Source organism: Monodon monoceros, unplaced genomic scaffold (assembly GCF_005190385.1).
Source record: "Monodon monoceros isolate NGI ecotype Baffin Bay Population unplaced genomic scaffold, NGI_Narwhal_1 Super_Scaffold_20, whole genome shotgun sequence".
NCBI classification, from domain to species: domain Eukaryota; kingdom Metazoa; phylum Chordata; class Mammalia; order Artiodactyla; family Monodontidae; genus Monodon; species Monodon monoceros.
In genome coordinates, this window is record NW_021703777.1 from 131,477,817 (window position 1) to 131,590,472 (window position 112,656).

Consider the following 112,656-nt stretch of genomic DNA (forward strand, 5'->3'; position numbering starts at 1 on the left):
CTGCTTTTTTACACCTATCGCTTCCCTTTCTCCCCACAACCCCCCCCCCCCCCCCCCAGTGTTTCTCCCCCCCCCCCCCCCCCCCCCCGCAATCCACAGACTATCACAGGCAATCATGGACAGACCAGGTGCATCAGCTCAAAGCATTCCATAGATAAAAGACTCTCCCACTACTGAATGCATTAGCGCTTTCCCCAGGAGTTCTGTAATTAGAATGTCTATAAGAAGATTGACTGGGTCACCTTCGTTCTTTCTTGGAGGCATTTTCCAGGTAAAGGAAGAGAATGCATTGAAGACCTGACGCTTAACTATTTTCTTCCTACTCAAGAAACTGTGTTCACTGATAACTCTGTTGAGTCCTAACTTATACGCATCCAACAGTTAGGTGGCTATGGTGAGAATGTATTACTGGTTAAGCATTATCCAAGGTGTAGTTCCATATTTGGTCCAAGTTCAACAATCCCAGGGGAGCACTGAGAAATGAAGTCTTACTATATCAGCTGCAGGTTACCTGGACTATGGAAATCTACAGTTTTGATGTCCAGTATAGAAGCCACTAGCCACATATGGAGTCCTTGAATGTGGCTAGTTCAAATTCAAATGTAAATACAAAATGTGCACCAATTTTTGAAGACTTAGTATCAAAAAAGGAATGTGACACAATACATGAATAATTTTTATGTTAACTACATGCTTATATGAAAATATGTTGGATATATTTTGTCAAATAAAACATATTATTAAAATTAATTCTACTACTTATTTTTACTTTTTTAATGTGACTACAAGAACATTGAAAATTACCTGTGTGGCTTATCTTTCGTGATTCACATTATGTTTCTATTGGGCAGCACTGTTCTAAAATATTCTATTTCAAAAATCCTTTGCTGGGCTTCCCTGGTGGCGCAGTGTTTGAGAGTCCGCCTGCCGACGCAGGGGACGCGGGTTCGTGCCCCGGTCCGGGAAGATCCCACATGCCGCGGAGCAGCTGGGCCCGTGAGCCATGGCCGCTGGGCCTGCGCGTCCGGAGCCTGTGCTCCGCAACGGGAGAGGCCACAACAGTGCGAGGCCCATGTACTGAAAAAAAAAAAAAAAAAAAAAAAATCCCTTTGCTAGTTAAAGCTCAAAGCCTCTTTGTGATCTCTTCAAACTCCCACATATTACATTTCCATGGCACTTTTGCCAAATACCTCCTCTATCCACACTGTCTCTGTTTTGCTCTATGTTAGCTCAGCCCCAAATTCATAACCTTTATCAGTTATTAATTTAAAGGATAGGATTTATAAGCGTAGAAACATGATTGACAATTAATGGACCGGAGTTGCATCTGAAGATCCCCTGCCTTCTCTTTGCTGCCTTTCTTTTTATTCTTCATTCATTCTTCCTTTTCCTCTCCTTTCTTCTCAGGAACAAAACAATCTCTCTCTCTTTCTCCCACAGGGCAGTTTGGTAAGCATCATATTTTATTTAAGCATGCTTTTGAGGTCTCTCTCTTTACCTAAATCCAGGCAAAATTTCTCCTTATGATGAAGTCTAGGGAATACATTTTTCTGCATTTTTTTACACTTGCAATACAAAGATGAAAGCCACTGGGGAGATCCTTAGTGTATTCATGATCTAGAGGGGGATACAGAGAAGTTAAAACAAAAATGAAAATGGAATATGGAAAGAGCCATGATCAAGCTATGTACAAGATGCTGTGAGAACATAGGGAACCGACAACACGAGTTGTTTGTTACACAGATGGATAAACGCAATCACAGCTGTATGGTTTTGGCTACATTCACCCTATGCTCTACCAAGCGACCATGTGACGTCCATCATTCACTCTACCCCAACTTCTCTACTCTAGAGATTTTCATATTTTAAATACAATTTTATTAAAAAGCTCCTTATTTAAATAAAACCCTATGGAAAAATGTGAACCTATGACTCAAATAAAAGCACAGTCACTCTGATTTTGGTGAGCAGTGCAGAGTCCTATTTATTCACTCCTCTCTGCTACTGTGAAATGCAGTAATCCCTAGCGGGACTTTGAGGGGCACAGTCTGCTCTGTTGCCTTGGTTCTTGAAATATTCCCTTTACCAATTTTCTGACAAATCCTCCTTGGTCAACGTTGAGGGCTGCTGTTCCAAACACCCCTAATGGCGGCTCCCTGTGATTCTCCCCACTCTCAATTTCTCCCCATGTGTTTTCGTCCAACACGGCTTCAACTCTGCTCCCTAAAGGCTGGAAACATCCAAATCTAAACTTCCAACACAGTTTTCATCCAGGCTTCAGGTTCACATAGCAACATACCTGCTGGATAGCTAGACGTCTCCTGTGGGCTTGAAGTTCCACAGGCACCCCCATCTCTACGTGCCCCTCACCTCACACCTGAATGATAACCCTCACACCTGAACGGTTTCTCCTCCAGCATACTTCATCACAGTTGATGACACCTCTTTTCTTAAAGTCAGCCTGGTAAACAGCCGGGCATATTTTACTTTCTCTTTCACTCATCCCACACCATCTTCCTGAACTACCGAGTCCTCCTAAATATTTTTTCAACATGTCCTGTGTGGTAGACAGAATAATGACCCGTCAAAGATGCTTCCATCCTTATCCCTCAAACCGGTGGATATATTACCTTACGTGGCAAGAGGAACTTTGTAGATGTGATTCAGTTAAGGGTTTGGGGATGAGGCTAATGACACAGGATAGTATTATCTTGGTGAGCCAACCCCAACGTGATCACAGTCATTATAAGAGGGAGACAGGAGAGTCACAGTCAGAGATGTGACGACAAAAACTAGGAAACCAATACATCCCTTATCTCAGTCTCTATGTCCATAGCCCTGGTTTGGTTCTTGTCACGTCTTGTCTAGAACACTGTCACCACCTTTTTATTATGACCCTTCTTATACACTGGTCCTCTAGAATCTAGTCTCTACTTACTATATGGTTTTGTGAAAGCTGCTCCTTGCTTACCCCCCAAGGAATCATATAAAGATTGCTCACCAAGGCCTATGTGATCCCAAATGACCTGGCCTTTGCCTCCTTCTCTGGCTTTATGCCTTTATATCAGCCACAAACACCACCTGAGGTCCTGTAACAGAGAAGAACAAACCTGACTCCATATTGGATCTGTTCCTTTAGCCCTATCCCTTACACTTGTGCTCTGTAGCCTATGCTTAGTCACGCTGGCTCTGCAGCTTTTGTAAAAGAATGTTGCCTAAAGCCTGAAATATACAGGATAGCCCATTCTCAAGGCTCTGATCTTTAAAGGAATAACACTTTTCCATTCAGATAGAGATACAAAGTTGCAGAACAGAGAAAAACGTTTGTCTTGCTGGAGCTTTATAGGAACCTTGTGACAGGCCCCACATGGATGGCTGCAAGAACAAAGGATTCCTGCAGCAAGAGGTGTGCCACAACCTGCAACACTCCCTCCCCTTTTACTATAAAAGAAGCCTGCATGCTAACTCGGGTAAGATGATTCTTTGGGACACTAGTCCACCATCTTCTCGGTCTGCTGGCTTTCCAAATAAAAAGATGGAAAATCCATCTAAGATAGCAAATGTTGTATAGAACAGACCAGGGTTGCAATGGTATATTTCCAGTTTAAAAGTATAAATTACCTTTGCATTGGTATGTTGCAGATAAGACTCATACTTGGTCAATGAAGGAAAAAGATTTTATAGGATAAGCAGTAACTTAAAATCCATATTCATATTAGAACTCAAATGAAAGTCTCTGGAATGATCTCCCATTGCCATATTTATCTTATATAGCTGAAAGGTTAATAAGCCCATCTCAAGGCTTCTTTTCATGCTTCATTTACTATAGAGTTAAATGTAAATTGTGGAGAATATCTTATGATTCATGTGATATTTGTATTTGAAAATTATACTACCTGGAAACTTCAGATTATTAGGTCAAAAATTCTGCCAGGCAAGGTGAGAAGTGAGAAAGTTTATTCTATGCTTCATTTTTCTCTGAAATCTAGAAAACAGGACTGAACTCCCTGGAATGAAGCAGGGGATTGCAGTAATCCATGGGTGAGATGGACTTCTCTTGCTAACATGGTAAACTAACCATCCTTATTCTTCATTTTTTACTCTCTCTTTTACGGATCTCAGATGCATAAATAACTAAGAAATTTGTGGTAACTTACAGCACGCATTGACAATTATTTCATTGGTACATGCATTTCTATCACAGTTCCTCAATATCAATTTAATTTCCTGTAAAATAACCCCCCTTCCATTCTAAAAACCGATTTGAATGGAACACATTCTTACTGCATTATTGCAGTTAATTTATTCAAAACTATTGTCTTTTAAAAATACTAGTAAGCAGTTTCTCAGTTCATGATCCTTCATCTTGATCAACCTGTGCAGTCTCTGTCCTGGTTTTGTTGCTGTTGTGCTGTTATTATTGTTATTATTTTCCCCCTACATCTGCATCTCCATTCTTCTTGCCTTCCAAATTTCCCTCTTAGAATGCTTTACCTGTCACCTAAAACTCCTGGCTTGTTTTTGCTCTTCATTACCATGTAGTTCAAAGTATTCTGTAAAATATTTTTACTTAAGAGTTTCTTACAGTCTCTTTTTAATATTACAGATATACAGACTTTTTAAAGCTATCTTTTTATTATTAGATAATAAAAAAATTATTAGATTTATTAAAATTTTCTAATTTTATTACATTATTATCATAATCTCCAAGATATTGATTCCTTGAGATTTGGTGGGTTTTCACTGAGTCCCAGTAGAAACTCAGTTTTGGTGGATGGTCCATGGATGCGCAAAAATAATATTTGCTTATTGGATATTAAATATATACATATGTAATTTTATATATAAACATAATTTATATATAATTAAATATAATTATGATTTTCAAACATTCTAAACTTCATGTCTTGTGTCTGTTAAAATTTTCAATTAAAATTGGTAATCCATCCAAATTTCCCTGTCATTCTGTCCACTGCTCACCCCTTCACCCCTACTAAAAACAAGTCCTGAAAGCAAGAAACCAAAAGGAACGTAGAATTGTCAATTAGAAGTAAAATCGTTTTTTACTAGCTACGGCCTTAGGGCAGGATTGCGGAAGTGAGGCCCGTAATTTGAGGTGAATTGCCTTACTATTGGCAGGATGTTCCAGTGGTGAGAGAACCTGGCGAATTACACTTCCATTCTTAACATCTCCCCACAGCTGGATAAGCCATCGTCAAAGTGAACATCATTATCCCACGGGTGTCCCAAAGAACCAGTAATACCCATCATCAGTCCTCCTACCAGTGGAGGTTTCTTCTGCTTTTGCCCAGTAAGCAAAGAAAATTCAATACTTAGGAACAAACTGAAAAGAAAACATTTAGTGGTTGGAGAATAGGAATAATTTTTAAATGCTTTTATGTAAAGATATCTGAAATGTTCCAGGCACTTACCATGTGACTTTTGAACTTTTGATGCTTTGGACTTAATTCCAACTTGCCTCTGTTTCTTCCTAATTGTGAGGACCTCCTAAAGTCGCCATGAGGATTAAATGAGTTAGTATATAGTTAGTGCTTAGAACAGTGCTAAAGGCACATAATATGTATTTGTGAAACATTATTTTTATCTTATTCCTGCCTACATTTCACTCTTTCTATTCTTTCCAACTTCTTGAATGATTCATGCTTTATAGAATGTGTGTGTGTCTGTGCGCGCGTGTGTGTGTCTAGAAGCCTTTTATCGTTACTAAAATCTCCAGGAATTCCGCTTCCTCAAAACCATTCACCCATTCAGTTATGCAGGAACCTGAAAGCCATGACTGGATTCTGCTTGGGGTTAAAATTTGTTACCTGGAATTGTGACTAAAAGATTTGATTCTTCGTCTGAGTTTTTCTCTTGATTGGAAGAGATGTATAAACTCAGGCATTGTGTAACGAAGGCCAGTACAGGGAAGAATAGAAGTATAATAGAGTCACACAGAGACAGAGATAAGAAATGGAGAGAATGTGGCCTAGCTTCCTGTAGCTCTCCAGTTCCAGACATGTGTTCCTTTCTAAGGCCAGATTGCATTCCTGACAAATGGTTCTTCAAGACATGGCTATATCCATATCCTATTCCCTCTTGTGCTTCAATTACTTGAACTGGTTTCTGTTACTTGCATCTAAAAGAGTCCTAAATAATATAATACAACACATCACAACCACCTTGTTAAGGCTGAAAATTGTCTTTGATGGCTTCTGGGATCAGAAGGTAAAACGGTAATCATTGTTCAACATCTTTTCATTTACCACATACCTGAAACCACAAATCCCAGAATGGCTGTCAACCTGACCAAAATATGAGAAATAGAGAATGTCATCATTGGAAGTGTTCTGAAACTACAATACATCATGCCGTCGTCCAAAACAGACATCCCCCTAGACCCAGAGTCTTAGTAGGTTTTCCTGTTTAGTTCCCCTGCCTTTTTCCATTTCCTACCTAGCTCATGCAAGCTTACTCCATGGGGTTACACCCTTCTCCTCTTACACTCTCTCCAGTGGAAATCCATCAAGTTACATCATCTTCAACTGCCAACTTTATATTTACCCATTTAATCAAAAACTATTTGTTGGGTAATAGACATTTTCCAAGTTCCATGCTTGAGTCAGATTGTGGATAAAAAATAGAAAAGACATGTTTTCTGAACCCATGAAGGTGCGTTTCTATGCAGAGTACTCTTTTTTTTTTCCTTAATAAATTTGTTTATTTATTTATTTATCTATTTATTTATTTATTTTTGGGTCTTCGTTGCTGTGTGCAGGCTCTCTCTAGTTGCGGTGAGCAGGGGCTACTCTTTGTTGTGGTATGCAGGCTTCTCATCGCTTCTTTTGTTGCAGAGCACAGACTCTAGGCGCACGGGCTTCAGTAGTTGTGGCACGCGGGCTCGGTAGTTGTGGCTCGCAGGCTCTAGAGCGCAGGCTCAGTAGTTGTGACGCACGGGCTTAGTCGCTCCGCGGCATGTGGGGTCTTCCCGGACCAGGACTCGAACCTGTGTCCCCTGCATTGGCAGGTGGATTCTTAACCAGTGTGTCACAAGGGAAGCCTCAGAGTTCTCTTAAATGTGATGGGGTGGGCAGAAGGAGCGACGGTTCTTTCCCATAGCTGATATTTACTTCCATGTAGAAGGCACCATGTTAGGGAAACACTCTTAAGCCTCATTCTAGAAGAGTAGTGTCTTAATCTTACTGGTGAGTTTGGAAAGAAAAAAAAAACCAACTGTATGTCTTTTCTCTCTTGGGAGCCATCCTGACCTCAGAGGACATTAATTCTGCTGTGCTGCTCTTTGTGTAAAACGTCTTAAGTTTTACAGGGGCAGAGACCCATGCGAAGAGGCCTGAAATGGTACAAGACTGCCTGCGGTGGGGTGAGTAAATCTCTCTAACCCCAGAGTTCAATGTTAGAAAGCCTACTTGCCCATAGCTATGAATCACATTCTTCTATATGAGCTGTATCAGAAATAAAGGTGATATTTTGTTCTCCTATCTGCCTTACAGTTTCGACTTCTATCTTAATTGATTCATAACTCAAGTAGGGAAGAGAGGTGCTATTTATAAGCCTCCACAAGAACATTAACGATGTGTATCTAAATTCTCTCCTCTCACCTGAGCTCTTGACCTATAATCTGATGATCAGGGGATGTGTACAGATGGAATTTTCACGACCTCAACTTTAGCACTTCACAAATGAAAATGTGCTGTAATCGCCAATCACCTCATAAAAGGAAATCAGATGTTTACCACCAAAAACCTCTGGTCAGTCACATGCCCCTTTATTTATCAGCTCATTCAGGCCTGACACCACAGAGTCACCTATGACTTCTCTTCCTCTTAATCCTCCAGAGTGAGTCAGGCACGATGTCGTGCTGCTTTTTTTCTCCAGAATTTCTCATTCATCTGCCCTTTTATTTCCCGTCCCAATCTAGACTTCTTCACACCTGTCTACTGCACAAGCTTGTCAGCTAGATTTTGCTGAACCCAGATCTTTCCTCATCAACTCTAGCAGAATTGACAACCTTGCTCAGTTGCCACTTTGACCATACGATTCCCTTCAGAAATGTGTTCAGTGGCTTCTATCTTCAGGTCAAACTCATTTTCCTGATATAAAGGCACTGGCATAAGTGGACATGATACAATCGGCTTCTCTGTATTTACTCTTCTCAACTCCACTCAGAATTAGCTCTGTTATGAACCAAAAGCATAGTATGCTTTTAATACATACCTTCCACCAAATTGCAAACCACACACACATCATCCAAAATCAACATCTACCCAGCCGACCCCCTCCTCCACATAGTTAAGAACTAATGCGAAGCCCAACACACATTGTCACGGTTAATCACACACTGTATTCAATGATGTGTTCCTGCGGTTTATTATTAGGTTATAGATTCTTCTTTATCCAAGCTGAATTACTGTGAGTTCCCTGCGCTGAAGAATCAGGGTACATTTCCCATACCATAAAGTTCATTGTTAATCATATAGCAGATACAAAATAAATATGTAATGACTGATTGACATATAAATATAACAAAGTAATTGTCTTTACCTGAGAGATGGTTTGATCCAAGAGTCAGGAATTTAAGAAAGATTTGATAATCAGAATTTCTACTCTGACCTTTTTGACTTTCTCTGTTGCTTGAGGCAAGGCATTTTAGCTATTTTGAACTCATTTTCTTAATCCAAAAATGGAAGTAAGGCTTGTCATCTCTCTTATTCACAGAGAGTGGTGACGAGTATCCCAGGCAATGCAAAGCACGTGGCTGATACAAGGTTTAATAAAAATGATAAATAACATCTATTACAAAATTGAACTGTTGTTCAATTTCTTCTGCCCTTTCAGTCCTTTGATTCAATATTCTCTCACTGAAATCTGAGAGCTTTAATTTGAGAAGGCGTTTTACTAAGAATCATAGACTTTCAACATTAACCTTTTGTTATCATTAGGCACGCCTGGATGGTATCAAATTATTCTCTTAAGGAAATCAATATATCACTATAAGTGCATAGGGAAACACCTGGTAATGGAACTTCAGATTAGGGAGACCTGGGTATGAAAATCTGCTTCAGAGCAAAATGGCAAAATGGATGGTTCCTGATCTCATCCCCCCTCACAGAAAGAGCAAACAGCACTGCCCAAAGACAAGACGCCCTTGTGAAGATCCCAGGACATAGGGGTGAGGCTGAAGCACCCTCCTGGACCGCAGAAATCAAGAAAAGACGCATTAGAAGGGTGACCGAGTCTCCCCTCCCTCAGGTCAGTACGCCATCACACCTAGCAGCTCTCCCCTGGCCTACAGTTTCTCCAGGGGGAAAAGGAGAGCCCATGGCAGACACCCAGCTTCCCCAGCATCCAGGAAGCTTCCCAGGAAACCCACTTAGGTATCTCCTGATGGGAATAACTGGGGGAACAGCTACAGCTGGAGGAGAGAAGCAGGCTCACAGAAACGAGCGTATAGATCTCGGCAGACAAATTTCTGCTGGCAGTGATTTTAGCCTGATCTTAGATCTCAGCCAGCAGCTCGGCCCATCTGCAGACCCAAGCCGGTGGCCTGTCTAGCCAGAGAGCTTAGTAGAAGTTCTGCCCAGTTTGGGTGCACAGCCAGCTGGCTGTCCCAGTGGCGGAGCCCCTCCTCTAAACCCACCAAGAGAGCGAAAGCTTGTGAGCAGCTCCGTTCAACTGCTAGACATAGCCTCCAGCCCTGCCTGACCAGCAAGCCCAGCCAGAGACCTTGGGCAGCTGTGAAGTTCATCCTGGAGCCCCGCTGAGGCAGAGAACCAGGCTGGCAGCCCCAACTGCAGAGCATAGCTTCCAGCCCTGTCTGCAAGGGAGCCCAAACCAAGACCCCAAGCAGCTTCCAGCCGAGCCCGCAGTACTTGCTGGCTGAGCACGGCAAGCTTCCTCCTGCAGGCAGGGGGCCCAGCCAGCAACCCTGCCCAGTCATGGAACACAGTCTGTGGCCTCACCTGCCCAGGAGCCTTGGACTGCAGCCCCACCCACTGCCAGGTAAAGCTGGAGGCCCTGCTCCACCAGGGATCCCAGACAGAGACGTCGCCTAAGAATGGAGCTCAACCAGTGGACTGCCCGACCACAGGCGGCAGCCCAGCCTCGACAGAGTCCAGCCAGTGGCATCATCCAGCTGGGGAGCACAGCCTGACGAACACAGATTCGAAAATTCTCCACAAAATGCTAGCAAACCAAATTCAACGTTTAACGGATTTACACAATGACCAAGTGGGATTTATTTTGGGGATGTAAAGATGGCACAGTATCTGCAAATCAATAAGTGCGATTCATCACATTAATAGAATCAAAGATTAAGATCGTATGATCTTCTCAATAGACGCAGGAAAAGCATCTGACAAAACAGAATATCCTTTCATGATAAAAACTCTCAGCAGATTGGGTATAGAAGGAATATATCTCAACATAATAAAGGTCATACACAGCAAACCCACAGCTGACATCATACGGTGAAAGGTTGGACGCTCTTCCTTCAAGACGAGGAAAAAGACAAGGATGCCCACTCTTACCACTCCTATTCAACATAATACCGGAAGTCCTAGCCAGAGCAGTCAGGCAAGAAAGAGAAATAAAAGGAGTCCAAATCAGAAAGGAAGAAGCAAAATTGTCTTCGTTTACTGATGACATGATCACATATTTAGCAAACTCTAAATTTGCCACCAAAAAACTATTAGACAAATACTCTTTGATCTCACATAAGTATTATCTAAAAAGTTGAACTCATAGGAAGGAGATTGGTGGCTACCAGGGGCTAAAGGGTGGGGGTAATGGGGAGATGGTCAAAGGGTACACATTTTGTGTTAGAAAATGAATACATTCTGCACATGTAATGTACAAACACGGTGACTGTAGTTAACAATACTGTACTGTATACTTGAAATTTGCTAAGAGAATAGATCCTAATGTTGTCACTACAGAAAAAAGTAGTCACTGTGTGAGGTGATGGATGTGTTAACTAACCTTAATGTGGTAATCAGTTCACAATACGTACATGTATCAAATCATCCCATTGTACTAAACTTAAACAATATTACTTGTCAGTTACATCTTAATAAAGCTGGGGGGAAAACTGTATCAGAGAATTCCCCGTTTTCCATGGAAGTGTTCTTTAAATAATCTCAAATAATTTTTCTGACTTTATTTCCTTATTTCCTTAAATGAAATTCTTGTTCTCTTGCTAGAAAAGTCACTTTTCATCCATCGTGAATTATGAAGAGTGGAAAAAAAAAACACTAAAAGTTCTTCTCTGTGTTTCTACAGAACCAGAAAAAATTTCAAATATCTATAGTATTGACATTTTTTCACATTGACCCACTAGAGTCAGATGAATGATACCTTTATTCATAAGACAATAACTCTGTTAACAATAGGTCATGCAAGGTAGATTTTTGTTTAATGTTTTCATTTGGGCAAAAAATAAATTTAGAAGTTAAGAATAGATTTAAAAATTATAGCACCAGAGGAATATCTCTCTCAAAAAAAAATTACAAACCATCCTAGAGATAGCTGATGAATGTTCAACACTGTAGATCAGATGTTAATCTAACTTGGAAGAGAGAGGGGAAAACATGCTAAGGAGAGACAACAATAAAATTCCCAGAAAAAAGATTTCCCTCGTACGTTGATTACATATTCCTGTAATTACTTCCTCTTTCAATATTAGACCGTGAGCCTATTGCAGTTTACAAATACCTTTGGCAGTGTGAACTAATTAGATAAAACATAGGAATAATACGAAAGTGGTAAAACAAATTATCTTCTACTACTGAAAAATTCTATTTCGAACTTTAGGAGAGGGTAAGATTTGAAATTTTGATAAAGTTCGATGTTCATGTTGTGTGTGAATTTCTTTTTGTCTGTGACATCTCCATTATACTGGGTAAAGACCAAAACTTTGAACATTGCCTAATAAGTCCTCTACAATTGCTCCTCTTTTAAAGTGCATTATAAACTTTGTCCTGTGCTCTAGTTGCACCGGTCTTGCATTTATTTCCTTTAACAAGCCTTGCTTTCTGTGGTTCAGGGTCTTTATCACACAGTCCGCTTTGCCTGTAACACTCCTCATCCCACCTTCCCTTTACCTGGTTAATGAGCACCCATCCTTCAATATCAGTTCATATCACATCCTTAGGAAAGCCTTCCCCAACCTCCTAGACCAGATCACATTGGGGTATACTGCCTTCTTCTAGCACTTGAGATTTACCCTAATTCTTAACAATACAATTGAGTGATCAAGAAAAAGTATCTCTGTCTTCAACTTCGTGAAGCACAGGAAATACCAACTGTTCAGTATTGTATTTCTAGCACCCACCTCTTTGCTTGGCATGGGGAGGTTCTTGTGGAATTTTTCTTGAATCAATAAACAAATAAACTTTGACTTTAATGCCTTGAGTAACAAATTCTTAAAGGAACATGGCAATGTGGGAGTGAGAAGTAAACATAAAGTTTAAGGTGGAATTCAGAACATGAAAAAAATTTTATGGCATATTTAGATTTTAGGAGGTGGAAGACATAAAAATAATGACATATTGTTATATAATTACAATGTTAATTACCATGACAAAAGTAAGATTAGTTTCTCTTATTTTTAAAAGAAGTTAGAATAAGAGGAAAATAACTGGTTTGCTCATACCTTTCTTAGGGTTATACTCACTTATACTTATTTAGTTTATTACAGCTAGAGGGGATTTCAATTTTTATAGTAATTTAACCTGAATTAACACCTTTGAAATCCTGTTTCTTATCTCTTTTCAGAGATTAATAAATCTTCAAAGCTAAAAACTTAAAGGGTATTGAATCCTAATTATATTTTTATTTCTAAATTCTTTCAAACATCAAACATTTTAAGATCATAGTTTTTAGTCAACGTCCGCTGGTGACCAGGTGTTCTTAGGCTTAATACTATAAAAACAATAAAATGGCTATGAAGACCTGACCTTCTAAGTCAGATTCCTAGAAAGTCTGCACATATAATTTTTAGGGCATGTGGAGGCAAAAGCAACAGTACAGTTATCCAGGACCTGCCCACCCATCCCAGGATACATCATCATCTCAAATTTTTATAAATTAGACACAGCCTAAAAATTCCAGTAGAAAATTATTAGATGTAGTTCAGCTGCAAAAGTCATTGTGAAGCTAAACCAGCATGTTTAAGAGCCTAATGAAAGTTTTAAAAAATTATTAGCCATTATGTATTATCTAATTTTTCCTACACATTTTCGCTACACTTCCAGTCATATTCATTAATTTTAAAATAAGTATATCTACATATCACATGGTTTGTATTTCTTTTCAAAAGTGTTTAAATTTAACAGGTGCAAAAGTTACGTTTCCTTTTTTATTGTTCTCCCAAAGTATGTCATCAGGAAAAAGTGCTACTTAATCTCCTGTGACTATTTCGAAGAGAAGTTTGTTCATCAGAAATATAGATTTTCTTCTGCTCTCCATTTCAGACCATTATTTGTTTTCAAGTTAGTATTATGAAAAAAGATACCTTATCAATAACATAGGAGCCCAAATGCATTTTCATGGGAAGAGATCATAGTAGGTCATTTGCTCATTGCCTCTATTGAAGACCCACCTACCAACATGAACTGGGGAGGTAGGAGTGGGGAGAAAGAGAGAACGAACAGGAGAGGAGAGAGTCTGAAACTCTCCAGTTTCCTTATATTCTGAAGGTAAGACATTTCACAGAATTTCACAGAAGCTAACAGATTGCTTAAATTTAAAGGTACTGTAAACTACTTCGGAAGAAAGTTTATCATGAAACCTAATGAATAAAAGTCATTTGTTCATTTATTGAATGTATGAATCTAAAGCACTGAGCACCTACTATGCTTTAGTCAGTAAAAGACAACTAAAAATTGGCAAATCCAGGCAGAGAAAGGAATCGAGCATATCGATTACAATGGTGTACAGTGAGTTCTACAAAAGAAGTGCACCCCAGAAGATGGAGATGGTCAGGGCTCAGGTCCTGAACCAGCTTGGGGAAAGTTTTTGGAAGAAGTGACTTTTGAATCTCAAACTTGAATGTTGGGTAGAAGTATGCTACGCTGGGTATAGGAGACAGGAATGGTAGAAGAAAATATAATTCCTGTAGGAATCTGCACTATGTCAAATGAAATGATGGCATATTTTCTTTGTTAGACTACTAAAAAGACATTTAATATTGTGGCAGAGAATATGGAAGTGGTCACTTGTACCTGGAGAAAGAAACATGGCAGATTATGGAAAGCCCAGTATGCTATACAGCAGTATGGATTTTACCCACCCAGAAAAAAAAATTAATAATTACTAGATGTGAAATCATAGAGGGTTTTTTTTAAACATGTACAAATCTCTTTTCTTAAAATAAATTTACTTTATTTATGTATTTTACTTACTTATTTTTGGCTGCACGGGGTCTTTGTTGCTGCGCGCGCTTTCTCTAGTTGCGGTGAGCAGGGGCTGCTCTTCATTGCAGTGCAGGGGCTTCTCATTGCGGTGGCTTCTCTTGTTGTGGCGCACGGGCTCTAGGCTGCACGGGCTCAGTAGTTGTGGTGCACGGGCTTAGTTGCTCCACGGCATGTGGGATCTTCCCGGACCAGGGCTCGAACCCGTGTCCCCTGCATGGGCAGGCGGATTCTTAACCACTGCGCCACCAGGGAAGTCCCCATAGAGGGTTTTTACCATATTTGTGCTTCAGAAAGAACATTCTGGGGAAACATGTGAAGGCTGAATTATAGAGAGACAAGAAACGAGACTTTTGTTAAGAGGTGGGAAATAAGAAGACCGAATTAGGACAGGTGAGAAAAGAAAAGAGAAGTTGCTAGATATTTCAGAGCAGAGGACAGATGGATGGAGGCCATGAGGAAGAAGAATGTCTACAGTGTTCGCTAAATCCACCACCACTTTCAGTTTTTAGGACAGGAAATCGTTGTGAAGTGGGATACTCCAACAAATTCACATAATGAGTGACAGATAAATCCAATCATTAAAACCAAAGCCTTCAATTTAATGGAATGGACACTGCTAAAAAAAAAACACGAAACAAACAAAAAACAACCAAAAACACAACATGGTTTTTATTAGGTAAACTATCAAATGTTTATTTAACTTCCATTTCAAATGTTTTCTACTAAAAATATGTACAAAAATATATATACAAAGGTTGAAGCAACTAGAAGCATGACAGGTATACATATACATAAATACAATTGAAATTAAATTCAGTGCAACATTGAGTGACATCATATTGCACCAAAATCTATTCCATACAAAAACACATGCATCAAGAGTCTCCATCAGATGAAATCACACTTATTTCATAGCATCTTACCACTTACACAAATAGCCCGTAAACACCATCTGGCAGTGTGATTGCTGTACCAGAACTCTCCCTGGAGGGAAATCATTAAGCTGTAGAAAAATCCATTTTATGTCACATATCACATGCTGGTATAGGCATCAGTGCCACAGAACCCTAAGAAACAGCACAATCCACAGATGAAAGTCCCTTTGCACCATTTATATTTTCATAGCTAATTATCTTAGTACTTCTAATATGGTTGGAATGTAGATACAGAAAAGAAATGTTGCTCTTTAAGAATTTATCGATAGAAGATATTGTGCAAAATTTGTATAAAATAGCACAATCCCATTTACTGAGCTTCATTATCATGATGCTAAGATGAAGAAACCCCACCACAGATGAGGACCATGTAGGATGTCAGGGCTCCCTCTCCCTCAGCTGAACTTCTTGTTCCTGTATTTTAGAGCACCCGCCCAAACGCACCCGCCCCTACTCACAATGAATGGTCCAAGGTCATGATGAACCCATTCCGGATCCAAGTTAATGGATATAGCTGGTCTATAAATGACAATCTAAGCACAGATCAAAGAGACAGCTACCAGCACAGCCCTTCAGGATAACCGGACTACTTCCCCACTGGGCTAAATTGATTGCGTTGGCACATACTATTGAAGCTTACCATAGACTGTGAAAAGCACTGAAATACATTCATATATAGTACCTAGTAATATGTTAATGAACATTACAATACATATGGATTTTTCTGCCCCTTGATAGTTGAAAAAGAAATTATTGCTACCAGGTCAAATTTTAGCACAGAGCTCACTAAACCCATGTTAATAAAGTCAATACAGATATACAGACGATAAAACAACGTGAAAGATTCATCCTGAGATGAATTCTGAGTCAATAACTGAAAACCATGTCTACCAGTACATCACTACCATCTAATCTGCTCTCTGATAAGTAAAAACCAACCTCTCTGAAACCCAGAGTCAAATCTTTGTCAGAAAATTAGGACAAATTAAGTTCTCGAAGCATTCAGTACAAGAGGTCATTTGTCTTGCCTCTCTGTGACTTGCACTTATTATAAAACTGCAGGTAGTCAACATTTAGCATCAGTGAAACAATTCTATCAATACACGTTTGTTCACCAGTTTGGCGTAAAGAGAAGACACTGCATTACATGGTAATAAGCAATTTTTGTTTGTTTTTTTTTTTTTTTTAAACACATCTGACGCTTATGTTCGCAAAGTTCCCCAAATGCTGAAAGGTACCACTGAAAATTCATTGCTATTGTGCTGCGATCCATCTACAAAAAGACAGAAATTTGGGGCAAATGTCTGTGTCCACAGTAAGCAAGAGTAAGGTGATATGCCACTCTCTGAACAGATGGATACTGTCAAAAGATGAACCCTGTTTTCAAGATAGTAAGTATCAATAGTTAAGTTCTAGATTTAAAGCAGTAGTAACAACATTCACAAGGAAAAACCATAAAGTAAAAAATTTCTCCAAAAAGAGGATCAAAATAATCCCAGACTTAAAAAAAAAAAAGAATCCCAGACCACTTAAAATCTTTGCAGGGGTCTTGTGTGCTAACCATAGTTACATATACCGTTTTTGCTTCCAGAGCAATTTAAAAGTGCCCTGTGGTAGTGTCTGAAGTAATTAGCATACACAGTAGTTTAACGTAGATCATTTCTATTCTGTTATAAGCATACGCTCATTTGAAACAATCTGTGTTTTACTTCTCCAAAGTATTTCTACTTTATATTCCATTAGTCAGTAAGTGGAAGTTCGGAATGAAGGAGAAATGCTAGGGAAAAAAATAATTCAGACATGCTTTAAAATAAGACAGCTCAAACCTCAAACCAGGGAACCACACTGCATCGCCTCCTGGTGCGCTATGAATGTGCTTCAGAGCGCGCGCAGAAGAATATCCATCAGTAGGAATAAGTGGGCTCTAACTTCACAATCCTCGGTGCAGTCAGGCCAATCACACCCCAACCGGTTATACAGCTGTAACGTCCAAAGGCCTAATCTGTCTTCCCACAAGACGCTGTACAAAATACCCTGCTGCACAAAGGACTCAAAATACATGGCCTTTAGAGGCTTCAACAAGAGGTAATAAGGATTCGGGAGGCAAGTCTTCTAACCAAGAAATTAATTCACTTGAAAGTCATACTTTTAAAAATAAAATCAGTAGTGTATATGTTGAAGGAAAAAAGTATGCTCACTTTCAAAACAGTGCATCCATCTGTATGGCTGCTAGACACCTAAATGCTCCACAGTTTCTTGAGAGGTTATCTATAAAACTGTTAAGGCACTTATTGATACTCTAAATGTACCCTTGATCCAAGTAGCCAAAATGCACACGTGTAACAGACAACTGTCTGGAGACTGTAACCATCCTCCACTGACATTCTAAAGCCAACGGTAACAGAGAGAAGGGGGCAGGGACGCACACAAGGGCATAACCAAAGTGGTAGTTTCAGGCTAAGAATATCAAGTAATTGTATAAAATTAAGACTCACTCCTATCTTGAAAATATCATGTCAAGAAAATAAAACATACAGGGAACCATGTGATTAACTCAAAGGAAACAGAGAACCGGTTCAGAAAGATCAAGTTATTATCCTGACGAGATTGTAGGGAAGGGCAATTATCTCACAACATATGGAAAACTCGTGAACTTTCTGTGAGACCATGATGTATGCCTCCGTGAATTTGTTATCAGACCTAAAAATAGACCAAGCATTTATCTTTAGACTCCAACTAATTTGAAAAATGCGACAAAAAGAAGGATGAACTCCCAAAATTGGCTATTAAAATATCTTTTTAAGTACAGTACTAATAATACCTAGAGGTTACACTTTTAGGTATTATATATATTGAGATAAATTAAAAATACTGTTTATGGGAAAATTAACCTAAAATACATTTATAGGTAATAGTTCTTTTACCTATATAAATAATGTAAACAGAAACTGCCAAGATGACTCTATCTACTCTAATTTATATCCACCATGAGCTTCTTGTCAGTCACACAATGCCATGCTTTAATTCCTGACTTTGAATGGTTACGAAAGTAAATGTAGCTCTGTAAACATTATCAGCACCAACATACAGCATATCACGTAGGGTGAAATGAAACAAGGTTTTATTTAACTAAAATCAAATTTCCTGACTCCTCTGCATTCAAATTTCAAATCTCTCTCTATTTCTTTCCAAACTAAGAAAAAGAGATACAATTAAAATCCCATTCATTGTTCTTCTATCATTCAGAATTGACACATAAAATATGTCCAGAGTGAAACTCTCTCCTTATATACCACATATAATATGTACTATGAGAAAGCCACTTAGTTATATAGAGATATTTCAATTAACTCACAACTTTATTACTTAAAAATATATCCTACAAATACCCCATGCTTATTTCTAATAGATAAAGTAATGGGAGTACTTTGACCTTTCTCACAGGGACAGATGCAGATTTTTTTAGGGTCAGAAGTATATCTAATTTTGCTAACCTTCAAGAAACGTAATACAAAATTCCTAATGCAAAATTAGGTACAGGACCTAGGAAAGGGCATGTCTAAGTAAGGGGCACTGAAGCTTACATTTCATTAGCTTTTAGGGGATTCACAAGGGCATAACCAAAGTCCCTGTGTACAGCAGACAGTTAATTTTTAATATTTCTCTGATTATGTGGCATAATAAGTTAGACCAAAATATCGTTCCCTCCAATCACATACTACCTTTCATTTCCTGCTACTCTGACCTTTAGTTTTCCATCTTTTCATAACCCATTCCTCAATTATAAGAAATCAGCTATAGGTCAAAGATGCTCCCTTTCTCAGTTAGCATTACATTCATCTCAAATAGAGATAATAAGTTTCCTGAAGACTGATTCAGTTCAACATAGAATTCTACTGAGTTATGTAATTATACTCACGTTAACCATCTGATGATATATCAAACAGCAACTGGGGAAACAACTGTACCAGACACATAAAACGATGCAGAAACTTGTTTCAACTTGCATATCTTAGTGTTAGAGAAACTGCCGTGAATTGGAAATGTAATTTAATAATCTGTTCCTATTTTTGTGCCAGCAGAGGCAGGGGAGATATGGTATAAGCACGTATGCAAATGTGTGCATACACACCTCTAACGTTTATGTTTGGCACTGGAGTCAGCCATCTTTTCTAGGGCAAATCTTTAATCTCCTAAAGAAAGATAAGAAGAGGGTCTCCTCCTAGCTGACCAAGACACCAGTTATAATAGTCAGTTTTCTTCATTCAATCTTAGAAAAATCTCAGAAAACTAGTCTAATATTTTTTAAAAGGGGTCAAAAACGTTTACTGAAATACTCATAATTGTGTAAGGAGAATCATTCCGTTTCTCCTAGCAAATTGTTTTAGCTTTGGAGGTCTTTACTAGATCTACTAAATTCATATCTAAATACTTGAGAATCTATGTACCAAAAGAGCAGAACATTTGAAAACAGTATATTAGCCGTCGTAAACTATATTGGCTACTTTTACTTTTTTGTGTTACAATAAACTGATAAAATGTATTTAAACATTTGAATATGCACACTGATACAAATGTATCACATCTAACAGTTCGATATATGGAAAAATATATATGAGAAAAAATTTTCCTAAATATATGAGAAAAAATTACTTAGCATAAAAATATATATACATATAAAAGTGTGTAAGGGAGTTTTCAAACTAGAATCTGCTTGACATTAATACCATTCCAAATAAATGTTACGACTATTGAATGGATGATTACAGAAGCCCTGTATCTTGTCATGATGTATCCTAAGGATAACTAGAAATACAATTTAATCCTCATTGCTTTAAAAAAAAATTACTGGGCTTCCCTGGTGGCGCAGTGGTTGAGAGTCCGCCTGCCGACGCAGGGGACACGGGTTCGCGCCCCGGTCCGGGAAGATCCCACATGCCGTGGAGCGGCTGGGCCCGTGAGCCATGGCCGCTGAGCCTGCGCGTCCGGAGCCTGTGCTCTGCAACGGGAGAGGCCGCAACAGTGAGAGGCCCGCGTACCGCAAAAAAAAAAAAAAAAAAATTACTGACTGACTTTCCATCTGGTTAAAATGATATTACAATGGCATTAGAAATTTAACAATGCAAAAATCATTTTTTAAAATGATGAAAATAATAATGAATATGTAATCTAGTTAGCTTGTATAATGACATATTTAAAGAGAAATTAGAACTAAAACTAAAATAACTAAAATGAGGAGACCTAGCTCCCACTTTTGATATAAGCACATTAACCTCAGGAATTAATCAGTAACTATACAAACTTCTCCATGAGACTTTACCATTTTTCTTTTTCATTAGGGGAAAACAACAATTCCAGGAGAGTTTGCTGGTTTAGATTACATGGGCCTAGACTATAAACAAGAATATGAAGGAAATCTGTTTTCACCTATAGCAACAATTTAGTGGGGACAGATGTAGACAAATGGATATAAGCTGTACAGACTACAGATCAAATTCTGAAAATCCATGGTAAGAGAAAAAGGAAGGAATTTTTATAAATTCACTTAAAGACCCAAACACTACGTTTGGCTGACAAAATTTCAATCTCAGATAGATATTAAATTGAAATTTGATTAAATGAAATTTAATTAACTGAATTAAATTTTGAAATTGAAATTAATGAACTGAAAATTAATTAATTGAAATTGCCTCAAATTATCATCATTTCTACTTTGATCAACTGTCTATGAACTCTATATATCTCTTCTTAATGATTTGAATCAGTGTAATTCTTCCAAAAATTCTTCTTTTCAAATGGACAAAAATTACAGAATGAAAAAATTCTGGCCATGACTATTTACTCTGAGACTTAAGTAAATAATGGTTAACAAATTTCATCATTATATTATTCTTATTTGAAAATTCCACAGTATTTTCTAAACCCAGCATAGTAATACCTGTTGAATATATACATTTCATGTACAGTTTCTTTCAGTGAATTTGTCAGTTATCTCTTTTACTTTGTCAGGAAATTACTGATAAAGCCTAGAGAGAGAAATGGGAACATTCTTAGAAACATCAGTTGTAAATCTTATTTAGCAGTGATATTTCTTCCTTAATTTTTATGTAAATATATGTCTTTTCCTAATTGATCTGGACAGTTTTGTCCAAAGAGATATTTTAACAATACAAAATGTATAAAGAAAACGTAAAACTGTCAAAATTCATCACCATGTAAAAACAGCTATGAGATTTTTTTTAAATGTTCAGAAACACTAACAATGTATGTAGAACTATAGAGTTGGGCATAATATTTTGGGCATTTTCTTTCTTGGTGATTTCCGTCTCCTGTTGATGTTGTAACTTGAAGATTTAAAAATGCACATATTTAGATGTATTTATCAAAGAGTAAATTATTAGTGAAACACATGATCATGCTTAAGAGGATTTAATACCAAACTGACTTTTGTTTTGCTCTAAGACAGGCGTTACATCCTTTCCTGATCAATTAGGCTGCCATGAAAACAAATGGCACGTAACTACGGAGCTTCCTGATAATGAGTGAAAAAAATCCTAACGTAATAAATTCTCAAGCATTTTTTTTACTTAAACATAATTCCTGGATTTGCCTCATAAACAATAGCCCCTAGAAACTCTTCTTTAATGTATTCATCACAATTAGGCATACCCCTAAGTTTTTTTTCTTTTTCAAAATGCTCTGGGTATAATCCATTAAAACATGTATGATATCTAAGTTGATATCTGTGGGAAGCAATGCAATGCCAATGTAAAATAAATTTCTTTCTTTCCTCTGTCCATAATGATGACATACACTTTTTTTTTCCCCCAGAAGAGTAGAAAACAATTTTCACAGTACAGTTATCTATAGTATACAAAAATTGTTTTTACAAAACCCATATTAAAGAAAACGTCTCAGTTTTCAGTCTGAAGGTTCTTAGCCATAAGATATGTTATAGAGAAAGACCACTAAAGTAATTTCCATTCTGTAGTCGTTTTTCCTAACCTCAACAGGTAGGTATCAGGGACTCAATGATCACGTGAACTTATGGTATAATTGCATATCAGCGTTCTATAACCACATGGAGTAATAACTAAATTTCTTAGAAGATCCATTTTTTGTTTCAGCCCTTTGGGCAGAAACAAAGCCAAGGATAGATTGCCAAGACTTCAAATGCATTAATTTATAATTTATGACAATCTTCTTCTGGTACAACTTCCAGTATTATTTGTAATGTTCTGGTTGTAATGTCTACAAAGAAATAAAGAAGAGAAATTTAAAATGCTCAGAAATGCATAAAAACAGCAAAATGCAAATTATTTGGGATTGAAAACTCACAACCGCCTATCTCACAGAGCACTTTCAAGAATTACTTATTTCATTAGAATCCTATCATGTTCAATTAATTTGTTAGTCACCTCTGTAACCTCCCACGATGGCTTCTCAGCAAGAATACATTAATACTGGGGTTTCCCTGGTGGTGCAGTGGTTAAGAATCCGCCTGCCAATGCAGGGGACACAGGTTTAAGCCCTGGTCCGGGAAGATCCCACATGCTGCGAAGCAACTAAGCCTGTGCGCCACAACTACTGAGCCTGCCCTCTAGAGCCCACGAGCCACAGCTACTGAGCCCACGTACTGCAAATACTAAAGCCTGCGTGCCTAGAGCCCGCGCTCTGCAACAAGAGAAGCCACAGCAATGAGAAGCCCGTGCACCGCAACGAGGAGTAGCCCCCGCTCGCCACAACTAGAGAAAGCCTGCGCGCAACAACGAAGACCCAACGCGGCCAAAAATAAAAATAAAAAAAAAAATTTATTTAAAAAAATACATTAATATTTTGCGTTCAAATAAGGACTTTTAATCCTGAACCAGGAGGCTGAAAGTATTTTGAGACAATAGGACCAAGATATAAATAAATGTTCAAAAATATACTTCATATTGAGTCTAAAATTGGTTTGTTGTTTTTGCACCTATGAGAGTACATCCAACTCCAAAATCAGAAGAATCAGAACATAATTTCCAGCCTCAAACTTGTAGTGTATTATTGAGTAAAACATTTTATCTCCTAGGGCCTCATTTACCTCCTCTATAGAATGGGGGGGACTTGGAAGTGATGTCAGCAAGACGGAGGGCCGGGAGGTCCCCCACCCCCCAAAACAAACAAAAAAGAAAACCAAGAACAAGAAACAGTTACCAATGGAAGAAAACAGCTCAGGGAAAGCTCTAGACAACAAAGAAGCAGCAGCAAAAAACCTGGCAGAGCTCAGAAATCAAGGATGGCCACAGACAAAAGCAAAGGAAGCATTTTGTCCCCATCACCCCATCCCCCAGTCGGGAGCTGCTGGGCACCAGGAGGAATCCTCTCAGGAAGGTCACCACATGGGGAGAAGGAGAGCAGAAGGACCACAGCAAGCCTCGCCATTGTGGATGTCTGCAGCTTTTGGTACAAGAGTCTCTCAGTCTTCAATGATGCTGACCCTACCTGATGGAGGAGCCTGTAGTACCCCCCTCTTCCGGATCTACTCCCAGAGGCTGGAGATGTTGCTGAGGTGAGACCTGCCCTCAGGGGTCCCAGTTGTTGCTGTGCTCCCCTCTCACACATTGGGTACCACAGCACATCTCCACATAGGACACCAGAGCTGCCATGGCTCTTTGCCCACCCCAGCCCCAGGTTGGGGCCTTGCTCCACCATTACCAAGGCAATCTCCCTGACCTGAGCTGTGCCTCCTGGGTCCCAAGTCATGCTTTGGCTGTCCGAATTGGCTGTTGCCCTGTGCCTCACCGCCCTGCCCCATCCCAGGTCAAGACTCTGAACTGTCATTGCTGAGATGAGTTCTTACTGCCTCCCAGGTCCCAGGTTCTGGCTCTGACTCATCACTGCTACGGGCAATGCCACTATCCTGACTCTCACCCCCATGGCAGGTCTGGTCAAGCCTGAGACCCTCCACTGCTGGGACTGGGCTGCCTCTACCCTGAGCTCCGCCTCCATCGCAGATTGAGGCTCTTGAGCCATCTTTGCCAGCGGTGCTACCACTGCCCTGAGCCCCGCCCCTCAGATTTCAGGTCAGGACTCTGACCCACGGAGGCTGGGACCAGGCTACCACGGCCCTGAACTTCACCCCCCATCCCAGGTTGCAGCTCTGAACTGTCATTGCCAGGGGCTTGCTGCCACTACCCTGTGCCCAGTTCCCTGAGTCCCAACACACAGCTTTAACAAACAACTACCGGAGTTGTACTATTGCTATCCTGGGAGCGCTCCCAGTGGGCGGTGGGAGGGGTGGGGGCAGAGGTCAGACTTGGACCTGCCATTCCCAGGCTGTGCTACTATTTCTGCCCAAGCCACCACTGCACCTTGTCATCCCAGGGCCCTCGTCACTGCCACATTCCCTCTCACCAGCACAAGTCACAGCAGTGGGCCCTTGAGACCCAAGTACCAGCTCCGTAGGATATCTGCACATGTCCATGCCCTAGACACCTGTGTCACAGCCACAGCAAGTGTGCCTATGCTCCAGGACCCTGGCACTGTGGTAGTTCCATGTGTGCCTGATCCCCGGACCTCAGTTCCAATACTGCTCTGAGAACTCTGGGTGTCAGCACATCAGACCAGGCACCAGGAGGGGTGTCCTCAAACAGAGGCTCCTTCCAAGAGCAAAAAAGTAGAGGAGCGCAGGAAGATGTCAGCAGCCTTAGCCTCTGAAGATACCAACAGCCCTACCTGCCACCTATAGGTCCTCTGCAGCCTTAGCCATATAAGAACCCCACGATCTGGCCAATTTCAGCCTCAGCCAGTGGAGTGGCGTAGAGACTACATCGCTGTGCCTTCTCGGGAACCAAAGACACTACGTCCCAGTCAGCAGGTGCTCTGACAGCCACCTCCAGGTGAAAGTCTTTCCCTACTGAAGCCAGTCTGTAAAGACTGGAAGAGGTCACATTATTCTCAAATGCACAGATATCAACACAAACCCATCAGAAACATGAAAAAGCAAGGAAACATGACATCACCAAAGGAATGCAATACGACTCCATTAACTGCCCCTAAGGAAATAAAGATCTGTGACTGATCTGAGAAAGAATTCAAAATAATGATTTGAAGGAAGCTGAGTGATATGTGAGAGAACACAGACAGATCAATGAACTCTGGAATAGTATATGAACAAAATGAGAAATTCAACAAAGAAATAGGACCCATTTAAAAAAAAATCAGAAATTTTGGAGAAGAATACAATGAATGAAATGAAAAATGTAATAGCTTTGACGAGTAGGCTCAATCAGGCACAAGAAAGAATCTTGGAGCTTCAAGACAGACCTCTTGATATTTTCCACTCAGAGGAGAATGAAGAAATTAGAATAAAAAAGAAGAAAGCCTGCATGAACTGTGGAACATGATCAAAAGAAAAATTATCCATATTATGGGAGTCCCAGAAGGAGAAGAGAAGGAGAAAGATACATAAAACTTATTTAAAAATATAATGGCTGAAAATTTTCAAATCTGGGCAGAGATACAGCCATCAAGGCACAAGAAGCTCAAAGATCCCCAAACAGATTCAACCCAAAGAGGTCTTCACTGAGACCCATTATAGTCAAGCTCTCAAAAATCAAAGACAAAAAGGGAATCTTGAAAGCAGCAAGACATAAAAGAATCATCACATATGAGGGAATCTTGATAAGGCTATCAGCAAACGTCTCAGCAGAAATCTTACAGACCAGGAGAGAATGGGATGATATATTCAAAACGCTCAGAGGAAAAAAACTACCACCAAGAATACTTCACCCAGAAAAGCTGTCATATAGAAATGAAGGAGAGAGAAAGACTTTCCCAGGTCGACAATAGCTAAAGGAATTTGTAGTCATTAGACCTGCCCTGCAAGAAATGCTAAAAGGAGTTCTTTAAGCTGAAACAAAAATATGCTAATCAGTACCATGAAAATATATGAAAGTATCAAGAAGAGGGAACACTTCCAAACTCATTTTATGAGGCCAGCATTACCCTGATACTAAGTCCAGACAAAGACACTATAAGAAAAGAATATTACTGACCGATATCCCTGATGAATACAGATGCAAAAATTCTCAACAAAATTTTAGCCACCCAAATTCAACAACACATTAAACGGATCATTCACCATGATCAAGTGGGTTTTATCTCTGGCATGCAAGGATGCATTCAACATAGTACTAAGCCAGAGCAATTAGGCAGAAAAATAAATAAAATGTATCCGTATCAAAAAGGAAGGGCTTCCCTGGTGGCGCAGTGGTAGAGAGTCCGCCTGCCGATGCAGGGGACACGGGTTCGTGCCCGGGTCCGGGAGGATCCCACATGCCGCGGAGCAGCTGGGCCCATGAGCCATGGCCACTGAGCCTGCGCGTCCAGAGCCTGTGCTCCGCCAACAGGAGAGGCCGCGACCGTGAAAGGCCCGCATACCGCAAAAAAAGAAAAAAAAAAGGAAGAAGTAAAATGATCTCTGTTCACAGATGACATGATCTTATATAGAAAATCCCAAAGACCCCTAAAAAACTGTTATAAATAATAAATAAATTCAGTAAAATTGCAGGATACAAAATTGACACACAGAAATCAGTTGTATTACTATACATTAACACTGAATTATCTGAAAAAGAAATTAGAAAGCAATCTCATTGACAATAGCATCAAACAAATTAAAATACCTAGGAATAAATTTAACCAAGGAGGTGAAAGACCTGTATACTAAAAGCTATAAGGCTTTAAGGAAAGAAACTGAAGAAGACACAAACCAAAGGAAAGATACCCCATGTTCCTAGATTGAAAGAAGTAATATTGTGAAAATGTTCGTATGACCCAAAGTGGTCTACAGATTCAGTGCAATCCTGATCACAATTCCACTGACATTTTTCACAGAAATAGAAACAAACTATCCTAAAATTTATTTAGAGCCACAAAGTAATCCTAAGAGAGAAGGACAGAGCTGGAGGCACTGTAATACCTGATTTCAAGCTATATTATAAAGTTATAGCGATCAAAACATTATGGGGACTTCCCTGGTGGTCCAGTGGTAAAGAATCCACCTTACGATGCAGGGGACGTGGGTTCGATCCCTGGTCAGGGAACTAAGATCCCACATGCAGTGGGGCAACTAAGCCCACACGCCCCCAACTACTGAGCTCGCGCGCCTCAAGGAGAGAGCCCGAGTGCTGCAAACTACAGAGCCCACGCGCTCTGGAGTCTGCCCGCCACAACTAGAGAAGAGAAAACCTGTACGCCACAACTAGAGAGAAGTCTATGCACAACAATGAACAGACTGCGTGCCGCAACTAAGACCCAATGCAGCCAAAAATAAATAAATAAATCTTTAAAAAAAAAACACAGTATGGTATTACCATAAAAACAGGCATACAGATCAGTGGAACAGAATGGAGAGCACAGAGGTAAACTCCCACATATATGGTCAACTAATTTTTGACAAGGGTGCCAAGAACACACCATAGAGAAAGGACAGTTTCCTCCATAAATGGTATTTGGGACAACTAGATATCCATATGCAAAAGAATGAAACTGAACCCCCATCTCAGGCCAATCACAAAAATTAACTTGAAACGGATCAATGATTTAAATGCAAGATCTGAAACTATAAAACTCCTAGAAGAAAACATAGGGGAAAAGATCCTTGATATTGGTCTAGGCAATGATTTCTTGGATAAGCCACCAGAAGCACAGGCAACAGAAACTAAAATAAATAAGTGTAATTGCATTAAACTAAAGAGCTTCTGCATAGCAAAGGTAACAACCAATAAACTGAAAAGACAACCTACAGAATGGGAGAAAACATTTGCGAACTATACATCTGACAAGGGACTACTCTCCAAAATATAAAAAGAACTCACAACTCAATAGCAAAAAAGAAAATAATCCAATTTAAAAATTGGCAAAGGACCTGAATAGATATTTTTCCAAAGAAGGTATACAAATGGCCAAGAGGTATTATGCAAAGGTGTTCAACATCACTAATCATCATGGAAATGAAAATCAAAATCACGACATCACCTTCACCTTAGCAAAAGGATGGCTTTTATCAAAAAGACAAGAGATAACAAATGGTGAGGATATGGAGGAAAAGGAACCCTTATACACTGTTAACGGGAATGTAAATCAGTACAGCCAGTGTGCAAAACAGTATGGCGGTTCCTCAAAAAATTGAAAATTGAACTACGGTATGATCCAGCAATTCCGCTCCTGGGTATGTACTCAAAGGAATTCAAATCAGTATCTCAAAGGGATGTCTGTACACCCATGTTCACTGCAGCATTATTCACAGTAGCCAAGATAAGGAAATAACTTAAGTGTCCATCAACAGATGAATGGATAAAGATGTGGTATATATGTATCACATCTGGAATATTATTCAGCCATGAGAAAAAAGGAAATCCTGCATTTGCAACAACATGGGTGGACTTGTAAGACATATGCTAAGTGACATAAGTTAGACAGATAAAGACAATACTGTATGATACCACTTATATGTGGAATCTAAAAAAACTGAACTTGTGAAAGTAGAGAGTGCTTACCATGGGCTGGAGGGTGGGGAAATTAAAGAGATGTTGTTTAAGGGTACAAACGTACAAGTAGTAAATATATAAGTCCTGGAGTTTATAGTCAACAATACTGTATTATAAAAGTTGCCAAGAGACTATATCTTAACTGTTCTCAACAACAACAAATAATAAAAGATGTTTACCATGATAAAGGCATCGTAAAGGTGCTAGCTAATGCTACTGTGTTTTATCTAATGCAATATATAAATATGTCAAAATCAACACTTCCTACACCTTAAACTTACACAATGTTATAGGTCCATTTTTTCTTAGTTTAAAAATTAATTAATAAATAAAGAAGAATGAGGGTCTTGGACTAGATCAGTGGTTCTCAAAGTATAATCCCCAGGCCAGCAACATTAGAATCACCTGAGTTATTAGAAATACAACTTTTGAAGCCTCATCCTAGACCTACTGAATCAGAAACTGAAGGTAGGGCCCATAAATCTGTGATTCTGATAGACACTAAAGTGCAGAGGTCACTGGGCTAGGTGATTTCTACGGTCATTTTATCTCGACAGTCTTAGAACCCTGTGACTCCACTTTCCTGAGATATTAGCTCTTGTCCACCTCTTATCTCTGTAATTGGTCTCCACAAAACCTCTTCAAACGGCTACTGGTCCTGAAGTCCCTGGTGCCTATTGTCTTGATGGTTTTCAGAGCCACATCATCTCTCATCCAGACAGGCCATCTTTCTCCTCTTTTATGACTTGTCACCTGTAAGAGTCCCTTCCCAGCAATATTTAATGCCACTAAAAAAGGTACGTTTTTCATCCTTTATTTTCTAACAGTGTTCCCAAGTTGTTTTCCTCAGCACACTGATTTTTATAATATACATTCATTACAAAGGGTCCAGCATCATTCTGGCAAAAGGTAAACTCTATGTAAATGTTTCTCGAATGAATTCTATTCTGTCACAGCCCACTCTTGACATTGAGATGTACATGGAGCACAAGGGAGTGCTCAAGAGCAATCGAAGTTCATGTTTACAGAAAAGGGAAATGATAGAATTATCCTAGAAAAATAGACTGTGGAAAAGTAGATAGCAGTCAATAGTAAGGGCGATGTGGCTTTTGCGGGCAGAGATGGAGCTAGGACTAACTGATAGCTTTAAATAACAAGAGTTCTGCCATGGTCAAATGCAAAGCGGTGGGGTTAAGGTGACGTGCTCTGCAGCCCTTCCTCTCTGGAGAAGTCCTGCAGTCGCTACTCGAACTAGTCTCCATAACGACGGCCGTTCTTGAGTGTGTGTGCGCGTGCACGCACGTGTGTGACTATTTATGCAGTTGTCTACGGAGATTTTTTTTTTTTTTAATGCAGCATCTACTCCTCCCTGCCCCAAATGAAAGCCTTTTCCAAAAGTGTGCCTCTGTATTCTGCAGCCCTCAGCCCTCGACTTTCTTAGACATCTTACTGACCCATGTCACCACACTGCATGGGTTCCAGACAAAGGGAGAACAACTTAAGAGATCCTGTTGCTTCGCTCGTGTGGCATTCTCCTTCCTGAAAGCTCCATTTGGATCTTCTACTCAGTAGCACTTTTGGGGCCAAAGAACCTCTCTCCTCGTTCTACACACCCAGTAGAACCTCCACGCTCAGTCAGCCCTGTTGACAGTCCCTCGTGTGCTTTTCTTATGCCCTCTCTTGGGATCTCGAGATTTAAATAATTTTCATCATGATGGAGGTTTGAGCAGAGTGACTGATTTGGGCTCTGAGTGGCTTTTGGAGTCCTACCAACTTTTCCCACCAGGTCATCTACAGCCATGGGGGTCACAGAGCAGTGCTCAGCGGACCCAAGTAAGCCTCTGAGGAAGCTTCCTGCTTGCCCAAAAAAGTGGCAGAGCATGTGGTCTCCCACTACATCCCTACCCATATAGGGCCTTTGGCTTTGGGGATAATCAGCCCCCTGACAATACTTCTTTAAATAAAGTCGAGCCATTGAGTCTGCATTTGGTGTTTTTAGTTATGTAAGCTATAAGACCAAATAGCAATTGAAATATTTTTAGCTTTGTCTTCCATGTTCAGTAATCGTTTTTGAAATCCGTTGAAACAACTACTGCCCTTGCAAAATCTGATTTATCCAATCATACCTGGTACAAGCGTGGGAACTACAGCCAAAACGGAATAAGCCTATGAAACATGAGCACAAAACCAAACTTCCCCAGAAATCATAACAACAGTGTCTACGTTTTTCTTTTTTTTTTTTTTTTTTTTTTGGAAAAGCCTTCAAAACCTTTTCACATGCATGGCCCCATTTGACCCTTACCGTGAAGATGGTTTGGTAAGAAATGCAGGCAAGCTTAACTCATGTAAAACATCGCACCTCAGTCTTCGTGAAGAGTCCGTCAAATGCATGCGGCAGCTTTCAGCGGAGCATCATAAACAAACTGATCACAACACACCGTATGCAGAACATGCTTTTAGAATTCTGGTTTTGCAAAATCTGTCCACGATGGACAACGGTCATTCTGTGGTGCTGCCCTGTACGATTCTTTATAACTAAAGATTTTGTTGAAATACAGCTGTCCTCCACAACTCGCCCGGAGCCAGAGGGACCAACTTCCAGTCACCCCACGCACTCCCAGCTGTGATGGGGTTGGACGGATAAACAGAGGCGGCCGAGGAAAACGGCTGTGGGGAGCCCTGGCTGGGGTTTGCCGGCTCCAGCATCCCCATGAATTTGAGTATGTCAGTGGGGTATCTGTCCCCTCTTCCTTGGGTGAGAAGCTTGTGTTTCTATAAAGAAATCGATCCAGATGAATTAAGCACTCCATCACGGATGGCGGAAAAAAGCTCTCTGCACATCCGAGCATTCCCTTAAGAGCACGTTTTCTTTTCATCCCAGGAATGCTATCAAATGAAGCGTGGTTCAATACTGGCATCCTGTGGCCAGAGAAATTCATCAAGTCTCTGAAACTCTCAGCTTCTCGGGTTCTGAACGTTCTCTGGCTATCTAAACTCAGCAGCCTGTCTCTGTTTTCTGAACGCTGTTCGGTGACCCTGTGTTTTTTTAATGGATGCCCCCCTGGTAAGATGTATTTTGATAAACTATCATTTCACAGGGATGATCTGTTCAGGTATACCCGGGTGAAAATAAGTGATCAGACCAAGGCTAAAGAATGTTCCCCAGCAGAACAATTTGGTGTTAACTCTACACACTGCTCCAAGCAGAGGCTCTCTGGCTCCAAGTTTACACTGAGTTTCTCCCTAACAACAAGGAGGCAATTGGGAGAAGAGGCGAGGTGATGGCTCAGGACTCTGCTGTGTTGTGTGTCCGTGTGTGAGTGTTCTGTTTTGGCCAAAGGCTAGGAAAATACTTGCTACGGCCGCAATAAATATTATGAATTTTCTTTATTTTACTTTAAGAATGCTGCCTAAGTGGAAATCAAACAAAATTACAGAGGATTGTTGCTTTTCGCAAACTCACTCAAAAGGCAGCTATAAAGATAAAGGGTTACAATGATCGCAGTTTCAAGGCAGAATTGCCACGCTCCCTGGTAAGACTCAATGGCGTTGTTGAGAACCAAATAACCATTATGGGACTGCTACTTGCTGCTACTTTCACGAATGGCTAACGCTACATTTAGAGTCCTTGGAGATGTTCAAAACGCCACTGGAGACAGAAAAATAACAGAAAACTTCACAACTACATGATCATGGAAAAACATCAAAGAAGGAGCAGGCATGAAAACCAGTAGTTGATACGTACCGGCAAAGAAATGGAAGAAAATATGCACATGTTAGCAGAAAGAAAGCATTTTTACAGTTGGCTGACTGCAAACAGGAAGGACAAAATGCCTACTAAGTGCGCAAGAAGAGGAATTTGTTCTTTCATCATGGTCTCTCACACTGTAGTCCAACTCTAGGGCTACCCACTCTTTCTTCCTAAATTCTCATAGTTTTCCGTGCATTCAGGGGTTTTAATTGTCTCTAGCCGGGATCTGAGATGGACACAGACCCCCACCCCCCAGTGGTGAGTACTAATCTACCCTGAACATTGGTAACGAGCAATCCTAATGGTAAATACTGTTTAACAAGACTTGGATTTGTTTTTCAGCAAAGGCTCTCTATGTATTGCCTACAACAGATAAAACGTAACTAAAAATACTCTACCGAAAACCAGTGTGATCTAACAAGACACAGAGATTAAATACCCTGCTAGGCAATCTGTGTGCCTGTGTAAACCTTGAAGAACCTAACTTTTATAGTAACACTTCCTCTGGGAATAATGTTGCCAGCTAGGAAACAAAATGCAGGTATAAATAATAGTATAAGGTCTAAAGATATCAAACACCAATTAAAAGCTAATAGAGAGTAGTAGCAGAAGTCTATTTTACACTTGATCTTAGCCAAAAGGCCGAGAAGCGATGCAGAAGTCTATTTTAAATGACTAGCTTCTAAATGAGTTTGTGTAGCACACTAGAGGTGCAATATGTACACAGAGTTGTTTGTTTTTTATTTTTAGTAACACTGACATTATTTATTAATAATTTTACCAGAAATCTCCCTGAACTTTTTACTGGGCTTTAAAAAATTAATGATGGTAAAGTAAGTAAATTAAAATGAATGAAAAGAAAAAAAGTGGATTTTTAAACTCACCAACCTCACCAGCAAGAACCTATCTGCTCCTCTGGATACAGTTCTCCCTCTCTCTCTTCCCACAGGTACCCAATCTAAAAAGAGCATGAATTTGAAGTCCAGCATATGTGGGTTCAAATCCCAGCTCAATGGTTTAAAATCTATACACTTAAATTCTCCATCTCCCTGCACCCTGGTTTTCCCATCTGGGTATAGAAATCAGCCAGTTCACACGTGGATCTTGTGGAGGATTGAATGAGACGATGATGTGAGGAAAACAGCTTCACTGGCAGAGCCCCTGACAGAGGCTGTTCCTAAGCACCCTTCCTACCTACCGATTTTTTTTTTTTTTTTTTTTTTTGCGGTACGTGGGCCTCTCACCGTTGCGGCCTCTCCCGCTGCAGAGCACGGGCTCTGGACGCGCAGGCTCAGCGGCCATGGCTCACGGGCCCAGCCGCTCCGCGGCATGTGGGATCTTCCCAGACCGGGGCACGAACCCGTGTCCCCTGCATCAGCAGGCGGACTCTCAACCACTGCGCCACCAGGGAAGCCCGGAATGAGGAGTCTTAACCACTGGACCACCGGGGAAGGCCCCTCATGATCATTCTTGCTGTTCTCATGACCCTCCATGATTCACCAATAGGGTGGTGTTATAATAATGATATTTAAGCCCTTTGCAGGCTCTACCTAACTCCCCACCAAATCTCATATCACTCATTAAGTAGTATGTTATCATACAGAATCAATAAACTACGTTCAACCCAGGATAGAAACAATTAAGTTAGTAAGGGATTTGGAAGAACAATTAGGTCGTTTACAGAACTGCTGATAAAATTCTATCTAAAAATTTGCTCTCCTAAGAAGTGATTAAAGCAACTGGAACTCAATATCCTGAAAGGATTCAGTGGCTCTACCCTCAACATCCTTCCTGCCTTTTCTTCTACCAGTTCTCATTAGAATACGGTAATGTATTCAAACTAGCAATTTCCCCACTTATATTTTCACACTTTAATGCATGCATGTTATATAGGTACACATAGATGGGTTTTCTACAACATGGTCTCTCAAAAGGTCCCGAAACTGCTTAAAAGTCTTACCTGACATTCTTCTAAACCACCTGGGTTTCTTGTCCCATATAATAAAGAGATAGTAGGCAGGGACCCCGGTCAGAGTGATGATGAAGCCAATCCCTGTACTAAATGGGTCTGAATAAAGGGAAAGGGCGACCATGAAGAGACACGTGAAGGAAAACAAAGCCGGGATGAATAGCGGCACCTGGAACACAGCACAGAAGAAAATCACTTCAAGGGTGGTTCAAGAGACAGAAGGTGGATTCAAGATGAGCACATCAGTCATGTGATCAGGTGATACACCTTGATCATGTGACCAAGTGACAGGCACCAATCTACCATACCTTTATAGCAAAATCTCTTGCATAGGGCACAGAGACTATATTAAACACACTCCTTTAAATTTAAAAAAAAAAAAAACAACTTTGGGTAGAACAAAATCTAAGGATAAATAAGTGTGTTTCATTAGAGATGTTTTGTTTGAACTATTTTACTAGTTAAGCACTATGTTTTACGAGTTATGTTTTTGATTGTAAAAGATTGGTTCTCTGATAATTATGATTAGAATCAACTTTAATGTAGAGCCAAGAGCACGGGCTGCTTGTTACATGTTAAAGCCTTTCAGTGCATATTGATTTTCTGTTGGAGATTCACAATAAGAACTGACAGGGATAAAACAGGCCAACTCCTATTCAACCACTAATAAAGATGTTGCCGGCATTAGGCAACGAATATAATTAGAAACAAATTCTGACAACATGACGGACAACATTATCGGTGTTATTTCTTAAAAGCAAATACATAGTAAAGACAAATCAGTCCATGAACTTTCAAGGCTAGAGGCATATGCGCCAGCCCTCCCAAAAGGAAACACTTAGCTATGGTAAATGGACATTCTATTAAGTGGTATATTCACACATCTTCACTTTCCCTATGTATTTCACAGTTGTACTCCTTCTGGAGTGTACAATGCAGAAAAGGGGCAATATAACAAGTCATAACATTTAAGAACACTTAAAATGCCTTTTTGTAAAGCAGCATCCTTTTTAAAGTTTGAATTAGTGATGATTTCATACATATCGGCCTCACAGTATGGTTGTCCACAACTTATTCAGCACAAAAAAAAAGAAGCAGTCTATATTTTGAACATATCAGGTCATTAGACGCATTCATGAAAAATCAATATAACAAACATTGTATATTAATATCCCCACTTTTCAGCAATGTGACCTACAAAGTTCAGTACATCACAAACAAGCCGATGAACTATTTTTCCAAAGTAAAATAAATCCCATATGAAGGCACGACCTGCAAGGGTTAAACATTTTATTCCAGAGGATTCTGCCCCTCTGCCCAAGCTCTTCATCATCAACTTATGACAAAGGGAGGACCAGGCATTAGGAGGAAGATTTATGTAAACCCATCAAGATTGCTGAGGTTACCTTGAAAGGACGATGCATATCTGGGCGTTTGTATCGAAGATAAATCAGCCCAGCAACCGCCAGCCCAATAAAAAGCCACCTGGCAAAACTGAGGAAATTCAAAAGACTGTAGAGGTCCCCAGAGAAGAGCATTATCATTGTCAAAGGGTGCTGGGGGGGGGGGGAGGGAGAGAAAAATCATGCACAGTGAGTTAAAAGAGAACACACGTGATAACAAGCAATACCATCACTGCACATTATTATTATCTTTTCCAAACGATTCTTTCTACTGATAAACGACCACCGCGCCTAACACCTATACTCAACTAACCTCCTAGCTACATATCCAGCTTTTCTACTCTCCCTTTACACACACACATGCATGCATTGCTTTTAGTTGTTTTTCATTTGAGTTAAGAGAACGTGCTTTCAAAGAGCAAAACACAGGACACTCAATGACTCAAAATTTAAAGACCCAGAGACTGAGATGGTCGGTAAATAACTAACAATAAAAGTCAAAAGCGCATCCAATACACACATTTGCAGAAAGCTCTGCGAATGGTGTCTGATGAGCCCCTGGCTATGCATACACAGGAACGACAGCCACCTCTAGAGACTGTGTCCTCTCCTGAGTGCAAAACGTTGACCTTTCCTTCCTCCACACTTCCTCTCCCTGGGTGCTTGCCACATGTGACCCTCAAGACCGCAGAAAAGAATGGAGCGCAGAGTTCAGCAGAGCAAGTCTCTACAGCTGCACAGACCAAGGACAGCATGACGGATAACGCAGGCTTAAAATGAAAGCCCTCTTCACCAATAATATATTCCCACAAGTGAAGTAAATTTCCAGAATCCACACAGAGTACCCCACCCGCCCACTGGCCTTTACAAAGAAATTTCAAGGAAATATTTTGAAACAAATGAAACCCATGGGGGGTGGAGATGGGGGTAAAAAAGTGTTCAGTGCATTCTGTGGTGTGCCTGACAGCAGGAGATTGGGAAAAAATGTTACTGGGAAACATTTCTGGGAAATGTTTTTGGGTTTTGGAAACGTTATTGGGAAAAAAATAGTAGGTAAAAAGAATATAACATTGCCAATGGGGATCTGAGGACTTCTACACCTTACACAGTCTTTCATATCCTGTGTTTCACAAATACTTTTCTCTGCATAAAGAATCGTACAGCTCAAATTTAAGTTTTGGTGCTTTTATTTCTCCCATTTAGGGTTGCTCTCAAAATTCTCACTTTCAAGCACAGAATCCCTGCACTGTCTAGGATTCTGTCAACTGTTTCTATAATTTTGTATGCATTTCATGATAAGGGGCCTCTGATGAGACATCTGGGCGTTTTGGGACTGTAGCTTTTAGCTCCACTTTCAATAAGTAGAATTGGGACTTATTACTCGACCTCCTTTTCTGCGAGGCTCTCTGTCGGTGACAGGAGCCCAGGCAATCATTTCCCTTTGATCTCACAGATTTCTACACAGATGAAAAAGAAGTGACGTGTTATTGCTCCAAAGCATCAAATATGCATCAGATATACTGGATGAAGGGAAGCGATGGAAAATATCCTGCCTGTGCAAATCCACCAGGATACACAGAGAGCCACTTTAGCAATGAAAGAGAACAGAAAGCACGAGCTGAAGTCAAGTTTGAAATCCTCTTTGCTAAGCTGTTCTTTGAGGGTACATCTAGATACACGTTACTATGCATTTACCAAAACAATAACAGCTGGTAGAGGAGTGTGCTTGCGGATGTGAATCATGGAGAGGATTTCCGGAAGGTGACCCTCCCGAGATGCAACATAGAATAACCTGACAGGAGAAAAATGTATAATTAATCATTTCCAAGGGAAAAAATCCAGAAATCGAAGAGAAAACTTGCATCTTCTTCGTACCGAATGGTTTGACATTTCTTAGGTGATTACTTCGAATTTTATAAAGTCTGCCAAAATGTTACATTCCTTTGAGGAGAAACGGTAGCAACATCTGACTCAGCATAATTCACCCCACATATAAATAGCTGGTGGTGAATTTAGTTCTAGATTTCTAATACTGCTCGTGTGTTATCAGTCCAGTCCAACTCAACACACACACACACACACACACACACACACACACACACACACACACCATTCACATTTATCTGATTGGGTTTGCATCAAATTAAAACAAAAGGGACTTCTGCATCAAACAAAAGGGATACAGATGGTGGTATGGTGATGTCTGGTGTCTCTTACTTTACTTTTTTGCTTGTCACCTTTAGAGAAACAAAAGATTTTATGGCCAGAAATAAAATGTTGTTGCTAAACTCTGTAGACGTAACGTTAAAACAACAACAAAAAAACCCCTTCATCCCTGGCTTCAGAGTAGGCTATGAGTAGACAAGCAGTGCCCTCTAATGGACAGAATAGAACATGCTGTTGATACTTGGAGAAAGATTTCAATCTTGCATTTCCCTTTAAAAACAGCAGGTTTGGAGGCACTATTTCTTTTCTTTTTAAACTTATCCTTATCACATCCCATCTCAGACACAGAAATGCGTTTCTAGAAATGCTTGAACTCACTCACCTGGAGACAGCAAACACACCACCATTCATGGAACCAAAGCAGGAGAGGGCAACAAAGATTGGAACTGCTACCGAGAAATTTCCCAGGAGCCGCTCAGAAAAAGTCTAGTGAAAGACAGAAGGAAGCAAGTAAATGCTCTGCCAAAAAGTGGAATAAAATGAAACAATTTAGGCCAAACTCGCTCTATGACTTTCTGTTCACCTGGTGATATGTGTGTGTTTTATAATCCTTTTTTTGGGTTAGGGTCAGACTAACCTCTTAGAATAATAATCAAAGGCAGGTACCATGTCCTTGCTTGTTGCAGAATTATGGGCAATAGTCTAAACAAGCACCTTCCCTCTACTTCCAAAGAGCAATGATCCATTGATCAAATCTTTATCAACTATGATATCTATTGTCTCTGACTCTGGTAAATAAAAAAAACTCAGTACAGAAGTTCTCCTTTTAGAGACAGAAATCCTTCTGTATAATACCTTCTCTTTCGTCTGGAAAGCCACATTTTTATAGCTAAGTACAAAGGTACACTGAGAAGTGTTGCAGATACCTGTTTCCTATACCAATCCCACTGTTATGACTTAAAAGCGTGGCAAAAAATAATTGAGGACTTAATCATGTATATTAGGGATATGAACAGTTCTGAAAATCTTTTGCCCAGAATAATCACATCAGCTGAATCTCTGTTTATGAAGTCCATCCCGCCCTCTCAGTTATCTGCCAATTCCTTCTGTAGTTTCCTATTAAAGGGCTAGAACACCAACACAAGTCCAAGGAAATCAAGCTACAGAAAATATAAAAGTTAAACAAAACTTCTGACATTTCCTTTTGTTGCATGGCACGTGCAACACTGCAAATTTTCATGAAGGATGTATTTTCCAAAAAAAAAAAAAAAAAATGTGGGATTCTTTACTTGTCCTTGATGCAGCCGGTGCTATGTAATTAATGGACCACATTACGCTCAAAGACTTAAGTGCTGCCCTTTGTCTAGTAAGATGAGATGACGACCTGACATCAGGAAGCTCTGTGCATTTGGTTGTCTGGTAGAAGCTACAGCAGTGGACAGAGTCTTTTTTAATACAGTGAACTCGTACATAGGTTCACATGAAATGAGATAATTTGTTCCCTGTGGATGTTTCTGATATGAAGTAATAGTGACTATTTTAAAAGGAACTGACATCTAGTGATGGGAAGTTCTTTTTTTTTTTCACCCTTCATTGTTATAAGGTCATGAATGAGTGCCCTCTTACTAGCTAAGTTTTTATACCAAAAAGTCTGTGTCACAGAATAGCAGTCCCATAACATGACCTTTGAAAGCAAAAGATGCTCCTGAAGTCAAATAAATTTTGGAAAATGCTGTAAAATTATGAGTATCCGCATCTCAGGGAGTTAAAATGCACATTAGCTTCTCTAATATTCTGAGAAGTACTATAGCAATGACATCTGCTTAACTTTGAATAACTCAGTACTTCCTTAAATTAATAATATCCTAGAACTTGTATTCAAAATGATATATATACTAGAAAAAAAATGTTATGTGGTCCATTTGGAAATTCTAAAGTGGTACTTTGGGAAAAAGATTTTAAGTTAGCATTTGAAAAGCGTCTAAACAGGGAGGAGTACAGAATCAATTGCAATTTGCATACCTCAAAATGCATTCATTTAAACTCAGTAACTGCCCACCTGTCTTTAAAGACATGTTGTAAGAATAATGACTTCTATTCAACATGTATGTGTGGAAATATGTTTTCAAGCAGGCATATATGGAAATGTTTTGCATGAAATTAACAGTACAGAGAAATCATTTAGGAGTGTAGCTGTATCAGTTAAATGGAATATGCTAAGGTATGTTCTAAATTTTTTAAATATTCATTATCATTCAGTTAAAAAAGAATTACTGGATTTCAAAACACTTTCTGCTGGAGGGAACTACTATAAAATTGCATCATTTCATGAACCTAAATTCAAACTGGCATTTTCCCAACTTAGACTTACCACCGCCACTGCCTCTGAAAGCAACAGCTCCTCGGCACTAATGGTCGTAAAGTAGGCCACATTTGTTAGCACGTAGCCAATGGTGACGACGGCCATGGATATACATATCGCAAGGGGGATCGTTCTGAAATGCACAAAGGAATCACTTATCAGTCATCTTTTGTTAGTCATTTCTCTGCAAGCAAAGAAGATAACAGGCTCATTCAAACAAAGAACAAAATGGTATATGGCTAACTACAGGCTCTGTTGGGTACGTATAAACATTTCATCAGGGTGAAGTACCACATATTCCTTTGTAATTTAATAAAGTCCATAAGGGGAGGTACTACATTTGTCTTGTCTACTGCTCTACCCCAGAACATGTGGGTCTGTCCGATTCTTGTGCTCCATAAATCCTACGGCAGGGGTTCACACACTTGAGCACGCATCACCCGGAAGGCTTGTTGAAACAGAGATTGCTGATCCCACCTCAGGAGTTTCTGATTCAGGAGGATTTGCATCTTTCACAAGTTCCTGGGTAATTGTGATGCTGCTGGCCAGGGGACCACGCTTTGAGATCCACTGTCCTATATATATGCCTTTCAAATCCTGATTCACTTGCCTTGACACCTTTCTAATACTAGTTTCCCAAAAGATCTTTCGCATTCAGTGTTTTCCCCTTCAGTAATTCCCCTTGCCATCAAATACGTGTACACTTTCGGAAGCATGCCAGCAACATATATCTACCTTTCTAAATGACAGTAATAATAATTTTGTACATAACACAAAAAGCCCAGAAGTGTTCCCAGTAATGCCTTTGCACTGCCCTGCTGTGAGTTCAAAGGGAGCTCAAGATCATGAGTATCTATTAAAGCAACAGCACAGATAATCCCATGAAGTTAGAGGTGACATGCTGTGAAGTACATATGACCGGACGGTGCTGACACTACGTGGCATCAAGAAGTAGCCGGCGCAAACACAACGTTATGTCTTCATTTAATGCACTGGGAAAGCCAGGAAGTTACTGACCCTCATAATTTGACTCCATGTTACCGATACACATTACTTGCTTAACATAATCACCTCTTCAGACTGTTTCCAGTTCGAGCAACTTAAACCTTCGGCTCCCTACACAAAGGCTGATGGGTTTTGTGGGTTTTTTCCTTTTTTTTTTTAGCCATAGAGCTTATCAGCCTTCATGGAGCCTTAACCCTGCTGGGTGCCACTGATGAAGACCTCCATATAATTTCTCCCAAGATGAAAATACAGGTCCGAACCAGGAAAAAAAAAAAAGGCACAGCCTGCCTCACTCCCCAAGCTGGGTGTGTTGAGAACACTAAATCCCAGCTCATTACGCTGAATTCTCTACCCTGTTGAGAACAGGCAAACCCAGCCAGCCAGCAACTGTCATTCATTATGCTGCTTGGAGCCCGACACTTCCCCTGGTCCCCAAAGCCTTAAGCCTTGATGGGGAAACACACTGACCTCTAAAATCCTGGCATCCTGCTAGAAAAGGAGCAGATGTTCCCCTTCCCCAGTGTGAAGAGGGTCCTGTGGAATTTTCTGTTCATGCCGTACCACGCATTGCTGCTTGTGACTGATAAATGCTAAATGTAAGCAAAGGAGATCACTGGGCCAATTAAATACAGAGGGGTAAGCGGCATAAGGCATATTAAAGATAAAGGCAGCTTTTCAACCACTCACTGTGTTATCAATATTTTAAACTCGAATCCTTCAGCTCTTATAACACGCCAAATGGGGTTTTGAGTTCTTTCTATGGAGGAGAGAAGCAGAGAGAAAGAGAGGGAGAAAGACACTCTCTAGAGATCTCCTTGCAAGAGTAGGATTAAGAAATGCAAAGGCTCTGCTAATAAAAAGTGAGGTGACTTACTGTTCAGTGCGGTGAAGTCACCTAACCTGTCCAGGACGGGTAGTACTGTCACGTCACATGATGCTGTCACAGAGCACAGAGGAGTCACTCTGAAATTTTGACTGTGGCCCTGCCGGTATAGAATCTAGCCTCCCAGCCCAGCTCTTTCAAGGCAGCCTGTGTTTCCTGCCCGGAGAGTATGGTCTTTCTGAGGGAGGATTTCTAAACTGACTTTAGCAGAAGGGACCTTTAAAACATTTGAAACTTCCAGGCTAGTTTTCCTTTTGTTCTTCCTCAGCTTGTCAATAACAAAAAACGGCAGATGCGGCTACGTACCCACCCTTTTATTAGCTACTTTACATATTTGCCTCATTTTGTCCTTGGAAAATCCTGTGAGTTAGGAGCACAATTACCATTTTATATATGAGGAAATGAAGTCTTAGAGAGTTTAAAGAACTGTTCAAGGATACACAGCTGGTAAGTGGAAACCCAGAATTCAGCTGCAGATCCAGCTACCCTGAAGTCAAAGCATTTAAACCACTGAAGTGTATTCTCTCTCGTGCATGTGGGTCGTCAAACTCTTAACTATTACTTTCCAGAGAAATTATAATTATTGAATATAATGTTTATTGGAAAGCTCTTATCAAGGCTGTATTCCTCATATATTCACTGAAAATAGAGTTTTGTGTAGTATGAAGGAGGGGGAAAGACTTATTCCATGATTTTCATAATTTTTCTGTGTGATACGAACTATAATGTCAAGTGAATGTTTTCAAAAGTTTCAATATTTTGGAAATACTAGTTTATTTTGAATTTAAAAAACCACAGAGGCACACTGAATAAACTTCCCTAGACAACTGTTATAGAAAAGGAGGAAAAGGAAGCATACTTATCAGACAAAATGAAACAGATTAACAGTTTTACTATCAGCCAAGTATAGATAGCCTATAGATATAGCCTATAGATAGCCTATAGATAGATCAGCCTAGTATATAGATACTAGAGGAAAAAAAAATCAAAGGAGCTTAAAATATAGGATAAAAGAGAAAAGGGGTCTAACCTTGCAGCAATTCACAGCAAACCCAGTAATTCCTCCCTAGGTAAAATTAAGCCATGGGAACTGAAGAGGATGTGGCCAGATAGCCAGTAGCTTCTGTCCTTAAGGTTCCATTTCACTTTAACAAAGGAATAAATAAAAGGAATCACAGGAACTGGTAGGCCACTGACATTTCAAAGCCCCTGTGTAATTGCGAGGTATCCACCAATTCTAAGTGCAACAAAGGCATCGTCTTTAAGCTGAATAAAAATGACTCACACCTATGAGTTGTAATCTTTCTCAAATGTTGTGTATATATATTTTTATGATTAACAAGATACGAATGTATTGGGAAAAGTTACTTAATCCTTAAGAGCTTTTTGTCATTATAGCCTTTTCAATTATGTATTCATGAGAAATAAGCACTAAGTAAGTGAGAATCTGATATTTTTATTAATTGCAAATGGTCTTCAATCAAAAGGTCTTGGACGGTCTTCTTTCCTTGTAGGTTTATTTTAAATTGGCATCTGTAACCAGTCTATGTAACACATAGATAAATACTTGTTTTATTGGAAATTATTAAATGGAAGTCTCTGGAACATCTGCTTAGAAGCACTCTCATTCTAAGGATAGAGCTCCCCAGGAATTTAAATGGCCCCAATAGTTATGGCAGGTAGCTTATATTTGTATAATCTACAAAGCACTGGCAAACGCATTTTATCTCCAAATATACACATTTCATTTCAAATCCTTTGTGGAATAACACAGAATATGAACAAATGACAAAATCCACAACAACCTACTGAAATAGGAGGCAATACCACCATCTTCAAACAATGGAAACAAGGCTCAGAGAGGTTAAGTGACTGGCCAAGGTCACAAAAGTAGTAAGGGAGAAAGCTGGGTCTTGAATTCAGATCTTCCATCGCTAAGTCCCACATTCCTGAAATATCTTGTCCGTGATATCATGGCCGTTTTGTGCCTACTTTAACTCTAGGTACAAAGTTCCCAGGATCCTCACATGCTGACAAACATGTCCTCTATTTTATATACATGATACAAATATCAGGAGGCTGATTGTTACAATGTGACACATTTTAAGCCACGTACATTTTACTATGCACTTAATAGTCATCACAAATAATCTTGCAAATGATGGAGCGCGGGATGCATTTTTAATATACTTTGCAACTATACGGTAGAGCATCAGCAATGATCATTGTTTCCAGTGCTTTATGTTGGCTAAAAAGACTCCTGCCATGAAAACAGAATGAGTAAACCTAGCTTCAGAGAGTTGAGGACACATGAAGGTCACAAGGATTTCTGATATTCAGGCCATCCGAGTAATTCTGTAGTCACTTGTATTTAGGACATTCCTAAAATTGTTTTATAACTGGCGCAAAATCTTCTGAGGTTTATGTGAATCAAAATAAGTTTCATACATTCCCCAGTGTGGATACATCCACTGGAGACCACAGAAACCATTGATCCTGGGGCATCTAAAATTGTCTTTGAGCCATGGGACTGGGCATGATGCCAGTTCTGCTAAAACCTTCTCTTGTGTGTTCTGGAATCTTCTAAGAGAAGTGCCTGATACTTCACATTTTCTATTTAAAAATCAATAATGTTTTAACACATGTATTTTGCATTCAGGAAAAAAGAGGGAGGGGAGAAAAGAGGAATTAAGAAGGGCAAGAAAATGACGAACTTCTTAATATGTGAGATGCAAATAAAAAAGAAAACAGGGTTTTTCAAAGAACTTTAAAATTTTTTAGTAAACTGTTTATATATAATTGAAACAAAGCCATGATTCATCTCAATATAAAGTATTTAAAATTATAAATGAGTATTTCTTGATTCTAAGTATTTATTTTAGGATCATACCTATTTCACATTGGCTTTTTTTTGTGTGTGTGTGCTTTTTGACCGCCTGGAGGGGTGGGATAGGGAGGGTGGGAGGGAGGGAGACGCAAGAGGGAAGAGATATGGGAACATATGTATATGTATAACTGATTCACTTTGTTATAAAGCAGAAACTAACACACCATTGTAAAGCAATTATACTCCAATAAAGATGTTAAAAAAAAAAACATTTTCTTTATAATGACCCTGTAGAGACCTTGAAAGCTTTTCTCTAGATCTGACCCAGAAGTGACTCAAGTATCTCCTACTTCTCTCTTTTTGATCTACCAATTTATTTTTGCAGGATTATTCAGTTTACTTTATTACCACTGCTGTTAATCTTATTGTACTCCTCAAACTTCAGTCATGTGTTACAATCCAAAAGATAAATACTAGTATATCTCAAAGAAAATCTATCTATATTTTTCACTCACGTGATTTTTTTCTTCCATACATTTTTACATAATTTCCCTGATTCTTGCTCATCTCAAACTTTCCAGAGACACCCCCCTGCCCCCCAGCAAGCATGAAACTGTACTATCTGGCTATGTGATTTCTGATATTTCTAGCAGGGACTGAATTACAAATAAGGGTTCTTGATTGTTTTCCAGACTTGAAACAATTAGATTACAGATGACTGGAACCCTATGAACTGCCTTGTATGTTATCGGTGATTTTGCCCCCTTGTCATTTAGTGCTATCACTGTATCTCTAGTTGTACATTGTGAGTGGGAACTGGACTGTGAATAACAGTATAAGAGAAACGCACTTGAGGAGACACCGCAAGTTGCGGGGGGAAGGTGTGGGTTGTCACTGAAAGAAGAAAATGTAGCAAGAGGAAGAGTACACTCAATAAACCTATTTAGAAACATTCTTAAAGGTCCATGGTTCATGTTCTAACTTAATGACAATTTCTGGGCCAAGGCTGAACACAGTGATGTGACGAGCAGATTGTCACATAAAGGTACACAGTGATCCCACTGATTTCAAGCACTAAACACCTGCCCTCGGCTTCTTATTGTACCACGGCAAGACTACAGGTGTTTACACTGAGACGCTTTAAATTTCAATACCACTGATGTCTGATCTAAATCTCACCATTCTCCATCGTCCACAGATGAAGAACTCCATAAACAAAAAGAGAAGAGAGAGGGACCTGTAGGGAGATGTAAGAAATGAACAGACACAGATTAAAAGACTGCAGCCTGAAGGAGGCTCATGGAAAAAACATACACAGGTGCATGAGGGAGACAGAAAAGTGCAGCAAAACCACGCAGAAAAACGAACTGAAATGGAAACTTATAATTCAGAAACATAGGGTCATAAGCAATCAGAAGCATGAGTCTAAGCGTTTTTAGCCCTAATAATACTTTATGTTTTTATCCAACTAGCAGAATAAATTCCTGCCTAAATAAAATTATTCAGCAAAATGTAGCTTGGGGGTAAATTTTCATTTGCTTGAATTTCATACCAATAAAAAATCTGCATTGTCTGCATCTCATTTGTTCTCATTTTCTCAAGATTTAGAGTGTGGCGTCCAGATATATTACAGTTATCCATATTTATCATGGATGAACGTCAAGAAATTAGTAGGCAAGTTTGAGTGCACAAACATAGAAACAAAATTGGTTTTTGATAAAATGTTAGCAAGTAAATAACTAAGAAAACAAAATATTTTAATAACAATAAATTATATTTCATACTAATGTTCAGCTCTTATTTTTTTTTATTTTATTTTTTTAGTACGCGGGCCTCTCACTGCTGTGGCCTCTCCCGTTGCGGAGCACAGGCTCTGGACGCGCAGGCTCAGCGGCCATGGCTCACGGGCCCAGCCGCTCCGCGGCATGTGGGATCTTCCCGGACCGGGACACGAACCCGTGTCCCCCTGCATTGGCAGGCAGACTCTGAACCACTGCACCATCAGGGAAACCCCAGCTCTTATTTTTGTTATATTGTTTTTATTATACTTTCTAAAATGTTATTTCCCTCAGGACTTTGTCTAAAGTACTCTAAGGTGATGCAACATCTCAGTGAACCTTTTTTTTTTATTTTTTATAACTGAGTTCCGGAGATTCAGATATGCATGGCTGAGAGAATGAAGTACTCACCACAGTTTTGTGCTCCTCTTTCCAAAGTATCAGTCATTCCTGAGAAGAAGCTACCCAGATAGACCACATTTTCCAGACTCTCTGGTATCTAGGTGGGAGTGTGACTCATCCTTATGTGTCAACCGATGTGGCAGTTTTAGGCCAAGGTGGTTAAGAAGTGGGTCTGCCCCCAACCCTTTCTCTAGTTGTATAGAGGATCTATAGAGAGGCAAAGCCACAATGTGGAAGGAATCTGGGCCACAGAATCAACATGAGGAAGAAAGTCTACCGCTCAGCCAGGGACACCAACAGTGGACTGTAATATGATCTAAAAACTAAACTTTCGATTGTTTAAAGCCATTGAAAATTTGTGGTTTGCTTGTTGGAGCAGCTGGTACTACCCTAACTAATAAAAGAATGAAGGGCCTCATTATATCAAGACTTTTTGTAGATTTCAGTGAATTAGTTTTTATGAGACAAAATGGGTCCTCATTAATTTTTATCTCATATTTTTTTGTTTCGTAAGAGACCAGTATATGATATAAAGTCTTTAAAATAATGTCCCAAATGAGATCAAATTGAAACACTTACATTTGCTAAAGTTAAAACAGTGAAAATTCTATTATTCAAACTTCCCAGAAACAGAGCAAACATAGACCCCATTGTTCACTATTTTGAAATATAAAATCTCCTGCACATTTGACAACTGCCTCCGATCCAACAAAGATCAAAGTATAATCGCCTCTTGTTTTGGCCAAAGATACATAATAAAACAATGCAATGTTAAATAAATATACTCTTATGCTAAGTACAAGGCAAGGTAAAATAAACATACCCACTTTGGTATAATAAGTGGGAATTAGAGTCAAAATTCCCTCTGGTCATAAACACGTGTCTTAGAAGGAACTGATAACACTTCTCCTACTATAAACCCATAAATCAAATCCAGTCACATTTCTGACCAGCTGCACGATAAGAAATGGAACAGGTACATATGGAGACATTCAACCCTGACAAATGAACTACTGCTCTACCACCGAAAACTGCCTTCAATATTTGTGACCAACACTGACAAGTCTAATTATTAGAAATCATTTTACTTTGACATCTGGTAGTCAAGGAGACACCAGGGTAATATGGGAATCAGAATAGAAGATGGACAATTGATAAGATTAGAGGCTAACCTGTCCTCACTCACTTCAACCAGATCAGTCCTCTCTTCCTTGTTTTATGTATTGATATACAACTGAAGGGATCCAGTGCTTTCAAACAGTTTTAACATCACTCCACTAGATGCTACAAGTCAAACTATGTCTTTAAATACTTTTTTGGGACTCAATGCTGGCTTCCTAAAGTACGGTTTTCAAACTCTATGAATTGGTTTCATAAAATGCCTATCTATGAATGATTATACAGGTATGTATGTATGTATATATATATTTGATCCTACAAAGTTGAAAATAATTTTTCACTGCAACAAATCCTATTTATAGGTAATTGAGGGAAACACTTATAGTAGGAAAGGTATAAGGTTGATAGGGGAGCCGCTCAACAGCTATGGCCTGGCTTTAATCAAAGTGGTAAATCCACATGGCCGGGCCCCAGAGAACATGACACAGCAGCTTAATGGAGCTGCAGAGAAAGGTGAAGATGAGAAGAAATTGAATTGATGGGTTAAATACCTTTCCAGTTAAGAGAGATGATATGTCATTGTCAAGAAAGTGATGATGCTGACTCCTGCTTGGAACAGTTGACAGCTCCCTGCAAAGGTCACAGAGGCCCCCAGAATGGCAGAACCTCCTGTAAGTTCCCCTCTCCTCTCCTTGGGCTGTCCATTTACAAAGATTCATATTCCCAGCAGAAACGGAAATTTCATTATCTTTTATCTTTCAGCTCAAAAGTTAAACTTTTCAAAAAATAAGCTTTGTGCTTTATTTTATATTTGCTAATGCCTTTTCTTAGACTACAAGGATTCGTAGGCAAATTTCTTCCCAAGGATACTTTTGCAAAGTCAAACACAACATGCAATGGTTGAGGGACTACCTGCCCCAGAAAGGGAAGTGGCCCCCGCATTCACCCACCCTGTAATTTCCCTTCTCTTTCATATTTTCCCTAAGCCCCATCCCCAAATTCCTATAACCAAGAAAAAAATGTATATGTACCATCCCAAGTGTAAGTTTTCTTTATGCAACATCTTGTCTCCGATGTTTGCCTTCAGTGTTTGTTTTGATTTCATAGAATTATGAACATTCTCTGGACTCCAATCTGAAAGCCGGGTCCAGTCATCTTCCAGTCACTGGCAGGAACCCAGGAGATCACTGGACCTCACTAGGCATAAACTTCCTCCTTAGTTAAAGAGGGTGCTGAATTAATGAAATCTAACGTCCATTTCTCTTGGAAGTTCATTATTCAATCACTTTAACAAATAAAGCTGATCTTTAAAGACTGTTGAACAGAATACTTTGAAAACTTAGTTCAGTCCTTGCTCATGTAACAGAGCATCCTAAGGAAGTTCCTGCGTCTGTCCTGTTCTGTCGCTCAGAGGAAAAGAACAGGACACAGATTTTACCAACTCTTCTCCTGGGTCTTGAGGTTATGATCCTATCCTCAATCAGGAATACCAGTACATCACAGTACCTTCATAGTATCAGCCTGGCTGATAACAGTGATCATTACAGAAGAGCATATAAAGGAAAAGTGGTGAGGGACCTTCAAAATGGCAGAGGAGTAAGACATGCAGATCAGCTTCCTCCCCACAAACACATCGGAAATACATCTACGTGCGGAACAACTCCTGCAGAACACCTACTGAACGCCGGCAGAAGACTTCAGACTTCCCGAAAGCTTCCCAAGAAACTCCCCACGTGCCTGGCTGTGTGGCTGACAGGGTCTTGGTGCTCCGGCCAGGTGTCAGGCCTGTGCCTTGGAGGTGGGAGAGCCGAGTTGAGGACATTGGTCCACCAGAGAACTCCTGGCTCCACGTAATATCGAACGGTGAAAGCTCTCCCAGAGATCTCCATCTCAACACTAAGACCCAGCTCCACTCAACGACCAGCAAGCTACAGTGCTGGACACCCTATGCCAAACAACTACCAAGACAGGAACATAGCCCCAACCATTAGCAGAGAGGCTGCCTAAAATCATAATAAGGTCACAGGCACCCAAAAACACACCACGGGACGCAGTCCTGCCCACCAGAAAGATGAGATCCAGCCTCACCCACCAGAACACAGGCACTATTCCCCTCCACCAGGAAGCCTACACAACCCACTGAACCAACCTTAGCCACTGGGGGCAGATATCAAAAACAACAGGAACTACGAACCTCCAGCCTGTGAAAAGGAGACCCCAAACACAGTAAGTTAAGCAAAAGGAGAAGACAGAAAAACATACAGCAGATGAAAGAGCAAGGTAAAAACTCACCAGACCAAACAAATGAAGAGGAAATAGGCAGTATACCTGAGAAAGAATTCAGAATAATCATAGTAAAGATGATCCAAAATCTTGGAAATAGAATGGAGAAAATACAAGAAACATTTAACAAGGACCTAGAAGAATTAAAGAGCAAACAAACAATGATGAACAACACAATAAATGAAATAAAAAATTCTCTAGAAAGAATCAATAGCAGAATAACTGAGATAGAAGAATGGATAAGTGACCTGGAAGATAAAATGGTGGAAATAACTGTCGGGGACCAGAATAAAGAATGAAAAGAATTGAGGACAGTCTCAGAGACCTCTGGGACAACATCAAATGCACCAACATCCGAATTATAGGGGTTCCAGAAGAAGAAGACAAAAAGAAAGAGACTGAGAAAATATTTGAAGAGATTATAGTTGAAAACTTCCCTAATATGGGAAAGGAAACAGTCAAACAAGTCCAGGAAGAGCAGAGAGTCCCATACAGGATACATCCAAGGAGAAACATGCCAAGATGCATATTAATCAAACTATCAAAAATTAAACACAAAGAAAACATATTAAAAGCAGCAAGGGAAAAACAACACATAAGGGAATCCCCATAAGGTTAACAGCTGATCTTTTAGCAGAAACTCTACAAGTCAGAAGGGAGTGGCAGGACATATTTAAAGTAATGAAAGGGAAAAACCTACAACAAAGATTACTCTACCCAGAAAGGATCTCATTCATATTCGATGGAGAAATTAAAACCTTTACAGATAAGCAAAAGCTAAGAGAATTCAACACCACCAAACCAGCTTTACAACAAACGCTAAAAAACTTCTCTAGGCAGGAAACACAAGAGAAGGAAAAGACTTACAATAACAAAACCCAAACAATTATGAAAATGGTAATAGGAACATACATATTGATAACTACCTTAAATGTAAATGGATTAAATGTTCCAACCAAAAGACACAGACTGGCTGAATGGATACAAAAACAATACCTGTATATATGCTGTCTACAGGAGACCCACTTCAGACCTAGGGACACATACAGACTGAAAAGGAGGGGATGGAAAAAGATATTCCATGCAAATGGAAATCAAAAGAAAGCTGAAGGAGCAATTCTCATATCAGACAAAATAGACTTTAAAATAAAGACTATTACAAGAGACAAAGAAGGACACTACATAATGATCAAGGGATCCATCCAAGAAGATATAATAATTGCAACTATTTATGCACCCAACATAGGAGCACCTCAATACATAAGACAAATACTAACGGCCATAAAAGGGGAAATCGACAGTAACACAATCATAGTAGGAGACATTAACACCCCACTTTCACCAATGGACAGATCACCCGAAATGAAAAGTAAATAAGGAAAGACAAGCTTTAAATGATACATTAAACAAGATGGACTTAATTGATATTTATAGGACATTCCATCCAAACACAACAGAATACATGTCTTCTCAAGCACTCATGGAACATTCTCCAGGATAGATCATATCTTGGGTCACATTTCAAGCCTTGCTAAATTTAAGAAAAAATTGACATCATATAAAGTATCTTTTCCGAACACAATGCTATGAGACTAGATATCAATTACAGGAAAAAATCTATAAAAAATAGAAACACACGGAGGCTAAACAATACACTACTTAATAACCAAGAGATCACTGAAGAAATCAAAGAGGAAATCAAAAAATACCTAGAAACAAATGACAAGGAAAACACAGCGACCCAAAACCTATGGGATGTAGCAAAAGCAGTTCTAAGAGGGAAGTTTATAGCAATACAATCCTACCTCAAGAAACAAGAAACATCTCAAATAAACAACCTAACCTTACACCTAAAGCAATTAGAGAAAGAAGAACAAAAGAATCCCAAAGTTAGGAGAAGGAAAGAAATCATAAAGATCAGATCAGAAATAAATGAAAAAGAAATGAAGGAAACAATAGCAAAGATCAATCAAACTAAAAGCTTGTTCTTTGAGAAGATAAACAAAATTGATAAACCATTCGCCAGACTCATCAAGAAAAAAGGGAGAAGACTCAAATCAATAGAATTAGAAATGAAAAAGGAGAAGTAACAACTGAAGCTGCAGAAATACAAAAGATCATGAGAGATTACTACAAGCAACTCTATACCAATAAAATGGAGAACCTGGAAGAAATGGACAAATTCCTAGAAATGCACAACCTGCCAAGAATGAATCAGGAAGAAATAGAAAATATAAACAGACCAATCACAAGCACTGAAATTGAGACTGTGATTAAAAATCTTCCAACAAACAAAAAGCCCAGGACCAGATGGCTTCACAGGCAAATTCTGTCAAACATTTAGAGAACAGCTAACACCTATCCTTCTCAAACTCTTCCAAAATATAGCAGAGGGAGGAACACTCCCAAACTCATTCTACGAGGCCACCATCACACTGATACCAAAACCAGACAAGGATGTCACGAAGAAAGACAACTACAGGCCAATATCACTGATGAACATAAATGCAAATATCCCGAGCAAAATACTAGCAAACAGAATCCAACAGCACATTAAAAGGATCATATACCATGACCAAGTGGGATTTATCCAGGGATGCAAGCATTCTTCAATATACTCAAATCAATCAGTGTGATCCACCATATTAACAAATTGAAGGAGAAAAACCGTATAATCATCTCAATATATGCAGAGAAAGCTTTTGACAAAATTCAACACCATTTACTATAAAAACCCTCCAGAAAGTAGGCACAGAGGGAACTTACCTCAACATAATAAAGGCCATATATGACAAACCCACAGCCAACATCACTCTCAATGGTGAAAAACTGATACCATTTCCTCTAGGATCAGGAACAAGACAAGGTTGTCTATGCTCACCACTATTATTCAACATAGTTTTGGAAGTTTTAGCCACAGCAATCAGAGAAGAAAAAGGAATCCAAACTAAAAAAGAAGAAGTAAAACTGTCACTGTTTGCAGATGACATGATACTATACATAGAGAATCCTAAAGATGCCACCAGAAAACTACTAGAGCTAATCAATGAATTTAGTAAAGTAGCAGGATACAAAATTAATACACAGAAATCTCTTGCATTCCTATACACTAACGATGAAAAATATGAAAGAGTAATTAAGGAAATACCCCCATTTACCACTGCAACAAAAAGAATAAAATACCTAGGAATAAACCTACCTAAGGAGACAAAATACCTGTATGCAGAAAATTATAAGACAGTGATGAAAGAAATTAAACATGATACTAACAGATGGAGAGATATACCATATTCTTGGATTGGAAGAATCAACACTGTGAAAATGACTCTACTACCCAAAGCAGTCTACAGATTCAATGCCATCCTTATCAAACTACCAATGGCATTTTTCCCAGAACTAGAACAAAAAATTTCACAATTTGTATGGAAACACAAAAGACCCCAAATAGCCAGTTTTGAGAAAGAAAAACGGAGCTGGAGGAATCAGGCTCCTGGACTTCAGACTATACTACAGTAATTAAGACAGTATGGTACTGGCACAAGAACAGAAATATAGATCAATGGAACAGGATAAAAAGCCCAGAAATAAACCCATGCACATATGGTCACCTTATTTTTGATAAAGGAGACAAGGATATACAATGGAGAAAAGGCAGCCTCTTCAATAAGTGGTGCTGGGAAAACTGGACAGCTACATGTAAAAGAATGGAATTAGATCACTCCCTAACACCATACACAAAAATAAACTCAAAATGGATTAAAGACGTAAATGTAAGGCCAGACACTATCAAACTCTTAGAGGAAAACATAGGCAGAACTCTATGACAGAAATCACAGCAAGATCCTTTTTGACCCACCTCCTAGATAAATGGAAATAAAAACAAAAATAAACAAATGGGACCTAATGAAACTTAAAAGCTTTTACACAGCAAAGGAAACCATAAATAAGACGAAAATACAACCCTCAGAATGGGAGAAAATATTTGTAAATGAAGCAACTGACAAAGGATTAATCTCCAAAATATACAAGCAGCTCATGCAGCTCAGAATCACAAAAACAAACAACCTAATCCAAAAATGGGCAGAAGACCTAAATAGATATTTCTCCAAAGAAGACATACAGATGGTCAACAAACACATGAAAAGATGCTCAACATCACTAATCATTAGAGAAATGCAAATCAAAACCACAATGAGGTATCAGCTCACACTGGTCCAAATGGCCATCATCAAAAAATCTATAAACAATAAATGCTGGAGAGGGTGTGGAGAAAAGGGAACCCTCCTGCCCTGTTGGTGGGAATGTAAATTGATACAGCCACTATGGAGAACAGTATGGAGGTTCCTTAAAAAACTAAAAACAGAACTACCATACAACCCTGCAATCCCACTACTGGGCATATACCCTGAGAAAACCATAATTCAAAAAGAGTCATGTACCACAGTGTTCATTGCAGCACTATTTACAATACCCAGGACATGGAAGCAACCTAAATGCCCATCAACAGATGAATGGATAAAGATGTGGCACATATATACAATGGAATATTACTCAGCCATAAAAAGAAACGAAATTGAGTTATTTGTAGTGAGGTGGATGGACCTAGAGTCTGTCATACAGAGTGAAGTAAGTCAGAAAGAGAAAAACAAATACCCTATGCTAACACATATATATGAAATCTAAGGAAAAATATGGTTATGAAGAACCTAGGGGCAGGACAGGAATGAAGATGCCGATGTAGAGAATGGACCTGAGGACATGGGGGGTGGGAAAGTTAAGCTGGGACGAAGTGAGTGGCATGGACATATATACATTACCAAATGTAAAATAGATAGATAGTGGGAAAGAGCCGCATAGCGCAGGGAGATCAGCTCCGTGCTCTGTGACCACCTAGAGGGGTGGGATAGGGACGGTGGGAGGGAGACGCAATGGGAGGAGACATGGGGATATATGTATACATAAAGCTGATTCACTTTGTTATAAAGCAGAAACTAACACACCACTGCAAAGCAATTACACTCCAATAAAGATGTTTAAAAAAAAATTAAAATATAAAGGACAAGTGGTCTGTCCATCCTTCCAGATTCTAAAACAGTGTCTGTAGATCAGGTCAGACCTCTGGGTGCCACATTATATGGACCATATTATCACAGAAACTCATATTTTCTGCCTTTAGTTTTTATCAAAACTGTATTGCAAATATATTTTTAAAAATCATATGAATTTTAGGAGGACATCTGTAGTAATATTGTTAAGGATATTGTCCTTTATCAGAGTCCTTTATAAAAATTTCATTTCACCTCCGTTTATCAAATATCTTCTTTATGCTAGACATTATTGTAAGTAAAGTGATAAAGACATCAACTACAAACGAAAACTCACTTGCTTGTGGAATCTAAAATTCAAACAGGATAAGACATGGGCTCCCTGCTCTGGTTCTTCACGTGATCAACTCATTCCTTTCACTTAGGCTTAAATCAAAAGTCTCCTCCTCAGAGAAATCTCCCCTCCTTTTCTAAGTATGCCCCACGACCCCTGTACTCCTCATTCTCTACTATTTTTAATGTGAGGAAAACAAAACCAAACATTTTCTAACTTCAACAGTCTTCTCAAATATCTTTACATATTCATACTCACCAAATTCTATGGAGAAATTAAGGATATTCAACTGAGCACGTAATGTGGCCTGAAAATATATCCTCTAAATCTCTAGGGCAATTTTTTTTTTTTTTTTTTTTTTGCGGTACACGGGCCTCTCACTGTTGTGGCCTCTCCCGTTGCGGAGCACAGGCTCCGGACGCGCAGGCTCAGCGGCCAAGGCTCACGGGCCCAGCCGCTCCGCGGCATGTGGGATCTTCCCGGACCGGGGCACGAACCCGTGTCCCCTGCATCGGCAGGCGGACTCTCAACCACTGAGCCACCAGGGAAGCCCTAGGGCAAATATTTTTGAGAGGAGTTGTCAGAACTGTTTGCCACCCTTAAGGATAATTTCTGCTTTTTATTAGCTTGTAATCACACATGGAAAGAGCTCCTGACCTCTTGGCCTCTGTTATTTATTTATTTATTTTTTGCTTTTTTATCAACCTTTTATTTGTAAGACATGTTTTATTTTATTTGTAGGACATGTTCTAAAAGAAATAGTTCATTAAAACAGGGAGAGAAGATAACTACTTTGGAAAATATAACTTGGGATTAAAATAATTAAAGCAGAAGTGTGTTTATAACAGTGGTGAAAAGACTCACAAAACTTACCAAATTTAAATCACTTCAACCAAACTAAGCTATCGTTTTGACTCTTCCTTTTACATTATCTTCATAGCTTTGAGATAAATCTTCTCCCAAAAGAAGACTTTAAAAAAATAAAATAAATGGAAGCAGCGAAGAGGAAAAAGGAAATAAAAGGTTAAGAGGCAGCTTTAACAGAGAAAAGGAATGTTTATTCCACCAAAACCTCATGTGAATTCTAAATTATTAAATCTCTGAGAACACCTGACTTATGAACAGGATAACGTGGCCCCTAGCCAAAATCATTTTTAATAAAAATCAGGAAACCTCCTGAAGTTCATCTCAGATTTAATACCAAACGCAGCAGCCGCACATGAACATCTCCCCATAAAACACGAACAAACACAGCACGGCACAGTCAGCTGGCAGCCATCGGCAGGGAATCAACAGTACAAACAAACAGGGTGTCCGAACCATGGAAGGGATCAGGCCTCACAACCTGGGGGGAGAAGCCAATGGAAATGGAACACAGACTAAAATGACGTCATTGAGGAAGGAAAAGGGCACAAGGGAGACTCATTTCTAAATACACAATAGCAGCTGACTCACTCTTGGTCAAAGCACTGAGGTTCTTGATTGACTATTCGATCGAGAGAGCAACACAACTGTGTCTTGAGTTGATTTCTGTGCATACATTTGGAATATACCAGATGAATTGGAACCAGCATGAGAAAACAAATGCTAGAAATGACATAATCCAATACTGCCATTCTCATTTTGTAAGAAAGGTAGCAAATGTCTAAGAGACGCATAAAACATGATTCAAATATTTTCCAACAGATGTTTGGTTCAATCATAAGAAGGATATCAAGGAAAAAACTTATTCTGTCTAATGTATGTTGCTTAGGAATTGTGTTTATTACCATGTTAATAATCTATGTAGCAAAGGATTATTTCTCAGGAATATAAACTCAACTATTTGGATACATACATAATAATTCAATTCATTCATATTTAATCCCTTACAGGGCAGTTGCACCAATTACAAGGACCATAAAGAAATAATTTTTTGCATGTTTCCATTGATATTTCCACTAATATTTTGGCATTTGGTATTTTGTTTAAAAATATTCTGGAAAATAGAAAATCATTATAAAAGTGCTTCATTAGTAGAGCTCAGAGGTTAAAAAAGAAAGGCTGAAAGGGAAAAAAGTAAGACTAATATTATCAGAAGATACCTTGTAGGTTACTTTAATTAGTTAGTATTTTTAAAATCTGATAGAAGTAAAAGAAGAAACCAATTAACCATGATATAACCAATATACAGGAGTCAACAATTAACCATAGTACACAGCAAAAGAAATTTCTGGAGTACAAAGGATTTAGTCATATATGAAGAATATATCTTTATACGATACAGATTATGAGATAATACTACCAAGATAATCTGAAAAACTATGAGCTTTAAATTTCAAAGCACTGTATAGATTCTCTTCCTATGCATGAAAAGCTGAGAGTAAAAACTGCCTTCATACAAATAAGTTATACTCAACGTTGATTTATTTAGAGAAAAAGAACAATACTTAAGGCTACCTTTCCCTCCAGATTAAAGAGTATTAAAACTTTTAATAATAAAAATTGTATAGTAATTGGCTGATATATCAATAGAAAGATAAGTGGAGCAGAATAGATTACCTTGAAATAAAATCTAGTATATGACATAAAAACTTAATACATAATATGATGTGTAGTAAGTATTATAAATTAAGTAAATACCATAAGCTAAGTGGTATTATGACTGTTCAATAAATGATGGGATAATGGGAAATTTGGGGGGAAATCAAGAGCTTACACTGGATGGATCACACTCAAAGAAATCCATTCCAGATAAGATTAAAAGTTTAATGGGAGGGCTTCCCTGGTGGCGCAGTGGTTGAGAGTCCACCTGCCGATGCAGGGGACACGGGTTTGTGCCCCAGTCCTGAAAGATCCCACATGCCGCGGAGCGGCTAGGCCCGTGAAGTTTAATGAGAAAAGAAATCAGGGAAAAACAAACAAATAAAATATGAGTGAGATTTAAATGATCTAGGGATGTAGAAAGATTTATGGTATAAAAGCAATATGTGGAAAATTTTTTAAATGGTTACATTTAAATGTAGTAGTTAAATTTAAATATCTAACTTATTAATTACTGTATTTAAATTTAAAGTTCTATAAGCTGAATCATAAAGAAAAATTTAATTACATGAAAAACTGATGAAATGTTTACAAAAAATATAGGATATAAAGAATAAGGGCTTCCCTGGTGGCGCAGTGGTTGAGAGTCCGCCTGCCGATGCAGGGGACGCAGGTTCGTGCCCCGGGTCCAGGAGGATCCCACATGCCACGGAGTGGCTGGGCCCGTGAGCCATGGCCGCGCGTCCGGAGCCTGTGCTCCGCAACGGGAGAGGCCACAACAGTGAGAGGCCCGCGTACCACAAAAGAAAAAGAAAAAGAAAAGAATAAGTGCCCATGATATACAAAGAATTCTGCTGAATTGTGAATATTCATGCCCCCAAATGGCATCCACACACAGCTACTAGACATGGGAGAAGTATTAAGCCTCATGCGTGATCAAAAACTGCAAATGAGGTATAATTTTTGCTTTCAGTTAACAAAGATTTTTGTTAATAATGACACACACTGATTAAATATTCTTTTTTTTTTTTTTCTTTTTGCGGTACGCGGGCCTCTCACTGTTGTGGCCTCTCCCGTTGCGGAGCACAGGCTCCGGACGCGCAGGCTCAGCGGCCATGGCTCACGGGACCAGCCGCTCCTCGGCATGTGGGATCTTCCCGGACCGGGACACGAACCCGTGTCCCCTGCATCGGCAGGCGGACTCTCACCCACTGCGCCACCAGGGAAGCCCTCTTCTACATATTTTTGAATATTCTAAATTTTGATCATCTAGTATTATTAAGAGAAAGGGGGAAAGGCTACATATTGATATTGAAAATACTGAAAATCATAAAGTTTTACTTTGACTTTTCCTGGTAGGGTACAGAAGCCATAGAAAGTAATTTTCCTTTCTATCTCTCGACTAAATCATTTGACTACAACTAGAGATGGAGAATTGTGTCCTAGCCATTTAAAAAATGGAATAAGCAATGTGTGTCTGCTAGGAGAAATATGAGAATGAAATAACCAGGATATCTTGTGCTCCTAGGTGCCCCTGGATCAGCCATGTGGAGTTGTGAGGCCAGGCTGAGAGGTGAGGGACTTTTGGGAGGAGTTGCTATAGAAATGGCAACAGCAGGAACAGGATTAACACTATCTTTTAGAGAACAGGAAATTGCCGCACCGTTTAGTTACGGACGTGCATCACAAACTTGACGGTTTGAAAGCACCTACATATCCAAGCAGAAGCTCTCTCGTTCGCTGCCGTTCAGAGTTCAGGCTGTGGCTTGGCAGCAAGACAAATAGCTTCGTGGCCCAGACAGAGACATCACTGAGTTCAATTTGCAGCTGCTTTCCCCCCACCTTTGCTACTTGCTCCACCCCTCCATCCTCGGCAAGAGTACACGGCACTATGAGGATCAAAATAGCTAAACACTTACATACATTTAAAACACATTTAACCTTTCCTCCATCAGACCCTGAGCAGCTACAAAACAGTCTTTTAGAATCATGACCTCCTCTTGCTATCTATCTCATTCATTTCTTTTGTCATTTTCTGGCTAAAAAAAAAAAAAATTAATTGCATCTTCTGTCTCAATTTCTCTTTTGCCTGCCTCAGGCCAGAATACAGGAAGGGAGATTTTGATTGTTTGACAATATCAAGACAGGGAAATTAAATACTGTCCCCTCCCCCAGAGACAGCAGAACCATTTTAAGAAGCAGTCTCTCTGTAAAGATGTTAGAGAAAATAAAAAGCAACTATTTCCTGAGAAGAGCCTAACATTTTAGCATTTCCTAATCATCAAATTTCTGTTTTAATCTTGTAACTAAAAGACCTTCAATAAACGACCTGGAATAGAATACTTAATTCAAGTTAACCTGGGACCTCTTTCATTATGTGTGTGAACAACAGTTGTAGAAAGTCGAATGCAGGCAAATGTCAATGCTTTTACACATTTTTAAAAGCAGTTTTGTGGTCTTCTCAAATGACGTACAGGTCACTCCTAATGATTACATTCTCCTCCCAGCTAATTTCAAGGCTACGAGCTCGCCCTAGCCATCTGTCTTAGATGTGTGTTCAAACAACATTAAGTATTTATTAGAAAGAGGACTGGAAAGGGTTCAGGATTTTAACTCGTAAATAGAGACAAATTAATCTATCTCTATGACTTTGATTCTTTTATCTTTACAAAGAAAGGGTTGCAAAATTTGATGGCCACTTCCCTTCCAATTCTAACACCCCAGGCCTTTGTGATTTCTTTTCCCAAGGTCAAGTTCGTTGTGTTGTTAACTGTGACAGCAAGTTAGTCTAATAAACTAGGCCACCCCAATGCCAATGCGTGAATGGAAGAAGGTAAATGGGTGGAGAAGTATTTGTACACAGAGGTAACATGAAAATTGAAACAATTTAGACCTTTAGAGACATTATTACATCCTTTGCGATCTATCCGTGAGAGAATGACCATGATGGTAGAATGTTGGGGAGGAAGAAAAAATGGCATCATGAAAGGCCAACAGGTGAGACACTTTGGATGAGGTGGGACATGAGATGCCTATAAAAAGCACTGTGTGATGGGTAACCTACCAGGTTCTAGAAATGACTGTTTATAAAGCCATGAATTATAATCTTTAGTCTCTTTCTCATTTTATGATATATGACTATATATTATAAGCCTTACTTTTTCACATATTATGAAATATTTGAGTGCTATGCTATAGATTTAATTTCATAAACTATCTTCCATATAATATTGTATATCTCACCATGTAAAACAGTGGCCTTTGTATTTCATCACTGCATTCTCAACTAATTTGCATTGGTATTGATTACTGTTAAGCTTTGGGCAGTTCCATTTGCTCCATATCTAAAATTTTAAGAAAGAGAGAGAATACAAGAAAAGAGGAAGCTTAGAATATGGCACACTAGTGAACAGTCAGTTGGGAAAATCATTTGATTTTTAAAAGCTATGAGCTGGTCTCCTTAGAAAATGAATGAAATACTCTATGTTTTTGGAAAACAACCTCCAAATTCAAAGATTAGAAATGCCTAACTCTGAGACTGAGATAATTTCTGCCTCCCATGGCAAAGTGTTTCAGAAAGTGTGTCTTTTACCTTGTCATAATGGATCGCAAACCCAACACTTAAGCAGGACAGAAGAGAAATACTTTGCCCAAGTTTACAAATCCTGATCTGATAATCCCTATTGGATTACAAATGAGCTAATGACATGATGTTTGATGACAACAATAAAAAGTTGACTACCATTAAATAAGCATCTATTATGAGCAAAATAATGTCAGACACGTCAGTATATTATTTCTAATTCTCACCAAAACTCTGCAAGATAAGCATTAGAATACCCACTTAACAGTTGGGCAAAGGAATGCATATACACTCTTGAAAGTTATTACCAAAATCTCTCTCTTTCTAACTCTCTCTCTCCCTCTCCTTCTCTCTCTCTTTCTCTCTCTCTCTCTCTCATTCTTTAGGTAGGCGGTATAAAATTATAAATAAATCAATAATTCTAATTGGATTATTGGAAATGTCTTATGCTTAAAGTAATAGACCTATCAGAGAAGATACCTCCCTGCATAAGTAATTCCCTCATAATATATGCTTAGACTCTTGAGAAAAATAAACACAGTAAAAGGTTACTAGGAACATCCTGTACCACTTTATAGACCATTTTATACCTTCTGTAGGCATATATGATAAAAACAGTAAACAGGATCTAGGATTCATCATCAGAGATTACCGACCACCCTAACAAGTGTATTAGCATCTATATTCCTCCTGGAACACGCCACATATCATAAGATCCTGTACTTAGGGTCACCCCACTGCATCAGATTCCACAACTTGGACTAACCCTAGATCTTCAGATCTAATCATTAAGTTTCCACATAGAGAGGTGCCAATCTGGCTTTATCCCCACCCCCTCGTTTGTCCATCCAAATTTCTTACCATTTTCTGAAATAACTCGAAAAACTTTAGTCCTGTCTGATCTCCAAATCATCATGAAATCTAGAAACTGGTCACAGAATCCCTTTCTCTGTGTCTGTGTACTTGACACTTTTTCTTCCTGAGATAGATCTTATAAGTTTCATCCCTTCGCCATGCTCCCAAGATATCTTCTACTTGTCAAACCAGGTACTTGGTGTGTCATCTACAAGAATGACAGAACATACTAGAGTTGACAGAAAACTCAGAATTTGCTACTCTGCCGTTCCTTTTCTGCAGATGAAAAATCAGCAGCTCAGAGGGGATAAAGGATGTAGCTAACGTCACAAAATTAAATATTTTCAGGAGCGGAACTAGAACCTTACTCACTTACTCCAAGTTCAGAGCTCTTTCTACAACACCAGTGTGAATCTCACTGTGGCTGGCAGTGCCAATTACCTCCCAGCACAACTCTTGTCCTGTACTGGCATAGCTATTTTCCTCACCTCCTTATGCCCCCTTCCCCTGGAATATCAAATGTTTGAATGTCAGCTTTTATAACACATCTTATTTAAAATATTTCAAAACTCCTTGACCTTCAAAATCTAACTAAGGATTTTTGGATTTCCTTTATCTTCCTAGTATGTGATACCCTCCCCAATAATATAGACCTGTGATGTAGTATATGCTTCCCCACATTGATTCCTATATATTTACTAACCTAAAAAGGGAAACTTTATATTACAGAACTAGAAGCAAACTTAGGCAATGGTCTCTCCCTTTTCAACCTGAATATCTAAAGAACTTGTGGCTAAATTATAACCCCTTCTATCTCTATTTTGAGAATTCCAATGCTTAACCAAATTCTCTTATGTCAACACATTTGCATATAAATTTTATTCTAAAATGAGCTCTCTTCTCATTTAATCTCACTTGCTCTTCTACTGGCATGGAGAATAAATGATACCACCTTCTTCATTCATTCATTCAAAAGAAGACAACTCCGTATATTTTCGGAGAGTTATGTGAAGGCTATGTTGACTTACTCCTTTTCTCTGAGCAGTTTGTTTAGTCCATATCTTTAAGCTAGGACAGTGTAGAGATTATGGTGCTATTTCCTAGAATTTTCTGCCACGTAATTTGTCACCGTGTCTGACTCCAGCAATGGTTCAAGTACAGGAAACAATTACGTTTTCTGAGATACTTGCTTTAATTAAAAATAAACTTATAAAAGATTGAAATGTGACTTCTTGGACGGTAACTCTCTTTAAACTGCATATATGTCACAAAAAGAAAATCCACTGATTGTGCCATTGGGGTCATCTTCCCCAAGCACTGCTTCACATACACCAAAAACATACAACATACCTGCACCCGTCCCATCCCACGGGCTCCTGGATCAGTTCCTAAACTCCTGTAACGGAAGCTAAGGCTCACCCCATGCCAGCACCCACATCTTAATTATCCCCTTGTCTTCTATTCCTCTTCATAATCTTTTGCTTTAGCTACAGCAGTCTACAGTTTTCCCTGAAACCACCGAACAGCTCCACGGCTTTGTGCATGCCCATCCCCTATCTGAGATGCCTTTACTTCTCTAGTCTACCTTTCTAGGTTCTGCCCTTCTCCCAACTTCCTCTTCCACAGCCAAGTTACTTCCTTAGTCAGCCATTACACCACCTTGCATACCCATGGATCATTTCTGCTCTGCCTCCCAAAGAGAACAACTGGCATTTGGAAAGAGCTCTGATGGATGGATCTAGAGGTGATCGTATCAAGCAAAGTAAGTCTGAAAGAGAAAAGTACCATATGATATCACTTATACTTGGAATCTAAAATATGACACAAATGAACTTCTCTACGAAACGGAAACAGATTCACAGATTTAGAGAACAGACGTTTGGTTGCCAGGGCGGTGCGGGTGGGTGGCGATTGGAGGGATGGAGTGGGAGTTTGGGATTAGCAGATGCAGACTGTGATATACAGAATGGATAAACATCAGGGTCCTACTATAGAGCACAGGGAACTACATTCAATATCCTATAATAAACCATAATGGGAAAGAATATGAAAAAGAATATATATATACACACACACATACATATATACATATACATACGTATAAGTGAATCACTTTGCTGTATACCAGAAACTAACACAACATTGTAAATTGATTATACTTTAATAAAAAAAACAAAAAGAAAAGAAAATCTCTGGAGCCAGACAAACAGTCCATGCGTTATGTCTAACATGGATTATAATCCTAATTTCCTCACGTACTAATTACGTGGCCGTGAGGAGTGAATTCACTTCTATGCACTTTCTCAACTGAAGAATGCAAATAACACACATCATATTTTCAAAAATAATGAAGTGCTACCCTGTCATCCATCTCTTACTCAGATAACAAGTATCATTTATATTTTTAATGATGCATTTTTAAATTAGACAGAAATTCATTAAAAAAATCATTTGGGCCTAAACTAACACTTGTATTCTCCTGTTGTGTACCAATTCTATAGCTTCTTTCCTGGAAATAAAAATAACAATTTCAATACATGATACCAGCCACTCAGATCAAGACCTTGTTCGTCAGTCTTCATAAAGGAGTTTCTTGGTAAGACAGTGAGCCTAAAAATAGGTGACTGAAGCGGAAGTACAAATAGTCCATCCATTATAGCAGCACCACTGGCCAACAGTGTGATGTGAGCAGTGTGGGTGTGGCTATGCAAATACTGGTTCAGAAGGAGAAAAAAACCTGCCAAGAAATTCATTCTGATTATGCTGCGTGAGCATATTACCACCTGAGGGAGGTTAGAGACTATTAAATAAAAAGCAGTTCTCATCATCTTCTGAACCTTTTAACTACCGATAATTGGGTACTTTGCTGACGGTGCAGAACAACTTTTCAAATTGATTAATAAGCCATGTGTGTTGAAAAGGCAGGCCCGTTCATAAAACAATTATGCTAATCCTCTCATTTTTTCCAAAGATTATGAAATATTCTAATCTTTGAAGAACATAGGTTTGGGTTGCAGATGGGTTTGTATATTACTTGTCAGGCTCATTAACATTTTTGATTTTCACATATTTTATCCTCACAACCCCATGAGAACTGCAATATAGGGATTATTACCCTCTATTTAAAAGGGGTAAACAAAGATTCAGAAGCAATTTAGAGGTCTGCCCAAGGTCAAACACCTAGTTAAGAGGAGACAGCATTAGAATGTTTATTTTCTGAACAAGTGCTATTTTCAAAGACTCAGTAAGTATTTTTATAGTTCACAAAAGTGAAGGAAAATGTTGCTTTACTGGAAAGTCTCAACTTCACTGCGTTCATTTTAGATGTTTACATTATTGGTGATACAGCTTTAGCTTGCACCTATACGAATTCCAAAGTGGCTCATTTTCCTGAGTTGGTCGGTAAGCTGAGTCAGTGTTTGAATATGACTAGAACTAAATTATCAAAATTACTTCAGTGCATGGCGAGCACACAGATAACGGCCTAGACGCATCTTGTCTCTGCCCATAAGGAGCAATGTGGGATATTATTCTATTTTTGTGAGAATCTTAAACAACACTGTTTCATGAATGAATGAATACCACGCAGCAGTCCACGAGCTAGATATTAGGGGGTCTAAGAAGTTTTTCACCAATTATAACCCAGAATGTAAAATTTAGTTATGAGCTGCCTGTTGGGTACAATCATTAACTTTCCAATTCAGGAATAGAGAAGGGTAGCTTATTTGCATAAAGCAGAATATGGATGAGGGGACCTACTAAAGTGTGAACTCAAAAGCGGGAGACAATCTCATGACTGACTTTTTACTTCTAATTGCAGGAGGTACTTCCTTTCAGATAAGAGGATTCTAACTCTGCAACCTCTGGTGTATGAGAAATTAAATGACATTTGGGTTGTACCTATTTAGTCAAGACATTTGGCTCACCCTATGTATGCCAGCCAGCCAACAATTTATCAAAGTTTGAAATGGTTACAGAAATTAGCAGGTTGGGGGGGCGGAGTCAAGATGGTGTGCTAGGAGGACACGGAATTCGCATCTCTGCAAATCACCTCGCAGCACAACTAGGGCACCCACCAGGCACCGGTGGAGAACCACAGACACCTAAGGGGACGGGAGGAACCCCCAGCGACTGGGTAGGACGTGGGGCGTAGGGGGAGTGAAGGGGGAGGAGAAGTGGAGGTGGGACGGGACTGGCGCCCCTGAGGGGTGGCTGGGAGGGGTAGGGATCCCACGCCTGAAGGGGTAAATTGGGGAACCACTGGGAGGTCAGAGGGTCCAAAGGGAGTGTGGCCAGGTTTCCCCTGCCCACTTGGGCCCCCAGGAATCTGCTGAGATCCCAGGCCTGATCCTCTGCCCACCAAGGCCCCTCCAGCCGTGCAGGTCCTGAGGGAGTGGGAGGGAGGGAAGGGGGAGCAAAAGTAAAGGCCGGACCTCTGGGACCGGCACCCCTGAGGGGCGGCTGGGGGAGGGGAGGAGTTCCTACACTCTGCGGGACCCACCCACGATTAGGGTTCCAGCGGGGACCGGGGAGACCCTGGGGGAGAACTGGGGGTGAGGGGGCATGGAGGAACGGAGGGGAACACAGCCGGCGCTTTCCTGTCCACTTAGGCACGGGGGAGACTGTTGGGGTCCACGGCATAATCCTCTGCCCTCGGAGCCTCCCTCCTGCCGAGAGCCCAAGCCCCGCCCCTACACCCCCACCCAGGGCCCTCTACACTCGGAGACACGCCCCCCCACCCAGAACCCCTCCAACGCGCTGGGCCTAAACCCCACCCACACAGCCTCACCCAGGGCCCTACCTCCAAACTCTGCAACTCCACACTCGAGGCCCCCCTTTGGACGTGCTGCCTCTCTGCTTCCGGGCGGGTCTTAAGCAGGGGGCCCTGCCCCACGCTTGAACATCGCCCTTCCTAGGCCCCACCCCCCAGGGCCTTTTCCGGCTACGTGGGTCCTGAGACTACAACCCCACCCCCACCCCCACCCCACCCCCCGCCTAGATCCTGTCCCACCCGAAACCCCACCCCTGCTTAACTTCCACCCCTGCCTAAACTCCACCCCCCACAGCCAAAGATTTTTTTTTTTTCTTTTTTCCTCTTTTAGATTGGGATTCTGTTTTACCTTGCTATTGATTCATTGTTGTTGATTCATTTATATTTTTATTTTTTCTAATAAATCTTTTATTTTTCTAATTTTATTTCATGCTTTATACTTTGTTATTGTTCTGCTCCTTTTGGCTTGTTCCCCTTTTTCTTTTTTTCTTTTTTCTGTGTGGTTTTGTTTTACCTTGTTGCAGTTGTTTCAATTATATTTTTATTTTTCCTAATATATTTTTTATCTTTCTAATTTTATTTTCTTTTTTATTCTTTGTTATTGTACTGCTCTTTTTTTTTCTTTTCCTTTTTTCCATGTCATTTGGCTTGCAGGATCTTGGTTCCCGGGCTGGAGGTCGGGCCCAAGCTCCTGTGGTAGGAGCTCCGAGTCCAAACCACTGGACTAACAGAGAACCTCAGGTCCCTGGGAATATTAATCAGACTGAGGCCTCCCGGACGTCCTCATCTTGGCACCAAGAACTGGCTCTATCCAACTACCTGTAAACTCCAGTGCTGGACGCCTCAGGCCAAACAACCAGTAACACAGGAACACAACCCTAACCAACAAAAAAAAAAAAAAAAAAAAAGAAACGACAAAAAAAATATGTTACAGACTAAAGATCAAGGTAAAAACCTACGAGACCAAATAAACGAAGACGAAATAGGCAACCTACCTGAAAAAGAATTCAGAGTAATGATAGGAAAGATGATCCAAAATCTTGGAAACGGAATGGAGAAAATATAAGAAACATTTAACAAGGATCTAGAAGAACTAAAGAGCAAACAAACAATGATGAACAACACAGTAACTGAAATTAAAAATACTCTAGAAGGAATCAGTAGCAGAATAACTGAGGCAGAAGAACGGATAAGTGACCTGGAAGATAAAATGGTGGAAATAACTGCTGGGGAGCAGAATAAAGAAAAAAGAATGAAAAGAATTGAGGACAGTCTCAGAGACCTCTGGGACAACAGTAAACACACCAACATTCGAATTACAGGGGTCCCAGAAGAAGAGAAAAAGAAAGCGTCTGAGAAAATATTTGAAGAGATTATAGTGGAAAACTTCCCTAACATGGGAAAGGAACTAGTCAATCAAGTCCAGGAAGCACAGAGAGTCCCATACATGATAAACCCAAAGAGGAACATGCTGAGACACATATTAATCAAACTATCAAAAATTAAATACAAAGAAAAAATATTAAAAGCAGCAAGGGAAAAGCAATAAGTAACATACAAGGGAATCCCCATAAGGTTAACAGCTGATCTTTCAGCAGAAACTCTACAAGTCAGAAGGGAGGGGCAGGACATATTTAAAGTGATGAAAGGGAAAAACCTACAACCAAGATTACTCTACTCGACAAGGATCTCATTCAGATTCAATGGAGAAATCAAAAGCTTTACAGACAAGCAGAAGCTATGAGAATTCAGCACCACCAAACCAGCTTTACAACAAATGCTAAAGGAACTTCTCTAAGCCGGAAACACAAGGGAAGAAAAAGACTCACAAAAACAAACCCAAATCAATGAAGAAAATGGTAACAGAAACATACATATCAATACTCACCTTGAATGTAAATGTATTAAATGCTCCAACCAAAAGACACAGACTGGCTGAATGGATAAAAAACAAGACCCTTATATACGCTGTCTATAAGAGACCCACTTCAGACCTAGGGACACCTACAGACTGAAAGTGAGGTGATGGAAAAAGATATTCCATGCAAATGGAAGTCACAAGAAAGTTGGAGTAGCAATACTCATATCAGATAAAATAGACTTTAAAATAAAGAGATAAGGAAGGACATTACATAATGATCAAGGAACAAATACAAGAAGAAACCATAACAATTATATATATTTATGCACCCAACAGTAGGAGCAACCTCAATACATAAGGCAAATGCTAACAGCCAGAAAAGGAGAAAGTGACTGTAACATGATAATAGTGGGGGATTTTAATACCCCACTAACACCAAGAAACAGATCATCCAGACAGAAAATAAATAAAGAAACACAAGATTTAAATGACACAATAGACCGGATAGACTTAATTGGTATTTTCAGGACATTTCACACTAAAGTGAAGAATACACTTTCTTCTCAAGTGCACACAGAACGTTCTCCAGGATAGATCACATCTGGGTCACAAATCAAGCCTTGGAAAAGTTAAGAAAACTGAAATCTTATCAAGCATCTTTTCCAACCTCAACACTATGAGATTAGAAATCAACTACAGGAAGAAAAAGAGTAAAAAACACAAATACATGGAGGCTAAACAGTGCACTGCTAAATAACCAAGAGATCACTGAGGAAATCAAAAAATACCTAAAAACAAATGACAACAAAAACACAAGGATGCAGCAAAAGCAGTTTCAAGAGGGAAGTTCATAGCAATTCAAGCTCACCTCAAGAAACAAGAAACGTCTCAAATAAACAACCTAACCTTACACCTAAAGCAACTAAAAAAAAAAGAACAAAAAAAAGAACAAAAAAAAAAAAGAACAAAGAAAACCCTAAGTTAGTAGATGGAAAGAAATCATAAAGATCAGAGCAGAAATAAAAACAAAGAAGACAATAGCAAAGATCAATAAAACTAAAAGCTGATTCTTTGAGAAGATAAACAAAACTGATAAACCATTAGCCACACTCATCAAGAAAAAAAGGGACAGGACTCAAATCAATAAAATTAGAAATGAAAAAGGAGAGATTACAACTGACACTGCAGAAATACAAAAGATGATAAGAGACTACTTCAAGCAACTATATGCCAATAAAATGTACAACCTGGAAGAAAAGGACAAATTCTTGGAAAAGTACAAGCTTCCAAGATCGAACCAGGAGGAATTAGAAAATATAAACAGACCAATCACAGGTAATGAAATTGAAACTGTAATTAAAAATCTTCCAACAAACAGAAGTCTAGGACCACATGACTTCACAGGAGAATTCTATCAAACATTCAGAGAAGAGCTAACACCTATCCTTCTCAAACACTTCCAAAAAATTGCGGAGGGAGGAACACTACCAAACTCATTCTATGAGACCACCATCACCCTGATACCAAAACCAGACAAAGATATCACAAAAAAATGAAAATTACAGACTAATATCACTGAGGAACATAGATGCAAAAGTCCTCAACAAAATACTAGCAAACAGAATCCAACAACACATTAAAAGGATCATACACCATGATCAAGTGGGATTTATCCCAGGAATGCAAGGATTCTTCAATATACACAAAACAATCAATGTGATACACCATATTAACAAATTAAAGAATAAAAACCATATGATCATCTCAATAGGTGCAGAAAAAGCTTTTGATGAAATTCAATACCCATTTATGATAAAAAACTCTCCAGAAAGTGGGCACAGAGGGAATCTACCTCAACATAATAAAAGCCATATATGACAAACCCACAGCAAACATCATTCACAATGGTGAAAAACTGAAAGCACTTCCTCTAAGATCAGGAACAACACAAGGATGTCCACTCTCGCCATTCTTATTCAACATAGTTTTGGAAGTCCTAGCCACGGCAATCAGAGAAGAAAGAGAAATTAAAGGAACACAAATTGGAAAAAAAGAAGTAAAACTGTCATGGTTTGCTGATGACATGATACTATACATAGAGAATCCTAAAGATGCCAGCAGAAAACTACTAGAACTAATTAATTTGGTAAGGTTGCAGTATACAAAATTAATGCACAGAAATCTCTTGCATTCCTATACACTAACAATGAAAGATCAGAAAGAAAAATTAAGGAAACAATCCCACTTACCATCACAACAAAAAGAATAAAATACCTAGGAATACACCTACCTAAGGAGGCAAAAGACCGGTACTCAGAGAACTATAAAACACTGATGAAAGAAATCATAGATAACATAAACAGATGGAGAGATATACCATGCTCCTGGATTGGAAGAATCAATATTGTGAAAACGACTATACTAGCCAAGCAATCTACAGGTTCAATGCAATCCCTATCAAATTACCAATGGCATTTTTCACAGAACTAGAACAAGAAATTTTACAATTTGTATGGAAACACAAAAGATACCGAATAGCCAAAGCAATCTTGAGAAAGAGAAACGGAGCTGGAGGAATCAGGCTCCTGGACTTCAGACTATACTGCAAAGCTACAGTAATCAAAACACTATGATACTGGCACAAAAACAAAAATACAGATCAACAGAACAGGACAGAAAGCCCAGAGATAAACCCACACACGTATGGTCACCTTATCTTTGACAAAGGAGGCAAGAATATACAATGGAGAAAAGACAGCCTCTTCAATAAGTGATGCTGGGAAAACTGGACACCTACATGTAAAAGAATGAAATTAGGACACTTCCTAACACCATACACAAAAATAAACTCAAAATGGATTAAAGACCTAAATGTAAGGCCGGACACTATAAAACTCTTAGAGGAAAACATAGGCAGAACACCCTATGACATAAATCACAGCAAGATCCTTTTTGACCCACCTCCTAGAGAAACGGAAATAAAAACAAAAATAAACAAATGGGACCTAATGAAACTTAAATGCTTTTGCACAGCAAAGGAAACCATAAACAAGGTGAAAAGACACCCCTCAGGACGGGAGAAAATATTTGCAAATGGAGTAACTGACAAAGGATTAATCTCCAAAATTTACAAGCAGCTCATGCATCTCAATATCACAAAAACAAACAACCCAATCCAAAAATGGGCAGAAGACCTAAATAGACATTTCTCCAAAGAGGATATACAGACTGCCAGCAAACACATGAAAGGATGTTCAACATCACTAATCATTAGAGAAACGCAAATCAAAACTACAATGAGGTTTCACCTCACCAGTCAGAATGGCCATCATCAAAAAATCTACAAACAATAAATGCTGGAGAGGGTGTGGAGAAAAGGGAACCCTCTTGCACTGTTGGTGGGAATGTAAATTGATACAGCCACTATGGAGAACAGTATGGAGGTTCCTTAAAAAACTAAAAATAGAATTATCATATGATCCAGCAATGCCACTACTGGGCATATACCCAGAGAAAACCATAATTCAAAAAGACACATGCACCCCAATGTTCACTGCAGCTCTATTTACAATAGCCAGGACATGGAAGAAACCTAAATGTCCATCGACAGATGAATGGATAAAGAAGATGTGGCACACGTATACAATGGAATATTACTCAGCCATAGAAAGGAATGAAATTGTGTTATTTGTAGTGAGGTGGATGGTCCTAGTATGTGTCATACAGAGTGAAGTACATTAGGAAGAGGAAAACAAACACTGTATGCTGATACATATATATGGAATTTTAAAAAGTGGCACTGATGAACCTAGTGGCAGGGTAGGAACAAAGATGTAGATGTAGAGAACGGACTTGAGAGCATGGAGGGGAAGGGGAAGCTGGGATGAAGTGAGAGCGTAGCATCGACATATATACACCACCAAATATAAAATGGATGGCTAGTGGGAAGCAGCCACATAGCACAGGGAGATCGGCTCGAAGCTTTGCGATGACCTAGAGGGATGGAATAGGGAGGGTGGGAGGAAGGCTCAAGAGGGAGGGGATATGGGGATATATGTATACGTATAACTGATTCACTTTGTTATACAGCAGAAACTAACAGAACATTGTAAAGCATTTATACTCCAATAAAGATGTAGCAAAAAAAGAAATTAGCAGGTTGATAATCAACATATGCAGGTAAAAAATACTGGTAGCCCAGTCAAAGAGGTTTTAGTAAGTTTCTCATTGTATTTTACATGAATTACATCTTTTTAAAGATATTATGGAGGAGATTCGCGCATTTGGTGAAAAGCTAGATTATACAGCGTCCAAGGTCCTCCTCTGGTTCTGAAGTTCTTTGATTCTATTCACTTGTGGTCTCATATTTTATGGATAATTAATGAGATCAGAAACACAGGGTAGAATTAAATCAGCCACTATTATTGCTCCTAAAACACGAGTTTATGATTCTAGACTCAAAACATAAACTTCAATAAAGCTAAAATTCAAATTTAGAAACAACTAATGTGAAAGGACGTAAAGCAGTCAAAAGCACTGACCTTCAAATTTTTGCCTCATCATGGGGTTAGAATCCTTAAAATTTTTTAAAAAATATCTAAATGTCTTCCACAAAGCGCTTGAAGGATTAATATCTGTCTTCTTTGATTACTGCCTGATAAAATACTATAACATAATCCTGTAATTTCTGCACCACTTATTTGACATTTCAGCCTTACAGGAACAAACTGTGTTTGAGCCAGACGTATTTTTTATGCATATGTGAAGCTGAGAAATGCAAGAATTTTGACCCCAGGGTACATCAACCTCATGTTCCATCAGTGAGAAATTTTCAAACTGCACAAAGGCAGAGTAACTTGGTGACCTTGTTGTCTGAACATAGAATCATTTCTTCTCTGTGTCATCTGGACAAATTCTGATCTTTTGTCTGCCTCAGTGCCTCAACCACTATATTTAAAAATGGATTTACCAAATTTTTCGTATATATATATTTCCAGAAGAAATGCATAAAATAGAGTGATTTTAATTTAGGTTTCAATTATTTCAACAACTGAAGAGAAACACTGTCACATATTAAGATAATCCTAACAACGTCTTGTTGTCATTAATAAAGAGATGCCTCATTTTGCCAAAGAAATCTTTGTAAATTTTGGTATAAATTCAATTTTACAAATTAACCTGGTTAGGAGACGTCATTTCTAAGAAGTTCATTTGGCAAATTCTTTTTGCAAATTAATTCTGCTTAATAATCCCTATTTTTTTCTATCTACATTTATCTATAGTGAGGTAACTGTGAAAATGAGTTTGCCTACCTTAAGAACATATATCCCTTGAGTATTTGTAAAAGACAGTTTGAAAATATTCTAAGAATGTAGTAGATAACATTACTTTTTAACAAAAAGATCACAAAACATAATATTACTGTAAGCTGCACGTGTATACATTATATGCTATTTTCTAGCAACTGTTGCATTAGGAAGCTAGAAAGCATAGAAAGCGGAAAATTTGCCTCTCATAGAAAACTGCATCCTTAAAATGCCAATATGCAAGATAAAAGACTTCAAGTCAACTTTTCATATTCTGTCATGCAACTGTGCTACGGCACATTTGGGCAAGATTTTTAAATTGCTTTGTTTTGCTGTATTTTCAGTCATGTTAACAGTTGTATATGTCCTATAAGCAACAGGCCTTATAAAACAGTAAAATATTATTAATAAATGCCTTTACTCTGGCTTAATATAAGTCAGTGAGGATTAAAACATATATGCTATGAATTTAAGATGGCACCATCTGAATGGAATGCAAGTAATGTGATAGTGGACCGTTTATGAGCCCCTGTGGTCGATCACAGACCTTAAAGGTTTTGGGGCATTTTTCCCAAACCAAATTTCTCTTCTTCTAAGTTATCATTGGTGCAAGGTGTGATGACTTTCAGGCTTCAATTAATATAAATTGAAAGCAGGCAAAGTATTAATTAAACATGACACCCTGATTATTTAAACCTTCTATTAAAGTTGATTATTCACAGAGAGTTGATAGCCTGCTCTTCAGCAATGACGGATGATATCAAGGTTTACTGACTTCCTTCAAGTCTAGTGTTTCCAACTATTCAGAACAGAAGGAATAAATGAAGTGAGAAGAACGCTGGAACGAGTCTGATAGACAGACTGACTAATCTCAGACCCGCAAGGTCAAAGTAAAGCAATTCGTTTCTTGGCTTTCATGAACATGAGACATGATTTATCCATCCGAGAGCAGAATTACAAACATTATACATCTCAGTGATAGGTTCTTCGCACCGTGTAACTTTTTGAACAGTGATCGATTGCACAGTTGCCACAAAATTAATGTCATAAAGCAAAACTCATTATATTTGCAAATAAAAACCCTTTGGTTTTTAAGAACAAGTGTACACATTAGCAATTATTAGCACTACATACTTCATTTGGGGGGAAAATAACATTTTAAAATTCATATATTCCTTGGGATTCTATCACCTTCATGGTCCAAACTTTGTATATATGTGCTCCCCAAAATACTATTCTTACTCTAATATTTATTGTTTGTGGAGCCAGTTAGCATGCTATAAATAATTATTCAATGAAATACTTTTACATTTCTATAAAACTTCAGTGATAATCACTGTGTTTTCAAATAAAAATGTTAAATACCTCGTAAAGGGTAACTACTCCCATAGATCCAAAGCTACTCTTAGAGAAGAAAACACAAATTAAAAGACAGACCATGGGAACATTTTTTAGCATTACAAATGTAATCACAGAACAGGAATTTTGCCCAAATTTTTAGGATTAGTGCTTTACAAGCTTTAAAGAATAGATGAAACTTAAGAATAGAAAAAGCCACGAGCTAGTTATTTGGATTGCATTAATCTCCCAGTTTATCTCCCACTTGTTACGATATTAAGGAACTGTTCTGTAAGTCATACTCATAATAGCAGTTCAGAAATTATTCCATAAAGTAATGTTAGCTAATTTGAAAGATTTCCACTGAAATTAAATTATATGTAAAGGGTAGCCAATTGTGATCATGAAACCTTATTCCACATCCTATATATTTTAACTCACATTGCTGTTTTCACTGATCTAAATTAATGATCCCTTTTTCTATCAGGTCACAATTTTAGGGAAATTTTATTGCCTAGGTGGAGGAGGACAGTAAAAAGGGTTGTATCTCCAGCTGATGACTCATTTCACCAAGCTGCTGAATGCTGCCCATTACAAACACACCTGGACACATGCACCCGTGACTGACGGGCAAACACATTTATCTCGGCACGTCACAAAGGAGATGGAATTATAATTATTCTCCCTTGTATCTAAAGGTACTTTGGAGCCGGTCTCCCTACAAAATAATACAAATTACACCTCTGGACAAGGTCCACATAATTTTACCATCTATTCTCAATATTCGATCATCAATATTTCCCAAACCATTCTCTGTGTTTAAAAAATAAGATTTAGTTTTAAAAGACCTGGAAAAATTGTCAACATTTCAGGGAAATGCTATTTTTAAAATTAAGACGTTGAATAAATTGCTCAAAACCCTGGATTTCTTTGGTTGATAAATACATAGTACAAATTTTACCTTTCCTTTCCATTAAGGGGATTTTGGAGATTTCTCATATTCTGATTTTGAGAAAATAAATGTGTTGTCTGAGTTTTACACAGACTCCTCCATGCAAACATTGCATATCTGAGTACCTAGCATAAAAGAACCAAAAGGTATCAGAGGTTTCTTTCTTCAAGTTGTCTTGGCGGTTACTCATTATCTTGACCTAAAAATCTAGAGATTTGTACTCTCTCCTGAAAAGTTCCTAAGTTTAAGAGCTTAAAATATAAGTTTAAAATTAAAAGTATTCTAGGAATATTTCATGAAATTTGCAGAATCATGATTTCCAGAAAATGACAATATTTCATCCAGTGTAACCAGTGATAACAATCTTAGTCTTATACAACAGGCTTCAATATGGTGTGAAAATTTTTTTGCCTTTCTTTCTAAAACACTGAAGAAAGAGAATTGCTTAGGATCCTGAAACCTAGGAAACACTCTGATGGGAGTAACATTTTACCTTGCTCCTAAAATAAGGATATGGTAATAGTAGCAACAACCAATTATGTAGAGATTAAAAAGTAACAGTCACTAATCTACGTACTCACTGCCACAGCCCAATGAAGTAGGTGCTATTATTCTTCTCACTTTTTGAGATGAGGAAATTTCTTTGCAACAGCAGACAACAAACCCCGAATCAACACATCCCTGTTCTTTAGTATTTGTATATCTTGATCATGAACATTATCAATGTGTGAAACTAAGCCTCTTAAATTAAGAAGAAGAAAGAGGGAGAGAGAGAATCCTAAACTGGCATACCTCTCTGGCAGAATGCATCAGAAATTCAGATCAAGCTAATAATGGCATAGTTTGAATATGCACAATAGTATAATTGTACATATTGAAAACAAAATCTATGCCTAAATTATTAAATAACATTAAATGAGAATATGAACTATCTCCATGCCACTGATGTACCATGTAACTGTTCCATTATAGGTCACATCCACAGGCCTACAGTTTGCCACTCTTTTCGTAAGAAATATTCTCTGATATTGGATTTTAGTAATTGGTCTCTTTAAAATGTTTGTAGACTTAAAAAAGACAGTCATAGGGCTTCCCTGTTGGCGCAGTGGTTGAGAGTCCGCCTGCCGATGCAGGGAACGCGGGTTCGTGCCCGGGTCCGGGAAGATCCCACGTGCCGCGGAGCGGCTGGGCCCGTGAGCCATGGCCGCTGGGCCTGCGCGTCCGGAGCCTGTGCTCCGCAACGGGAGAGGACACAACAGTGAGAGGCCCGAAAAAAACGATAGCCATAAACCATAGTAATCTCTTTCACACAATGGAGACTCAATAAATACTTTACATAAAATCTAGTAAGAGGAGTCTTTCCTCCTCATTGCCACTTACACACTAATTATTTGCAAAAAATTAAAAGGCAGGGCAACCCATTTATCTCTGTGATCAGCGGATTTAGAGTCATAACGTAGTTTATCACTTCAGAGCAATGCTAGAAAGAACTAGCTCCCGGTAAATGTATGTTCTCTACCACAATTCCAGGTATAAATATGAAAACATTGCTAGAAACTTATCATATTTCTCAATAAAATAACCATTTCACGTGTTTAAATTACATAGTGATTTGCATAATGGTTAAATCAGATAGTATGAAACACTATTTGAACCTCAATTACTGGTTTGCGTATTCAAAATTCTGACAACTCTGGTACCTGGCCAGATCTAATCGGCTACCAATATACTTGCTGCCCAAATTTTACTCTACCTTAATATGAATTGTCAACCCTTAAGCATGTTCTCTGAAGTCCAGGCTACTTCATACTGACTCACCTTTGTACTTGTTTCCCTTTCTTGGAAGTTTGTCCCTTCCTCTCCCTTCTCTCTCTCTCTCTCTCTCCTATAATTACCTAAGGAACACCTACTTACCATTTGAGTCTCTATATAAGCAACATCTCCCTAGATAAATATTTTCTCCTTTCGTCTCTGTCAAATGGGGAAAATAATCTACTATGGTACCAATCACACCATGTTAGTTATTTGTTTACACATTTGACTCAATGACTAGACAATGGAATCTTGAATACGTCTTATTCATCATGTCAGATGGTGCACAAGAGTTGGAACATGGTAGAGATATTTCATAAAAGTCAGATGAATTAAATAACTCTAAAATTCTGTCTTTATCTTACACTGTACTACTTAAAATTTCCCTTTTCTGGCTGTGGATTATGCGATTTTCCTGTAAAAAGTCAAGTTTTTAGACAAATCATCAAAATAGTTCAGTTTCCAAAGTTCTAGGTTAAAAATAGTTCATTCTGAAACATTATATAAATCATCACCAAATCACCTAATCATCCAAAGGATGATTTTTCCCAATAACAAAAAGGAAAAGCAGTCATCCAGCTCCCCAAATTTACAGGTTCCTGGAATATTCTGCACTTATTTATAGGTTTTCATAACTACTTGTTCCTTAATTACATTATTCCCTTTAATTGGATAGCTCTGAAAAAAGCTCACGTGAATTACTAGAAATAATCAACTTTCGGAGTTCACATCTCATAGCACGTTTGTGAACATCCAAGAGTCCGTTTTAAGTTGTATGTATGTTTTTATGAAATGAGTTACCTAAAATATAACTCTATTCTTTTATGCTTTCAGGTTACCAGACAATTTTATATTGGATGTAGAATATACAATAAAGTTATTTACATCTAATTTATGATAAAATCAAGTAAGTTTTACTGTCCAAGAGAATGATGATAGCGAGAAAGCTAATTAGCCCTCACTGAATTCCTTCTTTAGGTCCACTTTTTTAACCATACAACCTTACATTTCATTCCTTATAAATATTTCAGAGTAGTTGTGGCTACTTACTTTTCAGGATTTTCCACTTCTTCAGTAACAAAGTTGAGATAAAACCTAAAAAGACATCCATGAATTATAAACCATTAATATATTTTATGATCATCACCCAAAGTTTGAAATTTTAAATATTTAAAATCAAACTCAGAATCATAAAAACTTTATAAACAAACAACCTAAGATGAAAATCTCCAGCACCCAAAGCTCCCACAATTCATTTTTCTATTAAGCAGTATTTATGGAGCTCTTTTTTATTTCTTAACTTTTTCATAGAGGTATATAGAGCACGCAAACAGTAAAGTGAACAAATCTTAGTAGTCAATGATAAATTTTTACATATGTATACACCTAGGTGACTGACAAAAGGATCGAAATATACAACATTTCTAGCACCCTGGAAGGTCCCCTCAAGGCCCTTTGCAATCATTATCATCTCCTCCGCCCTCCCGCAAAGGCAACCACTCTTCTGATTTCTACCACTATAGATTAGCTTTGTTCGTTTCATTACAATAGACTAATACTATTTGCTTGTATAACTATTATACAATATTTATTCTACTGTGTCTGGCTTTTTTGCTGGACTTTATGTCTGTGGGTCTCATCCATGTTGTCTGTAGTAATTCATCATGCTTTATTGTTGCTTTTCATTGTATGAATGTAACACTGTACACTCTACCGCTGATGGATATTTGAATCATTTCCAATTTACAGCTATTATGAATATAGATACCGTAAATATGCTTGTATATGTTCTTTTGGGGACCACGCAATCATTTCTCTTGGGCATGTACTCAGAATACGATCACTGGGTCACAGAGTAGATACATGTTTATAGTCAAACTACTTTCCTCCATTTTTGCATTCCTACCAGCAGTGTATGAGATTATCACATGTCAGTCACTGGGGAAATAAAAGTAGAAAATCTATAATCTTTCTTGTCAAGGAGCTCATAGTTCATAGAATGGTCCATAGAGTGGTGTTAGAGCATGCCCGGTTACCATGGAAGCCAGGGGTGAGGTCTAAACCAGACTGGCAGGTCTTGGAAGGTTTCTGAGAGAAGGCATCACCCAAGCTGAGTCTTCAAAAATGCTCGATGTTTAGCCCCAGCCAAGTGGCGTGAGGACATTCTAGGCAGAGCACAGCGCATGAGCACGGGGATGTGGGAGAGCGCTATGTGCACAGGGGTGGGAGCAACACCGTAGTACTCTGAAGCACAGAGCGTGCCCTGGGAGTGAGAACGGGATGTAGGTACAAGATGGCCTTTGGCTTCTGGGAATCCAGCTTTTAGTAGGCGTGATAAAGACTTGCAGGACAATAGAAGCATGATAATAGCATTTCTTAGTTTTAGGGGATTGGCTTCTGGATATGAACACAGAAGGCACATAGGAAATAAAAATGGGATAAAGGATAATAAATTCTCAGTTTGCACTTTTTTTTTTTTTTTTTTTTGGCGGTACGCGGGCCTCTCACTGTTGTGGCCTCTCCCGCTGCGGACCACAGGCTCCGGACGCACAGGCCCAGCGGTCATGGCTCACGGGCCCAGCCGCTCCGCGGCATGTGGGATCCTCCCGGACCGGGGCACGAACCCGCGTCCCCTGCATCGGCAGGCGGACTCTCAACCACTGCGCCACCAGGGAAGCCCTTAATTTGCGCTTTTTCCTTTCGATGCACTGTTTTCCAATATGCATCCCACCCAAATAACCTCGTCATAAGGCAACTATGCCTTATGCATAATAGCAACGGTGAAGTTGCTTTGTGTGTGTGTGTATTTAGGCAGCTAATTTTAGGCCCACTGTTAGTCATTACACTGTAAGTTGATAACTAAAGGGCAGAACACTTTGAATATTTCCCCCAGATCCTGGACACTTCTGTCATCTCTTACATGACAAGAAGCATTGGAGGCACACAATATTTCACTTTCCAGTCCCATAGGATTACACATATTACCGTAAATTTATGGCCCTAGAGAAATTCAGATTCCTTTCCCTCACTTTATGACATTACTTATCCCATCCAGGCATGTCAATTGCCTTGCATCCTTGACTTCTTTTTCTAATCTAAAGTGACTTCTCGAGACCATTTAAAGCCCTTCAAGTTCTCTTTCAAGGTTCCAAGATGTAAAATTGAGGCAGACTCCTCAAATAAGCACACAGAGATAACTGGATCATGAAGATGGGAGAACTAAGGGATCGTAACGAAGAGAACTAGACATACAAAGACCTTTCTACTTCTCCATTTCAGAGGCTTAGAAACTTTCCGCAAAGTAAAAAAGTCATATTTCCATTGTATTCCTCTATGCTCTAATTATTCCTTAGAATATAAAATAGCTATTATATAGGTCCACAGAAGCATGGTTCTACAGGGACAAATTCTCTATCATCTAAAACCAAGAGGCTGGAATATTAGCCCATCAGCCTTTAATATAATTAAGGTATCTCACACCTTAAAGCAAAGATGAGAAAACCTGTCTTATTCCACCTTTATTCACAAATAGGCAGTTGATGTTCATGGTTGTAAAACAAAACAAAACAAAACACAAGACAACAGGCCCAAAATGGAGTCGCTTATGCTAAGCCTCGTGTCACCAAACCGAACTGTAATTCACTTAAAGTTTCAGATCTCCCAGAAATGGAATCTGAAACCAGTCGATTAGGAATTGCATTGTCTAAGCATTCTGCCTGACAGACCCCTGCCATCCCCTAAATGAAAATAACTTTGTAATAGCTAAGCTGTTTTATGGCTTAGTATAACTTCCTTGTTCTCACCGCCTTCTGCCTATAAAAGCCTTCTCTTCTGTACAGCTCCCTGGAGCTCCTTTCTGTCTGCAAGACGGGATGCTGTCAATTCATATCGATTTTTGCTCAAACTCTTAACATTTTAACATGCCTCAGTTTATCTTTTAATAAAGTTCAGGTGTCTAATACTGTAAGGACCATGTTCTAAGTAGAAATATTTGAATACCTGAGAGAAAACAGTAGCAGCAAAGGTGATCTAAAAAGTCAGCAGAGGAGCCAAGTATATGTTTTAATGACTAGAAAGTAAGTTTCTAAAAATAGAGGTTGTAGTTACACCAGGAACGCAAGCAACAATCAATACTTATATCTGGAATATGCACTCTGAGGGATCTGATGTGTTTGCTATAAGCCCAAGGCAGTGGGAAGTACAGGAAGAAAATGAACAAAACAAAAAACCTAAAAAAAAAAAACCCCACGCAAAAACCACACACACACTTAGAAATATTTCCAGGCTTCTCACTTCAAAAATACCCAGTTCCTTCTAAACAGTTGTTTTAGAACTGGTCTTTTTCCAACAATGTTAAGGCGAGAAAGGAAATATGAAAAAAGAACGCAATTGCAAATATTTTGCCATAGAGAAAAGGAAAGGGCTTGGGACAGGGTGGGAGGTGGGAAGGAGAAAGCTTCTTATTTTGGTCCAAACATTCACTCCTGTGGGAAATACACCTTTATGCTCTCTAAGTCTCCAGCCATGCGTCCATAGCCCATCTCCTCAAGTTCTCTAGAGAATGTTCATAAGATCCATTGTTCCAGCTTTTCCGTGATTGTGTATAAAAGGCACTGCAAGGCTGGCAATGCATTCTGATACCCAACCATGTGAATTATTTTGAAACGAAGCTTATTCTTTAGATTCGATTTGACACAATGTTACAAAATAATCCCAGCAGGTGCTTTAGAAAGACTAAATCCACTGAGGATAGGATTTAAAAGGGAGAAAAAAGACAGACCAAAAAAACTATTTTCTATCACACAATTCAAAAAAAAAAAAAAAAATCCCACCAAGCAATATTTAGCTTGGGATCAGGATATGGGACTGAAATTGACTGAGTTCCCCTGGGCCACAAGGGAGACTGGCGGACATACTTCTCTGAATGCAGACGTTGGCAATAATACAAAAGTTGTTCTGACCCAACTCTGTGGCCTGGCTGGGTTAATGATTTCTTTCCCCCTAATCATGTTTCCGTGAAGGAGTTTTCATCATTCTAAAAAGGTCCAGCACTCCTCATAAACCAACAGCCTGCTCTATTCAGGTCCAAGGTTTGGCTGCGTCTTGTTCCTATTCAACGCATAGGGGGTGACTTACTAACGGAACAGGGCCTCCCAGACAACAGGGGTCTTGCTGCGTTTACTTACACCCTGGGTGGTTAACTTCTGAGGACGACAGCTGCTTCTGTCTCCTTGTTTGCAATGCGCCCTACACTCTTTTTTTTTTTTCTTTCCTTTTTTTGCATCAAAGATTGTCAGGGCAGCAGCACAGGGAGCGGAGGCTCATTTCTGGCACCCAATGTATAATTCCACAACCCAGTCTTGTAATTCCATCACGAAAGACAAAAAAAAAAAAAAAAAGGTCAGAGAGGCAGGATCACATTTGGGAAGTGCCTAAACACCCCCTGCTTTGGGAACTCTTTTAGTCTCCATCTTGTTGCGTTTACATCCAGAGAGTAACTTTTTCCTCCGGCACTCCAAACCAACAGGCTAGTTCTTGTACCCACAGCTCCCTTTTTCTAAGACTGGTGGCCACGGAGTAACAAGTAGATGATTTCTACCTATCCACAAAGCAGCATGCAGGTGGCAGAACAGCCTGGTGGAGACATACAGTTACTTATCTGCTCCCCTACATTAACCATTGGTAACGCATAACAGTCCATTGAAAATCCCGGCCTTAATGTCCTACACTATGATTGAACCCTCTAGAACACAAGAAAACCAACAGTTTCCTGTTCTTTAACCTAGGATGCGGACATGAGGATTCGACGGGTAAAAGTATGACCAAAGGTTCACGTAAACCCCGTTTACACTGTAAACAGAGTATTGAAATATATTTCTAGGCCCAAGACGGAGCCACTCAACCTCCAAACGCCAAGCCGCCTCTGGGGTCTATAATTATTTCCTTGTTTCATACTCATTTTCTACTTTTCTTTGCTCCTTACTCTTCATCCTATAAAAGCTTCCTGTCCTCCACCCCATTTTGCAGTTCTTTGGACTCGTTTACTATCACCTGAATTGTCATTTCTAATCATTTTAACAAAAGTAACATTTGGGGTTCAGCATCAACAAAACTAAAGATTAAGATAATAAGATCATTCAAAATGAAAAGAGTCTTTATACTTGGAGAAATCTACCAGCCCTCAAAAGCTTACAGAAGTGGAGAAGATTTGCTCTACATAAAGCAGGTTAACCTGAACATTCAGCACTTATAGTTGGGGAGTGAGTTGGATAGAAGAATACTGTTAAGATTCCGTGGGAACAGACGCATGGTACTCACAGGCTAAAGAAACTTCATTCAATAGAATTAATCAAATCTCCCTCGTGATGATCTCCACATTCCGCATTCCTGATTGAATACCGCCAAGCCCCCAACACTTGGCTCTAGCTGAAAGCTTTTGTCACCTCCCCCACTCGCTCTGGTGTCTCTTGGTGACCCTCCCAGGGCTTGGCTGGTGCCCCAGGGTGCCAGAGCTGTGATCAGGCTGAATAGCCATAGAATAGATGATTCTGCTGCTAACCCTGGGAGCACAATTCCGTTCTATTTTTTGTTCAGCACCACGTTGTGCTTTGGACAAAAATAAAAAGACTTTAAAAATACGAAGAGTAATGCTTACACACAATGGCTATCAAAATATTTCGAGAATACACAAACATTTTACACTAGACATTTTAGAGCTACAATCTTCTAAGAACTTCAAACATTTTGTTTCAAATACCATATTAAAATTTTTCGTTCCTGTACTCTCCTAATTCTCCTCTATAATTCAGTGAGATTAACAGGGTAAAACTATCTTTATATTCCATGCATTAGCTGGAAGGTAAGATCCTAAACACAAAAGAAACAAAAGGAAATTGTATTTGTATTTGAAATGAATTTACATAATTTTTGAGCTAGTTAGTTCATTATTTTTAGACTCATAGAACATTCTCACAACTGTACAACTATTAGCTCTATAAATAATAAAAAAGAAATAGTGCTAGTAATTATTCCAAAACAATGAAATTTAATTGCATTACAATTATTTTGATGTTTAAGTAGTATTTTTCTACCTAATGGGATTTCTTGCAGTAGTCGCTTCAACTAAATCTTATTAGATCAGTAAAATTTAATTAGGAAAAAAATCCCTCTCCTGGCCATGATTATTGTTATTCAAGTTCCTGAACAAAGCAAGACATAAATACAAAGCTTTAATGCTTCAACCAGAATGGCATCACAGCTGGACAGGGATTTAAGGAAATGCACTTGTGGCACAGTGATTTTATTCATCCTTCCTGCATTTTTTTTGTTTTCAAGTGTTGAGGAAATTTTAAGGAATCTGTAAGGTCCTTTAAAATGTAACAGATTATCTAGTACACCTGACTTCACTATCCCGTTTTCTCCTCCCTGCCTTTAGAGTACCATTTTACCTCCTGGGAACATCTTACTCATTTCTGTAACTGAATTATTTCCTTCTCATGGGAAGGTGGAGTAAATCAATTAATCACTATTGGGTACACTTCTGTAGCTTCTGCTGGGAGGCTTTCTGACAAAGTATCAATACTAATCTTTAATTTCTTGTGGTGCTCTTATGCCCTTACTGATCCATACTTATAAGTGATTTGTACTGGTTCTCAAGACCCAGCGTTTGTTTCTTTTTTACATTATCAGGTTAAATCTGGTAGTTGCCTTGACTGGAAACCTCAGTGATGTTTGTGTTAAGTTGTGTGCACGGTAATTGGCCTGGTGACGGGAGCCACATCATCTTTCTCACTTCAAGTAAAGCATGTCACACTGGATTATCCCTGTTCACATTTGCCTAGCGCCTTGCTTGGCACTTAAAAGTACTTGAAGGAATTAATGAACCACCCAAATCACCTGTTGATAGTGATATCAACTTACCAGCCAGCGTATGCATACATTCCATAATAAAAAGCCAGTGGCAATCCCATAATACTTGCATCTCTTCCTGAAAAGGCGTCTTTAAAGTGTTGTGTTTGCCCTACAATAAGAATAGAAAGATTTAGGACTTTTCAAAGAATTGGTTATTATTCATTCTTTAACCATAAACATGAATGCGGGGGTGGGGAGGGGGATTGGGAATGAACTATACAGTTTCAGGCCTAGATTTCTTACTCTCTGCTCATTCCCAACTTTATTAATGCTGTATCCATTCTACAGAAGGAGTCCCAAAAGTATACTGATTGCCACTAACACTACCTCACATTTATTTTAATAAAATCATGGCAAAGAGGAAAATGGCATTTCAAAAACAATCTGTTTTTTTAAGCACGCCTCTACTCGTAACAGAGTTTGACCAGGAAAGAAGACTAAAGGATAGTCTGTAAACTATAGTTTTTAGGAGTGTGACATAATTCTTAAAAATGATGATAATATAATGTTTGGGAAGAAACATTCAAGGGTCTATCTTCAATGAGGAGGCATGAAACCCAAGAACCACCTTCTCAGATCATTTAACTTACTTTCTGCTTTCTCCCTATAGTTCATTAGATACCAACAGGGGTTGGAAAACCCCGTGGAAGCAATCTGTTCCGCACCCCCAAGCTTCTTTTGTGAAGAAAGATTTATCGGAGCACAGTTAGGTCCGCTTATTTACCTATGACTGATACCGTCAGTCTATGGCTAATTTCACTCTCCAGCAGAGCTGATAGTTCTGGCAGAGACCAACTGGTGCACAAAGTTGAAAACATTTACTATCCACCCATTTACAGAGAAAGTCTGCAGACCCTTTCCTAGAGAATGGCATGCTTTCCTTCTAGAAACAGAAAAGAAACTATACTGAACTCTAAAATAAACAGGTTTAAACAAATTTTTGCATCAACATGTGAACTGAGCACTTTTATTTTTTATAAATTTATTTATTTATTTTTGGCTGCGTTGGGTCTTCACTGCTGCGCGCGGGCCTTCTCTAGCCGTGGCCAGCGGGGGCTCGTCTTCCTTGCGGTGCATGGGCTTCTCATTGTGGTGGCTTCTCTTGTTGCAGAGCATGGACTCTAGGTGCACGGTCTTCACTAGCTGTGGCACGCAGGCTCAGGAGTTGTGGCGCACGGGCTTAGGTGCTCCACAGCATATGGGATCTTCCCAGAGCAGGGCTCGAACCCATGTCCCCTGCATTGGCAGGTGGATTCTTAACCACTGCGCCACCAGGGAAGCCCTGGACTGAGCACTTTTATGCATAACAGTTTTCTCTACTTTATAAATCATAATGGGACTTTTCCGGTATATCTTTTGGATAATTAAAAAATAGAAATTCAGATTTACTTTAGTCAATCAGTATTCAAAGTTAGGCACGAAAAGTCTCTATTTCCCAAAGAAAACAGCAAATGAGATGATCTAAATGGGAAATGTGACTTGTTTCAAAACTGACCTTCCCGTAAGAAAATAAAAGGTAGATGGGAGGTAGATGATATACATAAGACCCTTTTTCTCTTCACTCATATCTCAGTTTTTGCCTGCATTGTACAGACAACAACACATGTATCAATATAACGTGCAAGTTTTGAGACCCAAAATGGAGAATATTGAGTTATCCACTAAATGACTTTCCCCTCAAAGCATCCAATTCCTAAATACAGTTCATTCTTTAAAATGATACTGTCAATTCAGAAATACCTATTTTACAAAAACATCTCTTGTCCTCATAGAAGGAAAATACTGGAAACCCTGTAAAAACATCTGTTGCATATTGCTTTACCATGATCTGTAGTCTACTTGGCCTTAAGGGACAATACTCCTAAGAGTGCAGCACTGAATAATCAATAAAAGATATCAATTTTTTTTTTTTTTTTTTTTGCCGTACGAGGGCCTCTCACTGTTGTGGCCTCTCCCGTTGTGGAGCACAGGCTCCGGATGCACAGGCTCAGCGGCCATGGCTCACGGGCCCAGCCGCTCGGCGGCATGTGGGATTCCCCCCGGACCGGGGCACGAACCCGTGTCCCCTGCATCGGCAGGCGGACTCTCAACCACTGCGCCACCAGGGAAACCCAAAAGATATCAAACTTTGCAAAGACTGAATCCCAAGCACAGATCCTGAAAAGGGCCATTTTGAGAGTATTAAGAAAGAGAGGTGTTTCTAAGTTTCAGGAATATTTCGGCTGCATAACAGAGGTCTCACGAAGATGAAAGTTATTATATTCAAAGGAAAGTTAACAAACCCTCATAAGAGAATACAGAACATACAGCTAGTTTCTGGATCTCATTAGATTAGAATAAATGCACGATCTGTATAAGTAAAATTTCTCTCTTCTTGAAGTTTCATGTTAATGTGAGAAATATGTGATAAGTTAGAGACAACGAGAATCACTGTTTTATAGTAATAGAGTAAATAAACCTGCTAAGAATACTCTCCAAAATATTTCATTTACTTTAAATGTAGTAAAATTCTCAGGTCACTTCTCTGTTAAGTGAGATATAAGGAAACATGGTCACATTAAGCACTGATATTGAAACTGAGCAGGACCCTGTGGGGCCTTCCTGGGGACAGATCACTCCCCATGTCCCCTGCCTCTTGTTTGTAGAAAACCTTTAACCTTCTAGGCCTTCCCTGAGTTCCAAAGAGCAATTTTAATCAGAGAGGTGAGAAAATGCAGAAACAAAGGAAAGCAGTCAAACAAGACAAAACAAAATAGTAATAGTTTAGCTGTAAAACGAACTCAAGGTCTTTTAGTTACTCCTCAGGGGCTATAGATAACATCCTGAGTCATAGCCTTGAGTTGTCTTCCAGATACTAAAATCCCCACCAGGTGGAAGAAGCTAATTGCATGATCACCACAGTCTTGTGGCCCCCAAACTGGCTGCAACCTGAGGATCGATAATGCTGACCTCTGTGACCTTACCTGTTACCTCCTCATCAACCAATCAGAGAATGGTGCATGAGCTGATCGTGCACCCTGTGTGACCCTCTCCCCCACACTGTCTTTAAAAAGCCTTTCCTGAAAGCCATCCGGAGGTTCAGGTCTTTTGAGTATGAGCTGCCCATTCTCCTTGCTTGGCCCTGCAATAAACACTGTACTTTCCTTCACCACAACTTGGTGTCAGTAGATTGGCTTTGCTGTGCATCGGGCAAGCAGACCTAAGTTTGGTTCAGTAACAATATCATAAGTATTAAAGGATCATTCTATTGTAATGTCAAAAAACAAATCTAAACAATCTATCATAACTGTCGCTCTCAAGGAATTTGCAATACACTACCACTTGGGTAACCTCACCTCACCTCACACACATATATAAATAAGTGGTAAAAACTGACTACAGTCTTACATTACATCAAAAAGAAAAAAGAAAAGAAAAAAATCTTTGTTTTAAAGGATAGTATATCATCTTTTGGAACCTAAACTAGAACAAAAGAAGGGTCCGTGACCCAGAGTTTCTGCACTTTCCAAAAATGGAAGAAATTCCTTACAGAAGTCTAAAGAGTTAGCCCAGAAAAGGAAAGCAGCAGCAAAACAGATTATTTTCCCTATATTTCTGATGGGTCAGATAAAATATGGGCAGGCCAGCTCTGTGGAGGCCAAGGTGAATTAGAAGAGTGAGCCCACGTCTTCCCTTCAGTGTAAGCTATAGTGTTAAACATCTTCATTGTGTTTACGTTGGCTGAGGTTGCTGGATTTGATGCAAACATTTAGCCAGGAGAGCTCTAAGCTCTCCCACAAGGCTTATTAAATGGACAGCAGCAGCTCCCTTTCCCCAGCTACAGAATGACGAATGCGTTCCACTTTTATTACTGTTTAATGCCTCTACCGTCAGCAATGATTTTTTTGCTTAATTTTGGCATTTCCTTTTGTCTTGTGTAATTCTTCTCTTGCCACTTCATTAAATTTCTCTATAAATTCCCTTTCTTGGAACAGACAATATCAATGTAAACATTAAATACTTAACATGCCCAAGTTATATGTCAGTCCTTTACAATTTCATCTCACTTTCTTACTTATTTCCTACCATTGTGCCCATTGTTAGTTAAATAACTCACCTGGACCTCCTTCTCATCCAACAACTTCCCCTGAATCCAAGCAATTGCCTGTGCCTTCTTACCTAGAACAACTGAAACTCTAAATGACATCACCCTCAACCATCTCATCTTTGCTTGTTTAATAGTCAAGTCTATAAGGCAAATACTCCCAGAAAATGGTGTTACATCTCCACAGAAATGCAGATTTTACATTAAAAATAATGTAACAATAAAACTTACATTTTTACAGCTATCTTTATTGTCAGATAATAGTTGTCTTTTTGCGAACGCTATTCCCATATCTGACTCTCCTTCTGTCAAGAATCTATTCTCAAGGTAAAAGGAATGATAGCCGTAAAAGAATTATTCATCATTTTTCATTATTTTCCAGATATCTTTTTCTCTCTAATCTTTAATACTGTGGTTGAACTACTTTAAAGTAAAAATAAGAAGACATATTTATCTGTAGTTAAAACTAATGGCTTATTTTTCTTTCCCCCTTTGTGTTTTCGCTACAAATAGTTTAGACCAAGAGAAAATTCACTGATGCCTTATTTTGTTGCTTGGCCCAGTCTTAATCCTCTTGTTGCCATTCAGCTGTAAATACCAACTCAACCCCCAATGTTGCAGGCTTTCAAATCAATTAGGTGACAGTACAGAGTCTAAGTTCCATGAGCAGAGAGTCTAATTAAGGGATTCTGCTAGTACAAGCGAAAGTTAGTGTTAGAAGAGACCAAAAGGAGAAACGTATTTTAAAAAGCATTTACTTTTCAGTCCCTACCTTTAATTAGCTGCATCATTCCAGGGACTATAATTATCAGAATTGCTGTGAGCTTGCAAAAGGTTAGGAAAATCTGGATCCGGGCGCTCCAGCTGACACTCATGCCATTTAGGACCATCACCACAGCTGCAAACAAATAGATGAAGTTAGAAAAGGTGAATCATCATTGGTATGAAGACGTCTTAGGTTGTGGCTCTTCAAAGTGCCATCCATGAACCAGCAGTGTTGCCATTACCTGGAAGCAGTTGAGAAATGCTTAATCTCAGGCACCACACCAGACCTAAGGACTACAAATCTGTATCTCAGCAAGATCTCTAGGTGATTTTTATGCACACTGAAGTTTCAGAGGCTTGGATGAAACCTGTGAACAGTAAGAAGTTCTCTCTTGTTCTTTGTATATGTCAATAAGAGTGGACAGATACTGTAGCGTCCTAATAATCATATAAAAATACCTTCTAAGCAAATCCCGAAGTCATCACATGCAATGAGATTGTTGAATGTGACTCTTGAGCTTGATACAGCTGGCAACTCTTTCCTCGTTCAATGATTGACCTTGTGCATAGTCACCTGCCAGCTGGGCATCACACTCAAGAAGGGGCAATGTGTGAGTTGGGACGTGATTCTTCACCATCAGGACTAGCTGTAGACAGCACTTTTTGCATTTCCTTTCCACGTTCCAATCAGCACAGTCAGGAGTGACTTTCATCCTACCCTAAATGTATATAGGCTTCCCAGATACGTTTTGGAACTTGAAAAAATGTTACAAGGGATGAATCCAAAAGAGTTCCCAGATGCACAGTGGGTCTGAAGCCAGCAGAATTTCCCTTTCTTGGTGATACTGTCCACAGTGTCCCGAGTAGTATTCAACTATTCACTCTCCCCGCACTGTGGACCATGAGAACCTTGAGGGCAGAACAAGCATTATTCATCTCTGTCTTGCTAGTACCCAGCTTCATCCCTGGCCCAGGAAGATCGTCAACATGGTTTTGTTGAATCAATGAATGAGCTGGATCCTCAGTTTTAAAAAACCAACTTCAGCCAAAGAGGAATGAAATGAATGGCGATATTCTCAAACCGTGCCTCCTATACTCTGCTGGAGTGACTTATTCTAGACAGTGGATTTCAACTTTACGCTCTTTCTAAAACCTTATGCTTAGTGTTACTTGCTCCCTCCCCCACTGCCCAAAAAGCTACTTCATACCTGATATTTGTAGTTATTATCTATAAGCTTTATTTTTAAAAAGGTGTATTCTCCCTAAGCAAATAACAAAAATGTATGAAAATACTTCTTGGAGGATAAAACCAAACACAGAATTCTTACAGTTCAGGCTGCAATAGGAAGCTTTCCATATGTACAATAATGAGTCATCTTCATAGTTCCAGTTGCCTGATACAATCATTAGCTCATTTCAGAATTTAAGAATTGGAGCAAATGTATCAACACAATGTATAATAGCAAAATTTTTAAAATAACCTAGCCCCCTAAAGGAAGGCTAATTAAGGTATACCTTTTTAAGGGTTTACTATGCAGCCATGTAAAATCATGATGCAGTTAAATATTTATTCCACGAAAGACTGTTCATGACGTTTTACTGACCAATACAGCAAATTACAGAGAGATGGGTAGATGATAAATTGATAGGTAGATAGAAAGATAGATAAAGACACAGAGAGAAAGGAACGGAAAAATTCTGAATGAGTGTTTACTAAAACATTAACAGAAGGTATCTACAGATGATAGAATATTGAATAATTTTCAAGTTTAAAAATTTATTTTTCTACATGATTTAAAATAATTTTTATAATGAACATGAAGTATTAAGTAAAAAATCAATAAAAGCAATTTTCATTTTTGAAAACAACTCAAAGATGGGAAGAATAAGGGACCATGAAAAGTTAGATAGGAGGTTACTAATGAAGAAATGTTTCAAAGGAATAATGATGAGAATGATTAGAAAGGCTGGAGCCCTGAATAAGCTACAGGGGAAGCTAAGAGAAATATTTTATCTATGTTTGAAGCTGGAAACATGAAGAAATAGACAGGTCTATTGTTAATCACCAAGTGCATTATTTTATCAGTGAAAAGATAAAAAATAATTATTTTTCCTCTCCCCTATACAAAGCACTTATATACTGAGAATAATTTAATGCAACTCTGTGTTCATCTTCATCATCCAGTGATTCTTTTCCTTTTTCTATGTAAATTACTCTGTGATAAATGAGTCATGATAAGAAAGGGATTTTTTTTTTAGTTAAGGAGATTCAGCACTGATCTGAAAATAATTGGGTGCATGTTCCCACCAACAACAAAAGAGCACTGTTTTCTTTTAACTAGAGCTCCTAAAACCCCAAAGTATTTTTGAGAGTATTTTTGAGAGTACTCCACAATAGAAAAGAGCTGTTGTAAGGAGAGGAGGGGAGAAAAACGAGGAAGGAGAAAAAGGAATAGAGGGCGGGAGGGCAGGAAGGAAGAAAAAGAAGAAAGGGAGGGAGGGAGGAAGGAGGAGGGAAAAGAGAGAGGCATTCTCATATTTAGAACCTCTATATATTTGCGAAGAGGAAAGGAGGTTTGTTACGTTCATAAAGAGCGTAGGCATTACATTCAATGCCTATTGAAATAGAAAAAAAATGAGTTTTGGGAATTTTATATTTTGTAACGTTTTCTTAGAAAAACGGAAGACAAAATCAAACAAATATTATGAATGGATAATCTCACCTTGCTTTCCTCTCAGACAGCTGAAATAAAAATTCTGGTTAAGCCTGATTTCTCTCAAAGGTTTCTCAAAACCCTGCTTTATCTGAGCATCCAGACATTGCCCTCATTATTCCATATGCCAAATTCCAGCTGAGATGTACCTCTATGACCCTGAAGGGATACAGCGTAACAAGTAACAAGGTAGCCAGTACAGAGGCACTGTGAAGGTCCTCAAGCCGCTAGAACTGCTGTTTCATCATGTGTCTTTACAGAGAAATTTAAGTCTATGTATATTGCTTATCCAACAATACTGAAAAGGGATTTGGGATTCACTAACTGCAAGTTTTCAGAGTTTCTGAAACAACATCTACAATACTTTGGTTTTTATACACTATCTATCCACATTGTAATCATCAAAGAAATGTGAGCAAGCTTTCAGTCTAGCTTTACTTCCTTTGAATAATGATGGCTAACTTCATGCATTAAGAATTACTTGTATCAATTTGGGCTTATTATTATTATTATTGCTTACCTTAAATGTTACCAAAATGAAAACAGAGGGACATACAGTTTTTATTTACTTATTAATGATGCCGTTTCGTAAGAACTGAAATGCAGCAACAAGGAGTGTTGAAAACTGGTACCATGATTTAAGGACTGGTATTTCTTTCTGTACTTCCGTCATTCAAGTCTGTCTTTTGTTCTGCAGAGTGAGATGACCGAGCCTGGATATATTGGGTTATCTCCCAGGTTCAGGTTCTCCCTGGCTTCTGGCTTCTGACTGCTCTGTGCTAAACTGGTAAAATATATGGACAGTATATGGATGCGACATGGTGAGCTAAAGTGAATTGTTCCACTGTTCTTTGTAGCAGCTGCCTGGGTCGCCTCTGTCTCTTTGCATTCGTTTCCTGGATACATTAATTTCAGATAGGCTTTTAGCAATAAACAACCTTTATAAAGCAGAGAGACTATATCTAGGATCTCACTATTGGGAATAAAAATGGTAAGCCTTAAATAAATACATACTCTTGTTATATGACAGACATTGTGCAAGGACCTTACGTGGATAACGTTATTTAATCTTATCTCTATGACGTGGTTACCATCACTGGTGTTATTTTTCTGATGAGCAGCTGAGAATCCAGATATTACTTAACTTGCCCGTGTTCACGAAGGTAAGGTGTAAAGATAGGACTGAAGCCAAGTAAGCTGACCCCAGAGTCCACACTTTTACCAGTCGTTCACAGGTAACAATGAGGAAGTAGCTCAGAAGACACATACGATCTCACTACTATACCTAGTTCTTCCAAACTCCCGGTGACTCTTCCTCTCTGCTAAGGTTCATGTTTATCTTGGCTGGGATTTCAGGACACTCTGATTTCACATTTTATTTCTCATCCTCCTGAAGGGTACCGTTGCTGTTCTGCGGTCCTTGTATATTTCAACACGACATGTATTTACCTAAGAATTGCTTGTCATGGTATCTAGTTATGGTAGAAAAGGAGTAGGGATAGTCCAATTTCAGATTTATAAAGAGCCACTCCATGTACAATGTCTGAGAAGCTAGCACAGAACTGGGCCTAGAGTTTCTTTCATGTAATTTAATGATGCCAGGGAAGGACAGTTTTAGAAAAGAAAGTACAGTACTGCATTTGTAGAAATGGCTATTTCTTTTTCCCACATCGCCATCATTAGTGTTACTTTGTTTCCTTCCCCCAATTATTCCCACAGGTTATGGGAAGAAGGTACGGCTCTTTACTCACCTACGTAAACTAAACTAGTAAGAAAATTGAGATGGAGCGAGAGGCTGTTAGGGATGCATCTGAGACTAGATCCCACATTTTATTTTATTTTATTTTATTATTTTGCGGTACGCGGGCCTCTCACCGTTGTGGCCTCTCCCGTTGCGGAGCACAGGCTCCGGACGCGCAGGCTCAGCGGCCATGGCTCACGGGCCCGGCCGCTCCGCGGCACGTAGGATCCTCCCGGACCGGGGCACGAACCCGTGTCCCCTGCATCAGCAGGCGGACTCTCAACCACTGCGCCACCAGGGAAGCCCTAGGTCCCACATTTTAAGGAAAGTATTTTTATTATAATATTCTGCCATTCGAGTGTATACTTAAACAGGGTCTAGTTTCAGGAGTGCAGAACCAAAAAACTACATATCATTTCAACTACTGAACATACTTCAATGTTTATTGAAGCTACAAGGAGAGTGAAAATTCATGGAGTTCCATAAAAGTTAAAGGGAGTAATGTCAGTATTGGGCTAGAGGAGGGAAGACAAATGTGAATATATAAGATTTCCCCGTTCAACTTCCGTGTGCCTGATACGTTTACCAGAATGGACAAGATGTGGGGTAAGCCAAAACTTCTCATTTTTGTTAATTTGACAGAAACGAGGTAGAGTACTTTTAAAAGGGGAGGGGGTGAATTAGTTTTCAGTAATGCCCCCCTACCACCCCACTCTCACTTCTCAAGTGGTTGGTTAAGGCACTCTGCTAAGTGTTAAAAATCTGACGAACTTCGTCCTTCCACAGCCATTCAAGATAAATGATCTTTTCACAGGTATTTTACCAATAAATAAAAACAATGCTTAAAGAGGTTTAATATTTAGCCCTAAATCACATAACTAAGAAATTATGACACTAACTTTCAATTCCAGGTAGTTTGCCTCCAGAGCCTGAGTTATCACCACTATGCTAAGATGGTTCAAAAATTCAAAAATTCATGGTGTTAGATCGGAGCAAACTATTTACCTCCATCTTCCTGCTGCCTGAGAGACCTGAAGACGTGTAATCCTCCAAGTTTAACACACAGGCATTCCATTGGCTTCTCTACTAGAGAAAAATTCTTACACCTCTTCTCATAAAAATCAGTTGTCAATAAATATTTACTGAGCGCAAACGACATGCTAGGTGCTATGGGAAGGGCTGGAAACACAGCAGTGAGTAAGCCCCTGGTCTCATGGAATTTGATGAGATGTTTTCCCACAAGCGTATAAAGAGCTACCATTTGTAACTTCATTCTTAAAAAATTTCTGGCATTCTCCAAAACACTTTATATACATTGTCTCTTTTACTATCGTTTCATCTTCACAAGACACCTGATGAGACTGGGCACGATTTAAAGGTAAGAACACGGAAGTGCAGAAAGTTGAAGTGATGTGTCCCCAAGTCTCACATCGGTAGTATGTTATCAGGGGCAAGGTGAATCAAGAACACCATTACCTTTCCAGAACTCAGAAATGTCTAATTCGAGTATTTTTCTTTGCCTCCCTTGAAAGATTTCACCGAACAATTATTTGTGTAGGTTCCATGAATGAGGGGGGAGAATCCAGGATGAACCTACTTAAGTTCAGAAATACATGTACCCAGCACTAGGGATATTTTAAGTGCAATTCCTAACTCTTTCCTGCTAACTGACCACTCACCCCTCTACTGTCAAATGTTCATGTCTCTCTTCGTTGTTCTATTGAAATACTTCAGTCACGTACAACTACAAATTCTTTCATGGGTATGCAGTTCAATTATTCCTGGGGAGCTCTCTAGCTCCAAGTAGGTCAAACTTCATCAAGTGGGATCATATGGATTCTGAAAACAGTGATCCAGTTAGTATCTACAAGTAAGTGATCATCTCCCATTATATTTAAGAGTTTGGAATGTCGACTCTTATAACAGGAAGTTAGAGTCATATTGGGCTTCATATCACTTATATCATGTTGGCCATGTTCCTCTTTTTTAATTTCCTTTTTTAAAGAGAGTTCTAATATCTGTGCCCATTGGTGAAAATGAACAACTTCCTAATTTAGAGACAATAAAGAAGACTCCTAGTTGAGGAACATTACTAATAATCAAATACTGGAGGAAGACTCTTGTGACCATCGATGGACAGCTAAAATCCTAACACTGAGGGTGACAGCTGCTAACACTAGGAAATGCACGAACACTACACACACCCAACACACAAACACCATTCCATGAGGCTAAGTGCGTTCTAATTCAACACGTTATCGGTGAGGAAGGATATTTTCCAATACAGAATCCATTTAAAAATTGGGTTTTCATTTGTAAACGTCTCTTTTTATGTACAATCCAGTTACTATTTTACTAACAAAGTGGTTTTGTTTGCCTATAAGCAGTCCCGCCACACAAAAAGTCTTAAGAAACTTTGTCTCCAATCCCTGTTGTAGGGATTTTTTTTTCTTTTTCATATTTACACCTATGATACTCACTTATGCCCACAGCTGTAATGAGCTTGACTGCAAGTTCAGGAATTTCACACTGAATGAAAAATGGTTCCAGAATGTACCGTCCAAAGGCCAGAGATATCACAGCAGTGGCTGCAGGGCTAGAAAAAACAAATACATATTTAGGTTAACTACAGAAAAAGAAAAGAGCATCTTCACTCAACTTGTTCTACACTGAGGTGCTATTATTCAGCATGTGGAACATATTAAATACGGAAGTCTGTGATTTTCAGAAGTCCATATTTGATTAGGTTGTCATAGACATTCCAAATGAAATACTGTCTACAGCTTTGCTGGCTCCTTTTTAAACTTCACATCTCCTTGGGTACAAGGCTGGGTACTGTCAGTTTTGCCCCTGCCTTCCCATATTTGAATTTTTCTTAAAAATTGAGTTTATTACTTGAGATCCTGACAGGGGTGGGCTTCACAAGAAGCAATCTTCTTTCTCCGTAAGTCAACAATTAAACTCCAGCACAGTATGAATGCATTAACAGTGCAGGTCTAATGGGTTGGGTCATGGTCAGAAAAGGAACACAAAACTCACCTTAAAAAAATTAGTACTAATAAGTGTTCATTGCAAATATATGCTTATGTGCTTGATACTGTATTAGTCTTGGTTTTCCATACAGACCAAAACTTGAAGAGCCAAGTGATTATTCTTAATTCCACAGAAATATTTAGATGCAAAGTATACATTGAAAAATAAAAGTATTCTTGTAATTTTACAAATGGAGAAAACATGCATGAAATAAGAAAATGCAATAACTTCAGGTATATAGTGAAATAGGTAACAAACCATTCTATCTTAATTTTTCAACTATTTCTATGAAAAGATTACAGATGCCTTTCAGTTTAAATATATCTATATATGAATGCATATTTGTTAGATACACAGGCAAGTCCATGATATTATCTACTTTGTCCTGCCTGTCTTCCCTTTCAGCTTATCTTCCTTCTCATGGTTATACAACACCCATGTCCAACTCCTAACTGTCAGAAAACCAACCACCATTATGTGTTCCAACCTTGACCTGCCAGTACTAGCATGACAGATTTCTTGATTTTTTTTTTCTTTTCCAAGAGAACCTCTTCCTCACCCCAACAAGCTTATTTTTCTCGGTCACCATCACTTATAAATTTTTGACGTATAAATTAAAATCTGATCATGACACCGTAGTGCTTTCAAAACATGCTCAGGATATGCAAAAACTCTTCAATTCAAGGCTCTATCCGCTCTAAGCTTTTCCTTCCTCTTCAGTGTGCTTCTTCCCACACAAGGATATGAATACCCTTTGCCTGAGGCCCCTGCAACTCACTGACGGTTTCTTATACCTCAGGTCTTAGTTCAGTCTTTTGCCCAAGGAAGCTTCTCCAGTCCTCTGATTGGGTTAGAGCTCCCAGAGTGTACTCTCTTCCGGAACCTCATGGCTTCTTTTTCACGGTGTGTATCACAGTAGTAACTTTATATTCTCTTATGTGATGTCTTGATTCATAACTATTTCCCTCATTTGACCCTGAGATCCATGAGTACAAGGCTGTGTCCAACTTAATCATTATTTCATCTTCAGTGTATAGTATAGTGTCTGTCATACAGTAGAAACCCAATGAATATTGAATATATAGTCAATGTGTGAATTCAATCAAATGACCCCTGATGTGTGATTTTTTTTCCCTTAAGATTTGTTTTTACAGACTAATTCTGACAAGAGTGTCTTAACCTGATGTACAATTTTAATAGTAAGTATTTAGGTACCATGGGTGTTTTCAATGGAAGAGAAATGTTAAAGTACCTAGGTATCTTGTCACCCCTGAAGCCATTCATTACTCAGCCTATCCGAGAAACCAGTCGAGTAATGTAAGTCCATTATTACAAAGAAATATATGAACCCATTAAAAAAGCTTCTAGAATATATCTAGGTAATTTCTTCTGTAAACACACACACACACACACACACACACACACACACACACACACCGCGAAGTAGCTCTCCCGTGATTAAAGTAACATTTGATTATGAGCTGCTTGAGAATAGGAACCATGGCTCACTCCACTTCAGGTCTCTTTAACGTGCCATTCACCATTCAGTAGCAGTTTGTGGAATGAATAAGTGAATGCATAAGCACCGTTTCGGTGCTACTACTGCAAATGGAATGATCATGCTCATCACACCGCCAATACAATCAGCCAATACAGGACTAAAGCAGGACTCAAGTCCAGCTACATCAGGTTCCAAAAGCCTACTGTCCTGACAGGCCAGCACTCGAAATAAGTAGTGTAGCCATCTGAATGCTGAGTATGTTGTATTCAAAATATTATAACCTTAACCTTTCAGTTACTTGTTCAAAAAGAATTTAATATCTGATCATCAGGGCACTGAATTAAGTAGTATAAGGGTTACAAAAAGTGTGAGACTCGGTCTTATATGCTTGAAATGCTTGCAGTTTTAACAGGGAAACAGAGCACGGATTCCTAAAATATTAAGTAAGGTTATATGACATCATGTTCAATGTCAAACGAGAAGAAGAGACTGCATTTTTTTCAGAAGAATTAAGAGAGGAAAGACATACTATAAACTAGGGTGAACAGGAACTTAACTGTGGAAATGATAGAATTTAAGTTGACCTTTGAAGAGTAATATTCAGATTATCAGAAAAGAGTGGAAGGCGCATCCCGGGCCAATCCCAGAGTTTAGAAAAGGAACAAAATACCTCTTTATCACTACTGCATTATAACAAATTTTAAATAATGCAGAATTGTCTAAAAGGAGAACAGATTTAACAAAGAAGTAAATACTACTCTAAGCTCTTTGATAAAAAAGAGACTCCTAGAACTATAAAAACCAAGATTAGTGTTAAGTCAATACTTATTAGCTCTGCATTTGCCACTTAGGCCCACATGACAGGATAAAAGCTCACAGGAGCTCTCAGCTGTGTAAGTTTGATAAGTTTACAGTAAGAGCAAGTGTCCCTACTTACTCATGTTAAACTCTGCAATCAGAATGTGCTAGTCACATTTCGCGGATGCCGTTTGCCTTCAAGATACTTTTAAACTTCTCAGGTGACATCGTAAGTTTCCCACAAAGTTGGAGGAAATTTGCTGCTCAGAGTGACTTAGCATTATTTGGTTTGATTTTAAACCAGGGCAATCAGGAAGAGGAACGTATTCTTACAAAAATAAACTCAAAAAAGCTTTCCGCAGCAGTAGTTCACTGATTTGTTTAAGATGAGGATGAGTCATCTGTGACAAGTGAAGTTTTGTTCTTTTATAGAGTATAAAACTTGGTAACGGGCTTCCCTGGTGGTGCAGTAGTTAAGAATCCGCCTGCCAATGCAGGGGACATGGGCAACTAAGCCCATGCACCGTAACTACTGAGCCTGCGCTCTAGAGCCCGCATGCCACAACTACTGAGCCCACGTGCCACAACTACTGAAGCCCGCATGCCTGGAGCTTGTGCTCCACAATGAGAAGCCACCGCAATGAGGAGCCCACGCACCGCAATGATGAGTAGCCCCTGCCTGCCACAACTAGAGAAAGCCCACATGCAGCAATGAAGACCCAACACAGCCAAAAAAAACAAAAACAAAAACAAAAGCAACAACAACTTGGTGACATACTAAATTGTTAGGAACAGAAGCTTCCTAGTCACGAAAACTGAGTAAACTAAGATGGCTTAATGGTGTAATCTACAAGAAGAAAAACTCCAGTTCCTATAACATAACATTTAATTTTGTCTAATTATGATTTACAATCAAACAAAAGGTCTGATTTATCAAGGTAGATTTTGATGCTTCATATCCTTTTCAAGTCAGCATCTGTCCTGAAAATGTCATGGAAAATAATTGAATATTAACAAAAATCAGGTGCTTTAAAAGTTTGGCAGGGTTGGCAAACTACCGCCAGTGGCAAAATTGTATTAAACACATTAATTGAGAAAGGTATTCCATCACAGATTTTATGTCCTGAAGTAGACATGTTTACCATATAATCACATGACATGTATATTTCTAACTACTTAAAAATAATCAAGGTGATTAAAAAATGGTATAATGAAGGGCTTCCCTGCTGGCGCAGTGGTTGAGAGTCCGCCTGCCGATGCAGGGGAAACGGGTTCGTGCCCCGGTCCAGGAAGATCCCACATGCCGCGGAGCGGCTGGGCCCGTGAGCCATGGCCGCTGAGCCTGCGCATCCGGAGCCTGTGCTCCGCAACGGGAGAGGCCGCAGCAGTGAGAGGCCGCAGCAGTGAGAGGCCCGCGTGCCGCAAAAAAAAAAAAAAAGGTATAATGAATAGATTTATTTTTCCTTAATTTTTTTGTATGTAGGCTCTTACCGTATAATGAGCAGTTCTACCCAGACTCGCACAAAAGCTGGTAATGGGCCAAAGACTTCCAGAATGTATGTGTAATGACCACCAGATTTCCTTATAGTTGTTCCCAGTTCAGCATAGGACAAGGCTCCTGTGAAATATTTATCATAAAAAGGTGAAAAGTTAAAATATTACCAAGTCATCCAGCAGTAGAATGGATACAACAATGTTTCTGTTGTGTGAGATGTTACTACATCCTTTGATCTGAATGACATCCTTTTTCAAAATTAATAACAGTCATCGAATTCCTAAGAGCCTCCAGATTCCTCTTGTAACCTCCTCACATTTGAGATATAGTTCATTCTATTCAAACAATGTAATTTGACTTGAAGTAGTACGGACAAACTTCTCAAACAATATATTATTAAGAATTTTGAATCTCAAACCTGACAAGAGAAAAGGAGTAGATGGATGCCAATATTACTAACCTATTTTTCAAAGAACTTCACATCAGAACAAGGAATTATCACAAATTGACCTCATTATATTGAGAATCCTTTTAATAAATGATATTTCTGTGGCATGTCAAAATAAATAAGATTCATCTGTTCTCCAGAGAAGTATGGACTCAAGGCTTTGGAAGGCTTCATTTAATTTGTAGGATATGTTTTGTTGGTCAACAAAATGAATTTTGACGCAGATATTCTGTTTTTTAGGAAAGTTTTTCTTGCATGTCTTCGAAGTACACACTCTGTATGGCTGAAATAACACATACTTTTAAAAAAGAGGTGCTATGACATATTTACATACGTTAGGTAAAATTAACTATAGACCAAATTTTAACATTTAGCAATAAACTTCACACAGAGTTGAGCAAGTTATATAATGCCCCCAAACCTCAGTTTCATCCTCTGTAAAATAAAGATCTTAATTCTCACATCACAGGGAGTTTGTGTGTTTAAATATAAAACGGATGCCAAGGACAGCGCTGAGCCTGACACGCAGAAATCACCTCATGAAATACAGCTATATCTACTAATGTGAGCAATTAATTTCCAAGAAAATGAAAAATATATTTTGACATTATGTGAAAAGTTCCATCCATACTGCTCAGTACTCAAACGTAAGACATAATTTCTGCCTGGCCTGCTCTGGGGACTCAAAGTGTGGGAAATTATTACTAACCAGTAAAGCTTCAGGTAGAACTGTCCAACATGAATGTAATTTGGATATTCAGCAAAATCTTAGTGTCAGTTACTGTATTCCTGTATCACTTATTGTATTCCTGAAACTAGTACTGTATCAGAGTCACCTGGGGAGAATTTTTTATATAAAAACAAACAAAAAACAAATGCTAAGGCTATACCCCAGACCTCTCTAACCAAGAGAGGCCAGACTGTCCAATAGAGGCATCCAAGAAAATCTATTACTTGAAAATTCACACCGGTTAATTTTAAAGTAACTAGCCTACAGATTGATATTTGGGGATCACTGATATAGCCTGTCTATTTGTAACTAATTGGAACTAGTTGCAATTCACTCTCTGTTGGAAACCAGTCACCATGTTGGTAGGATGTACAAAGAAGCAGCCAATATAAAATGTTATTGCAAAGTGTCTTAAGTACCTCAGAATTTATCCCCCAAGAATCAATACCTAGACCTTTGGATGCTTTGCTGAAACTCCAGGATAGTTGCCCCAGGTTTAAATTGAGTTCTGGAGAAATGAAATTTTCATTTAAAGGTCTCAAGCTCCATAACCATTTTACCCAGATGAAAAAAGTTCAGAATAGGTTGTAAGAATCCATGTATTGACCCTGGCTTAAAAAAAACCCTGTAAATCCAATATACAAATTCTTTAGTTTTAGTCCCAGAGTTCTAGAGTTCTAAGACAAAGGATTTTTTTCCTTATATTTTGCTTTGCTTCCTGTTAAGAAGGTACTCCTATCAAAGTTCCTAGTAACTTAAGTGATAAATGCAATGCAAATATAGATAAGTAGGTTAGTACAGGAGCACACTCACTGCAGTTAGTAATCAAAGAATACCAACTCAAGTACAAACTTAGCTAGTCCCTTTAGCTTTTTTTTTTTTTTTTTCCTGAACTTCTTGAGATGATATACTTGTGCAGAAGCATATTTTCCTAGTACAGGTCAACACCACTATCATCACTTTAACTAGTTAACCATCCATTTTATTACATCTGAATAACCTTTTATTGTGTACGAAAATGGAATCGCATATTGGGAGCTGCATGCACACAGTATGCAAAATCCAGGAAGCTGGTTATGGTTTCTCCCGTCAGACACTGATTTGTTCTGAATATACCACGTGTTGGAGAAGATTAAAGGCTGAGGAGGCATAGTCACTTAGAAAGATCAACAGTTAAGTTTCTCTTTGTTCATCTATAAACGTACATGCCACACCATATGAATGCCACGAACTCTTTGTAAGCTAAAATAACCCAAAAATAATTCCTCTGTAGATCTTTCTATACAGCTTTTGTTTTAACAAGTTTTATTTAAAATACCTTCTTCCTAATAACGGAAGTTGGAGTTCTCTAGATGAATGCTCAAACCAACGCTGAAAACACCGCAAGGCCTTAAGAATAAATGGATTGGTCCGTGTAGGACCAAGAGTTAGTACTTGGTCCTAGAGTTTGGACAGAGTTAGTACCTTTAAAGAACAGTATCTTTTGAAATCAGAATATACTGTTTGCCAGAGAAGAGCAAATATGTCTTAGACATGTTTCCCATAACATAAATAAAATTTAATTTTCTTGACCATTCACCAGTTTTTGTCACCTTCACAACTAACCCAGGTAGCTCTCTAGTAATGTGCCCACCTCATGAGGGGACATTTATTACCTCTTTACTATTAATTATCAAGTCAATAAAAGAGATCTAGATTTTGAAGAAAAATTAATAATCATACTTCTTCTACCAGTTCTGTTTAGACTAACTCAGCAGACAGGTGGGCCAATGACCTGTGTCTCTGAAGACCAAGTGAACTAGAAATGAAGAAAACAGAGCTGGGCAGACACAGCAAACTAACACCCAATTCCAATTTTACAATTTATATTGCAAAGGTTTACGGGTACTGGGGAGAGATGAAAAGTTGAAAAAACTGTGAAATATGCTCAGACCCTTGCAATATTCTCATTTACAAAAGGAATTGAATTGTATGCCATCACACTTCTTTCCACAATAAGGACTTTGGGAAGAATACTGGGAACTGACAAGCGCATGAAGTTAAAAAATTAAAAAGGAAAAGACTGCCACCCATTTGTTTAGCCAATAAAAAGTCAGTAAAACTTCTGCTGAACACTCAGGTCTGTGTCTAAACAGGCCACACCGGGTTTCACTTCACAGGTGTTTCATTCAGTGCGCCAGCTGCCAAGATGCCCCAAACGCAGGTAACTGAGCACAGATGCCTGGTACAGAAAGCTTGCCTGTATTTTACTGGGTCATCAAAGCTAGCCTTGACGTTCATTGCCACAGGGAAAAATCAGAAAATAATCTACCTTAGTCAGGAAAAGCGAGCACAGCCTACAGGTCGCAATTTCAGGGAATTCAAGATTCTGCCAACAGCGGAGAGTGTGCGTGGACAGTTCGCATACCTCCCCCCAGATCAGAAAATCTGGGGGAACCCTGGCCATTCATTCCCTCCTTGGAAATCACCCTCTGTTCTCCCAGAGAGCACGGCACCCAGCCCCACAGACACACCCCCAGAGAAGCGGCAACACTCACCAAACAGTGACAGGACCCCGCAGACCGTCCAGACAACCAGGGACAAGCCCACGCTGCCCGTGTTCTGGAGCACGCCCTTAGGAGAGATGAAGATTCCTGCTCCGATGATGGTCCCGATGATGATGGAGATCCCTCTCAACAGACTGATCTTCCTCTTCAGCACAACTTTCTCCTGCCCAGGTGGCTCCTTGCCACCCAGGGAAGACAGCCTCGTGTTAACACTGCCCTGCAGGTAACCCCCATTGGAGATGGTGGATGCCACAGCCTTTCTGACCATGGTAGTGACCCGCAGGGAAAAAAAGGAAACAGAGCAAAAGAAAGAAAGAAAAAAAAAAAAAGAAAATTAAAAGAATAAAACCTCCAAACTTTCAACTTTGGTGTCTCTTGGGGTGACTGACCGATTTGATCTCTTCCTCTTTGCCTTCAGATTCCTTCTCAGCGCTCGTGTGCTCCCAGGTAAAAACTCTAAGGTGTATTTTCACCTTCCGCAATCTAATTACTCACAGGAACACCTGCGTGCTCGTTCATGGTGTTCTGGTTTCTCCACCTCCCGGACTACCTCTGCGGCTGAGGCTGCGGTTGCCTCCCTGTCACTACAGCCCAGCTCAACTTCCTCATGGGCTGGTATTTAAGCTGCTGCCTGTCTCACCAACTTACTCCAGCTAGATGATGATGCAAATTCTCCAGGTTTGCATCAGCCACATGAGAACGCTCCAGCATTACTCAGCTCTTTTTTTTTTTTTTTTTTTTTTTTTTTTTACCACAAGCCGCAAGTTGCTCAACTGACCAAAGCTTTCAGAGAACAAAGCACACTCTTAACAGGGATCTTAACCAATCCAGAAGTAGTAAATTCGGAACAGACCTTCCGAGAGATTTCAAGCAACTCCTAGTGAGGGACAAAAGCTCTTCACTCGAAAAGAAAATGAAAAATGAAACAGGAAATGATCACTGTGTTGAAAGGAGTTTCTTTTCTTTAACGTACAAATAAAATCGTTTATACCAACCTTTTGATCACAGAACAGAACTCAAAGCTGCATTGTTTGTAACAACAAAATTTAGATTTCATGATGCTTCCTGCTTATTTAAATTTCTTTTTATTTTGGGGTTTCCTAGCAACACGGTCAAATCTAATATTTACAAACCTAGAATGATTCTGTATAGCTGCTGTCACGCACGTAACAACTGTGAGTTTTACTTAACATTAAAAGATAAAAATTATTTCTTACTTCCCATAATAACACCAGTACTTAAAATTGCCATCTGAGTCTGACTACTTCAAAAATCACAGTGACTCCAGAAAAGAGTCATTTTCTGATTCTCATAAGTGCTAGGTGATCTCCTAAACTAAGTAAAAGATATACTCTTCATTTGCATGTTGTTCCAACAAATTACACACACACAAATCTAATTTCAATATTAAGCAAAATTTACAATGATATAAAAACATGCATATAACAAAGGCTTGAGAAGGGATACACAGAATAAAATTGAGGAAAGTGTTAAGATTATGTAGGAATTTTTTCTAAAGTATAGCAACTATTGTTATATTATGATTATAAACTTAGAATGAATTAGAAATATAAGCTAAGATTAAAATGTTTAGTTTGCTAATAAGGACCTACTGTATGGCACAGGGAACTCTACTCAATACTGTGTAATGGTCTGTATGGGAAAAGAATATAAAAAAAGTGGATATTTGTATATGTATAACTGAATCACTTTGCTTTACACCTGAAACTAACACAACATTGTAAATGACCTATACTCCAATAAAAAATTTTTCTAAAATGTTTAGTTTGAAACAGTAAGAAAGGCAAACATTTAAAAACCCTATTAACTTTCTTAACCAAGTGTCCATAAAACAAATGCTGAAAGAAAAGAAATCCTAGGTATCACTTTTGGCTGTGGTCATAGGTGGTTTTGGATTCAGTGAGAAGAATTAGATGTTATCATTACCCTGAAGCTACATTTGCAAACGTGATTAAATATGCTTCTGAACAGCTAAGCAAAGACAACAGACAGAAAACTTGTGTGTGCAAGGTGGAGGTGGGGATGGAGAGGGGGTCAGGATGACACAAGAAAGAAACAGCCACTAGAAAGTAGCATGGAGAAGGTCAGACTGTTTTCTGTTATGTTGGCACCTGAGGAAATGATACCACATCAGTGCTCTATCATCCAGATAACTGAGGCTACATCATTTCTTATTTGTATTATGTAGCTAAACCCTACGTATTTTGCTTTGAGTATACCAAGTCAGGGTTTTTATCAAGCCAAAATAAATACTTTTCCCAGCTGCATGTCTTTCAAAAAATAAAGATGGGTAGTTTTCCTCATTCAACCTTGTTGAAATGCCAAAAAAAAAAAAAAAAAAAAAAGAAGAAAAAGCTATAGGAAAAAAAAAGAAGCTAAAGGAAGATTCTATTTCTCTTCCTCCTCCTAGGAGTCCTTCAATCACACAATTCTCCTGACTAATGCACATAATGAAGAGAGGAGAGGCCTTTGTTTCCCAAGAAGGGGAACAGATTAGCCCTGAAGAAATATGAGTTAAAAGTAGAATGCAAACTAACGCAGAGCCACAGTTCAATTTTAAATTTTGTGCTAAATGTCTAAACTCATAAATTGAGAGTAAGAATGCATTCAGACAGAAGTTAGATACATTCTAAAGGACGAAAAATATTCTTTTAATATCAAATGACATTCTCCTCCTTTGGAGTATTTTTTTTTTTTTGCGGTACGCAGGCCTCTCACTGTTGTGGCCTCTCCCGTTGCGGAGCACAGGCTCTGGACGCGCAGGGTCAGCGGCCACGGCTCACGGGCGCAGCCGCTCTGCGGCATGTGGAATCTTCCCGGACTGGGGCACGAACCTGCGTCCCCTGCATCGGCAGGCGGACTCTCAACCACTGCACCACCAGGGAAGCCCCCTTTGGAGTATTTTTTTAAATTATTTACGAAGAAAAGTTACTGAAGTTAGAACAATGGCCAAAAGGATTGTACTATCTATATAAAACACAGTCACATTCAAAACCTCTGCATAGCTGCAAAACAGTTACCGAAGACACCCGTATATCTCATCCAGTCGCCCAGAAATTTACAGAAAGTGTAGTTTGTAAAGAAAATATTGAGTTACCTTCTGGGTTACTTTATAAATCAACAGTCCTAAACTTATAAATTAAAAAATTGTATGGTCTTCAAATATGCGTGTATCATGAAAATTAGTTCCAAGCAAATGCATTTATATCCTCCGTCCTGCTTTAGGCCTTATTTTAAGCATTCCTGTCAAATTGGGAAACTATTCGAGTGCTATTTACAAATATTAATTTAGTGCACAAGAAATAGCCCCCGTTCCCCAAAAGCATTTCATGGAAGAAACAGATGTGATACATCGTGGTAGCTTCCCTTTTCTGGTGATAATGTCTGTTCCATGATTATAACTATGGGCATATAATGAATGACCGGGCCAAATATAATCATCTCCCCAGCTGCAGGGTATAGGAATGTGGCCTGAGCTGGGATATTTCTAAACAGAATTAGATTTTTTTTTTTTTTCATCTGTCAGAAGTTGTAAAGGTGTGACCCTAGAACAACTGGAGGCCACGTCCCCTGCCATATTGAGAAAATCCTTGCAAAATAAAGAGAATAAGCAGAGAAGAGAGATACTTAGTCCCAACGTCATCAAGCCCTGTTTTCATTCCTCAGGAACTCAGATTGGCTCTGTATCCTGAAGGTCTTCCTTCAATTCTATAAGCTACTTAGTTTCCTGGTTAAGTATGCTACCTTATGCTACACATGAGAAAACAATTGCATTTGGGTGGTAGAGTTAAATGTAAATGGCATATCATTAAAACCTCTAAACTAGGTTATTATGGCATATTGATAGCCACATATGATAGCCCTTAGACACATATGGGTATCAGCACTTGAAATGTGCCTAGTCCAAATGGGGATGTGCTGTAAGTGTGAAATATCCACTAGAATTTGAAAGCTTTTTTTTTAAAGAACAAAAAATATCTCCTTAATAATTTTGTTATCTCTATTAATTTTTCCAGCTTCATTATATTTTTAATGTGGCTACTTAAAAATTTAAATCATATGTGTGGTCCAAATTTGTGGTTCACATTGTTTCTAATGAACAGTGCTGATCTACAAGAAAACAGAGACTGTATCTCCCAACTTGGTATAAGTGGGGATTTCTTAAAAGGGACACACGAAGTACTAACCATAAAAGAAAGGTACGTTGGAAAATATTAATATTAAGAATTTCAGTTCATCAAAATACACGATCAAGAGATTCACGATACAGGGCTTCCCTGGTGGCACAGTGGTTGAGAGTCCGCCTGCCGATGCAGGGGACACGGGTTCGTTCCCCGGTCCGGGAAGATCCCACATGCCGCAGAGCGGCTGGGCCCTGAGCCCATGGCCGCTGAGTCTGCGCTTCCGGAGCCTGTGCTCCACAAAGGGAGAGGCCACAACAGTGAGAGGCCCGCGTACCGCAAAAAGAGAAAAAAAAAAAAAAAGATTCATGATACAAAATACATGATCAAAATACATAATCAAAAGTGAACCATAAGGTGGAAGAAGGTATTAACACCTGGCAAAGATCCCATATCCAGAACAAATAATACATTTCTACAAATCAATAGGAAAAAGACAGATAACCCGGTAGAAAATGGGCAAGAACTCTGAACATACACTTGATAAATACATTTGATGTGAAAATCTACAGTAAATGGACATCTTTTTGGAAAACAAATAGATACTGAAATGGTCCTGAAAAATAAAACAAATAGAAAAAAATTGAATAACCATTTAAGGTGGTAATCAAGGATATCCTTGGCTCAAAAAAACAAAACAAAACTAAGCTTCATTTGATTTACAGATAAGGCCTACCAAATTTTTATGAACTAAATAATCTTTCTTAGAAAAGTTATTTAAGAGAATGGAAAAAGAAGAAACATTATCCAACTCACTTTTGTGAGTCTAGTGTAGGAGCTGGCAAACTTTTCTGTAAAAGGCCAGGTAGTAAATATTTAGGCTTTAAGGCCACACATAGTCTCTGTCCAGTGTTATTTGTGTGTGTGTGTGTGTGTGTGTGTGTGTGTGTGTGTGTGTGTGAGTGCATGTGTATGCATTTGTGGTTTACAACACTTTAAAAATGTAAAAATTATTCCTAGCTCTTGCGTAGTTTGCCAACCCTTGGTCTAGTAATACCTTGACTGCAAATAGGATAAGGTCATGCAGTCACTGCACTAGCTATGACAGATGACTTTGTAAATAATTTTTTATTAAAGCATAGACATGCCCACTTATTTGTATATTGTGTTTGGCTACTTTCACACTACAACGGCCGACATGAGTAATTGCAACAGAGACTGAATGGAGCACAAATTGGAAACTGCTTACCATCAGCTCTTTACAGAAAGTGTGCTGACCCTGGCCTAAGAGAACACACAGGAACTGCCAACCCATTTTTTAATTTTATTTTGTCTCTTGCTAGTAACTGTTCTTGAGTATTCAGAGCTTGCTAGTCCTACAAGATAGACATGCTGCAGCCTTAGGGCATTTGCAATTGCTATTCCCTCTGCCTGAAATTTGATTCCCTTAATATCTACATGTTTCATTCTCACCTGCTGTACTAACTTCTACCACAAATAATCATTCTTTTTCAGTTAGTT

The 112,656-nt window shown here is 39.0% G+C and overlaps 1 protein-coding gene across 1 annotated transcript; it reads right to left on the reverse strand.

The window, feature by feature from the left end:
• Positions 1-22,550: 22,550 nt before the first annotated feature.
• On the reverse strand, positions 22,551-107,261 carry SLC7A11 (solute carrier family 7 member 11). Its single transcript, XM_029235664.1, has 12 exons — positions 106,985-107,261; positions 103,266-103,392; positions 98,923-99,038; positions 91,995-92,120; positions 87,148-87,247; positions 80,278-80,322; positions 40,560-40,683; positions 38,571-38,674; positions 37,718-37,814; positions 36,026-36,175; positions 34,611-34,788; positions 22,551-22,618 (listed from the first exon to the last, which is right to left on the reverse strand). Exons 1-12 carry the CDS (start codon positions 107,259-107,261, stop codon positions 22,551-22,553), a joined length of 1,512 nt encoding a protein of 503 aa, XP_029091497.1.
• Positions 107,262-112,656: the final 5,395 nt, after the last annotated feature.

Excerpts from the sequence above, each read along its gene's own strand:
- SLC7A11 (XM_029235664.1), bottom strand. The coding sequence starts at position 107,261 with ATGGTCAGAAAGGCTGTGGCATCCACCATCTCCAATGGGGGTTACCTG. Across the intron at positions 34,789-36,025 it reads ATATGCATCGTCCTTTCAAG|GTGCCGCTATTCATCCCGGC; the intron begins GTAACCTCAGCA and ends GCTGTGTTCCAG. Across the intron at positions 22,619-34,610 it reads GTGGTTTAGAAGAATGTCAG|ACATTACAACCAGAACATTA; the intron begins GTAAGACTTTTA and ends ATTTCTTTGTAG.